General features: G+C 41.6%; 2 protein-coding genes across 4 annotated transcripts; one reads left to right on the top strand and one right to left on the bottom strand.

Moving 5' to 3' along the window:
* The first annotated feature begins 31,121 nt into the window (after nt 1-31,121).
* On the top strand, nt 31,122-83,582 carry SCAF4 (SR-related CTD associated factor 4). 3 transcript variants are annotated; one of them, XM_054058285.1, is made up of 21 exons: nt 31,122-31,507; nt 43,026-43,109; nt 44,254-44,298; nt 45,173-45,334; nt 48,590-48,725; nt 52,751-52,890; nt 53,425-53,601; nt 53,943-54,043; nt 54,547-54,594; nt 55,724-55,832; nt 56,180-56,347; nt 57,740-57,825; nt 59,237-59,427; nt 61,050-61,150; nt 62,193-62,306; nt 63,049-63,205; nt 64,771-64,925; nt 70,381-70,543; nt 70,675-70,755; nt 70,850-71,038; nt 79,067-83,582. In XM_054058285.1, exons 1-21 carry the CDS (start codon nt 31,478-31,480, stop codon nt 79,906-79,908), a joined length of 3,279 nt encoding a protein of 1,092 aa, XP_053914260.1. In that variant the 5' UTR covers nt 31,122-31,477; the 3' UTR covers nt 79,909-83,582. The 3 variants fall into 3 exon arrangements, with proteins under 3 accessions (XP_053914260.1, XP_053914276.1, XP_053914271.1); XM_054058301.1 differs by lacking the exon at nt 79,067-83,582 and adding an exon at nt 72,998-74,214; XM_054058296.1 differs by lacking the exon at nt 54,547-54,594.
* A 141-nt stretch (nt 83,583-83,723) lies between these two features.
* SOD1 (superoxide dismutase 1) lies at nt 83,724-89,456 on the bottom strand. Its single transcript, XM_009567136.2, has 5 exons — nt 89,297-89,456; nt 88,078-88,171; nt 87,519-87,588; nt 85,223-85,337; nt 83,724-84,303 (listed from the first exon to the last, which is right to left on the bottom strand). The coding sequence occupies exons 1-5, from the start codon at nt 89,369-89,371 to the stop codon at nt 84,193-84,195; spliced, it is 465 nt and encodes a 154-aa protein (XP_009565431.1). The 5' UTR covers nt 89,372-89,456; the 3' UTR covers nt 83,724-84,192.
* Nucleotides 89,457-105,560: the final 16,104 nt, after the last annotated feature.

Genomic DNA, 105,560 nt, shown 5'->3' on the forward strand with positions numbered 1-105,560 from the left:
CCCGGCAGCCTGGGGATGTTCAAACCCGGCAGGCCCCTCCTTTTCCTCCCCTCCTTACAGCATCCCAGTCCGGGGGAGGGGGGGTGGGGGGAAGCGGAGCATCCCTCTCTGGAATTGAACCGGGGACTGTGTGTGGTGGTTGTTTTATCGCTCCCCGGGAATATCTTTTGTGCTCCTTTTTCCCCCCACCTTCCTTCCCGTGGCTTGCTTACCCACCCCACCCCCCCCCGTGTCAGGGAAACGTGCTGCTGCGACGCGATGGTGACCGCCCCTCCTTCATCCCCCTCTTCTCCATCTTATTCCTCTCTGCTTTCCTCTCCCGGCTTGCATTCCTCCTCTTTTGCAGCGCGGGGTCCCCTGGCAGAGCACACACATACCGCCCCAAAATCTGTGTCCCTCCCCCCAAAAGGTGAAACCCAGCAGAGGAAGCGAGCAGGGCACGAAGCCACCGCAGGTTGCATCCAGGGGATAGACCTTTCCCTACTCGATCTTCCGCGCCTCGTGGAGAGGGAGAAGAAAACGGGTTTCTTGCCATTTTCGCTGCCCAGCCCCCTTCCACCTAGCTGGAGGCTGCCTTGGCAAGCAGGAGGAACAAGGAGAGGAGGGCAGGGATGGGAGAGGAGAAGCAGCCGGCTGAGCTACTCTGCTTTGGGTTTCCAACAGTCAGTGATGCCAGCAACCTTCACCTCATGCTGCGGACGATCTAATCAAACAGTTAACTCATTGCGATGCTGGGTGATCTAATCAAATAGTTAATTCATAGCAATGCCTCGCAGCACAGAGGATTTTTAACTTCAAGCCTCTCTTTACCATGGTATTAGCAAGAACGTAGTCAAGGACTCCTATTTATCTTTAAGCTCCATCTACTCTTGCAAGTTTTGCCCGTGTAGTCGCATTAGTTAACTCTTGGAAAGGATGAAATCACGCGCATCCTGGCAGATGCAAACTGTGTCAGCAAAACCTCCCATAAAGATGCGGTTGTACCTGATGAAAACCAGCTTAGAGCTTTGCTGCAATCACACTCCCCCCCATGTGAAGCTGTTTTTCCCACTAGAGGGCTGGCTAGCACAGCTCTCCCGCACACGCTGCCACCTCTTTGTAAGCTCTTCTTTTACTACTTAAAAATGTCAAACCAATTTTACACCACACTACTGTTTATTAAGCCTTTGCTTTTGTCGCGACTCCACTTCTATCACTTCGCTGAGAGAACTATAGTTCTCTGGTCTCTTGTGCTGGGATAGTCTAACTGCATCCCTGATCGGATTTTGGCTGGTGCAAGTGTTGATAAGCCACGTGCTCCTTCCATACCACTTTTCCTTGACATCACTGCTTGGTAAAACTTCCTAATTTAAGCCAGAGCTGAGCAACATCGTGATTTTGCCAGCTGTGATGGATAAGTAGTCTCCCCTGCGTCAGTCAAGGCTTCCCAAGCAGCTGATAATCAGATTAAAACATACCCAGCTCTGGCTTTAGGCAAAAGGTGGGCAGCTGCCCGGGGAGGCTGGTGGCGAGGAGCTGTGGGCTGCCTGCATTGGAAGAGGTATTGCTGCTGGAGGCACCGAGCCTTGCCACGTCCTGATGACTCCGTGGCTGGGGCTGGTCAGGGAGCAGCCTGAGTGGGAGCCCTCTCCACCAGCCCTCTTGGCCAAACCATGTCAGGAGTCATGCCGGTCTCCTCCTGCACTTAGGAGTGGTCCTTATCCAGACATCTCCTCTTTCCTTGCGGGGATAAGAAAGCATCTAGTCTGCTGGGAAGAGGAGATGGAGGGACTGGGTGCCCATGCTGTGTGGGGGCTGATAGCTGTGCGGGATGGAGGTCCTTCTTGCAAGGCAAAGTACTGAGAAAGAGAACTGGGGAAGCAGACTCACACTATGGATTTCTGGAGCTTGGCTGGCCACCTCCTACCACCTGAATTCAGCTCCCTGAAACTTTTACTGACCCCTCCAAAATGTATTCCCTGTGGCTAAATATGGAGCAGTTCCATTGCTGAGAACCCTGGAACTGGATCTGCACCACCACACTCAATGAAATATATCTTTTCAGTTGAAATTTCAAACAAACAGAAATCCAGCACTGTCCCAGTAGGCAAAAACGGGAGAAGGGAAAGCTCCAACTCCAATAAATAATGTTTTAAAATATATGCTCTTCCTATGCTCTGGATACATTTACAAACATTACGGTACACAACCACCTGAAATAGAAGTCTGCGCATTCTCTGATCTACCACTATCCTGGGAGCAGTTCAGTCCCCTATAGGAAGGTATAGGGACACTGGACCATGACACAGTGCCTGAAATGACGGCTTGTGTGGTGAATTTGTGCTCCGTGTAGCTGGGGTGCACTTTGACATGATGCGTCCTTAACAGCAACACTGGTCTTGCCCCTGCTGTACCCCACAGAGTAAAGCTATGGGAGCGTGTTTGCGCTGCTCTGCTACAAACAGGATTAGCGAGTCGATCCAGGCTTTGTAAAGGTACCATGAAGTTTAAGACAACTTTACTGACCTGGCCACCTGAGAAACTTAAGTGGAAATGCACCATGAGGCAGTACCATTACCCCTGCACCACACTGTGCTGTATTGATGTTGTGCTCAGATAAATTATCTCTGTTATAAGACCTTTCTGACCCTCTGGAATCAACCAAGATTGACAAATATGTCTCCCAACAAATCTAAACGGTTCAGGAGTGGACTTTATAGAATCATAGAATCACTAGGTTGGAAAAGACCTCTTAGATCGTCGAGTCCAACCATTCCTATAAACATCATCATCCTATTGATGCTTGCTAAATCAAAGCCATAAGAGGGAAGGTGCCAGGAGCATCCGTGTGTGTTTGCAGGGATGGCAAACCAATCTTTACATAGGTCAGGCCAGTGGCAAGGTGAGACCATTCAGTGGTGAGCCTGGGGTTACACCGCAGGCTTCTCCAGTTAGTATGAGGTCTTTAACCACATTGTTGTATGGGGTGAGGGAGGAAAAAAAAATCTGTACTGCAGACAGTTACTTCGGAAGAATAAAAAGTATATATTGTTTTCCAGGCTATATTCTATATTATTTAAAGATATGACTAAGCTAAGAGGGTTTGAAACTATATTTGCTAGATAGCTGTTTTGTAATGGACCAAATGCACGTTTCAGACAGACAATGCAAGAATTCCCAAGTGTCTCTTATGCAGAGAACTGGAACAAAGAAATAGGAAACATGGCTGCTCAAGAAAATGCTGAAAGATATGCCTGGATGCAGCTTCTGGCTGATCCTAATATGGATGATGGAGTGCAGAGGAAAGGCGTTGCCCTGTTTCAACAGTGACAGTGTCTTCCTTGGGCAGGAAGAGCTGTAAGGTAAAGAGCATGTTGGTTAGCAGCAGCGGATTAGCTCATAGTTGAAATGGCAATATGTGCCACCAGCAAGAGATGCTTAACACATACGGGTCCACATCTTCCTCTCCCTGGCTATAGAGATGATGTCAGCCACCCCACACCAGCTTCGGCATCTGTAATAATGGGTGCCCAAAAAGGGAAGAACATCAGCGTCTGTAAATCCTTACTGGCATAGGAGAAGTGAAACCATGTGCCTCCATTTGCTTCCCTTCTGGTGCCACCTGGGGGTGGGGGAACCTCACACACTGCAAGATAAACCAGACCCTTCCCTTGTGCAAAGGGCTATTAACTCGTAGTGGATATTAGCTCGCCTGATCTAGTGGGATGTCCCTGCCCGTGGCAGGGGGGCTGGAACTAGATCGTCTTTAAGGTCCCTTCCAACCCAAACCATTCTATGATTCTATGATTCCATGATTCTATGATATGCTTTCAGACAGGCAGAGGTATGTGCTTTTGTTTAGGCTTACAGCTCCCACTTGGCTAACAGAAATATGGTTTGGGCCACTGTGATGACTCAACAGATGTTAATGGTATTTTTCAGTCAAGCACCTGAAAATCAGCCTCTGGCAAGAAATGGCCATTGCAGCAAATATTAGGAGAGCTCTGAAAGAACCCAGTGAATATATCTTATTAATTGACTCAACTTGAGGACTTAATGACTTGACAGTATCCTTTTAAACAGGCGAGACCGCTGCCTTCTCACGATTTCTATCCTGTCCAGCTGTGCCCATCAGGGTGCAGTCTGGATGGAAGGGGGATCAAAGGCTGCATTCATTTCTGTCCATGCTTTAATTTAAATTTAACTCCAGTGTGTTTTATTTTGAGCTGCAGTCTTTCTAGGTAATGACATTTTCTGATTAACTGTTGAAATTACTGATGAATTAAAGGCAGTAGTCTGTCTTCGGGTTGCAAAAGCTGTAATAACAAGTACTAAAAATAATTTAGAGCTCAATTTAAACCTGTGAAAGTGAAGAAATTCAGAGTTAACCTGACAGCACTGTCCTTTGCCATCCTCAGCATTTTAAAATATTGTAGTAAAATGTATTATCAGCTTGCAGACTGGGAATTTCACAGCCATGAGGAAGACTGAGGTCCCTGGGCCCTCTTCCCAGTGTCAAGGTCTTCCTGGGCTAAATCCTTCAAGAGGTCAAACACCACAGCTGAATCCCCAGGCTGCAGTACTATGTCCAGGGAGGATGTGGCTGCTGGAGGCAGAACTGGAAAACGCTGGTCCAGCAGCAGAATGTGGCATTACAAAGGAAAGGTTTGTGAGCCTGACAGCCCATCAGCAAAATGCTTTGCCTTATAGTGCTGTTGCCTCTTCTGGTGCAGCTGGTGGTGGCAGCTTTCCAAGCACTTCTTGTGGAAGCATGGGGCTGTTGCCTGGTACGCTTGAGTTGTCCTTATGCCTCACCTGTGTATATGATTCACGTTACTTGCTCTCACTCATCCTTCTGAAAAGATCTGAGGTCCTTGAGTGAAGGAATGATGAAATCTCATCTATTTTCAAAGGTACGGTAAGAAATGAAGCAGGTAAGCTTGAAAGTATGCTGCACAAGAGCAGCGAGTAAATTCTGCTCTGGTAAAATTAAAAGAGGGTTATTTATCATTCACCCGCCACATCACAAGCCTTTTGAAGTCAGTGTTTAACTACTGACTTCAGTCAGGCTGTAGGAGAAACCGTGGCTTAGCACTGAGAAAAATGATCCTGCTAATGCTTACAATTTCTGCTTCATTTTGTTCTGCTTTAAAATAACTGATTTTTTTTTTGCAGTTTGTTTTTTTTTCATGACAGCTGTCTCATTTTGTAATAGCTGAGTTTCAGATATTACAGCAATATTAATTGAAACCAGTTGGCTTTATTGTCTCATCTGAAGTCAGAATGTATTTGTATTTGTTTTTAAGGGATTTATAAGACACGGGTTTTTACACTGTTTAAATCCTTGCCTGAGTTCTGACTGACAAGAAACTTAGTCTACTGGCACTTCCACAATAACAGATGATGTACCCTTTCTCCACTATAGTGCAACATGGATAGCAGTGAAGATGACAACCCTTTCAGTATGACAGTGACATACAGTATCAACTGGTAATGTTATGGCTTATGTGCCTACATATGGGTACCGGAGCTTCCATCCAGCTGACAGTAACTGAGGTGGTTCTAAATCCGTATAGTCTTGTAGTCATAGAGAACAGATGTGCTTCACCTCTCAATGGCTGCACGGAGGGGACTTTGACAGTTAAGCTTTCATAAGCTTAAAACTTGTATTTGAGAAATATTGAACAAATTTTGTCCTCATAAGTATTCTGAATATATATATGTATGCCAAAGTACCTAAGTAAGCATTAAACTGTTCGCTGACTTTTACAGAAATATGTTGGCAATGGGGTTATCTGTCGCTTTCCCTCCAAGCACCAAAAGCTCTGCTATTCCTGTGCTCACACCAAAATCTCCAGTTTGCTTTCTGCCTTGCAGCTTCTGTGATATAGTTCTCTGCAGCCAACATATAAACTGAGAGCGTGTGATGACTTAGAGGTATCATAAACCAAATTGAATTTAATATGAAAATAAATAGCAGGGGGGTACTCTGTTGAAGTTGTTATTCTTTTTCACATTTCATTAATTAAGTTCAATTTTTTAATTTAAATTAAACTGCTGTGAAATCCTCCTTGCAGTGCGCAGTGTCATAAAATTTCAGACCTTGAATTTAAGTTTTATTTACGTGGGATAGAACACAAGAGTATTGTATAAATTATGCCTGTATGAAATACTTTGTATTTTCAAAAACCTTTATGTATTAGTATGGACGAAATGTAAACGAAAAGGAAATCAGACTTTTATGAATGTCTGGAATAGTATCATGCAGAAAAGGTGTGAGGTAATTAAGAATACTGACAAAGTCCCTTCAGTAGACTTCTTGGGTCACTCCATGGTGTCATGCTGGCACACTGTTATTGTGCTCCAAGTGTGATTTAAATACATAATGAAAATGAAGACTAGTGTGTATTTGAAATAAAGCTTTACATTTGAGTAGGGACTGATGCTAGTCCAAACAATCCTGCCAATGTCATGCCAGACAACATTCAAGCAAGTAACCTGTCACAATGGAAATTCAGAATCAAGATGCCCTCAAGCGGTAAGGTTGAACTTCCTTACTCTTCTGCCTTTTCTTGGTAATAAGTCAGGAAATATCCCAGTACCATAGAGTATAATACAAGACTGGTAGCTTCCCGTTGTTGCTGCAGGCTGCGCACAATCAGCCTGTACCTGCTTTGTGTTTTCCTCTTTAGTAACTGTTGTTTTTTCAGTTGAAGAAAGTCAGCTATTTAAATGCTTTATTGCGAGAAATGTTCCAAACACCTTGTTTATATTTATGCTACAATGTGAACAAACCAGCAATTCACACCTGAACTAAGACTTTTATGTTTTGTTTAAGCCTGATGGAATTTTTGATGACTGAATGAATTGCTGGAAAGCAGAGTTTTACAGTGGTAGAAGTGTTCATTATCACAAAACTAGTGCAGTTACTCTATAGGCTATGGGTGGACAACTACTGAGGAGTAGGATCTGAGGTGGTCGGGTCAAACCACTCACTGTCATTGCTAGGTCGGCTTTAGCCCTGCTGCAGGCCTTTCCTCCGTGGATGAGAGCAGCAAGGTGTCTACTCTTACCAGACAGACACGTGTGGGGTCTAACTTTCATACCTTCTGGCTCCTACTTGACAACTCGTGCACCTTCCTTTAAGGTGTGTAAAAACTCCTGCACTCTCCTTGAGGCCATTCCCCCTTGTCCTGCCCCCTGTCACTTGGGAGAAGAGGCCAGCACCCACTTCTCTACAACCTCCTTTCAGGTAGTTGTAGAGAGCAATAAGGTCTCCCTTCAGCCTTCTCTTCTCCAGACTAAACAAGCCCAGTTCCCTGAGCCGCTCCTTGTAAGACTTGTTCTCCAGACCCTTCTGCAGCTTGGTTGCTCTTCTCTGGACACGCTCCAGAGCCTCAACATCTTTCTTGGAATGAGGGGCCCAGAACTGAACACAGTATTCGAGGCGCAGTCTCACCAGTGCCGAGTAGAGGGGCAGAATCATCCCTCTGGACCTGCTGGTCACACTGTTTCTGATACAACCAAACACACTATTGGCCTTCTTGGCCACCTGGGCACACTGCTGGCTCATGTCCAGTCGGCTGTCAATCAACACACCCAGATCCTTCTCCTCCGTGCAGCTTTCAAGCCTCTCTTCCCCCAGTCTGTAGTACTGCATAGGGTTGTTGTGCCCCAAGTGCAGGACCTGTCATTTGGCCTTGTTAAACCTCATCCCGTTGGTCTCAGCCCAGAGGTCCAGCCTGTTCAGATCCCTTTGGAGAGCCTCCCTACCCTCCAGCAAATCAACACTTCCTCCCAGTTTAGTGTAGTCTGCAAACTTGCTAAGGGTGCAAGTTGTTACATTATGGTACAAGGGTTATGGTTGGTCTCAGGCTGGCTTTACCCTGAGGTACCTGGATATTACGGACAGCAGCTCCACACATCTCAGCTTTAGCTCAGGCTTCCCCTATTCTTAATAGGTGCAGAGTAACAACTCCTCTCCACACCGTCAATAATGAGGTTCCTATAGGTTCATAATGTACTAGAAATGTAGCCTGTTGATTTGTGGAATGCTTCAGCTACAAAAAATATAAGAGGAATCATACATCTTTCTGATTGCATAGTATGGCAGGGAAAAAGAACAAAAAAGTTCAGCCAGCCATCATTCTGACTGTTGCTCACAAATCCCATTGTAAAACTGCTACAAATACAAATCTTGTTAGTGTATTTAATGTTAATTAGAATTTGGTAATCCTTCTACATTTAATCCAATTAAAAATCTTGAAATGAATGCAGACCTGTGCTAAGCTATGAAAATTCATCTTGGTGTTTTGCAACTGAAAATATTAATTTTCCAAGTGTCTTCCTTTGTATATGGAGAGACTTGCTGCATGATTATTGCAAATCTCGTTTGCAGATCATGGTTAACTTGCTGCAGCCAGGTTTCTGAATGCAACTTTCCTAACTATTAGAATGGCATCAAAAATTAAGAGCTGGGAAACCTAGTTATGAAGTGCACAATTTTTTAAGGCGAATACTTTCAGGACCTGGCGTAGTCCTGAAACATTTCTGGATATTAGCTTAATAGTAAATTAATTACAATTTAAATTATGAATTCTGTTTGTGTGGTTTTACCTAGATATGACCCAGTCTCTGAAATCTCTATCATTCACAATTAGCATAAAAATCTATGAGTCTATTCTTTACTTGCAAAAAGAAAGGGGCACACCTTGTTCAGTAAACATGAAAATAAGTATGGGATAAATTCCCAGTTTCTTTATTTATAGGTTTCACATTTTAAAAGGACAGTTCATGCAAGTAAAGAGGCAAAGATGTGGCTTTTCATCCTTGCTTCTAGAGCTCTGCAAACACAGAAAGACTGAAGCAGGTGTAGAGGATGAGCAGTGGAAGCAGAAACAACGTAAGGAAGGATGTGATGCTGCCGCACAGGAAGCAGGCGGCCATGCTGAGCATCAATGAATGGAGGGGTGACTTGGAGGAACACATCCGCTTTCAAGTGGAAACAGATGATTATGCAGACTCAGAGCTTTTTGGTTGGAACATAGTATGGTGTCTTTGTGATCTAAGGTACTTTCTAACAGGTTTTTGACATCTTCTGATTCCCACCAGGCTTTATATCTATGACAGAAGCTTCTGTGAGTTGATTAGTACCTGTTTACTATTGTCTATTTAGTCCATAGATATTTCCATCAACAGATATCTCAGCTCAATCCCAGGCTTGCAGGTTTTTTTCCTCTGCCTGCTTAAAAGAAAGACTAGCTGGACTGAACTGGAAAAAAAAAAGAACCAGAGGAAAGAAATGTGTTTCTTTTCTGCCTTGAAATTCTTTTAGTGTTAATGAGTACTTTCTGTCATGTGGGCTTCTACTTTTTACTGATTCAGTGTTGGTTTAATCCTGACTATGTAATATGTGCCACTCTGTTGTCATGGAGGTACTTGCGATATGCTCTCTTTGTAGGATCAAGAATGGATGGCCTTTGGGGACAAATCCCTTTCTCACTCAAGCATGAAGAACCTTCATAGCAGTGTTACGAAAATCTGAGAGCTTTCTTTATTTCAGTACATTTATTTATTGTAAAATGCCTGTAAGGTGTCATGATTTTGTTGTATTTCTCTGTAAAAGTCTGGACACATATATGCTGTTGAAAAAAAAAGATATATACCAGGCTGGCCACTGTTCATCTGCACACATTCCCACAGGACATGTTAACCGTGAGCCTCCCTGCCAGACCCTCAGGCAAAAATTTGAGAAAACAGATTGTGCCCTGAAGGTCAATGGACATCGGCTCTGCTTGGCCACTGGGAGAAGTAAATTCCTGAGCTGAGTTTGTTTCACAAAGAAAGCAGAGCTTACACTCTCCAGATGTTCAAATTCAGGGTGTGTCAGCAAAAACTTTCTGGCTGGTCTCAGCTGTCAAGATAGCGCTTAAAGGAGGAGAAGAGGAAATTCCTCAAGCAGCCACAGTCCAAACTACGCTGTCTCTCTGGTCCAAACTGGTGGTCATTGGAATTGATGCAGGAACCAATGCCTGGAAACAAACAGAGCATGCAGGGACTGTGTATTTCATAAGAAATCTGTCTCTCAATAGTGTGGCTAATACACAATATTCTTGTGCAATTATTTCAAGAATTCCTTGAAAGTTTCCTGCGGTATGAATTAATTTTTTATTTGGTCAACCCTATTGTTTTGGTTTTCCTTCCAAAAGCTTGGTGATGCCCTGTACAAAGCCTTCCTTCCAAAGCTCATTTGTATCCCACCTGTGTTTTCATTCCACAACCATATCTCTCGATGTTTCACGGTTCCCTTTCTGCAGAGATAAACATCACCCTCAAATCCCTGCTCGTGGCTCGGGAGCCTGTGACTGCCACGCCGTGGCAGCAAAGCAGCAGCTCCTCCAGAAGCCACCCCCAACTCCCTCAAGGGAAACTTGGCCAAAACTAGCCTGTCTGAACGATGCTCACTGCATGCTCAATGAGATGTTTTCCCTGTTTCTCGCCAGGTTATTTTTAATTCCTTGCTTATTCTTCAGTCTCAGAAGTATTAGCAATGAGTCCAAGTCCCCTATAAGGTTCATTCAGAAAAAGAGCACAAACCAGCAGGAGCTCTAAGACTACCAGTTGTTTGGACCATTTGCCCATGTCCCCAATTTGCTGCTCAAAAGAAAACCAAAAAAACAACAACTTGGTGAAATAATATTTTCCAAAAGATTTTGTTGCCCTTTCTCTCACTGGTGTCCTTAGTACAGAGATGGATTTCTTGCTCCCACTTTTGCTGCTGCTGCGACCTCTCTGGTCCCAGTGATGCAAGGGGAGGATTTGTGTCAAATGCTCAGGCAGAGAGAGGATCGGACTTGGCCAGTGTTAACAGCAGGAAAGTTGCCCAGACTGTGAAAGCGGCTGGCAGACTACCAAGCTGAGCAGAAAAGAGCAGTTTCCTCAACAGCAGCCTCCCTGGCAGCCGTACCTGCAGCGGTTCAGCAGGACACGGTGCTCAGCAGCTGGCACTGTGCAGCACTCCCCTGCCACCACACTGGGATCTGCATAAAGTACCTGAGATGCCTTAGATCTGGTGCCACCACTACCTGTGTCTTTTCAAACCTCTCAAAGGTGGGCAGCTAATTCCACCATCAGACAGGGGATGTCCAAATCATCTTCATAATCCTGGGCACCCCTGCTGCAGTCCTGAACTCCTGAACCTCATGTGTACCGAGATAACTGTTTTGGAGAGGAGATTTTTTTGGCTCTGGTTTTGTCTCCACTTGAACATCCTGAAACTACAGACTAAAACTAGCCTCCCAGCACCATCAGTTTTGCACTGGCTGGGTTTTGCACTCCTATCTGATTCCTCAGCCAGCTCACCTGCAAAGTCAGAGCTAAGAGGGCCCTCATTCGATAATGCTAATCCAAGCATCTAAAAATCATTACTCATGACTTCAAAAACCCTGAAGCTGGCTTGAAAATAAGAGTTTGCTCATTTTGTCTTTCTCTTCTGGTTTCTGGCTTTTTTAGATTACTGTTCTATACGTTGTTTAGTCTAGCCCTAAGCAAATGCGATCTCTCAAACAATTGTTTACACAGGCAATCCATGCTCAAATGAATATTCCTGTTTAACAAAACCAGACTAGTTCAAGTGAGGAAGTTTTACAAATTAGACCCTAAATATGGATGGAATGACCAAATCCATTTTGGGTCATCGAAAGTAATATTTACAAGTTTTCTGCAGAGAGGGTCCAAACCACACATCCTCATAAGTCCTCCAATGGAAAACCAGAAACCAGTTCCCCCTGGGTCCAAATAACACTTTTACATTTTTTTGTGGTAGACTTTCTAGAGAAATTGAGAAAAAAAATACAGATTAAAAGAACAGTTCTGGGTTTCTGTATTTACATGATTACAGTATCACTCAAAGATGTGGACAAATGTTATCAGGATGTTACGTTGATTATTACAAAACCAAGCAGGTTATTCATTTCTGCACCTGTTTCTATAGTAAACACATACTTTCTCCGTTGAATCAGCACTGACTTATCCACCTGGCTGATGAACACTAAGTACTGTGGAAGATTTGGCAGGGAAGAGGAACTACTCATTAAAAGTTTGGCTTTGGTATCACTTTCAGACCCTGCTACTCCCTGTCTGCTCTTAACTTAAATGGCCAAAACAGTAATGTGACTGAGGCACCGGATGGGCATTTCTATCTGTCAAAAATAACATCTTAAAACATGGCCCATCAATACACACACATGGGAAAACCAAGAAGGAATAAAGTAAAAAGCTGCTAAATGATCAGAGTATTCTGCGGTCCTGTAACTCCATCTAGAAAATTGCACCTGGTTCTGCTCTCCACAATTCAAGGATAAGTCAGTAAACTGAAGAAAAGAACTATGAGAGGAAAGAAAGACCTGAATAATACATTTTATAGTGGAAGAATTTGCTCCTTATAAGCCTAGCAAAGGGAGGAGGTGATTGCTCATAGACTGTATGTCTCTGTAGGAGCACAGGTTCACAGGCAACGCTATAATGAGATCCAGTGCTTGAGAGCTGAATCTAGACAAATTCAAGCTATAAAATAGGACACATTTTTAACAGTGAGGGTAATTAACCACCACGGCAACCCAGCGAGGCATTGTAGGAGTCTCCTTCTTTGGAATTGCTTAAATCAAAATCAGATGTTTTTCTAAAAGACATTGTATTTCAAACAGGAAGAAGCCTGATACTGTGTGTCAAACAGGAAGGCGGACTGCAGCATCACAGTAGCCCATCTGGCATTACAAATCATAAACTGGAATTATTCTCTTATAATGAATCCAGTTCTCCAGGGAGAATAGAGAGAAAGTTTTGCCATCAAAACTGGAAGTTAGGTTGTTGGAACAGGGAGAGTGGAAAGGTGAAAGAAAGCATAACTTATAGGGAGAGACATCCTCTTCTATTCTATAAACTGATACTGACTGATCAGCTGTCACTAGCTTGTCTGGAGTTTTTTTCCCAGCTATATCCATTTATCTTATAACGCATTTTATCTCCTGACAAACCCAGCTTCACTTCATGTGGAAGATTATTGAAGACTAGTCACAAGCTTGTCATTAAGGAATACAATGGGAGAGGACAAATTGGACAAATTTGTGTTTGCGATTCAGGGATACATTTAAATACCTGTTGATTAGGTGAACAGTCAAAACACAGAAATCTTGGTTTACTCATTACAAAAGTGCTGAGGTCCTGAGTGTGTGTGGAATTTGGCATAAAATATTTGAAAAGTGACAATGGGTTAATTGCTTCATCTACCGTTCAATTAGGGGTATCTATCTCATTTATGGAAAATAAGGGATCTGACCTCTGATGGCCTTGTGCCCTTCTTCTCTTTAACGGTATAGTGTTCATATGGCATCAGAAGGGGCAAATTGGCTGCTCACCCTCTTGGTCAAGTAACTGAAGTTTCAGAAATCCTTAGATGCAGTGACTTCTGCAAAACAAGCCACCAGACCATGCAAACTCCTAGCTGAGTGGGCACCAAAGAGGTAAATGATTTACAAAGAGAAAAGTGTAGATGGCTCCATGTAACATAAGACACATCCTGTTTTTCCAAGGAAGACCATTACCCGTCTCACATTTTATTATGTGAAATTCTTAACCCTGGCAGCTGCTTGCTGGCTTCTGGAGGACCAAAAATGGAACAGTGAGTGTGATACGTGTCCAGTCATGCTTCTCATCATCAGTTTGCTTCTGATGCCGATAATCCTGGCAAGCGCTTCACACAAATAGTGAAGTATTTTACTGTGCCAGACAGTCAAAGTGGGTATGAAAAACCAATCAGCTGACTGACAATAAAGATTATGTAGCAAGATTACAATGAAGTACTTTGTTATTAAGTGCACTGCAGCATTCTGAATCACTTACAGTTATAAGTGATCCTTTATTCTGTCCCCTAAATTGCAATAATATAGGATAAGAAATAAGGCAGATAAAACCCCAGGTCTTTATCTTGAAACAAAGAGAAAAAGTAGTTTTAGGAGGAGCAAAGTCGTACATAAATATATTTACTTGAGTTGGAATTGGAGGGGGGAAGACATAGGTTAGACATTAGGAAGAAGTTCTTCACGATGAGAGTGTTGAGGCATTGGAACTGGTTGCCAAGGGAAGTTGTGGCTGCCCCATCCTTGGAGGTGTTCAAGGCCAGGTTGGATGGGGCTTTGGGCAGCCTGATCTGGTGGGAGGTGTCCCTGCCTATGGCAGGGGCGTTGGAACTAGATGATCTTTAAGATCCTTCCAACACAAACCATTCCATGACTCTATGATTTAAAGCATAATTTTAAAACTAGTCCATTCTTACACAAGTTTATTTTTAGAAGTAACCCTAGAGATGTAATAGGATGATTTTTATATATAAGTCAGTGCGTGTATGTGTGTGTATATGTATATATGTATGTATGTATGTATACTTGAGGAGTTTAATGGACTCTCAATAGCCAAGGTTTTATCCAATCAGTTAATCAATAATGACATATGTAGATGTCATCCTGTGACCAAATTAAAGCCTAGTTTGCCCAAAACACAAAAATGTGTAAAAAAAACCCATCCTTATGTGAGCTTCATTTTCTCAGTATTCTATATAAAATGTTAACAAACTTCAGGGTCATTCGAAGCATAATATACACATCTTCATGGTCCATACTAAATGTAGCTTGTTTGCAGTTGGCTGTTTTCCAAAGAGTGGAATATCAAAAATATAGGACAGTTATAAGAATCTTTCCAACATATCAGAAATAACTGCTTCTGAAGTATGTCTCAGTCATTACATCTGAGTAAAATACTAAATAAAAAACTTATCTAAAATGACACGTATTCATCACTAATGTTTCCAACTATGCCTGTATGTTTGTGACAAGATATTTTTCCTAGAATCCACTATAAACCTACTTATTTACAACATGTCTCATATTTGTGGATATAGATTAAATGCAAGAAAACAGAATAAAGTAATGAATATATTGAAAAGTGTCTTCACAATGTAGGTTTCTTATCACACAAAATTTCCCTGGCATGTAAACATTAGGAAAACTAAATGCATGCATACATAGGTGCAGGACAAGGATCACGCTAATGAAGGCACCGTGGGTGAAGCTAACTTATCATTAGAGACCTTGCAAAAATATTAAAATTAAAAGACAGTTATCCATTTATTCCGTTTTAACTTTAGTGTAATCTGTTTAACATATCATGCTCTACTTATATACCTGCTTCCATGGTATGTCAACAGGAAACAGCACACTGATCTCAAATAAATAATTCGTTTCAGTTAATACATTAAGAATGCTCCTTACCAAAACCCCTTGGTTTTATTACAGAGTACAAATGGTACCTCTAGAAGTATAAATGATACTGAGAATGGCCTGAAAAATGATGCCACAAGCCAGAGACCACTTGGAAATGCCAGCCAAAATGCTTTGTTCAAGGAGATGCTGGGGAGGGAAGGTAGCTGGCCCATGGGGTACCCAGGGGTGCCTGTCACTACAGTGACAACCACTGCTTTCCAACAACACTATTATGATTTGGGGGGAGGGGGGTGAAATGCAAACTAAAAACAGGAAAAGCAAACAAGAAGTCTCTGTGCTATAAAAGAGACATTTCAAAGGCAGATACAGCCATCAGGTACAAAGTTGCCATTGACAATAGGCATCAGCTGCCTAAGTGCTACTTCTGCTTCTGAAAATCCACACTGGCGACTGTGCTACCACCAAAAGGAGAGCCAGAGAGTTTATCCTTTAACCAGAAAGGTTTCCTTACACACCATAAAATCACAATTAGACTTCACAAGTGTTTGACTTGCCCATACACTGTCCCAAGGATTTTTTTTTTATGTGGCCTTCTAACTTGTGGTTGCATATAAGGGCTCATCACACAAATCTTTGTCCGTGCTGTTATTTTCTGTCCTTGAACATTTTCATGTTTTCAGCAAGTGAGGACAAGCTTATGGCAGTTACGTCCTGTTTTCATGTGGATGCCCCATCCCTGGAGTGTTCAAGGCCAGGTTGGATGGGGCCTTGAGCAGCCTGGTCTGGTGGGAGGTGTCCCTGCCCATGGCAGGGGGCTTGGAACTGAATGATCTTTAAGGTCGTTTCCAAGCCAAACTATACTATGATTCTATGAATTTGTCAATATTCACTTCTTACACATTACCCAATACCAGACAACATACAGTAACTCATTCAAGCAACATCAGAGGCAGGAGACGGGCAAGCAGAAGGCTGGTTGCAAAGAGTCACATCACCAACTACAGCTGGCACTAATTTCCTGCATATTAATATCACCCGAAGAAAAGGTCATGCAAATTGCTGTGGCCGTTGGTCGCATAGCAACAGCTCAGCAAGTGCAGAAACCCAAATATTGCCAGAGCAGAGAGCCACGGCAACCTCTCAGACGGCAAGAGAGTAGAAACAGATAATGAGTCAGCAGAACAGGATAACAGAGAAACATTGCTCTTTTAATCATGAAATTAAAAATGAAAATCCTGAAAAACTCAAATGACTTTTGCTCCCATGAGATGTGGGGAGGTTTGGCACTGAATACCGCATGCAATTGTAACTGTATGGCAAGTTGGGTTGCACCCAGCCAGGAGTCAGAAGCGGTGTTCCCCAGGGCTCAGTATCGGAGCCAGTTCTGTTTAGTATCATTATCTTTGATCTGGATGAGGGGATCAAATGCATCCTCAGTAAGTTTGTAGATAACACCAAGTTAGGTGGGAGTGTTGATCTGCTAGAGGGAAGGAAGGCTCTACAGAGGGATCTGGGCAGGCTGGATCAGTGGGACCAGGTAAACTCTATGAGATTCAACAACGTCAAGTGCTACATCCTACACTTGGGCCACAACGACCCCATGCAACACTACAGATGTGGAGAAGAGCAGCTGAAAAGCCGTCCAGTGGAAAAGGACCTGGGAGTATTGGTCTGGCACCAGCTGAATATGAGCCCACAGTGTGCCCAGGTGGCCAAGAAGGCCGGTGGCATTCCAGCTTGGATCAGAAGAAGTGTGGCCAGAAGGACCAGGGAAGTGATTGTGCACCTGTGCTTGGCACTGGTGAGGTTGCACTTTGAATCCTGTGTTCAGTGTTGGGCCCCTCAGTACAAGAAGGACATTGAGGTGCTGGAGCGCATCCAGAGAGGGGAACAGAGTTGGCAAAGGGGCTGGAAAACAAGTGTTACAAGAAGCAGCTGAGGGACCTGGGGTTGTTTAGCCTGGAGAAAAGGAGGATGAGGGGAGACTTTATTGCCCCCTACAACTGCCTGAAAGGAGGGTGTAGTGAGGTGGGTGTTGGTTTCTTCTCCCAAACAACAAGTGACAGGATGTGAGGAAATGGCCTCAAGCTGCACCAGGGGAGGTTTCAGACTGGGTATTATGAAAAATTTATTCACTGAAAGGGTTGTCAATCGTTGGAACAGGCTGCCCAGGGAAGTGGTTGAGTCACCACTCCTGGAGGCATTTAAAAGGTATGTAGAAGTGGCACGTAGGGACATGGTTTAGTGGTGGATTTGACTGTGTTAGGTTTATGGTTGATGATCCTAAAGGTCTTTTCCAACATTTCACTGGAACAGGTTGCCAAGGGAAGTTGTGGCTGCCCCATCCCTGGAGGTGTTCAAGGCCAAGTTGGATGGGGCCTTGGGCAGCCTGATCTGGTGGGGTATCCCTGCCCATGGCAGGGGGGTTGGAACTAGGTGATCTTTAAGGTCCCTTCCAACCCTAAGGAATCTATGATTCTATAAATATTTCTATCATTCTAGGAGGGCAGTGGAGGGACTCTACAACCGCTCTCCCACTTCCACACTGTTTATGGAGTTGCAGGTGATATTAGCAGGTGGGTGGCACTGGGACATCTAACAAGGGTCTCTTCCCTGGATGCCCTGTCTTGCCTCTCTGCATGCAGACCCTAGGAACAGACACTAGACGTTATGTGGCCACCTAGTTCCTGTGGACTTCTGTGGGGGACAGTCTTCTGAGTGCTTTCACGGCTTTGGAAAATGTTTTTGATTTTCTAAGTCTCTGCTTCTTTTTGAGAAGAGCTTTGACACTGCCCTCAAAAGTAAACTTTGCCATCCCTGTGAACAGCAAGAACAGCTGAAGGGCATCCTCCAGAGTTTCTGGCACCTTGCAGTCATGATCATGTTTGAGAGCTTAATGTGCTACCACTTAGACCTGGATGGATCCCTGTAGTACCTTCACAAAGTAGCCAAGAGTCACCCTACATTCATAGTAGGATTTCAAGAGCGCTTTTCAATTATACTAGGAGCTTCAGTGACCAACAAACCACCTTCCTAACTAGAACCTTCTGATCGCCTCAGCAAAGTATGTAGGTTAAATTTCCCCCTCAGACACTAACGGGACACCTAGGTGTGCTATGTGACACACTGGAAGGAATTTATGCTGACACCAAACAGTTTACCTATTTTCTGCAGAAAAGCACAGGGCTTCCATCTGCACACCTGATTGACGAACCCCCTGCATGAGCAAGTGCCAACTTCACATATGCGCAATGGAATTTTTTTGTGTTTAAGTTAAAACCACCTACACGTTTTGTAGGAAGCTATATAATTAACTGAAAATTTCACCTTCGGAGTACACTGCTGTTTTGATACTCTTAACATCAGTTAATGAGTTCAGAAGCTGTTTTTCTCCACCCAATGAAATGTAAACATAACTCACAAAATGTTAAGCAAAGTCAAATACAAACTGATATGCATTGATGTTTCATGTCCTTTGCTTGATTTGTAAATGCGAAACTACTGGGGACATCAAAGAGAACATCAACTTCTCCTGAAAGGCACCATCACTCACATCTTACAGAAGGGATGCTGTGGCCAAGGAGCTGTGCAGCAACACAAGGTTGCCGCAGGACGGCTACAAAAAGAATCCAGGTCTCCCAGCTCCTACAGTACCTCATGTCCAGATCTCAGTTATATGCAACTCAGGCTCTTACAACACTCCTCTCTTCCTAGTACTCAATGGTTTTAGAGTAGCACATGAAACAATGTATCCATCATACAACTTGTTTTCTCTCTTTATGTAGGGCAAGATTCACATATGCAGAGTACCATTTATTTCAGCAGGGTATGTTTTGCTAATTATTTATATTTGAAATGACTGTATCTCTACTTTGCCAAAAAAGAAAACCAGTGAATTTTGCAAATGAAGCATTTAACAGAGCTAATAGCTCATTGTCAAAGAAGGCACAGTATTACATATGCATTTAGCAGCAGGTACACTCACACTGCCAAGAGCTGCTTGAAGCCTATGACCTGTGCAGTCAGACAGTGCAAAGCAGCAAGCAGGTTTACATCTCACTGCCAAGCACCTACAGCCATCCAGTCAAAGAACTACTGAGACTTGGTTTCCACACAAAAAAAATAAATGAAAGCATGCAGTCTGGATAACAACTGTGCCTCATTCCAGCCAAGACTCCGTTCTGGACCATTGGCGAGCCAGGAATCCAGCACTTCTACCACAGCCTCCCCATGGCTGGTTTGGATGCAGCCAGACAGCCCACCCCTAGAGCTCCTTGCAGTCCTTCTTCCTTTCACAGTTTATAGTCTTTAATCTCCTGCCAGTGGTCAAGTATTTGATGTTGGAATACAATTGACACCAGAGGTATTTTCCAACTGCTTTCCTGTCCCCAACTGCTGAATGCAGTCTTCAGACTTCACAAGGTTCAGGAGCTCTTTGGATTGCTTAAGGGCTTAGCGCTTGAATGCAGATCTTCAAAGCTTGGGCTGGGGTTTGATTTTACTTAATTTGGTCTTGAATCACCAAAAAACCACAAACCACCAGCAAAGCCAGGGGATGAACAATCCTCTTTGCAAGAATCCTTCTGCATGCAATGTAGAAAGTAATCTGATTGTTAGTGGCTGTGGTGCAGTATGCACGTGCATGTGTATACATATGATGATTTTCTTACCAAGAGACATCTGATGAAAACACAAATGAAATGTTTTCAAGTTGTTCTCACAGTTAGCTTTCTGACTGAAACAGGACTCACAGGCTGGGGAACTTCGGATGCAGGCTGGAGCTCTCCACTATAATGCTTACCGCTATTATAGAAAGCAAAAGGTCTGGAAGTAAATCCCAACAACAAATCAGTAATTAAAAAAATGGTAGTGGGAAGCAGGCTGTGGGCAAGGCACGTGAAAGGGACAGGAGGTCAGGAAGGGTCAGTAACTGTGGCTGGTGGTGTGATGAGCTGAGGTTCATCAAATGCCTGACAGATCCTGATAAAAGGTTTATTCGAAGAGCAGAGCTATAGAGGTTTGATCCTGACTCTGCGAGACCACCACAGGCGTGAGTTCAGGGATTTTAGGCAGCACTACCCCGTGCACAACAAGCCAGACAAACCACTCTAGTTTCTGCTCTAATTTCGCTCCATCATCTGCACAAAAATACGCTGACAGCCTTGAGAAACTGCCTGGGGGAACTGCAGCCTCTCTATATCCTCCCCCTGCAAGCTTTTATGTGCAAGTCCAGTGCTCCATTCCTTTAAAGGTGGCTACACAGAACAGCTATATTGTTTTAACAAGACTAGTTTAGAGCAATATCCCTTATGTCTGACAAAGTTCTACAGGGATGAAAGGGTTCATGTTGGGATGGCTTATCACAAGTTGGTATGTGAAGTTAGTTATACTGGAGAACAGCACAATTCAGTCTCCATGAAGAATAAAAATACAACAATTTGGGGAGGAAGGGCAAGCAGAAATATAAAAAAACTAGGCAATAAATCTGTTCCGGGGGAAAACTTCAGACAAGGGCTTAATGTGCAACACAAAATCTCATCTGGAATTGAAAAAAGTGCTGAAAATTGTTCTTATATTATTATCCTCATACAAAAAGCAACAACATACAAAGATTTTTGTTTGATAGTTGCCTTCCGAATTCAGGGGCATATCAGATCCTTATTACTGAATAAGGAAATAAAGGGTTTCTATGTGGAGTAACGAGTTCCAGGACTTTGTTCTCGAATCTGTGCCCCTCATGTGCTACAAGATCAAAGCGATCTTTTATCCTGGGAGTTATTATTTGCCCAAGATATGTACTGCCATTCAAAACAATTTAAGCGGAGGATAAATTCTATTGGCTTTGTTTACCCTTTCTTAGTGCGTACATAAGTGCCATCTTCTGGCCACAACAGAGAATGTAAAGATAAGTGGTAAAACTAAAGTAAAGCCTGTGAAGAATTCTTTGCTCTAGAGTCAGTAGAGGACAAAGAACAAGTGCATGCAGATTTAATATGAATAAATTTATTATGGGAGGTAAAAGTTTCTTTCTAAACTTCAGAGCTTTCACATTCGTGAACATCTTTGTGATGTTGGTAGAGTGGGGAAGGACACAAAGCTCTGCTTTTAGGTGCATTTTAATCAGGTAATGTCATTTGCCTTAGTTGGAAGCAGCTGCAACCAGTTGCCCACAAAGTCCTCCCTGTCCTGTGTTCCCAAGAACAACACACCGAAATCTGAGAAGCTAACTAGATGCCGCAAACAAGGATTGCGTCACCAGTACTTCTCAATGATACCAAGGATCAAATCCCTCTGGGGGCATTTCAGTAGAATTTCAGAGAATCTGACATCTGTCATCCCTGTACTGTGCTGTTGGGCCACAGCAGCAACACAGACCTTAGTGAAAACGTGCACCTCGAATCAAGTGCATCTCAGCAACCCGTCCACACATCTCCCATGAAGACTGACACACCTATCTATTGCCACATTTTATAAACTTAAGCAAGAACTGTTGTTTCTTGCATACTTCTTTCTCCTCCCTCAAGTATCATCTCATTCAAAATTTTTACCAGTACATTGCAAAAAAATAATATGTAAGAGTTAAGTAGTTACATATTCCAGCTTAGTTTTAAGTACTTCATGGTTACATCCCATAGTAACTCAAGTATTACTGCCAGTATCTGGAATTTTACTGTACAACATAACACTTAGCTGCCTTAAAATCCCATCTTCTGAAGTAGCAGCTACACAACTACATGAACATATTGGTGTTAAAGAAAAAATATCTAATTTCCTCATCAAAATGAGGAAGAAACGCCAAAAATGTCAGCTTTCAAAAGCTAGAAAGCAAATAATTACAAAATGCATGTCTACTGTTCTTGGTGATTTTTAAGTCTCTCTCATTACAGGAGAGGAAAAAAAGGACTGAAAGTGGGTTTTTTTGAACGCATAACATAGACAATATGAAATAAGGCACTTTAACACAGATTCAATGGGATGGATTACTATACGCACACATAATGCAAACAGATGATACACAAACAGATAACACTTTAAAATTCACAACCCCTTTTGCCCTAAGTAATATGGGGACGGAAGGAGAGAGGATGAAAGGAACCGTAGGGGACTATTTATTGTTTCTGTGAAAGATGTTCGGCAGAAACTCTTTTGAGACCTAAAGTAAACTTGATGGGTTTTGAGATAATCATGAAGGACAAAGTCCCCAGTGCTTCCAACCTACGAATACCAGTAGGAGGTTAAGTGCAGAGTAAAGGAACTGAGGCCTGAAACAACATTATCACTGAAAGCCACTGAAACCTGAGAAGTTTTAGATCAGTGAATTTTCAAAGCATATCAGGATTTGATCCTATTTAGAACTGATTTTGAAATATAGACACCAGTGCTAGAAAAGGTGAACATTCCCAGGTCTTACTACCAGAAACACAGCAAGCTGAAAGCTGGTTTAATAAACACAGCATTTTTTGCTTTTCTTGAGTGTGCAATATGATTTTTCTTCTCCTAAATAAACAAGCAAATACAAAAAACCAAGGAACGTAATTCCTATCCAATTGGACACCAAAAGGTTTTTTGTTTCTCCTCTCCTCACTCGTAGTTGAGGGGTGGGAAAACCCCTCTGAACTCAAATCACAAATTCAAAAATTAAATATAATACTTTGTTTTAAAACACCTAACAAGAAAGGGGATAAAGAATTAGGACCACAAAGTTAAATTAAAAATTAAATATAATACTTTGTTTTAAAATACCTAACAAGAAAGGGCATAAAGAATTAGGATCACAAAGTTACCAGGAAGAGACAGAGGTTGTACAAGTGGTGAACAGTTTCTCATTTCTAACATTTCTACTGCTATTGGCTTACCCATACACCTGGATATTAACTCAACCTCACAATGGTGGCTGCCTTAGAATTGCAGGCTTTTTTTCCCAAAAGATTCACTAAAAAATGTCATTTCTGATTCCTAATTAATAACAAAACACTTGCTTCCTATTATGCTGGTTTTTTAAAGCACTGAATAATTAATTTCAATGTGATGACAAGAACACATTTATAACGGTTCTTGTAAATTCCACATTCTACTAGACAATTAAGCATTATATACGGCACATATTTCTATAAGTTTCCTTGTTCTGTGTCCTAAATTCCCTATGTCCAGATCACCTCTTAAGCTAAACGCTGAACTTTTCAAAAGAAATAATCAGTCCTTATTTAACGGTTGTTAGCTCTCAGCAGTCTCCATGCCTCTGATGGACAGCAGGAAGAGCAGTACCACAGTATTATCAGAGAAGGAAGCAATTGCTGGCATACTTTGATCTTCAGTCTACAATAAAACGTTGTCTAGTCTTGTAATCTCACCAGCCTTCACATCAGACCAGAAGAGGCTGGCAATATAACTACAGAGGAGCAAAGTGGGAAGTTTGTTCTCATGTATCCAGTGCCAAAAGCAAGTCTAGATTGCAGAGAAAACCTAACTAGCAGTTTGTATTCTACCAGGTTAATATTCTACCTTTCAAATGCAAAACCTCCATTCAGTTCATATGGAAACGTACAGAGATGTTGCAAAGTGGTCTCATTATTATTTGTGCAGTACAATTTGGAATCTCCGTAAATACTGGGGTACTATTCCAGATCCACTTGCCCATTAGTGGGCAAGTCCCATTTCCATGGTTATCCAAGATATTTTGTTAATGGCAGAGGTTTCCTCCCATCTGCAAAATATTAAAATAAATGGTTACGCTAAGCATCAGATATAGACAAGACACACCCTTGTTAGATATGGGTGAACAGCAGTTTTAGATATTGTCTCCTCAGTAGTTTGACAAAAAAACAACAAGCCTTCTTCTAACACTAAAGCCAAGTCAGTAACACTATTTAGTTAACACTAAACTCAAGTAAAATTAGGGCAGAGCATAAAAATCTAAATAGTCACACAAACAAAATCCATAAATTCCCAGTCAATGAGTAGTTCAACAGTAACCCCCTAGTCAGAAAGAAGTATTTTACACAGGGCTCCAATCTTGGTATTCCTTGAGAATACAAGAGAAAGTCCCACAACTAGAATATCTTAGATGATTGAATGCACCCCAAGTTTGCGGATGACACTAAGCTGGAAGGAAGTGTCGATTTGCTGGGGTGTAGGAAGGCTTTTCAAAGAGATCTGAACAGGCTGGACTGCTGGGCTGAGACCAACGGCATGAGTTTTAACAAGGCCAAATGCCGGGTCCTGCACTTGGGGCACAACAACCCTATGCAGTGCTACAGACTGGGGGAAGAGAGGCTAGAAAGCTGCCTGGAGAAGGACCTGGTGGTGTTGGTTGACAGCTGACTGAACATGAGCCAGCAGTGTGCCCAGGTGGCCAAGAAGGCCAATGGCATCTTGGCCTGTATCAGAAATGGCGTGACCAGCAGGTCCAGGGAGGTTATTCTCCCTCTGTACTCAGCACTGGTGAGACTGCACCTCGAATCCTGTGTTCAGTTCTGGGCCCCTCACTACACGAAGGATGTTGAGGCTCTGGAGCGTGTCCAGAGAAGAGCAATGAAGTTGGTGAAGGGTCTGGAAAACAAGTCTTCTGAGGAGCGGCTGAGAAAGCTGGGGTTGTTTAGCCTGGAGGAGGCTGAAGGGAGACCTTATATATCTTTACAACTACCTGAAAGGAGGTTGTGGAGAGGAGGGAGCTGGCCTCTCCTCCCAAGTGTCAGGGGACAGGACAAGAGGGAATGGCCTCAAGTTCCACCAGGTGAGGTTCAGGCCAGACATCGGAAAAAATTTTCACAGAAAGGGTCACTGGGCACTGGAACAGGCTGCCCAGGGAGGTGGTGGAGTCACCATCCCTGGAGATATTTAAAAGACGGGTGGATGAGATACTCAGGGGCATGGTTTAGTGACAGATAGGAATGGTTGGACTCAATGATCCAGGAGGTCTTTTCCAACCTAGTGATTCTGTGACCCAGCTGCTGGCATCAGAGGGCTGCCTGCAGAATCACCTGGTTTTACTTTGGTCACTTACATCAGTCTGACAGCACAAAAGAAGACAGTCAATGTCTAAGGTGATCCACTGTTAAGCTTTACGAGGTTTTCTAGGTTACAACCCAGGACCTTAAACTACATCTGCATGTTTAGAGTGGAACTTAAAATCAAACTGAAAGCTATGTCTGCCCAAAGTTTCTGCGCCCTTATTCAGTCCACAAAGCAGGCAGGCAAAACGCTGCCTGTCCTATGAAGTTTCCCAAAGGCTTTCAAAGCACAGTTCCACTACCATCTGCCTGTCAGGAATACTTGAGTTTACAAACAGTAAAAGTACAGATCAGCATCGGGAAGCACCAGTCCAGCTTTCAAGCAAAGATCACAGTGCCAGGCCTAGACGTTTAATCCTGCCAGAGTACTAACAGAAAGGGAAAGACAAACTCATCCCTCAAAGACCTACCGATTTCAGGGAGATGAATTTATTGTGGCCTGTATTTGATGCCACCTTTTAGAGAACAATAATAAATCCCTCACCGTGATGTGAGGTAGATCTACCCAGATTTGCCAATCTCATTGCAAATATTTATAAATCATGGTAAACATACACAGTATTATTTTAATAAAGGATATAAAGCCACAGCAATATATTGAACACTAATGAAAAACCAGCTTTGCTTTCTGCAGAACACAGGCTTCCAGGAAATTCTAAGAGAAAAAAAGTTGCCTCATAAGTTAAAATACACCGGTAAATTAGAGTGATAACATGCAAGTGATAACTAATCCTTACTGAATGAATCAGAGAAACACTGATGGGCAGACAGAGATAATAAAAAAATGCAGAATACAACATTTTAATGAATGATCATTGTCAATAATGATACTAATAATGATTTAAGAGACTAAGTGAAATTTAGGATTCTTTCACCATCAAAGAAAAAGACTTAAAGCTATTGCAAGAAAAAAATGACAGACATATCATTACGTAAAACTCTTTATATTATTATGCTAAGTAAAATTCAGTTAAACTTGTATTTCATTATGTATAAAATGACAAAGACTGTAGTGAACTCAAAAACATTTCCGATTTCAACCAGCTTGAATAAGACTTGCACATGTATTTCATCAGATGGTACAAAGACAAAAAGAATCATTACATCAAGTAACCATAATTTGTTCTCAATGGCAACTTCCACACTCTGGTATGCCCATTTATTGCCCATCTGTTAGAAGCAAAAAGTAAGAGAGCTGAACAAACAGCCCACATATCAACACAAGTCAAAATGGTTATGACAAACGGAATAATATGGAGCAATATTTTAAAATATATATTACACAAACAATTAGAATGATACTAAAAGCTCTATCAACCACACTGCACAGTCTCTGAAGGAAGGACTATCCTTTCTACTGTGTACAAGCATGCAACACAATGCTAGGCATCGTAAACCGTATTGTGTGTAATGAGAGCTCAAGTACCTGCAAACACAAAATTGACCAAAGCATGATGCAAAGAACATGCTTTTCATTATGAAATTATACGATTGTCTTTTCTCTCTCAAGGTACTCATAATACAATATAATCAACAGTAAATTTTACTTCAGAATTACTGAGATAATTACATATGATCTTGATGAAGCAGATCTGCTTTGAACAAAGCCACAGCCTAGTAAAACCCAGACTCAAGACTAAAGCTGCAGTAATTAACCTGCTTCACCCTTTCCCACCCCCAAATGCTTTACATTCAGCCCCTGAGGAATCAGAAATTAATTCTCAATGAACGAAAGTTGCCAGGGATAATTCTGCAGACCCTAAGGATTTGGCTACACTGCAGGCAGAACCAGGACCATATTATAGCACAGAAACAACCATAACAGACTTCAGTGTGGTAATGAACAAGCATGGAGCCCAGCACACCAAGGTAAGCACTAGCACAGCTAGCACATTGACCGCCACCACAGTGCCGCTACCTGCGCTTATGGCTGGACAACCCTGAAACACTTGTGGTACACCTACATTATTTTTTCCACCCTGCAGATTACATCAAATCTAATTATGCAAAAAGTCTGATTACAAACATGCTACAAAAGCAGATGTTGAAGAAAAAAGATTCATAATAAAACATCATGTAATCCATAAATAGCAATGACGAAAACTGGAAGTATTTAACACTCAGGAGTCAACACTACAGCCTGTAGAGACACCCTGTGAAAGGGAAATATATGATATAAAAAACTTAAAAAGTTTTAATAGGCAAAGGAACTCCCACACTTAATGTGAATTTCCAGAACCACTGGCAGCATTTCCTGTTCTGGGAAGGTTTTTTTTTTCCTGTATAAGCTACTAGCAGTGTGTACGATCAAGTGTATACTGAAAGGAACATCGTGTCAGCTACTCGACATTACAGAAAGAGCTGCCATCATTTAACATCTAGGTTTCAAACTTGAAAATGAATCACCAATGCAGGAAGTTCATTCTCACTCATTCTCTCTCCCCTAAGCCAAGAACCCTCAAAGAAATAATTCTTACTTCTCAAAAACCATTCTAGCTGATGCAAGAACTGGACAAAATATATTTTGCATTTTTTCAACCTTCCACCACATACTCCTACTTCTGCTGTTCATATTTTTCAGGTGGCAGAACAAGCTACCTTTTGTGAAATTTTGGACAGTGACGTGACCAAGAACAAGAGTAAAAGCAACATGAGAAGTAATTTACCACACTGAAACTGGGGAAAAAAATCACAAAAAGCAAAGAGACTGACACAACATGGGCAATATTATCCTCTTCCCACACCCCCAGGTTGGCAGCTTTCTTTAAAAACAAGAACTCTGAAAGCTAGAATTTTTTTTTTCCTTTCTGATAAAAGATCAGCCTAGAGAAATTTCTATAGACATCTGGAAGAGCTTTCCATTTGCCACAAGAACCTATTTTTAAACTTGTTCCGAATATCAGCCATATAACTGCGCACAAAGTCTTCCTTATGCATTTCATAATTTGTGTAGAACGAGAGTTCTTCTTGCTCTGTCAACTTCCTTTGAATTTCAGAGTATTTGCTTTTAATAAAGAGCTAATTACTGGACAGCCATGCATTTGATGACAAGGAGAAAAGACTCCTCAGAGTAATCTGCATTTGATTAACAACTCAAACACCAGGCACATTTTAATAGCAGAACACGAAGCAAAGCCAAATATACTTTCTGTGTGATTTCTGTAACATTCTGAGTCTCCCCTTTCCAATTCACTCCCTTACTGATGTGCTGGACTAGAATTAAACAATGAAATTGTGAGGTGAACAATGAAATTTTGAACATACCATATCATACAACACACCGCAAACCTCAAATTGCTGACTTGACACCAACATATCACACTTGACAGTGTACTTGACAAAGGTACTCTTAAATAGATGCCAATAGACACTTTGTAGTATGCATGCAGTTTTCTCACAAGTATTAGTTCATACTGCTAGCACAAATGTAGTTGTCTATTATTGTCTTTACCAGTGCACAACGCTTAACTTTGAGAACACCCTTTAATTTTCACTCTACTTGATATTAAAGCATGCAGCGTGGTTTCTTCCAGCGAGATGGATCCGCCTAATTTCGTAGCTAAAACCATGCAGTTATGATCTCATATCCCTTCCCGCTCCCCACCCCCCAGGGAAAGGAAAATGAGAGGAAAAAGACTTGCAGGTTGGAAAATAAAACTACTGCTTTAATGAAATAATAAAGATAATAAAAATAATTAGAAAGTAATAAAATATATACAAATATATGAGATCGCATCCCCACTCCTTCATGACTTTATGTCACTACAAATACTATGGAGAAGACACAGAGGAGCTAAGTTCAGGAACTGGATTCAGGAACACACAGATCTGGGATTGGGAGCAACCCAACAGATGAGATCCTCACTGGACATTGGCCACCGCAGAAGAGGACGAGACCCTCACAATGTTTCAATTTTAAACCTAGCGTGACATATGTGGGATGGAATGCTCTGTTGGTCTGTTCAGGGCCACCTGCCCTGTCTGCCACTTCTTGCAGGTGTGGCCCCTTTCCACCAGCTTGAGGATAGCCTTGTTTTACTACAGGAATAAGTATAAGCATTGGCCTTTCTGCATACCAATGTCCTGTGTTATTACTTCTGGAGAGAAATGTCTGAAAAATATGCAATTAGCTTTCAGAGAATGAAGTTACTTAAGTGAGACTGAGTTAGAGTCAGAAACTGATCCTAGTTTAACTAAAACCACACCACCAAATATCAAACCGGCTCCAATGCTCGCCCTCTGCCCTGGTCACAGTAGCGTTTCACACACGCTCAGCATCACCTGCTAGGCACAATCATAGGGGATTAAGAAAACATCAATTTTTAAGTGTGACCATGGAAGCGAGTGCCTCTTTCACCCCAGCCTCCTGGCCCAGCCACACACACTACCCCACAAGCACCCCCCAGGGCAAGACGGAGCTGAGCCATCCCAGATCTGCCACAAGAGCTGCAGCCTCCCCTGAGGGAACACAGGGCCTCTGTGCCCGCACCGCAGCTGAAGACAAGAGGGTATCAACCCAAACATGCTGCCACAGCCAGCCCTGGGCTGCACTGGGGCCAACGGCTTCCTTCCTTCCCTCCCATCTTTTCCTCCCTCCCCCTACTGTCCTTCCCTCCCTTCTTTTCCTCCCTTCCCCTACTGTCCTTCCCTCCCTTCTTTTCCTCCCTTCCTCAGCTTATCCTCCTTTCCTCCCTTACCTTTCCTCCTTCCCCTTACCTTTCCTTTCCTCCCTTCCTTCCTTAATTCCCTTTCACTCCCCTCTCCTTCCCCTTCCCTCGTCTTCTTTCCTCTTCCCTTCCTTCTCTCCCCTTCCCCTCTTCCTCCCTTCCTTCCCCTCCTCTTCCTCCCTTCCTTCCCCTCCTCTTCCTCTCTCCCTTCCCCCTCCTCTTCCTCTCTCCCTTCCCCCTCCTCTTCCTCTCTCCCTTCCCCCTCCTCTTCCTCCTCCTCCTCTTCCTCTCCCTTCCCCCCCCCTCTTCCTCCCCCTCCTCTTCCTCTCTCCCTTCCCCCTCCTCTTCCTCCCCCTCCTCTTCCTCTCTCCCTTCCCCCTCCTCTTCCTCCCCCTCCTCTTCCTTTCACCTCCCCTCCCTTCCTCTTCCCCTCCCCTCTTCTCTTCCTTCCCCCTCCCCTCCTCCCTTCCCCTCCTCTTTCTCTGCCCTCCCTTCTCCATTCTTCCCTTCCTTCTCTTCCCCTTCTTTCTTTCCTACCCCTCCCCTTCTCTCCTTTCCTTTCCTTTTTCCTCCCTCTCTTCTCTTCCTCCTCCATCCCCTCCCCTCTTCCCTCCCCTCCTCTTCCCTTCCTTCCTTCCTTCCCCACCCATCCTATCCCATCCCATCCCCTGCCCTCCTCCCTTCCTCGTCCCCCTCCCCTCCTCATCGCCATCGCCATCCCCTCCCCTCTTCCCTTCCCCATCCCCATGCCCTTCCCTTCCTCACCCACCTCCTTTCTCTCTTCCCATCCCATCCCATCCCATCCCATCCCATCCCCTCTTCCCCTCCCTCTTCCTCATCTCCTCCTCTCTTCCCTTTCCCTTTCCCTCTCCCCTTTCCCACTTCCTTCCCCCTTCCCATCTTCTCTTCCCTCCTTCTCACCCCATCCCCTCTCCTTCCCCCTCCCCCGCCGGGGCGGGCGATAACCCTAGCCCCGTGTCATGTGACCCGCTTTTCCCCTCCCTCTCCCGGGGGCGGGGCCGCGCGCTGACACGGCTGAGCCCGGGGAGTGTTAAAAAAAAATACCGGTCCCGCGTCACGTGGTGCCCCTCGCGCGCGCTCCCTCCCCGAGGGGGGGCGGGGCCGGGCTCAGACGTGGTTGGGCCCGGCGAGTAAAGAACCCCCTCCCCGCGCGTCACGTGGTGCTCGCGCGCGCGCTCCCTCCTCTCGCCTTCCTTCCCTTCTCCCTCCCCCCCCTTTCCCCCTGCCTCCTTCCTTCTCTAGTGGGTGGCGCGGGGCCGGGAGGCCTGCACTATCCCAGGGTGCTGTGCGCGGCGTGGGCTCCGCCATCCCTGCTAGGAGAGACGGTCTGTGCCGTGGCCCTGCCAGCGAGACGCCGCAGCGGACTGAGCGAGCAGAAAGAGAGACACAGAGGCACGCAGAGAGAGGAGGGGGGGCCGAGCCGAGCGCGCGCCCGCCCAACGGCCATGCCCGCGCGCGGCCCCTGAGCGGGACCGAGCCGCCCCGCCGCTCCCTCCCTCCCCCGCCCGCTGCCGTCGCCGCCGCCATGGAGGCCGTGAACGCCTTCAACCAGGAGGTGGGAGCCTAGGATACGAGGGGGGGTGTCTGTGTGGCACGGCAACCGCCATCGCCGCCGTCCCCGGCCCGCGCGGCGCTTCCGGCCCTGGGCCGCGCGGCGCGGCCCCGCCTGAGGCCTGCGCGCCCGGGGGCGGAGAGGGAGGGAGGGAGGCCGGGGCCTGGGGTAAAATGGAGGCGAGCGGGGTCAGCGCCCGGCCTGCCGCCTGCCCGGGGTGGGCGCTCCTGGGCCTTTCACTACCGCTGAGCTCAGGGAAAATTCGTCTCCCCTTTTTCCTTCTTTTTCCCCCTCCCGAGTTTCCTCTGTGCGAGCCGCGATCCCTGCTACAAGGCGTTCCCTCTGGGTGCGTGTTTGGGAAGGAGGAGTTGGGGGAACCGCGTTTCAGGGCGCTCCTGGTTTTCTCCAGAGCTGGCGTGTGCGAGCAGGCGGCGAACGGGGCGGGCTGGAGGGTGAACAGAGGGGAAAACTGCCAGGGGGGACTTCGTACAGAAACGTTCGTTTCAACGTTAGTTTCAAACCATGCATGCTTTCTCCCATAGGTCTATAGTTCACCCATGGTTTGTTTCTATAGTTCTTATAAAAAGGGCGCGTGGGAATGTGTCTTAGTCCCTCTATAATTCGTTTCTATAGTTCGCATAGAAACCACGCATGGGGATGGGTCTATAGTCCATCTATAGTTCGTTTCTGCAGTTCATATAGAAACCACACGCGGGGATGGGACTCGGGGATCGACCTCAGCACTAAGTAGATGGGAGGTAGGTTGGAAAGCGCAAGACATTCAGTCTCCATGCGATGCAGAAAGTCCCTGCCTTCTGATGATTTTTTTTTGTTGTTGTTTCTTAGTCAATCAGCCAGTGAGAAATAGAAACAAAATGGGCTGTGACTGTTTTTTGCATAGTATATAGCATAATATTCCAGCCTCTACTTTATGAAGTTTTTGACATATGACTTAAAACGATTTGTAGATAGGTGATGCTCCTGCCTCAGTTTGACAGTTTGACTTTTGGGGATCACAGATGGCATATAGAACATGCATATTCTCGTGGCAGATAATCAGTCAAAGCAAAGCCAGAACATACTTGGGAGTGTTTAATACATTTTGAAGGTTAGGTTGCTGTGCATGTTTGCTGAACAGAAACAGGAAAAATGGCAGACTAATCTCATGTGATGAAGTCATGCTGTGTAAAGTTCACTCCCTGCAAGTGCCTGTCATACACACACACACACAGAGCTGAAAATCTGCTCATCCTTAAAATTATAGAAGTGCAAACTGAAAAATAGGTAGCTGTGCCTCCTGTTAATAGTTTTATTTTTATTTATTTGCTCATATTGTGGTGTTTTGAAGCAGTGGTGTGAAAAGACACAAAGCAGCCTTCCCAAATACTTCAAAATGGAATGGCACACATGCAGCATTTCCAGTTTTCATGTAAACAGAGAAAAGGAATATTCTTACCTGCCAGCATACAAACAGAAGTTCTAGCAGATGATTGCTTTCACTCCATTCATTTCAACATGTTGCTGCCTGATAAAACTTAAATGTACAGACAGTATTTAGTGTTTCTTAAACAATAAAACCCTTTTTTGCTGATCTGGTGGTGAAAGTATGTGGGACTTTAGAGCAAACACAGTGTTTTTTGGTAGTCTGTGCCTAATTGCATGTTTTATTTCATATATCTCTCAGATGTAAAAGCGTGATGCTTTTGTTTGATACAATCAGAAACACTAAGTGAAATTCTGATGGCTGGCTTCTGAAAGGGTAGTAAACCACTAGATTTCAATTGAACGTCAGTTATAGAGAAGAAAACTGTACGTGCTAAAACCACTGTTCTGCAATCATTTGTACGTATGGCTAGTTCCATAGAACAACTCATGTGCAAAGCCAGCATGTTAATAAATCCAGGGTTTGAGTAATTACTGTCCTCCTCTCAGGAGACACGTTCATGATATTAGCTAAGAACATAAAATCCAGTTCTTTAAACTGCTCTCTTTACTGTCCAGCATGTGTTGCCTGAAGCTGTGGATGCAAAACAATGCATAGTAAAATAAAGTGTGAAACATCTCAGACATTTTGTGGAGAGGAAGATTTACAGTCAGATGTTGTTCCATTTCTGAGATTTCTCAGTAGAAGCGGAGAAAGTGGAAGAGCTGTTTTACAAAAGACATTAATGTTATTCACAGGGTGGGGGAATAGTGCAGGATAGTGAGTGTATGAGAACTCATTTTGTCTGTAAGACCGTCTAATAATGCATGGACGTTGTGAGGACTACAGAGGTACCAGTCTCTGCTCACTGAATAGTTAATTATTTTGCTGAGAGTGGAGTAAATTCAACAGCCATTAGAAGATCAGGGTAGCTACAGAATACCCTGGAGGTCAAGAATTCCTGAACTTGCTGGCTGTACAATACCACTATAGGCAGAGAATTGTGGTTTTATAATCGCAGTTTTGAGTTTTGTGGCAGCTGTGAATTTTGTGTTGGACTACCCATGTATGCTAGAGATGATGCACTTCTGGCTTTACTGTCTCTTTTGTGGAGGTGGCAGTGGGTCAGCTCTTTGCTAATCTGCATGAAGGAGGAGATGCCACTTAGTGCTTAATGTGATACAATCGTTTGGGATTTTTTTTGGGGTGGGATTGGTGATGACAGCAATTCTTAAAGAGTGGCGGGTCCAAGTTCAAACCATGGCTGTGAATTGGGCATCCTCTAAGCTTTTAGGTTGGTAACCTCTTCCCAGATGAAGGAGTGTAGGAAGGTAGAGAAAAGCACAAGCAACACTTTTATTTATGCAATTGGAACAATTTTATTTTGGCTGAAGCTGTTCACCCAGTCCAGTAAAAATCATTAGTAGTTTTGGCTAAGTTAGATTCCAGTTCAACTTGGAAGTTCAGTTTCTGCCCTTTGGCTTGGAGGCTTTTGAGGAATGCATGATTATGTTGGAGTCAAGTAACAAGGTTTTGCCCATCAGCTAATTATGATCAGTATGTGGCCTTAACTGCCCATCTGAATTGTGAGGTAAAACTTAAATATAGAGGTTTGAGCTAGCATGTTGCACTTAGCAATTGCGGCAAGCTAGGAAGGAACACTTAGAGTCAATTAGTTTGACTCTGGTAATGGGTAGTAACTTAGATGGGTTGCGTAATTTGATCAGGTTTGGCTGTGTTGCCTGTTCCCTTAGTCCTGTTCTTTTGTACCTGTATTTTGAATGTAAGTTTGTTTTGCTGCTTTATTTTTATCCAACTATACTCTCAGCAGCTATTACCAACTGAATAGGTTCAACAGTTGTATGTTATAGTGTATTTTCCCTGAGGAAATTGGGTTAAACTGTATCCTGAAAAAATTAGTTAGAATTCATGTACTGTTAGGTGTATATGTTGTCTTAAATTAGTCTTGCTGAGTAAGTAACTCACAAAAGATAACCTGATAATGGTGCAAAACTGTTTTTTTAAAAAAAAACAACAAAACCACACACCTGCCATAGGTTATAAAGGTTTTAATCCTTGTCATGTTTTAATTTAGGGGATTTTCTTTAATCTGAAAATCTTGAGGGATAGTTTACTGGTTATAAAAGTTAGAACTAGAGATTTCTTCACAGTCTCGCTGCTGGAAGTAGAACACAGTCAAGTTTCCTATTTTGTAATCTTATATTTGTATTGAGCAATGCAGTGTATTCACGTAATTGTGTCTCAGGCTGGTAATAGTTAATCTGTACCACTGAAACAATTGATATCCCACTTAAGCATGCCTAGGTCACAAGCAGTATAGATAGATATTTTGTAGGCCATTCCTTTAAAGTTAGAGCTGCAGCTTTCTTCTTTACTATTTATCCATATTCAGTGAACTGGACAGTTGTATTTTTGATGTAGTATAGCTATCTTGCGCTAATGGTAAGACTTGGTTTTGCATGTTCTCTTATAATCTGTTGCTCCCTGCTCTTCCCCTCCCCTCTCCAGGTCCTTTAAGTAGAGGCTAGCAGGATATCCTTCAGTGTGTTTCTTCAGCAGTTTCTGGAACTCTAGTTAGATTCCCTCTGTTGTATGGGGAAGCAACAAGGATGCAACTACTGTGCAATCTGTGATTGAAGGAAAGATTAATGTAGCCTTTTGTGCATTTTGGCATCTTTTGTCTCTTTAAGAAAACAGGGAAAGCTGGTACCTGTTGTAGCTGCCTAAGATGATTCCCATATTCCAGTAGGTGCAATAAGGCTGTATTTTTTTTTTAAGTCAGTGCTGCCTCCCACAAGTCTTGGGAGAGTGGTTAAGCAACAGTTCCAGTGCTGTTGGGATGGGGAGGAGGGAGAGAAAGATAGGAGAGTGCTAGTTGAGTTTTAGAGTGAATTTAGTCCATTATTTAAACTGTGGGATCCACACAGAAATTACCACATAACTAGCGTGCAGCTCTTTTGGGATGGAAGTGGCTTTGTTGTTTTTATGACTGTGTCATGGTAATTGAAGGGTCATTGTCGCTGTGCTCCTGAAGGAGCTCTGTCTGTTGCTTCTGGACTGAACTGTTTCCAGGAATATTGAAAGCTGTCGCATTCTAGTAGAGATTCTTGCAAAGAGGAGAAACAAGATGAGCAGTTTTTCAGGAGACATGCTGGACTTAGACGGATGTTACTGATCCTGAGAGGCAAATAAGTTTAAAAAAAATTGTCAGAAACAAAATTCTATTCTGTGTGCTTTTATATCAATTTTATATGAGTGTCTTTGTGAAGGTACTTCTGCCTAGTGTATCAGAATTTGTGAATGGTGTTTCTGGGCCACAGAAATGGTTTAATTGATGAAGTAGTATTTAGCTTCATTACCCGGGGCTCATATCTGGTCAAACGAAGATCTCACTTTATTTTCCAAAGAATATAGCCTGACAGCCAGGAATTTTATGGTGATCTCTTACCGTGAGTGGCACCTAATACTTGGTATGCTTCACAACTGATGGTCAAGAATTTAAAACTTGCGTTGATCCACTGAGTCATAGATTAGTGACAGAAATTTAGAAGCCATCATTACCTTTCCCTTTTTCTTAGTAGCTCAAGCAAGAATGGGGACCTGAAAGGGAAAGGAAGCAATGAGTTTTACAGAGGAAGGAAAATGTGTGTGGCTAACAGACTTTCTTTGGACCCTTGTGCATTTTTTAAAACATCTGATCTTCTAAAGATCTGATCACGCACTAGTAGTAATGGTGTTTTGTAAAGAAAATAGTATGGTATCTGTGCTTGGTAGTCATGTCTTTGATCATCTTTTTTCTTTTTCCTGTAGGCATATGAACAAGTAACTACAATTACACATCTATAAGTGATTTGTAGTTTGGCTTTATCAGGTAGTTTCTAAATACATTATAAAATACATCTCAAAAATACTGAATGAATGTACAGAGTATCTGTGATTGTGTCACACATGTGTGTGATGCCTGCTTAGAGAAATGTTCTTAGACATGTAAGACTTGATGAAATTGTTGAGTGCGTGTCAAACTGCTTTGTTAAAATTGGAGAAGAGAGGATTAAATGAGAATATTTGTAACAATGATGGGAGTGCTTAATATCCACAAATTGCTAAACACGGTTCCTTTCAGTAGATCATGCTTCTGTCTGTGCTGCTTCTTTACTGTGGGTTTTAATTAGTTATTAATTAAACTAATTTTAATTAGTTTAATTAAATTAAACTATTTTTTTTATAGTTAGCCCTATATAAAAAAGGGCTAAATCTCTTCATTTGTATGTAAAGAGCCCTTTTTATGGTCAAGGAACGTCAGCAAGAGACCAAAGCCAGGGATGTCAGTTCAAGTCTTAAAAGGTACTTCTACCTTCCTACTATATTATCTCATGCTTAAAACAGGTAAATGGATGTAAGATTATACAGCAAGCTTGCAGCACCCCAAAGGATATAAGCTGGATCTTTTTTCTCCTGTGCCGATGGCATCAGACTCACTGGAGAATACTGCCTCACTTCTTTCCTAGTAGTTTAAAGTTTGGAAAGTGTATGATCTGCCTTTTTTCTTTGACCATATGTCTTAGTTTTTTTCCTTTAACACCCCTATTCCTTCTCTGCCGGCCTGCACACATCCCTGTTTGGCTTTGCTTTTCTTATAATGAGGTGAAGCTGATAGCATTCATACATCTCAACTTGCTCTTGTTGTGAGGTCGTCCTGTGCCCAGACATGCTGTCTTTTTAGGATTTTAAGGTAAGGCTGTGGGTAAATTAGAAAATAGCGATTCTCCCCTTTGCTTCATAGACCCATAGTTCTCAGGTTTCTGTGTAAAATAGACTCTCAAAGGGCATTAATTGTAGAACGGCAGAAATTAAGCATTTGCTGTTTGAAGGACTGAAAGCTAAAAGCTATCATTCTATTCCTTCTCCCATTACCCATTTGTCCTAGTGGCTTATGAACTGGAGTGGATTCTAGAGTTTGTTGGAAGGCTGCCTTAGTTCACTACTGCCACCTGTTTTCTATAGTACTTCTATATTTTACATTGAATTATAGTTTGGGGGTGGTTACTAGCTTGCTCTTTAAATAGTAGGCAATATGGTTGGTCTCCCTTTTGCTATCTGCTATGATTTAATGAGTAGCTCATCTTTGTTATTTAATTGCATTTATTAGCCTGAAAATGAGCAAGTGATTTTCCTGCCTTTGCAGTTCTTGGCTTTTTTTAAAATTTTGCTTTATCCTGTACTTCCATACTGTTGTGAGAAGTACACAGAAATACTCTTGAATCAATATTTTGTGTTGTGCCTTGAGTTCAGTAGGCTCCTTAATACCTCTGCATTTTTTATAGTACATGGGTTGATGTGGAGCAGGAAAGAAATAATTTATTTTAAAACCAATTTATTTGCTTTTAAAAATATGCAGCTACAGCACACAGACTTCTAAATACAGGCAGGGAGGTTCCAGGATTGTTTTGGAGATTCTTAAATTGAAATTGTATCCTAAGCTGGAGCCCTTGTAAAATACAAGTGTGGGTTTTTTTTCATGCTACTCAACAGGTGAGACTATTACAATAAAATATGCAAGTTTTTCATATGACCTTAATGATTTTGATAACTTTTTTTTGTTTCTCTACCTTAGTTTTTACTTGCGTATGAAAGAATCCACGTAGACAGCTGGAGACAATTCTTATTAAGCTACTGAAATTATCAAAACTGAATAAAGATGCAAATCTTCAGTAGTACTTGAATTCATTGGTTCTTATGTAAAATAAAATGTCAATTTCTTTCTCCCTGCTGCATCTCTGCCCTATGGTATCCACCCCCATCCTAGTGAACGGGATGCTCTGGGTGAACTTGCCAAATGTGAATGGATTGGAAGCAGTGGGTATTAGAGATGGAGGCAGAGCTAAGCAACTGCTTTTTTTTTGTAGACAGTCATATCACTGTATGGGGAGGAAGGTAGGCAACAACTAGGAGCCATTTTTTTTTTTCCTCCAAACATTGAGATTTGATTGACAAAAGCAGCAAGCCATTTCCAGCAGGTCAAGCTTTACAGGGCAGACCGTTACAGGGACAGGCTCCTATTGTGAGGTTATCATTCTGTTGTTGTATTCAGCACATCTATTTTTTAACTAAAGTGTAATTTTTTGTGTCTAGGATGTTTCTTGAGCTAATCATGCTGTCCTTTGAGGAATTAGATGTATTATTATTAGGACAGTCCTCTGAAAATAGTGTGTTTTTTCATATATTGGTTTGGGAAATGTGTATGAAAGAAGATCCAAGTCTAATTGAACACATGCAAATATGAAGTACATCGGCGTCTTACTGAACCTTCCTCTTATAACAGTGAAAATCTACAAGGAACTAGTAAGGTTGTTAAATTTGAGATTTAGAGTTTTGACACATGTAACTATGATACTGAAAATGGATTAATTTATAGTTGATTTTTATTTATTTGGCATTCTAAAATCTTATGAAAATTTTAAAAGGCAACAAAATTTTGCTTCCCTATTCCAAGAGTGTTGGAGGTGTGTATGAAGAGTGGGAAGAATACATAGATGTACACACACGTGTACATGTATATATAGTGTATATATTTACATGTGTATATCTATATATATATATAAAAATGTTTCCATCTCAGTTTGATGCATGTTCAGCTGTAATTCATCCTGAAATGGAAATATCTGTGGGTACTGACCTCATTGCTTTTACTGTGTTTTTGTTACTCTTGCCCAGAGTGCTGTCTGTCACAGCAAAAGAACAATTTACAGTGATCTGCTCGATCCTGTTCTTACAAAGCTCTTGTTTATTTTTGCCTTATTAGCCTAAGTTTCACCCTCTCATGTTCTTTAATTAATGACTTCTCCAAGTTACCATGTTCTTTATTGCATCCTCCCTGGCTACTTCTGTGCATCTAGGTGATTTTCCTTATTCCTGCCCTTTGGCAGTTATGTTCTCCTTGTTTGGTTTTTTTTCTCTTTTTTTTTTTTTTTTCTTTTCTTGCCTCCCTCCCCCCTCTCCATTTACAACCTCATTCTTGGTCTACCTTTTAAGATGCTTGTTTTTATTTTTTTGCTTCCACTTGTTTATGGTAATCTTCTGTCCTGCTATGAGCTCTCGCAGTTTCCTGGTTTTTTCCCCTTGTGTTCCTGAAATATGAATGCTGAAGTGCTGCTTTCACACTGGCTTCTTTGTTCTTTTTATATGGGATTGGCTCCTTTTTCTGGAGGACCAGTTGCTTCTTGATGTGTAAAGGAAGGAATATAGAGTGCCTGTCTTGATGTTGGCTCCTTTTTTTTCCTCCTCCCATTTAATTTTTCGAGCCTTCTGGTGGTTTGTTTCTGGGTTTGCTTTGGGAATTGTTTTATTTTGTCTTTCATTACCTCTTTAAACAGATTTTCCTGAGTTTTAATAACAGCACTGACTTTGTTCATGAAGAGTCTTTCCACTTATTCTAGAAAAATGTAATTAAAAATTGAAATTACCAAAAAATTGAAAACCCCAAAAAACCCCAACCACAAGTAAACTCAGCCATTTCTACTGTCTTCCGTTTGGCATCTTTTATCTGTCTGTACTGTGATTTCTCAGCAACCCAGGGGTATTAGCTAAACTGTGTCTTAGAGCTTGAATGGCTTTAAAAATCAAACATTCTTGCACTAGAACTCGCCTTTTATGGAAATTAGTAATGAAAAGCCGTGGTCTTGACTTGACGTTAGCGTTGGAAAAGGTCTTCACTGTCTTGAAACACAACTTTTTCTTTCTTGCCTTCTGGAATAGGAATCAAATTAAGAAAGTAAATACCTTCTAGCCTACTCTTTTTATTTCTATTGGTGTAAGGCTTTAATTTTGTGTTGCTGAAAGTCTTGCTATCGTGATGCCCTTTTTTTAGCTTGTGTATTTTTACTGTAACTGACACAGTGGATGAATCTGCGTAAGATGATCACTTCACAAGCATCTTGGAACTTTAAATGAATAGAAAAATAGAGGTACATTTTTAAATGACATCTTACTTTCCAGTGCACTCTTAAATGAAGATACTTTTATTCTCTTATTTTCCTTTATGACAAATAATTGATTACATTTTTGGCTAATATTCAAGAGCTCTATTGCTTCTTTATTGTGAAGAGCAAAATCAAATTGTGTAATGCAAACCAAATTTCTCTGTGATTTGTGGGGAGTATTTCAAGGTAAAAATGATTTTGTGTGTGTATTGAAGATCTCCATGTTTTTTTTTCCCTGCTATTGAAATTATTACAATATAATGATTCTACTTTTAGTAAGCCAGAGCTAAAACAAGAGGTTAAGTTTATGGGAAGAATAGAAAAAAATATTTAATGAAGCAGAGCACCAAACCATTAGCTGTGATATAGAAGGAGGAATGAAAAAGTAATACTGAGATGTCCTGGCTTCTCTTCCTGCTTGGAAGATGGGAAGAAAGAGTGGAGAAGAGAGAATGGCCTGACAAGCCAATGTGGATTATACTTCCAGGTCGAATGACTAGTAGAACAGAAGCATGCATTGTACACCATAAAAACATAGTGCAGCATACAGTGTAGTTTTCACAACTGGTTATTTTACAAGGTGAAATTACAACAGCATCTTATGGAGTATATAGAACTCGCTGTAGATCCAGAGCAGGCAGAGTGCCCTGGAAAGTGGCGAATGAGCATTGGATTTTTGATGATGTTTGGTGTGTGTTTATGCATGCCTACAAGTGTCAGACTGTAGGAGTGTTACTTAAAAACAAACCTCCCCAAATTCCTTATTTCCCTGTTCTTGTAAAATGCTGCTCAGGAAGCAATGTATGAGAGTGTTATGTAGTTCAGGTGATGCTAGGATCCTGGGGAAAATCTATCCCTCTTCCCTCAGCTTTCTGCGTTCAATGCTTAGCTGATGTTTCATCAGCTCTGACAGTTCTGTGTACAAGTTTTGGTTTCTCTCAGTTTCTGAAATGTGAAGCTAATACTTTATTTTCAGAGTTATGGTCAATACTAGAAGACAGAATGGTCTTTTCTGAATGCCTAGGTTCAAGACTTCTTCAGTGTTTTGTAGTAAATTTCCTCACATGTGAGGTGTAAGTCACGGTGATGCTGTTTGTGAAAATTAAGTTTGGGCTTCTTTTCTTAGGCTCACTTTCAGATTTGAAGAGCTGAACTTCCTACCTGTATCCTACGTGTTTTGAATACAGAATACTCTTTCTGTGAATTCATACTTTAAAAGAAAACAAAGGAGTATTTAAATGTAGCACACACACATGGAATGAGTTTTTGTGCTTAATCTTTTGACAGCATGGCGTTCTTCTTAACTTAGGATATATTTAAAAAAACTTGGTAATACTGTACCTGGGCTATATTTATAGAAATAAGATCAGAATTGCTCTGTAAGTTGGCTTCACAGGATACCTCAAACTGTCATCTGTAAAGAATAGTAATTCCTGAAAACTTTGTTCTTGAGGATTTAACTTTTCTACTCGGTACAGAGGATTCTCCAAAACAATTACTGCAGTTAATTTTAATAATAATATAATTTGTCATAGCAAATTAAATGATAAACATCTACATTTAAAAACCTATGCAATATCTGTATATGGCAGGATAACTCGGCATTGATTTGATCACCTTGATGGATGAAAGTTATCATACTTCATGTTATTTTTAGACTATAGCTATCTGTAGGGCTGTTCTAATATTCCTAGTTGGTAAGCAGATACTCAGGCTAATTTAAATCAAGCTGTAGTTAATTCTGACTTAAATTGTTCTTGTAAAATAATAAATTCCCATACCGTGAATTGGCAGTGTCTGTATCATAAGACACTAATTTTAGCAGACACTAATTTTTAGACATAAATGGAGCTTAGATAGCAGCCTTGTCAAAATCTGGTAAATGAGTGAATGTGGGTTAGTTTCACAAGGAAGACAGCTTTGAGTATTGCCTAGAAAGATGTGCCTATTAAATTCTCTGTTTCAAGGGCCAGCCAGCATTGTGGTCAAATGTAGTGTGGCATGTCAGTAATCAATCAGTTGTCTGAAGTGTTGTTGTCTTTTTTGTTAATTTCTTAAGCTTCAGAATACGTTTTTAATATTTGTTTTCTCTATTTAGCTCTTTTCACTGATGGAGATGAAACCTCCTATTTCTCGAGCAAAAATGATTCTGATCACAAAAGCTGCCATTAAAGCTATTAAGGTAAAGTACGGTAGAACAAATATGAAACTGCAACGGTGGCAATGTTTTATTATTTTACTTCTAAGTAACTGCATCTCTGAATTTCCCAGTCTTAGCTTCATGAATGTTTTATTCTAGTTGGTGTTAAGAATGTTATCTAGAAACATGTGGGTGGTGAATATAATCTCTTGGTTTTAGACTAGTAGCATAATGCCAGCTTGATTTTTTTTTTTTTTTTTTAAAATCATTGATTTTTAATGATGCCCCCAGTGAGGTGATATGATTTCTATGGGATAAAATTTTAAATGCTGCAGGATGCAACTGCACTGTAGCATATTAAATCATAGCAGAATTTCTTATAAAGTAGATCCAGAAGTGTATCACTAATACTGGTACCAAAAATGTTGACAAATAAAACTGTGTAAGACTTGTTTTGGAGTTTTAGAAAGCAAGCATCCTTTATCAGGACTGGGCAACATGAGGCAATGATCTCCATTATTCATGTGCAGCAAGACAAAGGCTAGTTACAGAATATACTTCCCACTTTCATGCATATGTATAATTTTTCCCAGAAATCTTATGCATATTCTGTTACTTTTCAAAGTCTAATTTTAATGTTACGAAACTTCGCAACAGTCAGAAAGAAGTCTTGCTCATTTGGAGCTGGCTCCAACTCTCTGCTTTACCTTGCCTTTCATATTAGTAAGGATTCCAAACAGAGGTGATTACGGAAGAAGAGACATCTGTTTAGCACAAATCGTTCTTCACACAATACATTACTGTTTTCAAGGAACAGACAATGTCTAGAAAACACCGTTGCAAAGGAAACCTGCTATCAGAGGGATATTCTGTCTAATTTCCAAAAAACCGCAACTGCTTAGACAAAACATAACTGTATTTGAATACGTTAGAAGCAGTATACCTTTTGTGTACACACTGACATGCTTCTGACAGAAGGGATGGCTTGTTTCTGTCTGTTCCTCTCTGAAATCTTTTTCTGTGTGGTTGATTGACTTGGCTTGATAACATATTTCTTTTTAGAGCGTGACTACAATATTTTGTAGTCTTTCCTTAAATTGTAGTAAGCATGAAGAGTTAAAATACTTCTGATTTGATGCACCAATGTGGAGTATATAATAAATTAATTTATATATTTATTTTCCAGCTCTACAAGCATGTTGTCCAGATTGTAGAGAAGTTTATCAAAAAGGTAAAAAACAAAAAATAATCTACTGTTAAAGATATTGTCCACATCTGTTACTATATATTATAAATAATGCTGATAAGTAACTAAAAAGGCTTCTGTTATTGAGGGATTGAGGGAGGAAATTCTCTTTTCTTAGGGTTTTACATATTTGGTATCTCTCTGTCTATGGAATCTCATCATATTTGCTTTCTGTAGTGTGTTAAGAACGGGAGAAGAAAAATTGTGAACTTCCTCCTCTACGCAGCAACTAGGGAGGAAACTGGAGTTACTGAACTTCAAATTAATTTCACTATCTGAGATAATACATATTTTCAGAAAATACAGTTTTCACGCTTGCTTAAGCATGTAGAACAACAGGCTAGAATTTAACACTCAGTAAAACCAAACTATAGTGCTGCTTAAAGTAAGTTCCTCTGAGTGAACAGAAAAAGTACTCTTCCATTCTGAGTCCCTCAGAGGCCTCCGAAGTAAGGGATTTTGCGTTACGTTCTGGAGAATGGAGATAGTGGAAGTATTTCCAACATGCTGAGTGTGTCAGTTGTTGCTCTGGACTGTAATGTAGTAGACCTGTTGTTGCAGTCACGTGTTGTTGAGTTAAAGGTACTTTAAAAGCAGTGATTGAGAAAATAAAGCCTACTTCAAGCTATGCGTGTGTGTATTAACTCTGTCCGAAAGTGAAAGCATGAAAGTGTAGTTTTGCCCTTCCTTTTCTTTTCTATAAACAAAAGTAAAGCACTAGGAGAATTTAACATGAAATAAATTAGCAGGTTTTTTTCTACACAACGGTACTGAATATAGATTCTGTGTATGGGTATAAGGTGAATGCGTCTTACCTTGTTAGTATCACTGCATAATGGAAAATTATTTTTGTTTTCAGTGCAAACCGGAATATAAAGTCCCTGGATTGTACGTTATTGACTCTATCGTTCGTCAGTCTCGTCACCAGTTTGGAACAGACAAAGATGTTTTTGGGCCAAGATTCTCTAAAAATATTACTGCCACATTCCAGTATTTGTATCTCTGTCCATCAGAAGACAAGGTATAATTATAAATTCTCAAGTGTTGTGAATTGATAACAGTGCTACCTTCGTGTTTCCACTCTTGTGAAAGTTAATTTGGTGATTCTCTATGGCCACGGTAGTGAATGTTGTTATATAAAATGGTAAAACATGTTGAGAAAGATTATCAAATGTGATAGTTAAATAAAAGTTCTAGTTAAAATGTTTATTTTGCCTAACTTCATGTCACAGTTTAGCCCTGGCCTGGCTAAATTTCAACAGCTAAAACCGTGCAGTTGGGCTCCCAAATCGCTCTCCCTCCCACTCTCCAGGGAAAGGGGAGAGAGAAATGAGAGAAAAAAGACTTGTGGGTTGGAAACTAAAATTGCTGCTTTAATGTAATAATAATTATGTTGATGATGAAAATAAATGGAAAGTAATAAAATATATATGATTATAAGATTGCGCCCCCACCCCTCGATGAGTGTAAGTCACCACAAATGCTGTAGAGCAGACACGAGGGAATGGGTTCACAGCTAGGAGGGAGCGGAGCTCAGGAACTGGTTTCAGGGGTGCTCAGATATGGGATCAGGAGCAACCAGGCAGATGAGGTCCTCACTGGATGTCGTCCATTGCAGGAGAGGACGAGACCCTTGTAATCTCTCAGTTTTATAACGAGTATGACATACATGGAATGGAATGCTCTGTTGGTCAGTTTAGGGTCACCTGCCCTATTCGCCCCTCCTTGCAGGTCTATACTATAGGAATAAGTATAAGCATTGGCCTTTTTGCACACCAGTGCACTGCATTATTACTTTTAGAGAAGAATACTGACTCAAAAACATGCAGTTAGATTTCAGAGAATGAAGTTACTTAGAGCAACTGAGTTAGTCACAGAAACTGACTCTAATTTAGCTCAAAACACAACACTTCATCAGTATTGTTTTGTCTGCACAGATACTTCAGCAGTGTGTGTGACTATGCCAAAACTTTCTTCTTGAGGCTCCTTCAGGACAGCTTAGTATGGAAGGTGGTGTCTCTCACCAAAAAAAAAAAAGTGTTCTAGGTGAAAGTCTGGTAGTGTAGTCAGTAAAAGTTCTGCTCCCAAATATTTTCTTAGAGTATCATCATGTTTATTTCTTTGGTCTTTACAAATCACATAGTCAGGAATCTAATTTCTGCTTTGCATTGTCAAGACCTTGGTTTAAAGCCTCAGTTTTCTTAGTTTTGCTGTACCTGCTGATAGAACAGAGGCTCAGAAAGTATCCTGAATTCATGATGATCTAGGTTGCTACCAACAGAGGGTAGCTTTTGTGCCCTATGTCAGAACAATTTTAAAAGACCCCCAAGATAAGTGTATTTTGGAAGTTGCCAGATTGCCTACCTGCTCTTTTTCTTAATTGTGGTGCTGTAAGAGCAAAATAACTATTTCACTTTTCCCCTAATTTTCTAATTAAGCTTTTGAAAGGCTTTGATGCTCAATAGTTTTCTAATGTGGAACATTTAGACCTTTAGGCCTTGAATCTGATATTCTGGAGCTTCTGGGTTAATACCCTGGTAAAATAGAGCAGTCTCTTCTTCTTTCTGTCTTTGTGGTTACGATTTTGTTTTTCTAAATGAATTAAGACTATCCATCTACTTTATGGAAGTACCTGATACCTCGCTGCTGAAATAATTACAGTGCTTTCCGCTAGGGGAATAATACTATTTATAACATGCTTGCTTTAATGAATTTCACTACCTAAACAAAAAAATTGATCTGCGGATACACAACAACCACAGTTGATATCCAAAGAGAGTTATACTTTTTTTTTTAATCAGCCTTTCTGTAAGATTAATATGTGACTGAAAGCAAGAGTATTAAATTTATTCATTTTTTGGCCTTCATGTTATTTCCAAGTCTTCTGAAAATATAGAATACACAAAGCCACAAAATTCTACTGTTTTAAATTTAACTGGTTTTGAGTCCAAAACCTTATTCAAAAATACCCATTTCAGATTTCTCTTTAATTTGATCATATTGTAGAAAACATTTTGTGAAATAATTTAGTCACTTAGCTTATTGAAGTACAGGTGGATTTGCATGAGTGTATGTAACTGAGTCACAGTAAGGCACTTTATTCTCGAGACAAGAAGGAATAGAATCGATTCATTCTTAGCAGCTAGAGCAGAAATAAAAAGTACTTAAAACAGTAGTCTGTGTGCAAGCCAGATGGACAGCTATATCAATATAATGTGAATTCTGATTTTTACCTGCTTGCATGTTGCAACTGAAGCAGCACATCTTGTTAGATATTATTGTTTAATGCTGTGCTGAAGAAGGAAAGACTGATTTCCTGCTTGTTCCCGAAAGTTTCGTTGTTCTTAATGTGAAAAAAAGAAATGCGCTTAAAATGACAGCTGACATTCAGAGGTTCTAATTTTATCTTTCTGCAGTGATCAGTTAGAATGTTTTTCCACTTGCTTTCCTGGTATTTTGAATAATAAAGGATATGGGTTTTCTGATGTCAGCATAGAATTACTTGGGTTAGTAGAAAGACATTCAAGCAAACAGTCTTCTAACTTTAACGTGGCTAGTGACAGGACAGGGGAGAATGGGCTGGAGATATGCCAGGGGAGATTTAGGTTGGATATTAAGAGGAATTTCTTTGCTGAAAGAGTTGTCAGTTGTTGTAATAGGCTGCCCAGGGATGTGGTTGAGTCACCATCGCTGGAGGCATTTTAAAACACCAGTAGGTGTTGTACTTGGGGACGTGGTCTGGTGGTGAAGCTAGCCAGGCCTGGATCGATGGTTGGACTCAAGATAATCATCTTAAAGGTCTTTTCCAACTGAAACTGTTCTGTGACTCTAAAGCTTTGTTCTAGTGTTTTGTGGTCTAATTGCCCCTCTCTTCATTACAGCTTTCCAGCTGATCTTCATTTTCTCTGTCTTGTTGCATTTGTTGTTTATTTCACCTCTTTATGACTGTTGGTGTAGAAATGATGGGGCTGATAGTGACTTCCTCTGTTGTATGTCAAACCTGTATTTTTCTGACTGGGCAGAACAGTTTTAAAAAGATTACATAAGTTGTTTTTTGTTAAAGTGGATAGCAACATAAGTTGGCAGGTTTTGATTTTGCCATGTAAAAGGTCTTGCTGACCTATGTGACAGCATAGAGCTTGTTAAACGGGTATGTCTGATTACGTTGAACTCCTGTAATGTTCAAACCTTTCTTCTCAGCTTATGGAAGATAAACTTGTAGTTTGTGAATTAGGAAAGCTCTATTTAGCATTGATGCTTACTTCTATTTCAACAGAGTAAAATAGTCCGTGTCCTGAACCTTTGGCAGAAAAATGGAGTATTTAAAATCGAAATAATTCAACCTCTTCTGGATATGGCAGCAGGAACTAGTGCCACCGCACCAATGACAGAAAATGCTACTAATAATGAAGGTATGAATGACTTTGTAACTTCTATCTTTCAGGAGGGTGAATGATAATAGCATATTTGCTTTCACTTTCAAGCACCTATTATTAATTCCAATAGTAGCATATTAATAAATTCAGTTTGTTGTAACAATTATGTGGAGCAGCTGAGCTCACTCTAAATAAATGCTGATACTGTTCTTCAGAAATTATCTGAATGTGAACAATACTTACTTGGAAAATATCTGAAATATATATTGTTTATGCATATGTACATACATACACGTGCACTCTGCTTACTGATGACTTCAGTGTCCCCTCTGTAAAAAAATCTTCCATTTTTTTCTTTTCATTTGGAATATTTTTTCTGTTTCTCAGTTTTATGATTCAGAGGTTTTTTAATGTTAGTTTGGATAGTAAAGTATGATCTTACACGTAAGAGCGTCCTCTCTGAATCGACTTATCATCTGAAAACAACAGCTGTCAGTAGTATGTAGCCCTAAAACACTTTAACTGGTGTTTCAAATCCAAATTTGGAAGGGTAAATTTATGCTTGGCAGTATGCTTTTACACAGGTTACTGCTTGAAAACTATTGATGTAAAGAGTAAAGTAATGAGGTCTGCCCACAGCGTTTTCACTGACCTATTTTATGCCGCATAAAAAGCTGGTAGTGAGGTTACCAGATTGTGGATAAGAATATGCATACCACAATTCTCTCTTACTCTGGAGGGCCTTCTTTTGACTTTTCACTCTATATTTCAGACTTAGCTTTGGTAACTTCCTTATTTATTGTACTCATGTATGTTGGAGTAGACTGGCAAAAAATGCAGTGAAGTGAGTGAGGTGTAGTGATGGACAGGAAAAGGATGATGCACAATAGTATAAGTGAAATAGTCTCCAGCGGTGTTCAGGAAAGCCTGTCCTGTTTTATAAATATGGCGGGGGCCGGGGGGGGAATGTCTTAGCATCTGAGCTTGGGTGCAGACTGGTGGCTGTACAATTTCATTCTGATATGTCAGGTGAGCGGCATTATTTTTCCATCTTTATCTCATCACTGGTAGCTAACAGGTTGGGTCCCTTCTCCATGTACAGAATTACTGATTTCAGTGAGATTATTCAGATGCACCAGAGGGGATAATTTGGCCCTGAAATAAGTATGCTAATGAATAATAATAAATATATTAATGCATTATATGAAATAGAATCTGTTTAGCTCATAATGCTACAAAGTGTGTTTAGCTGAAGAAGAGAGCAAGAAATGCAAATTTTTTCCCTTGGGCTAGCAAGTATCTTTCTGAATATGTACAGGAAGCAATTTGGGAGTTAATTCATACTTAAAAACAATCACGTATCTTTTTGCAGTATTTCTTTGTAGCATCTGACTTTGGGGAAGATATTCAACGTGTTTGTATCTGCTTGCTGCACGTCAACACTGCAGTTATTAACACTGCAAACAGATGGGTGGCTTTAAAGAAGTTGGTATTGTGAGGCAAATATGTACTTAGTGTCACAAACTAAAAAATATTTGTATCTGTGAGGGTTTTTTTACCTGTATCTCCTTGTACAATTTTATAGGAGTCCATTAAAATATATTTGCTAAAGAATAGTTACTTGCTCACAGCACGTAGGAACTGGTGGTCTTACTACTTGTGTACTGGCAAAATGGTTTCTTTAAAATAATGCATTGTAATCTAAAGCAAAGGGAATTGGAAAGTTGCATGTGCAAGACAAAGCTAATAGCGTGTCTTAAAATGCGATCTCAGCTTTGGTAAAGCTCAGTGGAAGTGGGAGTCTTTTCCTGGAAGAATTAGTAAAAAATATTTTTATGGTAGGAGGATTTATCTATCAGATGGAAGTTTGGCTTGTGCCTATGCAAAGTGGCATGTGAACATGCCTTATCAAAGAAAAGGAGTTGCTTGTGAAATAATTTTTTGAAACTTCTAATTATTACCAGACATTTGAGCGAAAGTTCAGTTACTGCTAGAAAATGAAAATATTAAGAGAAATTCAGTTGCTCATAAAATGAACCATTAGATGATTAATTTGAAGTAGTCATCCAACAGAACGAGTCCAGAACTTTGTAGTCAGAATTAACATTTTAAGTGTGGATATGCATTGCTTAACGCTGTTGGACTAATAGGTTTTTCTCATAACTTTTCTAAAATTGTACAATTCTAAATATTGATCTAAAAACTGCTCTCCTCACCCCTCCTGGGTCATGGGACAGCAAGATGGTGACCAGGGGGGTAAACCCCCTCCCACAGTAGAGGAGGATCAGGTTTGTGACCATCTGAGGAACCTGAACATATATAAGTCTATAGGACCTGATGAGATGCATCCCAGAGTCCTGAGGGAATTGGCAGATGTGGTTGCCAAGCCACTCTCCATGATACTTGAAAAGTCATGGCAGTCAGGAGAAGTCCCTGGTGACTGGAAAAAGGGTAATGTTGTGCCTGTTTTTAAAAAGGGTAGAAAAGACGACCCTGAGAACTACCGACCTGTTAGCCTCACCTCTGTGCCTGGGAAGATCATGGAACAGATCCTCCTAGAAGCTATGCTAAAACACATGGAGGACAGGGAGGTGATTAATGGCAGCCAGCATGGCTTCACCAGGGGCAAGTCCTGTATGACCAACTTGGTAGCTTTTTATGATGACCACAGCAGTGGGCACGGGTAAACCAACAGGTGTGATCTATCTAGACTTCTGTAAAGCCTTTGACACAGTCCCCCACAACATTCTTCTCTGTAAATTGGAGAGAGATGGATTTGATGGATGGACAGTACAGTGGATAAGAAACTGGTTGGATGGTCATATTCAAAGAGTAGTGGTCAGTGGCTCAAAGTCCAGATGGAGATCCATGATGAGTGGTGTACCTCAGGGGTCTGTACTGGGACTGGTGCTGTTCAATATCTTTATCAATGATATTGACGGCGAGATTGAATGCACTCTCAGCAAGTTTGCAGAAGACACCAGGCTGAGCGGTGTAGTTGCCACACTGGCAGGACGGGATGTCATCCAGAGGGACCTGGACAGGCTGGAGAAGTGGACCTGTGTAAACCTTACAAAGTTCAACAAGGCCAAGTGTGCAGTCCTACACTGCACCCATTGGGTCGGAGCAATCCCCGTTTTCAGTACGTGATGGGGATGATGTGATTGAGAGCAGCCCTGCAGAGAAGGACTTGGGAGTGCTGGTCGATGAGAAGCTTGACATGAGCCAGCAATGTGCACTCGCAGCCCAGAAGGCCAACTGGGCTGCATCAAAGTTCTGCATCCAGTTCTGCATCCAGTTCTGGAATCCTCAACATAAGAAGGATGTGGAGCTGATGGAACGGGTCCAGAGGACGGCTACAAAGATGATCGGAGGGCTGGAGCACCTCTCATATGAGGACAGGCTGAGAGAGTTGGTCTTGTTCAGCCTGGAGAAGAGAAGGCTCTGAGGAGATCTTATAGCGACCTTCCAATGCCTGAAAGGGGATGCAGGAAAGCTGGAGAGGAATTATTCATGAAGGCTTGTGGTGATAGGATGAGGGGGAATGGGTATAAACTGGAGAGGGGCAGATTTAGGCTAGACATAAGGACGAATTTCTTCACCATGGGAGTGATGAGACACTGGAGCAGGTTGCCCAGGGAAGTTGTGGCTGCCCCATCCCTGGAGGTGTTCAAGGCCAGGTTGGATGGGGCTTTGGGCAGCCTGGTTTAGTGGGATGTCCCTGCCCATGGCAGGGTGGGTGGAACTAGATGAACTTTAAGATCGCTTCCAACCCAAACTATTCTATGATTCTAAAATGCCACGCTGGACTAGCTTTCAAATAGACCATTTTTCTTTGTTTTCTTTCTTATTGTACAGACTGTACGGAGCTGAGCAGTGCATGGAGCGGTTAAAGGCAAAATAAGTAGAATATGCAATTGGAGTAGTTTAGATAAGACTTTTTTTAGTTAAATACGATATTGCAGATAGCCACTTGTTTTGAGGAGGTAGGTGTGTGCACAGAAGCGCAAGATGAATGTTTTGCAGTAACACAGTGCTTTCTTAATTTCTATGAAACTCAGGCTCGCCGCCCCCTCCAGCGAAGGTTCCTTCGGAGCCCCCTCAAGTTACTGCTAACTCTGTACCTACTGTGCCACAGTTGCCCAGTTCTGATGCCTTTGCAGCTGTAGCTCAGTTGTTTCAAACTACACAAGGACAACAGGTAACCTGTTTATATTTGGTTCCTATCTAACTTCAATTTTTATGTTAAATGACAGAGGGAAAATGGTGGAAGTAGTATTCTTGATTTGAAGCAAAACGGAAAGCCTCCCTAAGGTCTTCAGTGGAAAATTTAAGAGTTAAAGATAGTATTTGTATGACCTGTGGCCCTTCTACCAATTAATTATGGTATTTGAGTAAAATGCAGTTATATATTCCTAAATAATTAGTTCTGAAGTGATGCAATTACAGAGTTTCAAGAACAGGCAGAATATGTCAAACGAAATGTTGAATTTTGTTTGGTCCACTTAATGTTTGCAGTTTTGCCTGAATACTAAAATCTTGGCATCTGCTGAATTTTACCTCTGAAGTAGTGAAGTACATTCTAATCTCGCTGAAAGTTCTCCATAGTTTAGTTGAGTTGTTGGTGGAGTTCTTCCTGTGGTATGGTCTTGTTTGATGTAAAGTTTATATCCTACAGTTCTTTCAATGCTATGTATGTAGGAATATATACTTAATACTATATATGCTTTTTTAGCTTCAGCAAATTCTTCAGACTTTTCAACAGCCTCAAAAGCCCCAATCGCCGGTCATAGATAACACTGTGATGGCTCAGGTTCAAGCTATTACTGCTCAGTTGAAAACTACAGCAGCACAAGCACCAGAACAAAAAGCTGCTTTCCCACCAAGTGAGCAGAAGACATCATTTGACAAAGTAAGTCTTCAGTTGTTCTTTGCATTTAACTTCTTCAGCTCAGCCGAAGACTTTGATGGATGCCTCGATGTCCTCTATTTGTTAGAAAAATCATGCAAATCTTGTTCCTTCGCTTTCTCTTTGGAGCTTGGCTTCCTGTTTTTATAGCCTTTGCATTTTCTGAAGCTGAATAAAACAGTTTCTGATTCTGTATTTGATTATAGATTTTTTTTTCTGATTCTAAACTTGTCTTTAATACCAGAGCTGTTAGATATATAATAGGACTTCAGTAGTAGCAGTATTTTGGCTACCAATTGTATAAGGTACAGAAAATATAATTGTCTCAATGTAATTTCTTTCAGAAGCTGCTAGATCGGTTTGACTATGATGATGAACCAGAAGCAGCGGAAGATTCAAAGAAAGAAGATTCAGCTCCTTCTCCTTCAGTCTCTCAGCCAGCTTTGTAAGTTTTGGGTCATAATAAAATTAACAAATCTTTGTTCTAAAAATCTTTAGGTTAGAAAGCTGATTAAAATTCCAGGCTACTTCAGTGCTTTCATAGGTCAAAGTTAAAATGTTGCTAACAGCTTCTGGTGGGAATTCTTTTTGTCTTTTTACTTTGGTGAACTGGTGTAGGTTTGGCATGTGGCATCATTGATTGAGGAATGTGTTCTGTAGAGAAACGCTCAGGTTGGGTTTCAAGATGAGGTCCATGGTTTTATTGCACAAGTGAGCGTGTCAGGGCGTTATTAGTAATGAGCTAGATTGCTTTGCTGGCTGGGGAGAAGATGCTATTTCAAGCAGTGTGGTAGTTTTAACTACTTAAAAAACTAAAATTGGCTTTGCAGCTTTTTGTGTTCTCAAACATTAAACACGCACCAAACTAACTAAAATTCCTGTTTCCCTTTTGATATGCATTATGATGAAGTCTTAAATTACATGATCACATACTAGTTTTTTCCACAGGACCCCTCTCTCATTCAGTGCACAGGCTGGATGGTGCTCAATACCTGGGTTAGTCAATATTTCTTTTTTTCCCTGCTTCAGTGTGTGGCCCCATATCTTATTTTCTATATGCGCCATCCAAACCCTACTACCCAAACCAGAATCAGTGACTTTGTCATTAGCTTTCTTACTGTCTTTATCACCTTAAGCACTTTAATGTTCCACAAGTATTAGTTAATTAAAATGCCTTTTAAGTAAATCAGTAGTATTTTCCATGTCATACAGATGGAACTCTGGAGTACAGAAAGATGAGGTAGGTGAAACATAAGGACTGCTTGTGTGTGCTCAACTGGAGATTGTCGGACTAGGCTTTCAGCATGTTTGCAGCAATTCAAAGCTTATTATCGTATAGTTGTATAAGTTGCCTCTGAAGATTGGATTCAAGTATTCTTGTTTTGGGCACACAAAAGCAGTAGTACTCTGTATGAAAAACTGATCTGTCCAGAGTAGTTTAAGAATTGTATGGCACCTGTGTCTTATAATACTGCAAAGTTCCATTTCACATCACCATGAAATTCCTTTATCTTCCTGCAACCCTGTTCTGTTCCTTACATGAGCCACAGCCTGTGAACAGGTCCTGTTAACTGCACAGACTTCATTAATTCCCTGAGCACTGTCCATTCTGTGTGTTGAATCAGGAAGTGAATGACATTACTGTAATTGTTATGTGATATATGTATTGCTTTCTCTGCCACCCTAAATTTCTCCCAAACAGAAGTTTTTTTCCAGCAAAAGTATGGCAAATTTATTTTCCTTGAGAAAAAGGCTTACTATTTTCCCAAAAGGGGAACTGGATAGGAAGAAAGATAGCCTAAGGCAGACAACCTTCATGATGAATTTCCATAGACTAAGCTCTTAAGCAAGATCATATATAAGTACGGGGGGAAGAGAGGCCTAAACCATTATGCAGCATTTCTTTAAATGTTACAGGACTACTTTTACAGTGGAGAAAAGATAAGGAAGCCCCTCTTTCTTGGTTTGATTTTCACTTTTTAAAGAGGGTATGGGATCATAATTAAGATATTTTTTCTTTCTGAATTTGAAGCAAGAATGTGTAAATGTACATGGAAATGTGTAAAATAAAGGCAAAAATCTGTTTATCTATTGACTTTTCTCACCGTAATATTACTGGTTTTAGTGGATTTCCAGGAGAAGGTATACAACAGCCGGTGTTTCCTCAGCTCCCAAATATGGATCCTTTTCAGCAGCGAATGATGGGAATGCAACAAGATCCAATGCGTCACCAGGTAACCAGCATTTTCCTTTGTTCTTCTATTGTGTTATGTTTTCTATCTTTTGTTGTTTTCTTTGGTGCAGAAATAAGGAAGTGGTTTTTTTATTGGTGAAGAGTGAATGTGGCTTAGCCCTCTAACTTTCCCAAGGAGAATGTATTTTGGTTCTCTGTTCTAGGCGAGCTTTGAAGAACAAGGTTTTTATTTTATATGTGTAAACACTTCACCTGCTTCATCTCAGGCTTTTGGTCATTTATTGTGACTTCGGACTAGAGATACAATTTTACTTTAGCAAACTGGGAAAGCTAGCGTTTGGGTTTTTTCCCTAACTGGAAGTTTTTGTGTTTTTTTCTTCTCCAAAGGTTCCACTTCCTCCTAATGGGCAAATGCCAGGTTTTGGTCTCCTGCCAACCCCACAGTATCCACCCATGGCTCAGCCTGTGATTCCTCCAACAGCACCTGTGCAGCAAACTTTTCAGACTCCTTTTCCAGTACAGAGTGAGTCACACATGCAAAAACCGCATCAGCAGGTGAGGACCCCTTGCAATAAACAAACTAAATTAAATGCTCTAATACATGTCTTTCTCAAATGTGTATAGTTTGTTCAGGAAAGGAGATTCCATGATCACCATAGACGGAGATGACTGTGAGGGTAGCTCATCAGAGAAAGTTTGATAGCTGCAATGCTACATGGCAAGTCTAGTATTTTGGAAGTCTAGAAAAAACAGCATATGTGTACTTTACGCATCCTTTTGTGAAAGATTTTGGATTGTGTTTTGTTCTTCCATTTCTCACTTCCCCTCATCCTGCCTTTACTGTCCACATCATGCTTCAGAAATATTTTGTTCCGTTGACATGTAACAACGCAGTCTCATTCTGGAGTGAAACTATCTGGAAAAATTCATTTTTAAGAGCTTGGTAGATTGCTAATGAGGTGGAAATGGACTCAGAAGTCTGTAAAAGTCTTTAAAAAAATCCAGGTGTACGTAACACCTATCTTGTTGCTAAAATTTTGGAAGATATAGTTAGGTTGGTAACTGGCTGCTATTAAGAAGTAAAGAAAAAGCAAGTCTATTTATAAGCCAGTTTTAAAATAAACAGCAAGAATGATAAGAATATCAAGATTAAACCAAGCTGTCTTTATGTGGTGACCTTTAATGTCACAGATTCTAGAAATACGCCCTTGCTTTCCCCTTGGAATAAAAGGACAATTCTCAAGAATATCTTTGTAATTAGGTGTTTAGTCTTGAATTCTGTTGAATTGGTCTGTCTGAGGGACTGCTTGTTTGGATGTTCCCTGCCAGAGTCGCGTCATGAAGACTATTTAAAGTTTAGGCAGGATGCAGTACAGTCTAGAGTGAGAAGCTGTAGAGAATCTGGAGTAGGAAGAACTGTGTTGAGCTTTACTAGTAGATTTTTGGTTTTAAGCAGGTTCTTGCATTTTATGTATTTTGATGACTTACTGCTTCATTCTTCAAATTTGTGTTGTAATTTGTTTTTTATATATGGCTTAAAGTAGTTTCCTTGGAGCAGAGTTTTCTAGTAGACCTTACTTTGCATGTGATTTCAACGACAGAGCAAGATCCACTGACTTTAAGGAACAGTCATATTCTGTGGAGAGATATGCAGTGCTGAAAGTGACTAAAATGTGAAAAAACAATAGTTCACAAATTGAAAATTAGAAGTTTGTGCAAATTTTTTTTACTATGTTTTTGTAGTGGTTGTATTGAGTTCATTTAGTACCGCACTGTCTCCCTATTAGTGACTACAAAGTAGTGGTGAAGCTTCTGAGGAGAATTGCGTTATATTTAAATTTCATATATATGAATATTCAATGTAATTTTAGTGCTGTTATGTAATTTAGTCTAGGTGTAAAATGCTTGTGCTACTCGCCTGTAACACCAGTCAACTTAATATTTTAGGATATGGAAGTGGAACAGCCACCTGTTCAAGAGGGAAAGCGACATGTTTCTGACAGCAGAAAGTCAAGATCTAGATCTGCATCAAGGTAAATAGTGAAAGGTCTTTTAGTGAGGGTATATTTTATATCAAGTATGGTATTTTAACGTAAGGAACTTCAAGTGTATCGTGTCCAAAGACTTGAAAATGCTTTACCGATTCTGTACAATTACTGAGAATTATGCTGATTATCTGGAGCTCACTGTGGGGGTGGTAACTTCTAGCTGAGATGACAGTAAATAGCTGAGAGGCGAGCTCTCTCCTTGAACTATTGGTGAAGCTTATTTTCAGTGCCTTGGGACGCAGTCTTGTTACTTGTGTTTTGAGTTGGCTTCTTGGGTGCCCCACTCAGCATACTTACTTTGAGGTTGGTTGTACTAAGTGCCTAGTTATGCTGTGCAAGTTGCATTCTGTGACTGAGCACCAAAACACACATTTAGCAAGAGTCCATTTAAATTTAACCTAAGAATTAATCGCAAGAGATTACTGTCTCTGTATTATTTTCTGTATGGACCACACTAGCCAAATTTCTTGGTAAAGAAAAAACTCTCAAGGGCTTTATTTGAATTCCCCTTCTGGAAGAGAAAAAGAAAAGAGACCCTTTAAGTGTCTTACTTCTGAGGGGAGTTGTGTTTAAATACAGCTAGATGTTGTATGTGCCTCAGTGCAGTGGAAATGAGGAACAAAGTAATAACTCTTAAGACTTGTGAACCTCGAAGTCATCAACTTTCTAAGGAAAATTGGGTATCTGTAGAGTTCTGTTGTTAGAGAGAAACTTCCATGCCTGTCAATACTGAGTAAATTTTACGGAGGCAGAATACAATAGTTTAATTTTGTTTGTGCTCTAAAGACACTTTTTCTTATGAAGATATCTGTGATCTAGTGTACTGTGGGACTTTGCCTATCACAGAGGCAGTATTTCATATATTTCATATGACCAAATGAATCTGTCTCCAGTATTAAAGCAAAGCTGTCTGCTTGGTCATGAGTCTTCTACTCTGCCAGCTTTTGTGTGACTTCTTTGAAGTTTTACTCTTGTCTTCCAGACCTCGGATGATTTAGAACTTGGGCGTGTTGTAAAATTTCACTGGCAGAATTTATTTTTAATCTCTTCTTTAGCTATTCTTTTGTAAAAGTGGTAAATGTTTTCCAAGTATAAGCAGATATAAGTTAACATTACATTTTTAACGTTTTTCTGTGTTAATGTGGACATAGTTTTGATAGTCAACTTCAATACAAAATTAATGGAAGATAGGAAATTGAAAAAAAATCCATGATTGAGCTGAAGTGTATCAATAAGCTAGTGTAATAATTTATTCTAGTTCTAAATGCATCTGAATGAATTTGAATTTATCTGTTTTTTATTGACTGAACTCTTGCTTATAGATTTAAATAGATGCCTGAAATAGTTACCTATCTGCGGAACATGTTGAACATAAACGGTTGTTGGTATGCACTAGGTCACCCAAAAGGAGACGTTCAAGATCTGGCTCCCGATCTCGAAGGTCACGTCATCGTCGGTCTCGATCTCGGTCCAGGGATAGACGCCGGCACTCTCCTAAGTCTAGGTCACAAGAAAGACGTGAACGTGAGAGGGAGAGAGAACGCAGGTCAAAAGGCCTTCCTCAGATCAAGTCAGAAACTGTTAGCGGTAAGTTTATTCTTTCTCTTTTTTGTTGATGTAACTCTGCACATTCGTGTAATACCATTCTTCGCGTGCTCAACGTCTTCCTGTTTCATATGTGGAATTTTTGTCTGTGCCCAATATTTTCCTGAATGAATTTTAGAGTTCTCTGAAGTTGAAGGTATTACAGTAGATCTATGACTGTCACCGATGACTAACGTGACAAGCGGGTATTTTAGAAAAACTGTACATGTCAAAGAAATGTAATTCTTGTAAATATTAGACTTGGTTTTTTTGTTTATTATTGAGGAAAACACTAGCCTTCAGTATATATCTGCTCAGAATGTATTGGGTTTTTTTATTATCTTTTGTTCCTTTTTCTTGGGTTTAATGCTGTTGGCTGTAGATTCCAACACTCACTCAAACAGAATGTAAGTAAACTGTGGAGTGATTTATTTTCTGAACTGTTGTAAAGCTGGTAAGAATTACATTCTCTGCACATCCCTTTACTTCTTTTACTCATAGTAGACAATTTGGCAATTTTGGGCTGTCTCACACGTCAGAAGTATTTTGACTGTAAAATAAGAAAAAGCTGAAACACTGTGTTTTTCTTTTCTTTCCCTTGAGATGCAAAGTAAGTAAAGCAGATTAAGCAGCAAGAAGTTGAGCACGTTATTATGATTTTTTCTAATGATTCAGTATTCTGTGTGTGTCAGACCTGGAGGAGAGCTTTGTCCTGGAAAACACAAAGGCTAATGTTTAGATTTAAGAAATAGTCCTGGCTTTGCCTGTGTTTATAATCAAGATGTAGTAGTTGTCTTTAGAATATTCCTGGGGAGTGTGGAATCTTTTTCTGGAGTCATCAGGTAAAATGAGAATGTTCTTCAGAATGGAAGAGGGACAAAAACTGGAGTTCTAACTAGACAAAATCTTATGAATGACAGTACTGTTAGTTTGAAAGGGCTGCAAAGACTTAGTAGCTGTTCATTAAAAGCTTGCTGGCAGTGGTGCAAGATACGTTTGCCAACATCTGTCCCAGATCCTGTCATGTAATGCTTTTACATTTGCAGTTTTGTATCACTTAATGGTAAAAACATAGATGAGTATTAAATGTTGCTGTGGTAGTCTTCAGCAAATGCGATACTTTGAGATCCTGTGCTATTTTATTACTGTGAAGCGTGAAGTCAGATAAGCATGGGTTCTTACTTTCCTGAAAGAGAAAGCTTGTGTCAATAATTTGTCGCTTCACTGTAGGAACAAATGGCATTGAAGAGGTTGCTAGGGAGGTTAAAAGATTGATTGCTCACTAGAGTTGAATTATTGCCACATTCTGGAGGAAAATCTTGCTATTGGTGGGTATCACCATAAGTAATTAATTACTATCTTGCCAGTAACTACCATGCATAACTTGCGATGGTAGCCTATAGCTTGGATTTAATGCGAAGCAGAGTGAATTACCTTGTTGTGAAATAGTTACTGTATGTGTTGGGATATTTTACAGAGCATTGTTAGCAGCAAAGCTAAACACTCCTAAAGATTAAAAATTTTCATTTGAAAATCTGACTACTTAAAAAAATACTACTTTGACATTCTGGCTAGTGAAATGTGTATTTCCAAGTGCTCTTACAGTCTGTGTTAACTCTTTGTAGTTTGTAGTACTACACTTTGGGTAGGACAACTTGACAAACGGACAACTCAGCAGGACGTTGGAAGTCTTTTGGAGGAGTTTGGCCCAATTGAATCAATAAATGTAAGTATAAGTGGTACACTGTAAGCTACTCTGCCTTGGTTACAAAGTCTTTTCAGACTATTTTAAGACAGCTTTGGTTTTGATACATTCAAGAGTCAACAGCTCTCATTTCCTGTATAGTTGTGTTTTTCAGTGTCTGAACTCAATTCATTTGGCTGCTTTGTAGAAAAACAGGAAGGCAGTTGCTTTGATTTCTTTCAATTTAAAAATGCCCTTGGAGGTAATAAGGAAGAGTATCCCATTTTCATAAAAATTGTGCTTTGTTTAGACAGAATTGAGTGAGAAAGGTCTATGAAGGAGGTGGGTACGGAATTACATACTGTGCTGCTGAGTTCCTTGTCTGCTCTGTTTTGTTGGATTGTAGAAATGTGGACTCTCAGCTGGTGTTCTTCTTTCTTTTGCTTGTTCCTCTTCTATGATTAGAAGAGAATAAACATGGAGAAGTGTTATGCTTTGCTTAATTTAAAGATTTTTTTAAAATGTAAATGATAGCTGTTCTATATAGTTTCATTTAAAGAAACAAACATAAGAATTGACTGCAATTTTCTTCCTATTCCCCAGTTTTGTAAAACAGTATAAAAGGTTTTTTTCTGATGCATTACAAGTACTAAAAATTATTACTAAACTACAGATAAAACTGAATGCAGAGGTTCAGCTGGCAGCTTGTAATGGAATGAAGTGCAGTATTAGGGCGTCTTGTTTCTTCCAACAAAGTAGCTAATTGCCAAACCACAGCATTTGCATGAACACTACTGTTTAACAATTTTAAGGATTAAATATTCAACAGTCATCCATAGTCTCACATGTAATAGAGTTTAAAACTTTGCGCATAAGAAGGTGCTTTTAATTTACTAGAAATTTGTATTTCCGGAAGGTACTGGCTATCTTAACCTTTTCAACTAACAGTCTTTCATACTTCCATAGTCCTTTTTGATATATCTGCTGTTCTTCTAGCTTACTGTAATTGAACACTTAAGTGTTGTTCATTATTGGGTTTGCTAGCCTATTAACAAACTTTTTTTTTTTCTTAAAATACAAACAGATGATACCGCCTAGAGGATGTGCCTATATTGTAATGGTTCACAGGCAGGATGCTTACCGTGCCCTACAAAAACTGAGCCGAGGAAACTTCAAAGTCAATCAGAAGTCTATAAAGGTACTTCTTGGAAAATGTCATGCTGTTCTAAATTTACTATAATTGCTGTAATTCTTATTCATCTATTCATCTATTATTCATCATTCTTTTGGGTATTTTAGACTTTTATGTATTCTGGATATGGTATGCTGTAAATTTATGTGAATGGATCACTTTTTCTTTTAATTGATAAGTATTCTTCCTGTTCTGTGATGTGACTACTAGAACTTGTGTCAGCTTCCTTGGAAGTTTGCCAGTAATTGTCTGTTCAACCAAGAAAAATGGCATCCTTTTAGTCATTACAGTGGACTAACTTTGTCTTATTGCTGTTATTCTGTCTTATAACTAAGTCTAATTATATATGATAATCCTGTGAAGAGCACTGATAAATAAGGAAAAACTCGTTCATTAGTGAAATTCTTCCTTTTGTAGATTATTGTGTGGAGTGTGATGCTGTCCTCTGAGGGGAAATAGAATTAATCTGAATGACTTTTGAAGGGGATCATTTGAAGAAACTGCCTTTATGCATTTTTACAAATTGTGTGCAAGAGCCAAACCAATAAATGGCTTGCTTTAAAAAGTCTGTTTTTTGAAAAAACATTTATTTTAGAGTTTTGTAACAAACCTATTTTTCTTTCATTTGGCATTATTTTTTGCATTTTAGCCTCAAATGGTAATGCTGTTTTGTGAGAACTAAATATTAAATCCATTAAAATGGAAGCATTTTACTGACTAAATGTATTTTTTTTTTTTTCCCTGCAAGATTGCATGGGCTTTGAATAAAGGAATAAAGCCAGATTACAAGCAGTATTGGGATGTAGAATTAGGTGTTACTTACATACCATGGGACAAAGTGAAACCTGAAGATCTTGAGAGTTTCTGTGAAGGAGGAATGTTGGACAATGAAACTCTTTGTCCAGGTAAAGTATTGCTACGTCTTTAAGTGGATTTTAAAGCTTGTCCTTTGTACTGGTGTACTGCAGTAGATATGGCTGACTTTCCTGATTCTGAGGTGCATAAAAAAAGTCCTTGAAATGCAGCATGCGTAACACAATGATTGGAGAGAGTTTATAAGTGGTTAATGACAGTCCGTCATCGGGAATTGTGCAGCTCTGTTATCAGAGGCTGGGCTAAAAATGCACATGCATACCAGGTGACCCATCAGCTGTGCTGCTGTTTGCCCTTTATGGTAGTGCATGATGCAAATGTGTGGTACTTGTTTGTCCCAGAACCAGCCAGGTCCTTGTTGTCCACCCATCTCCCAGTTTCTGTGAGGCGTTCCTAGCAAAGGAGGGTGCCTTTGGAATACTTGTGTAGCAACTGAGCTGTCAGGAACTTCTTCTTCAGTTCTTCAGAAGTGCCTATAGTTTTCACACTTGTGTCATTTTTAGTTCTTTTAGTGAGTCTTATAGTGACCTATAATTCTTCTGATTTTGTATGTAAGCAGTGAAAAAATCATGCTTCTGTGGTTATATTAAGATGACGCCTGTTGTGAGCATCAACTTCAAATCAATTACAGGCTTTAAATCAGTGTAGAGTCACTAATGTGCTGGCTGTTGGGATTTTAATAATAATATTAAATGAATGCAGTGCTTAAAAATTGAAATTGCCTTAAGTTCTTTGAATCGGCACTCTAGACTACTGTGTTGGTTTGAACCATTGCATGGTGTGCTCTCTAGTTATTGGAACTTTATTACAGGGTTTTGTTATTCTGTCCAGTTGGCCCTAAATAGGTGGTGGTTATTCTAAATAGCAGTATCTTTTCATGATGAATACACAAAAATAAGTTGTGTGTGTATTTTAAATGAAAGTCTAATGAGCCATAAACAACCTCTGTGTGCTCCAGTCTTCTCAATGCTTTTCTGCTTTACCTAACGCCTCTCTACTGATTCCTTTTTTCTCTTTAGCTGTCTCTTCCTAGGAAGTTCTGACAAACAATAGGAGACACGTTTCTTCTGTAAACTTAATTTAAAGCTGTATTTGATGTTTCACTTGTTCTGCTGTGATTCTTTATTTGTTGTATTTTCCTGTTTGTTGGTTGAAGATTTGAAAACGTTAGTTCTTCAAAAATGCCTTCTCAAATTAGTGAAAAAGCTGCTACCTTCTTGCTCTAGAGAAGTGAATTGAATCTGTTGAAAACTTGTCCGAAAACCGCCTTGCTAGTTTTGTTACAGATAATGTGTTTCAGACTCCTGGATATGTATGAATGCTGTCAGTGCAAAGACTTGATTAATGACTAATGAAAGGGATAACTTTACTTGCCATGCTTCAGTGATTTGCTGTATGTTTTTAAAGTAATTTGTAGTCTTTCTTTTCAGAAATAAGTTTAAATGTTTCTTAGCTCTGTGCATCTCATTATCTAAATGGTTTTAATTATGACATTTTTGTAAACATCACAAAGCATGGTAGTTTAACATGACAGTACTTGACAACTTGTCTGCTTCTGCTGAGCTGATACATGTATGTTTGGGGTTCCTTTGTATAGAATGGAAGGGGATCCCCAAGAAGTCAGAAAATGAAGTAGCTCAAAATGGGGGTGGAGAAGCTACGCATAACGAACCAGTGTCACCTATACCTAAAGCTTTACCTGTTCCGATTCCTGTTCCCATGCCTGCACCAATAACAGTACCTCCTCCACAGGTGAGAGTTGCTTCTCATTTGCTCTGGGTATCTAAACAAAAGCTGACTTTAAATAATAATTCAGTATGGCAATACGTAAGTTAGAGAGAGGGAGGAAATACGATGGATAATAACTCATTACTTTTGTGTGTGTATATGTGATGATGTTGTCCCTCGTTAAAAATGCTCTTGTTAGCAGACCAGCTGTGCTGTCAGTTTATGAAGATAACTTTCCTGTGCCATAAGTCATTTATGCACCTGAAATCCATTACTTGAGCTTCTTCAAATAAAAGCAATACAGTCTCATAGAACATTCCTTTTCTGCTAAGTCACAGTAGCAATTGAAGACTCGGAAAAAAACAAGCCCATTAGGGTTTGGAGCATGTTTTGTGCCCAGCAGGAGCAGGGCATCTGGTTTGATTTCCCTGAAAAGGAATGTACTTTGCATGTACCAGAGCAGCCTGGTAAGTGAGCCAGCATATGATTAGTAGGAAGGATGGAGGATTTTCTCCAAAACCTCATTGCTGCTCTAATGGTAATATAGACGGATCATATGTGTGTCTACCAGATCTTTGAGTATTGTACTGTACTTCTAGTATATATTCTTTCTGTCCTGGATAAATTATTGCAGTAGATTCTTTTTATTAATGGGCTGAATTGTATTCTCTCAGGTTTATGATCGCATTATTTCTTTTTTCCTGTTTTCCTAATTAATTTTCCTTACTGTTGGTTATGTGTATATTCTTTTTGAACAGCCTTTGGGAATTTAATACAAAAATTTTCATACTGTTTCCTTTGTTGTTAGAATGGTTCTTCAGTCAAAGCTGATGTTATACGTTCATTCACAAAAAGAAGCTTCTGAAATTTTACCATTAGTTTAAGTAGTGTGTAATAACAATTACTCTCTCCAGTGTTTTATAATCTATTTCTTTTAGCTTTGCTTAATGACAGACATGTTACTGCTTTTTAAGTAATAGTTCCTTTATTGTCACTGTTAAAATAGTAGTATACCTTCTCCTAAATGCGAGGAAGTGTGAATATTTTACTTATTAAGAAAACATGATTTCTGAACTACAGCTTGGCAGACACTCAGAAAGGATAAGGAACTCAAATTATTCAAAGATGTATACAGTTTAGCCGCTTATGTAATTTGAGAACAGACCATGTTGAATTTTGTGGTGTTTTAGCACAGAATTCCTGGAATGCTGTCAGGTATTATTAGTAAATGAACACATAAGTCAAATTTCTGATTTCAGAGTTTTAATAGACATTAACTACATTAAATAGTAATGATTTTGTTAATTTTGGTGAAATCCATGCTGAAAAAAAAAAATGTAAAGAGAAAAACAACCAGTTTCAGAATATTTTGAGTGTGCTGATAGCATGTCTCAGCCTCGTCAGTGTCAGAGTTTTTTACTATGGCAAAGTAACTAGAGACCTCTCAGGTTCTGGCCAGGTTCGGAGAACTATATTTAGTCTTCATGTTTGGTTTCACTACGAACGTTTTTCTGCTGTCTTGTACTCGACCAATTCAGTTGTCTTCTCTGGCATAAAATTACAGTAGTTTAATAATTTGTAAATAGTTTTTTAAACTTACAAATAAGTTCAGCTATGATGATGGTAGTGGTGTTAGTAATAAAAGTAACATGTTTTGTGATACGCAAATGTGACCTAATATCTAAAGGGAAACGCTTATATCCCCCTTCTTTTGTTTAAATAACTTTGTAGAGTACCACTGCATTTTAATTAGCTGATGTATTTTTGTCCTCTGATACAAGTAGAAGTGCTTTCATTCGTATTTGGCTTTGGTGTTTGGAACTCTTAAGAGGTGGGGAGGATTTTGCGTTCAGGGTAGTTCTGATGCTGTCCAGCCGGAATGGGCAGTGATACCAAGTTGCTCGATCCATCTGTCTGGCTGTGCTCCCCTGTTAGCCATGGAAAGCATCCTGCCCACCCTGGTTCCTCTGACTGGAGAAGCAGGTTTGATGCGTGTGGTATGTCAGAATAGGCTTTATCAATTGTCCTGGTTAAGGCTGCAGTGATCAAGCATGGGTCTGCCTGACACATTAACCTCCAACAGCTCTGGCTGCGTGATTCCCATAGCTTACCCTCTCTTTTCTCACTTTTTGACCTTTGTTTTTGTTGAGCTTCTCCACTCCAATCTCCTCCCAAGCAAACAACTCTCAGTTAATTTTTTTTCATGTTGGTTCCTGTTTTGCTGCATCCCTACCCATATTTGCTCTTAATGATACCATTACCTACGTAATGTTGTCTTGGTATGGTATTCCTGGATATGGTTACTTAGGCACTGTTGGCTTCACAAGGTGCTTTTCCATGTAAGATCCCAGATGCTTCTTTCTGGTTACCTGAAGCTTGGCCATTGTTCATGAAGCACCCTGTTAACCATCTGCAGAATCCAGCCAGCTCTTATGGCACTCGCTCTCTGTAACCTGTCAGCTTTATACATTATCTGTCGTGTCCAGCAGTTTCTTATGTTGTGTCCAGTAGTTTCTCGTGCTTTTAATGCCCTTTTCTATGAAGCTTAACTTCAGGCCAGGGTCTAGTCAGCAGGTTTGCGATCTGCCCACTGACTTAACAATCCCACTCTTAAAGGTAAGATGGAAAGGAGCTGTGTCACTCCTTCTCTAATGGAGTCTGAATGGCCCTTCTGTGCTACTCCCCCTGCATGGCTTGGATAGTAAAGATGGAGCCCTGCTGTGCTGGACATTGCCTGGGAGCGGTGTAATTAACTGTCGACTGGCCTCCTGTTATTGCCAGTATCACCTTGATGCATGAATGGAACCTCTGTGTAGAAAGGCATTTAAAATCTATAACATCCTTGTAAGAGTGATAGCCTGTGCAGTTGAGTCTCTTTCTTTGCCCTGAATTGTGCACACAGCATCTTCTCAGCAACAGGGTCCTGGGTTGCTGGCAAGACAGGTAGAATAGTTGTGTATTGTTGTGCCACTGGAGTGAATCCTTTTCTTGCCTATAGATTCAGATAGCTGAGCTGTTGCTGAACCTGGTCCCTTTCCTTCAGGTCTTAGGAAGCAACCTCAATGGTCTCCTCTGAGGATAGGTCTGTGTTTTGTCATATTGCAATGTCCAAGATCAACTTAAGTCTCTTTCTTGCTTACTGAGTTTCAATTGACAGCGCTTGTGATATCACTTGTGTATTCACTGTGTTTTGGGCAATTTGTGTCCTGTTCTCCTGGCAAAGCTTGGTGCTACCCTACCAAAACTGCCAGGCTTTGCCAGGGTTGTACATTGAAGTCCAGGGGTTTTGCTGTGGCCATCCTTCCCATAAGTTCCCCCAGTTCAACCCAAAGTCTCTTTTCTTCATTTAGTAGGTTTTCACTAGAAACCAGAATCCAAGTAGAGTGTATACCTCCCAAATTTCCTGATTTCTCAGTCCCACATGCTCCTTCTCCTTATAATTAAATGTGGGAGTTGTGTGGTGGTTCAGTATCCATCCTGTACCCATCCTATTGAATGAAACTGGCAGACTCCTCTTTTGCAGTCTTCCTATTGGAGACTTCAAGTGTGTTTAAATATATATTTACTTGTCTTGGAGCACTATATGTAGACTGTGCTCCTTTCGTTTGCAGGGCAAATGATTTTCATTAAAGTCACAATCTGTGAGGTGCGCAGTACGACATAGCTGTACCTGCACACAGGCCAAACCTCAAGACATGTTCGTTGAGAAGCACCTGGCATTCTGCATTACAGTTATTGAGAGATTAGTTATTCCAGTTTCCAACGCTGCTAGTAAAATACCAGATTTTCCCAATATTTGTCTCCAAGTTAATAAAGGATCTCCCTAGTGGCATTTTTTTTATTTTTATCCAATTCATTAGCTGTTGTTCTGAACCTGTTCACCAGTCCTCAGTTATCTGTCAGTGTTCATAAGACTTTGGCTTCATCGCTTTAACAGAGAAACTTTATACTTCAAATTATATTTTAAATTAGATGTAACATTTATGCACAGATTTTTTACTTTCTTCCTTTTCTTCTTTCTGCTTAAAGGAAAGGTTTTAACATATTACTTACAGTTATGTCTTAGAGGCTTAACTTCTTAGAAAAAATGAAGTACAGCAGTTAAGCTTGGATAATTGGGTATGACTGTCCTAACGTGTGTCTGAATCAGCTTCCTTTGATGTTACTTCTATGCTGATTCCGTCATAGTAGTTTACTACTCATACCTTCTCAAGCCATTACATACATGTGCTTCATCCACAGTTTTCTCAGCTTTTAGCTACTTAAGGACTGACAGCAAGTTTCCTCTCTTTTTTAAACCTTTTGCCTTTTTGATAGCCCTGCTCGATTCCTTCTGCTATGTACACGCTCTGTATGTGAATGTTTGCTTCATGGAAGGTTACTGTCACGCCTGGCCATTTCTCATGTCACATCCAGTAGCTTCTCACACCCTGCTCAGTTAGCTTAACTTCAGGCCAGGGCCTAATCGGCAGGTTATTATAAACCAACAAATAACTTAAAAATTTAAAACTAAAATCTGGTCATCTACACTTAATGAATTAAATCCTGCTGTAACTAATTGATTTTAAAATTCTGATAGTACAAGTTTTAGTGTGCCTTGACTCACTAACCTAGCTGTTGGTAAAGAAATTGAAACAGAAGTTTGAAGTGCAATCAAGTGGTTGGCAGCTTTAGCACTTTCCCTAGGTTTAAGGGGAATACTTTGTTTACTCTGGCTTGAAGCCACTTCTTTCATTTTTGAAAATAAAACAGTAAAGGCTTTTCGTTCTTCACTGTAGAAATAAAAAGTGAGTTATGAAGGCTCTTGGTGTACTAGTTCTGAAATTTTGATGGTCATGGAGGTGAGTCAGTTACGATCATTTGAGTACAGCTCACTTTTGCTTTAATAAATCCATTTTAAATGCAGAGCATATTTTGATTAATTGCTTTTTCCTCTTGATTCCCACACATTTAATGTCATCTTTATAGTAAGCTGTCATAAATATGAGTCTAAGGACCAGCTTAATTTTTTCATTCTGAGCTTGATATAAATCAAAATTTTTAAAAAAAGAAATTAATAAGGAAACAATAGTCACTCTAATATAATATACAAACTCGGGTAGTAAAAAAGAAAAAAGTTTTTAATTGCTCCAAAGTCGTGTGCATTATAGTCTATCATGCTGGATGGTAAAATTAATTCCAGCTACTGTGTAAGGGGTTTATTTAAATGAGTTATCAGCATGCATTAATACTGATTGACTACAGAGAATAATTTTTTCTTTAAGAACAAAGGCAAACAAGATTAGTGTTGATGCTTCAAGTTGTAGGAGCTCTTTGACTCATAATTAATAAAGTTATGTAAGTCACCTTGTTGCAGAGTAATTTAAGATAGCTTAAATTATCCTGTTTTGATAGACAAAGTACAGAAGATGGCAGTCCACAACTGAACAAAATCCATTCAGTCTTGAGGTAACACATCTTCCCTTTCCTTCTTTCTTAGGTTCCACCACATCCATCAGGTCCTCCTGTGGTTGGGGCACTCCAGCCACCTGCTTTCACAGCACCTTTAGGAATCCCTCCTCCTGGATTTGCTCCTGGAGTGCCACCACCACCACCACCTCCATTTTTACGACCTGGTTTCAACCCAATGCATTTACCCCCAGGTATATTCATGTATTTTTAGGAATATTAATTCCTTTTTTTTAATCACACAGCAATTAAAAACATTTGCCATATTAACTGCATGGGTGTGTGTTTTGGTGAAGTGGTAGTGTTAATATATACTTTTTTGTAGGCTTTCTTCCTCCTGGACCGCCACCACCTATAACTCCTCCAGTATCTGTTCCTCACACTCCAGCAGTAAACATCCCCAATTGTAAGTGTTTAAATCTTTGGCAACCGGCGGTAGAAGGTATTGTGTGAATAGAAAAGCTGACTTTTTTTTAATATGCTAATGCATTGTTTCTTAGCTACAGCAACTGGTGTGAATGAAGACACTACAAAAGATTCATCTGTAGGAAATCCCATCCCAACAGTCGTTTCTGGATCCAGAGGGAATGCTGAAACTACTGATAGTTCCAAAATATATGGGACTGTTCCACCTCCTGTAGCACCTACTAATGTACCTGCTCCTGTCACCCAAGGTGTTCCACTTCTTGGTAAGTTCATTTTTGTATGTATTCTTCAGTTTATTGTTTCCTCAATTCAAAATATCATTTTGATTTTGCTACTGACTTACAGTTTGTGGGAAAATAAAGTGGATTTTTCTAAACTTGTTGAAATTTCTGCCCTTCTGGTGACTTCTAAATAAGTTTTAAAAGCTTGATTTTTGCACAAAAGGAGCAGTAATTTTTTTTTTTATTATTATTATTGAAGATCTGCTTTCTGGAGAAACAAAAAAGCCGTTGTGTTTAAATTACAAATTCAGGACAGAACAAAATACTGTCTGCTTTTAACAAATTGAGGTATATACCATATAGAAAACTAACTTAAAACACTTGTATGCCATATGAACTGTATTTTAGACTCGGCTATTATGTGTATAAAATTAACTTATAGAGAAATAGTATTTTTTAGTGTATTTTTTAAATCTGAACATTTGGTATACTTTTTATGTATGGAATAAATTATTTTAATAAAATGGACAACCAGAGGCTTTTATTCAGCCCTGTAGTATTACAGTTTTTAAAACCTTTATAACTATGTTACTTCGTTTAAATTTTATAAAATGGTGGCTTGCCTAGCAAAACCAAGCTAACTTTGGGTATCTTATATCAATTGCTTCTCATGATATGTTATGAACTTGGTCAGATTTTTGAAGAGTGTATGCTGTTTAGTGTTAGTGGCCTGATAAATACTTAACTTTATGATGGCCTTTTATGAGTCAGTGTCAAGAATATACTCAAGAGGCTTGTTTCCTACAGATTTTAATGAGATTATTACATCTGTGGGATTTTAGACCTCTAAATGAGAGCCTAACAAGTAAATAAAGAAGTTAATTTTCAGTGTACACTAAAAACACCCAGATGTTGGCCTCCTGAGAGCGTACTGCTGTGTTGGATTTGATGGCTGAGTTTTCCAGCCACGACTAGTGATTTTTGGGTCCTTCATATTGGAAACTTGAAATAAGAGCCTGTTAAAAGGCATTTTTCAAAACATGAAGAGCTGCTTCTCTTTCAAAATCAGTCTGACTTTTAAAAGCTATCAGAACAGATATGCAAAATGAATAGGTAATTATTTCAGAGCATTTCAGACACTTGGCAGATGAAGAAAAACTTAAGAAAAATTCTGTGGTGACACCATGGATTGAGGGAATTTGGTAGCGATAAGGATTTACCAGACTACACATTTTTAAGACATTCACATCTTAATGATGAAGTTACACTTTTTGTAATTGTGATACAGCATTACCGGATTTTTTAAGTTCCCTGACGCTATGTCTTACCTGGCGTAACTTGAACTTTTTATTCATAGAATAAAATATTTAAGATAAAATCTATTCCAGGCTTTTGGAATGTATTAAATTACTCTTCAGCTTACTGTTTTGCTCTACACATAAGAAAAAGGTTTTACAGAATAAAGATTTGAGTGAATTTATATACTCAGTTACTTGGACTGTAGCTTTTTATATTGTTACCAATTCAAGGAAGCTGAATTTGATAAATCTGAAGATCGAGAACTTGGCTTTGTTTTTATAAACTTGTTCACTGAGTTGTTGATGCAGGTGAAGTTGTCCGTGTGGTCAGTGTAACTTCTTGCAAAGTTCAGTCACATTGATAAAGTGATGAGAGTAGTCCTGAAGTAATAGCATAGAGATCTGTGTGTTTATGTAAGTAATAGTATTTTATGTTGATCAGCATCTTATTTCAAGAAGATATTTATCGTCAAGGAGTTATATAAAATCTGCCATCCTCATGTGTTGGAGTTAAGGGAGACTGCTCACAATCTGATAAAACGTACAAGAAAACTACAAGAAATGGGTTGTAATATTTTACACTATTAAAGATTAATATCGGTTGTCTTTGCTTCTAAAACTTTTCACTAAGTTAATACAAATGAAATTGTCTTCTTAAAACCACTTTGATTCACTTATTAATTGAGCCTAGCTCTGCGTGCAGAGTCCAGATCTGGTCTCTCGTTAGGTTTTAAGAAAAACATGAAGGAGATGATGTCTTCCACCACTTATGCTGATGTACTTAGCAAAGAGGTATCCCATGAAGTCTTACCCTGCCCATCTTATGAGTTCGGGACCTGGCCAGGCTGCATCACCATTCCTTCCTTTTCATTCTGTGTGTCGGGTTTCACTCCTAGGGAAATCAAAGCATAGGAAATTGAGTGTGTCAGGGTTCCACCATGGGTGCAGACGTGAAGTGTGATCTACATACGCATCCAGGCTTGAGAATTGAAGTGTAGCCTTAGTGTCTGACCTACAGTCTTGTGCCAGTCAGAGGCAAGTGGGCAAAGTACGTAAGTCGGTACAGCATCACCCTCAGGCAGCCATGGGAAAGTGCAGACAAGGGAAATGGAATGCTTCAGACGGACAACCTCATATTCACAAGTGAATGGTTTAGCAATTTGGATAGGTGACTGATCGTGTGACTGGTTTCTCATGAAGCCCTCAAACTGCTTGTTACACATTCGCATGCTGTGGCTCCTCAAGCTGAGATAAGAAGGTGGAAGAAAGATTTGTTTGACAGCATCATGAAATATGTCATGAGGACTCTCCTTGGGGAAATAGGGATGAAGGGTCTTGAGTAGTGTAACATGAAGAATGAAGAAATGTACTTCGGATATTTGGGCAGGATAGAAGACCTTACTTCAGGCTGAATTCAAGGAATGAAGATCCCTCTGAAGTGACTGTCTTAGAAATCTAATCTTAACCTTGCCTGAGAACACCTTATGTAATCTGTACAAATGCAGGAGATCTTTTTTTTTTTGTAACTTCAAAATGAAGCTTATCTACCTATCTGTTCAATTTTTATGTGGAAGATATGTTTCAAAGTAATTCTAAATTCATTATTGTAAGATTTCATATGCTCTCTTAGTGATGTAAGTTACGTTTTGTTTCATCTCCACTGATTTCATTCATTTCTACAATGTAATTCTTCCATCACTTCCAACAAAGACATGTTTGTGCTTCAGACAAGTGATCCCTTGTGGACATTGTGCCTGATTTTTTTTGTGCTTATTTCTGAAAACCACCCTCGGGTTGTTTTAATTTAGTTGTCCTTGATCATATTTGCTGCTGTTATAGCTTCTTGTTCTTAATTTGAACAAGATTATCCAGACTGTAACTGGGCTTGTGAGTGTATGCTCATGTGTAATTTTTTAAATGATCTGCAAAGCAGATATTTTTGGACTCCTTTTATGTGTGCATATTGCAGAAAGTGACAGGTTTTAAAATCATTTTTTATTTGCCAACTTGTTTTTAGTGTTGCGCAAATGATGTAATTTGGACCAGTAATAAACTGCTGTTGCAGATGCTGTGTTTCAAGTATTCAGATTCTGTGATCTCTTATCTTGATTAAATATGCTGTATTGCAGTTTGTAGGTTCTGATCTAGTGGTCTCTGCCAAAATCCCTACAATGATAATTACATTCTCTTCTACAAGCTGTTCTCAAAGATACTGTAGTTCTCTTCAGACTTGGTATTCATTTCCTGTTAATGCATGCTGAATTATTATTCTTTTCTCCCTGGCTCATTTGTTCTTAACTAACTATGCAGTCCTTTTGTAATCTGCATTAAATTATGAAAGACAGACCGCAATATTCTGTGAGCTCGTTAGAGTACTACTAAATCATGAAGTGTTTACTTCCTTTAGGAAGGAAGGATGAGCTTTTTATTAATAGAGGATGTGAGCAGCAATAAACCTAATACATTTCCAGATTTCACGTGATAGCCCATTTTGAAAACATGACAAACACTGCATGCTTGCTACTTATATATATATATGAATGTTGCTTTCATAATACTACCGAATGAGAATTCAGAGGTAAGGCAACATGAACTCTCAAGCACCATTCATGGAATTAATTTTGGCCTTGATGATTCCTTTGACCCTGGATCAATTTAGTGTTTGTGTTTTATAAACAGGGATTTTTTGAAGTCTTAATATCAGTAACCAGCACTGTACACATAACATACTGGGACCTTTACATCTTTGTTTAAGCATCTTGCATGAATAGGAGCCAGCTCCTGCTAGCTTCACTGGTGGACATTGGCTACCCTGAGAAGTGTTGGGATTTATGGCAGATTACTTAAGCTGTAAATTGATGTTTAGGCTTTTATGTTTAGGCTCCTTTCTTTCCTCTTGGCCTGGCCTAGAGGTTTCTGTATTGAACTCCAGAAAAAAGATGCAACTTGTCCCTCTTTCAAGAATTTCTTGGTAGTATATTATGTTCTAGTGTTAAGATGCAACACCCCACACTGGACGGCAGTAGGAGAATTCATGTGACATGCTAAGTGTTGCAGTGTCAGCATCAAATTCAAAGCCTTAACCTTTAGCCTGTTCTGCTGGAACCATAAGCTTTTGACTTCTTGTTCTCATATATATATTTCCAGCAGATTTGCAAAGGAGGTGTGTTTGAAGCAGGATTGCTGTGTTGGCTATAGAAAACACCATTCCTCCACTTCCCTTCTTGTAACAGCACAGCTGAGAAGTAATTTAACAGATTTTAAAAGACACTATAATCACTTATTGAGCAAAGTTTAGTTAAAAAAATCATAGGCTGTGCTTCTGAATTATGTTAACATTTGCAACACTCATAATTATCACATGGGAACATGGGATTTGTCCAGACAGAAGAGGAGAGAGATAATCAGAAATGGAATTAAAGTGACACAGAAATCTGGTTAATTACCTAATTTATCAAAACAATAACGATGACTCCTGTGACCTCTCTGGATAGAAGATGCTTCTTCAGGACAGCTATCACATTTTGGACTATGTCTTCCAAGTAAAGTGAAATAATGAAACTTTTGACACTGTGTGACTGGTTTTGCACCTCTGAAGCAACGGTCATAGTTGGCAGTGGCTTTTCATAGTACACTTGCATCCATGTTCTTTATAGTAAACACTGTTCGTGAGTTCTTAGGACCTTTCATTATGCGTCTGTGGTAAAAGTTGCAAATAAAAGTCAATTGTGAAAGCGGTCTATATTTTTACACATTTGAACAGAGTAACGTATTAGGTGTAAAGTCTGAGGATGACATCTTCAGTATTAAAAGTCACGTCTGGTAATAAAATCTGCATTGTAGCCACGTTGTGCAGAATAAGCAGCTGGTCAGAAGGATGGTTGTATTTCATACCCCTAAGCAAGAAGACAAGGTTATCTGCTACAAAAAGGCTTACAATTATGAATGAATGAATAAAACACAGGCTGGGGCAGGTAAATTCTGTCACTCATCTACATGTGTATGAGACGGGCATTAAATGACTTCATTGTTGCTCTAGGAGCTCTGACAAACTATTTAAGGTTTACATACTGCCTTTCCCTATATAATGTAACAAAGGGCTTTACATTTTGATAGATGTTGCATGTACAATCTGCAACACTAATTTTACTGAGTGTGTTCAGTAAACTTGGGTGTGTTTCTGGACAACTCTTTGAGAGTAAATTTCTAACCAGTGCCTGACTTGTCAGTATAGCAAAGAAACTCTTAATAGTTCTTTCTACAGCCTCAAAATTTGAGTGGGCTGATTTAAAATAAAAAGTGTTTGGCTACCCTGCTGCTGCAGTCCAGATTAAAAGAGAATGAGTTTCAGATACTGTTAGGCTGCTTCTGTCCTGCATTTTTGTATAGCAATAAGGTTGAGAAGTTAAATTACTCATACTTGTTGCATTTAAAAAGACATTTTACATTTACCTCATGTTCACGCTGTTGTAGCACTCGTAACCTCTGCTGCTACAGAGCAGAAGCGTGTGCTTATCCTTTTCAGCTCATTAGGTCTCAGTTGTTCCTTTCCACTTTATTTTCAATCTGCGGAAGAATGTAATTATCAACAAAAATAGCCCCAAACCTCAGAATTCAGCAAAATTACACTCTTGGAAACACCTCTGGCCATGTGTCTGTCTCATTGGGTCTGTAGTGCTGAGTCATGGAGGAGTTTAAACTAGGTGACTTGCAGCCCTCCTTGTGAACAGCAGGAGGGGGAAGGCTGTGCGTTTCCAAGTAAAATGAGAAAGAAAAGGAGGCGGGGAAATACACTGAAGCTGCTGGAACATTTCTTTCAAAGAGTGTGACCTATCAAGCTGTGTCTTAAAAGTGGCTGCTTGGAGGGGAAGGTAAGATGGTACCGTGGAGTGGAAGGATATTCACATTTTGTTACCAGCAAACTACTATTCTAGACAGCAAACTGTAATTCCCTTCTAATACAAATATAAAGAGGAATCCGATAAAATGTTTATGTTCAAGATGCTCTTAGCATAAGAAGTGGTAGTGAAAGGCCAATAAATACCTTCTCCAGGCAGCTCAGGTGTAGTTGGGATAGAAATGCTGATGCTGAATAAGTCAGTTGAAGGAAGCTACAGTAGCTGAATGGAAGGTTATTTGGGATGTCTGCTCCGCTCTGCTTCTAAAGCTGAAATTCCAAGTGTAGTTTTCACCAGCACTACCAAGTATTTAATTATAGCGTTAATTTACATACCTATTTGACATTTTAATTTTACACAGGGCAGGGGTTACAAAATTGTCTGTAACCTGCACTTTGAACTTTAAGTTTTATTACTATCTATGGAAATAAAACATTATTTATAGTTTCCACAAATATAAAAAGGAGCGCAATGGATTAGGAGAGATTTGTGCTCGTTCTACTGGCACCTGCTGATCCCTTTGTATTACAGTTTGGGATCTGGGATGGTTTAGGGAGTGTTAGGAATGGTTGGACTTGATGATCCAGTGGGTCCTTTCCAACCTGGTGATTCTGTGATTCGATGTGGAACTTGTTTTCAGGTAGAGAAATGCTAGTGAGCGGAAAGAGCAGACAAACCCAGAGCAAATGCTGCAGAGAGCTATGAGGCAGTAGCCGTAACTGGTTCAGACAGAAGGAGCCACATGAGATGAGCAGGCTCACACTTACCAGTTTGAAGTCCTCATCTGGAGCTCGGTAGAATCATAGAATAGTTTGGGTTGGAAGAGACCTTAAAGATCATCTAGTTTCACCCCCCCCGCCATGGGCCGGGACATCCCACTAAATCAGGCACTAAATTTTGATAGTCCTCGGTTCCTTTGGGCTCCGTGTGTGGATGTCAATGAGTTTTGGGCTGAGCTTTCCCAGATGGTTTGAGAGTATATGTTTTTGGTCTTATGAAAACCATGTGAAAAACAATGAATAATAATGGGAAACAAGTTGGTGTTGACCGTGTGCTATAGAGGATGGAAAATTGTATTAAAAAAAAATCCAGAAATTACCTGTTACATTTATTTGTTCTATTGCATGGTTTATTCTGCCAAAATTAAACTTTGTGGTATCCCTTTTCTCTGGAACCATAAACTGAACTTCTTGCTCCTCCCCCAGCCTTGTTGTGATCTTACCTCTCCCTTCACAGCCTCCTCTGTCTGCTGCCTCTTCTGTGTGTTGGAGGTCTTGTTGGTGGCAAGAAATCTCAAGCATTTTAGCCAGACATGATTTTACTGATGTTTATAATCATAGAGTCATAGAATAGTTTGGGTTGGAAGGGACCTTAAAGATCATCCAGTTCCAACCCCCCTGCCATGGGCAGGGACACGAGGACAATAGAGGAGAAGGGGTTTAAAGCTGACTAAAGGAGGTGAGATGTCTTTAGTTAGAAGCCTAGGAAGCATGGCCTGTTAGGGAGGTGTTCCATCAGTCAGTTGATGAAGTGAGGCACTGAGCTGGAGATTGGGAAGAGTTCTGACCTACAAAATGGCAGTCAGTGGCTTCTTCACAAAAGGAAGCCAATGGGATAAGTGGTCGGCTGCTTCTGGTTGAATATTAATTACTCCTAGCACAACACGAACTACTGCTTAAGGATGGTGCTCTCTGTACAGTGTGTAAGGCAGCCCAGGAAGCTTCGCAGGCTGCTCTGCGTCCCCCCGGCACAATTTTGGGGTTACTCAATTCACAAGCTAATTTCAGAACGTTTTTGGAATGATGAAAATGCCTTTTTTCCCCCAACTCCTGCCAGCCTCTGATGCACTTTTTGTGTGTGTATGTTTGTTTCAGGTACTCAAGGAGTTGCGCCGCCCCCGCCAGCGCCTGTTGTCGGCCTGCAGACTCCATCGACCGGCCTCTTGGGTGCCCGGCCTGGATTGATCCCCCTGCAGCGACCGCCAGGAATGCCACCCCCTCCGCTGCAGCGCTTTCCCTTGATGCCACCGCGACACATGCCTCCCCACATGATGCACAGAGGGCCCCCGCCGGGGCCGGGGGGCTTTGGGATGCCTCCCCCCCACGGAATGAAAACTCCCTTCCCACCGCCCGGTCACTTTGTGAGACCTGGGGGGATGCAGGGAAGCGGGGGGCCGGGTGGACCTGAGGATAACAGAGATGGGAGGCAGTTTAGGAATGACAGACAGACGTTCACACCTAACAGAGACCAGGAAAGGTTCGGAAGGAGATCTTTTGGAAATCGGGTAGAAAATGATCGGGAGCGCTACAGTAACCGCAACGATGACAGAGATCACGAGCGACCCGGTAATCGTGACAGGCGAGACTGGGGAAGAAGAAGCCCCGAGCGTGATAGACACAGAGACTTGGAGGACAGAAACAGGCGGTCCAGCGGGCATCGAGACCGAGAGAGAGATTCGAGAGATAGGGAGTCTCGTAGAGACAAGGAAGAAAACAGAGGAAAGGAGAAACCGGAGATGACAGACAGGGCAGATGACGACAAAAACCATGAATCTCATAGTGGCAAAATGGAAGACGCAGACATTGTTTCAGAACTTGCTGCGGGAGAGTCTGAACCTGCAGGTGTAAAACCTGTCGAAGAGTTAACATCCGAGGCTACCTCATCTGTGGAACAGGCAGAAAAGGAGATGGGCTCAGTGGCGGATGCTCCTCGCTAGAGACTGGAAGTTGTCGAAAGACGACAGTGACATTTGTTGGAGTGTAGAGCTTTAGAGTTGTACAGTCTGCTGTATTATATTCGCTTCTGCTTCTATCACAGCCCCGCAGTAGTCGGTGGGGAGTTGTAAGCAATTTGATTGCTTCCCTTCTATTTAAAATAGCCACAACATAACACGAAATACTGAAGATATGATTCAAATGTTACCCATTTTTGCTGTAACTTTTTTAAAGTTTTGACTTTAAAAAGTTTACAAATCAGAAGTAGAAGTGCTTTCTATTTTTTTTTTTAATTTAAGAAAAGGTAACGGTGAAAGCTCCTCAAAAACCAATAGGGATGTGTTTTTAATAAACTCTATTTTCGTAACAAACTTTAACGTGTGCTATTCTTCCTACACTGCACTGAAGTGGAAAAGGAGTGTTCAACATCTTAAAGTTTGAACTGTTAATGCTGTACTGGAGTCTAAATTAGACTGTTTTGTTTATATTTGTTAAAAAGAAATACATCTGTTTGTGTAGCTGTTCACAGAAGCAAATTTTTATTTGTAATAGTCATCTTGATTTTTAGATTGCTGCATTTTAATTATTACTTGACCATACTAGGTAAAAGTTAGTGGTTTTAAAAATGTTAATTGAAGAGTTAACTGTTTAGTGTTTGCAATGCAATCAATTTTTTTTCTTTATAATTTTTTCTTTCCCCCCCTTCCCCCCCAACTGGTTCTGTGGTAAATGTTGCCCTAAGTAGCCTTTTTTAAGAAAAAGTGGACACCTTCAGGCATCCTCAGTCTGCTCTGCTTGTAATGTTATAAAATTACTGTGTGTGGTGGGCTGGGACGCTCACCGGATCAGCATCTTTTGTACTTGTTATTCATTGATGCTTTTTGGAAAGTGGGGTGAAAGAGAAATCAAAAGACACCAAAATACAATATAAAATGCTAACCTATTTTTTTTAAAAGGAGGGGAGGGGGCTGGGAAAAGGAAGGGAGGCGGGAGGGGGTGGGAGGGTTTTAAAATGCTGCCTCTTCCTTCCCACAAATCTGGGCTTCTGCCGTTGTCTGTGTTAACACTACCTCCTGTAACCCAGCAAGAGGTAGGTAGGTAGAGTTTTTACCCACTTAGTGGTGGTCCTGGTGGACAAGAGTGCGTTTTTTTTAACTTGTATTTGTGTTTTACCATCTTCTCTCCATATCACTTAAAGCAATTTTGTCAGATTTGAAGAGGGCAAACGCTGGTTCTTGGTGGCCAGCGCTTCGGCTGCACCAAGCAGAGCCCTGGCAGTTCAGCCCTGAAATGCGCTGGCTCATCCCTCGGCCGCTCGCCGGGCTTGGGCAGCACCAGCCTTTCAGCCGAAGCTTGTTAAACGCTAGAAACGTAATGGGAAAATTGTATGAATCCTGTGCATATTCAATTCTTTTTCTCCTTGATATAGGTGTGTTCTACTTTCAAAGTTGACTTTATTTTCCCTAGGTGAAGGGCAGCTGCTTTCTTACATCAGTACTTTTTCATAGCTGCTCTGCGGCAGAGGGATTTTTTTTTTTCTGGGGGAGGGAGCGGGGTGGGGAAGCAAATGTGGAGCTATGGACTGGGGAGAGGACATCTATTTTTATGTTCTTGCAATAGCAGAATAAAGAGAGAAAAAAAAAAAACCAAACAAAACTGTTTACATACTTGTAGTGAACTCAGCTTCCATGTCTTAAAACTTGTGTCCTTAATGTTTGTTTCATGCTGGGCCAGAGGAACTAACTTTTTTCATACAAAGCCAGACAGTTATGGCTTAGGTTTAATACTTGTCTTAGTAAAATCTGTCATAATTCTATAAGGAGGTAGGATTTTTTCTTACATGAATATGTTTTATTGAAGGATTTGAAGACAAGAAGGACAGAGGCAGGTTTATCTTCTCACTCAAAATACCACCTCACATTCTTTCCATTTCCCTTTTTATGAAATTGGAATAGAAAGCCTAGGAAAACGTTGGCTGTTCCTTTGCAGAGCAGTTTAGCTGCTTGCCGAAGCAGAAGTTGTATACTCAACCTGCTGGTGATGCAGTATCTTTACAGCATCACCAGAGTACCTGGATCCTACCCTTGTACAACTACCGAACGTCTGGCTTTAATCTTCCAGTATACATGTATGGCTTGTCTTATTTTAATTAGCTCAGTGTGACCATCCATTACTGATAAAGACAATATAGTGTTAGCAATTAACACGATGGTTTATGAAGCCCATGCCTGTCAGTTGCAGCAATTTGTACATCAACAGAGCATTATGTATACTTCTTTCGATGCAGTATTGGCTTCTGGGCCTGTGTGCCATCAGCACTGCGACCCAACCACAGAGAGCAGGTTTGATGCTGAACATCGGTATACACCAGGCTTTCAAAGCAGCAAGGCTCAGTGCCAAGAACAGCTGGAGAGGAGGCGAGCAGGAAGGAGAGCCGGAGCTCTCATTCCATTGCTGCTCCTCCTACGGCTGACAAGCTCTTGCCATTTTTCCCCCCTTAGGAGGGGAAACATAACAGTCCTCTGACAGGCAGCGCTATTCATGGGTGTTCAGTGTTCTGCTTCCCCTGCTGCTTAAGGATGGAGCCGAAAGGCACAGTCACTACCTTAATTCCACTGCAGCAGCAAAACCTGGGCATAAATTAATCCACTGGGAAAGGTACAGGTGGGTAGAAGCTGTACACACAATTGTTTGCCACCTGCAATGAATGTAAGTTTAAAGTGTTTGTACGGCATTCTTGCCATACTACCAAATGCCATTCCTTTTTTGTAACATGCTACACTGGAATCGGGGTGTCTAGAACTACAGCCAACTACTTCCATGAATCTCTCTTATGTACGAGATTAAAGAATGTTGATACAAGTCTTCATTAAAACTAATAATTTTCTCTATTGAAAGCCTTGGAAATCTCTGTTTAAGAGGTACATACAAGAGAATAATGCTTAAGGCTTTCCAACCACACACATGCCACAAGTGTGACACCATTACATTTTGCAGCAAGAAGGTATTCCTGCAAAACAGCAACCATCCTTCAGTACATAAACCCCTGGCTGTAATCTGCAGACAGCGTCAGGTTATTCCCACAGAACATAAGTTTCTGTCACAGGAAAACATGACAGTGTTCATTACTCCCCTCCTGACTGATCTCAGGTCACTGGCTAGAAGTAACCTAGATGCTGTTGGTATCTGGCAATTAACCACTGTCATGGTTCTTGTGAGACCTCATCTAGAGTATGCTGTCCAGTTCTGGAATCCTCAATGTAAGAAGGATATGGAGCTGTTGGAAAGAGGCCAGAGGAGGGCTACAAGGATGATCAGAGGGCTGGAGCACCTCCCATACAAGGACAGGCTGAGAGAGTTGGGGCTGTTCAACCTGGAGAAGAGCAGGCTCAGAGGAGACTTACAGTGACCTTCCAGTGCCTGAAGGGGCTGCAGGAAAGCTGGGGAGGGGACTGTTCACAAAGGCTTGTGGGGATAGGATTAACAGCAACGGATATAAACTGGAGAGGAGCAGATTTAGATTAGACATGAGGAATTTCTTCCCCATGAGGGTGGCAAGGCACTGGCACAGGTTGCCCAGGGAAGCTGTGGATGCCCCTCCCTGGAGGTGTTCCAGGCCAGGGTGGATGGGAACTTGGGCAGCCTGGTCTGGTGGGAGGTGTCCCTGCCCATGGCAGGGAGTTGGAACTGGATGGGTTTTAAGGTCCCTTCCAACTATTCTGTGATTCTATGATGAAGTCCAGGCCTGCTTTTCATGTTACCAAAAACATGAAAAGAGGTGTGTTGTGTTTGGGTTTTTATAGACAGCAACACCAAGGAGTGTTTGCCCAGCAAGTTTATTACACAAGTTTTGAAACCTACAAATGCTGCAACTCTGCCCGGAGGAAGCCCAATACACACAGTGCCCACTGCTCTTTGATGAGTAGTCCTTGTACAGTTAATCCTCCACATCACACAACGTACTCCAAGTTCCCATGTTCAGGATGTGATTGCAACTAAACATCTTCCATTAAGAGATGGGAGTTTCAGTTAGTGAAGATTATACTTAGTGGCTACAGTAGATGCTTTAGCAGAAGACTACATAAACATTCCATCAGGGTCACTTTAACTGAAATATACATCATATAAAATTAAGTCAGTCTCCACCAGTTTAAGTGATCTTAGAATGCAGAGCAGTAATATGATTAAGTGAAATCTTTTGCTTGCACAAGGAAGGGCAAGTACAGCATTTGCAATGAAATACAGCCAGTTTATCACAGTCATCTTAAGCATTTCAAATATAATACTTAGCTCTTCGCTATTCCAATTACACCACAAGCTAAGCGAGGTCCAGCATTTCCAGTTATTTTGCTCTCGTTGTCTCCCCCTCTACCTAGGTCATCACGTTTTTCATGGACCTAAAACAGAATTGAAGATACCTTAATTCATGTTATTGCATAACTGATCAACATTTTTCACTACCCGCATCAGTAGAGGCAGTGATGAGCAGCATTGCCAGCTACCAGCAGGGCATGTTACACAAGAGAACCCATGTAATTGTATAATGCTGAATGCCAAACTGATACTTGTACTAAAAACTTATAACTAGACTTTAAAAAAAAGGAGTTGCCTTCAGCTGAATTTGTCTGAAGTGGAAGTCACTAAAACCTCACATTTCAAAAGAAGTCATTACTAGCCCAAGAGCAAGCTTGGACTTGACATTGACCCTTATAACACCAGGCTGACCACTGCACTGCATGAAGTGCCTTGGCCACGCTACTCAGAGGGCTACACTACTCATCTCCCTGCTCTTTGGCCATTATCCAAGCCCATTTCATGCAGGAGTAGTGATCTCAGCTGGAGTTGTGGCAGGGGCAACAAAACTGACAGTGTTTATCTGTGGCCAAGTTCACCCAGCCTCTGCTTCCCTCCTTCCCCACGGAGGCCACAGCACAAGTTGTTGCAGCAGCTCCCAGACCAGTGTCCCAAAGTGCCCATGGCCATGCCTTTCAGTGACAGCATTTGTGCCAGACTCCCAGTTCCTTCCTCAAATCAGGCTGATTTAGTCACTCACAGCTGGAAGAAGCTAAGTTAAATGGAGAAGAACATCTTCAGAAGTCAGGTAGAAAATTAAAAATCTCATGGCAATAAAATGCCACACTAATACATGGAGGACTTTCCAGCAAAGCTTCAAAGAACTCACCGGGCTGGAAATCTTGCACTACAAGTTCTGTAACAAACAGAAGGGAAAGGCCTCCAGCATCGAAAAGTCTCCACTTGCTGGCAAGGCTGCTTTAAAGCTCCTTAAAGCATCCCAGTAGGCATCAAGACACTTACCACCATGGTACGTCCAATGACGCTATGTGGTCCACTAAGAGAAATGACAGGATCTTCTATTTCCACATCTGCCACTCCTCCTTTAGCAGTCACATTGCCAAGGTCTCCCACATGCCTACACAAAGACAGAGAAAGTCATAGAAAGCTTGGTTAAATTTAAAGCCCTTCTAAGTGAAAGCCTGGACACTACACTCAAGTACACGACTATCTTATCTTAAACAGCAGCTGTGTCCTCATTTACCACCACCAGTCAATCTTGACCACTTCCACTATTTTAACTCCTTTAGTTCAAGGGGTGTTTAAAATCCTAGGTAGAACTTGAAAGTGGAAGGTTAGTCAGCTTTGGAGAAAGGAATGCCATTACTCTCCAGCAACCCAAGCCAACAGTGCACAACTCGCACAGCCAAGAACTCCGTGCTGATGGCATTTTCTCTGTTCAAAGAAAATACCTCAAATTAGGTGAAAAATCTTTCCTGCACATGCAAGGTCTGGTGCAAGTACTGCTGCAATTCTTAAGAGCTCATATATACCACAAATCAGCTGTTCCACCAGCAGCTGCAGGCTTTAGGTTTAAACAGGATTAGCAAAAGCAGTCTTTCAGGTGACATGTCAAAGGGGATGCACTGAGGGCTAGCTGAGCACTAATCAGTACCAGGGAAGACTGTTCAAGTTTGCTTAGTATTTTCCCACACAATTGGCATTATACTCTACCACACAGTTTTCATCCGAGCTAGACCTCCGCTAGGACTTCCCTTAGCAATTAAGCCTTCAGCTGTTACATTTTCAAGTGAACTTCTAGGCATTCCAGCCTGATTCCAGCTTATTTCCTGCACATCTGCCCCAAAATAAACCATTCACTCAAGCTGGTGATGCTCTGCAAGACTTCTATCCCAATTCAGAACCTTGAAAGCCAACTAATTTCTCAAACTCTGCACGCATGCAGGGTGACCAGCTCAGCTGGCAGAATGCTGATTAAGACAAGAGCACAGTGTCACATCTATATTTTTAATAAAGTCCTACAAAGCCAAGTCAAGGCAGTTTTCCATTTAGGAATTTGCTTGATTTAAGGTTCCAGGAAGCTTCAACTTTTACACTGATAAAAGCATCACCTAGTTCTTATACCCTCCCAGCCTACAGCTGCCTGAGCAGGCAGGTTACACCACGAGCAAGATTTAACAAAGCAGAACCAGCAGAAGCTGTGATGTTCAGGCAATTCTGACCTTTCACACTGAAGGAGCTGACTATCCATAAAGCACGTGAGTGCACCATTTCATGCAGCTCTGTTAGCCAGAGAGCTGGCAAGGAGCCAGCTTACTTGGCCTGGCATGCAACAACTGATCACTCAAGTAAGAATTTACCCATCACATAAGGTGCTATTATAGACAAATGTGAGCATTCAAAAGCTAATCACAATGCCAAATTTATCGCAGTGCTCATCCAGATCCTAACCAAGCAGAACCAGCTTATCTTTTACAGTTGCTCCTAGCTCCATTCACTACCACTCACCTTCAGCTTGTGTAGCCCTCTCCCAGTCTCCAAAGCCAGTCAGCATAGTGCTTAAAGCAATTGCTCAGACACGCAAGAGTTCTCTGAAGGTAACTGGATCATAAGACTGCTTCCAGGGAAGAACTAGGCTCCCACCAAGTTAGATCTATTCAGCACAAATATCAGACGCTGTACTGACAGAGGGTGCACACAACCCCCAAGGGGCACACACTGTAGGCAGCACAGCACCCAAGCTAACCAGCTAAAAACAGCCCAACACACCCAATGAAAAGCCACCATGGCCAAGCACATACAGCTTTCTACCCATCTTGCAGTCTCCCCTAAAGTCTCAGCTCCTTCCACAGATGATCCCGATCTACCCCATGACAAGCCTGCATGTAGTTCAGCAATTGAGTAGTGAGCCTCTGTTGTTAAAAGCTGGTCCTAAACCAGAAGCAAATTGTCACTGACCAAATAAGGATTTAACATACAAATTCCTTCACATTCACTTAAGAAACCTTCTCTCAGTAGGAGTCTCCACTTCCTCTTCTCCCCAAGCTACATTAAAACAAAGAACATGTCCCAAAGATTACATTTAACCCACACGCTTGGAGCCAAGGTGCCTAACACACCACTGTATGGTTATCAGAGCTTTTGCTAAGTGATCCCAGAAATCCTGCTGGAATTACCAGTTTTCTTCTGATATTACCCTAGTATTATTAACAAAACAGCTTCACAAGCACAAAGCAGCACTTGGGTGGCTGCTGCATGGAGCAGCTACCCAGTAAGAGGCCAGGCACATTGAACTCACCTTTCTGCATCTTTTGGTCCACCATGCTGCTTGCCTTCAGGGTTGAAGTGAGGACCTGCACTGATACATCCTGAAACAGAATGCAGACATCAAAAGTACATTTTTTGCAGTAGGCAGTTTAAATATTTTGCTTATAGAGTACACCAAGGTAGCCCTCCTACAGCCAGAGGAAGTAAAGTCGCCAACAATGAAATGCTACTCCCCTGCGAGATGTTCTACTAATCCTTTGGTAACCTAGCACAGACTTAGTTCAAAAAGTAAGATTACTTGTTCTAGAACACTCTAGGCTAGTTGAAAGCTTTCTTATTTCTCAACACTACATTACTGAAGTATTTAGGTTAGTGCTTGATATGTCAGCTTTTGAACACCAGCCTAAACATGTTCGAAGCATTTAACAGTAAACAATTTGATAGGAAATGTTATCATTTCTTAACACAGATAGGCAGCCATGAGACCCAAGTATACTTACACTAGTTGCTGCTGCAACACTAAGAGAAACTCTTTAAAGCAAGGCCCTCACATTACAGCTGTAACTCATAATCTTGGATAGCCATCTTACCATTTGTATTGTCCCCAAATTCATGGACATGGAAGCCATGATCTCCATCAGCCAAGCCAGTGATTCTTCCAGTAACTTTTACTGGTCCGTTACCCTTTAATGGAAAAAAAAATATCACCAAAATGACTACAGCACTAAATGGACTCATGTCAAGCAAAGCTTCCTAGTCAACAGAAAGCATGAGAAACTCATTGACAAGTTCAGCTCCTAGGACGTTATTACCTTCCTACACTGATTCTCTACAGCAATACAGCATTTCAATGAATATTTGTTTATTCAGCCACCTAAGATATACTCCCAGTGTCAACAAATATGCATCAACAAGCAGGACTGCTTGCTTTTGAGAAAGATCACGTGCTGCCATTTGGACACAAGAGTTTGGACATTAGGAGATATTTTTTCACTGAAAGGGTTCTCAGGCACTGGCAGAGGCTGCCCAGGGAAGCAGTGGAGTCACTGCCCTTGGAGGTGTTTAGATATGGGGAGATGAGGTGCTCAGAGTTTAGCAAAGGATGGGTGCAGTTGTGTTCGATGATCACAGAATCACAGAATAGTTTGGGTTGGAAGAGACCTTAAAGATCATCTAGTTCCAACCCCCCTGCCATAAGCAGGGACATCTTCCACCGGATCAGGCTGCCCAAGGCCCCCATCCAACCTGGCCTTGAACACCTCCAGGGATGGGGCAGCCACAACTTCTCTCAGCAACCTGTGCCAGTGCCTCACCACTCTCACGGTGAAGAAATTCTTCCTTACATCAAGCCTAAATCTGCTCCTCTCCAGTTTATACCCATCACCCCTCATCCTATACTACAAGCTTTCTTGAACAGTCCCTCCCCAGCTTTCTTGTAGCCCGTTCAGGTACTGTAAGGTCGCTGTAAGACCTTCTCTGAGCCTTCTCTTCTCCAAGCTGAATCATCTCAAAGGTCTTTTCCAACCGAGCGATTCTGTGACAGCCCGAAGTCGTTCGTCCTCTGCTGACTCTGTATATCGCCGTGTCCCCCTCGGCAGCCGCAATCGGGCCCGGGTGCTGCCTCCCCCCACCCCCCATCGCGCGAAGCGGCGCGCGCTGCCCCCTCCGTGACCCCGGGCGGGGAGGGGAGCACTAAGCGCAGCCCCGGCCCTCCCTCGCCCCATCGCGACAGGCCGAGAGGGCGCCCCGCGCCGTGACTCAGCGCTCATCCCCGGGGACAGGCGCAGAGGAGTCGGAGCCGCCGCTCACCTGCTGCTCGAAGTGGATTAGGCCCTGCACGGGTCCGTCCCCCCTCATCACGCACACGGCCTTCAGCGTCGCCATGTTTCTCGCCCCTCTCTCCCTTCAGGCAGCGCGCGCTCACCACCCGACCCGAGGACTGACTGCGAGCAGAGCCCCGCCCGCCAGCCCCCCTTATATAGGGCTGCGCCGGCCAATCGTCGCTGGCCTCTCGCCGTCCGGTCAATCAAAGCCCGGAGGGGCGGCGCGTGGGGCCAATCAGCGGCGGCGACCGTCGCTCGGCCAGTGGGCGGGAGCGCGCGTTGCGTAACGGGGAAAGAGGGGCGGGGGCGCCCGGGGCACCTCGTGGCGCCGTTAGAGGGTGGTTAGGGGCTGCGTGCTGCTGAGATTGGCGTCGCAATGAGGGGACATGGAATCATAGATCATAGAATGGTTTGGGTTGGAAGGGACCTTAAAGCCCATCCAGCTCCAACCCCCCTGCCATGGGCAGGGACATCCCGCTGGATCAGGCTGCCCAAGGCCCCATCCAACCTGGCCTTGAACACCTCCCGGGATGGGGAAGCCACAGCTTCCCTGGGCAACCTGTGCCAGTGCCTCACCACCCTCATGGAGAAGAAATTCCTCCTTATCTCTACCCTAAATCTGCCCCTCTCCAATTTAAAGCCGTTTCCCCTACTCCTATCAATACAGACCTTTATGAACACTCCCTCCCCAGCTTTCCTGCAGCCCCTTCAGGTATTAGAAGGTCACTATAAGATCTCAGAGCCTTCTCTTCTCCAAGCTGAACAATCCCAGCTTGGAACAATCCTCAGCCTGTCCTTGTATGGGAGGTGCTCCGGGCCTCTGATCACCTTTGTAACATCCTCTGACCCCTTTCCGACAGCTCCATATCCTTCTTACACTGAGGATTTCAGAACTGGACACAATACTCCAGGTGAGGTCTCACAAGAGAGGAATAGAGGGGCAGAATCCCCTCCCTTGCCCTGCTGGCCACGCTTCTTTTGATGCAGCCCAGGATATGATTGGCCTGGGCTGCAAAGAGTCATTTGGTTGGAAAAAGCCTTCAAGGTCATGGAGTCCAAACCATACCTGCCCACTACTAAACCACATCCCTGAGCTTTGAGCAATCTCACTTGAAATCTTCTGTCAGGCTAAGTGTTTCGGTCCTTCTGATGCTGTGATTTCACCCAGACACAGAAAATCCGGTTTTTATAGTTGTGCCCTGAAGCAGTGACAAGGGAGAAGCAGCAGCAGTACTGGTTTGCTTTTCTGCAAACATTTTTCTTGTGTAATCTCTGCATTGATAAAGGAAGTAATTACTATTGCAAAAAGTGGAATATTATTTAAGCTAAAGTAGAGTGATGTTTTACCTAAGTAACTGTGTTCTTTGAAAGTTAGAATGTCACTCTGATAGCGTGTTTTCTTTCAAACAGTTTCTCCAGACACTGGAGATGATAATGCCTTGTGCTCAGTGTGATCTGTGCTGAGCAGCTGTGTCTGCTGCAATCACCTCTGTTTGCAGCCTTTCCCCGTCTCCAATGTAGGGTCAGGCAGAGCTGGTGCCACCTCCAAATCAGCAACGGATTTGGCTGTTGTAAGGTTCATAATAACTTTAAAATTAGTCCTTGGAAAGTAATGTAAGATGCATAAGATTTCTAGGGAAAATTATCCATATGCATGTGAGTGGGAAATCCATCCTGTCCCAGCTCTGGTCTCACTGCACACGATGGATGGAGATTGCTCCCTCGTGTTGCCCAGCCCTGATAAAGGATGCTGCTATCTAAAACTCCAAAACGAGTCTTAGATAGTTTTATTTGCTGTCATGCTCAGTATCAGCATCTGTCATGAGCCAGCAGTGGCCCAGGTGGCCAAGAGGGCTAATGACATCCTGGCTTGGATCAGAAACAGCGTGGCCAGCAGGACCAGGGCAGTGATGGTGTCCCTGTGCTCAGCATTGTTGAGGCCACACCACGAATCTTGTGTTCAGTTTTGGGCCCATCACTACAAGAAGGACATTGAGGGGCTGGACTATGTCCAGAGAAGGGTAACAAAGCTGGGGAAGAGGCTGGAGAACAAGTCTTACGAGGAGCAGCCGAGGGAACTGGATTTGTTTAGCCTGGAGAAGAGGAAGCTGAGGGGAGACCGCATCACTGCCTACAACTTCCTGAAAGGAGGATGTGGGGAAGTGTGTGTTGGTCTCTTCTTCCAAGTGACAAGTGATAGGATGAGAGGAAATAGCCTCAGGTTGCACCAGGAAAGATTTATATTGCATATGAGGAGAAATTATTCACTCAAAGGGTTATCTGGCTGTGGCACAGGTTGCCCAGGGAAGTGTTTGGGTCACTATCCCTGGAGGTATTTAAAAGAAGGGTAGATGGGGTGCTCAGGGTATAGTTTAGTAGTGGACAGGTACAGTTGGACTTTATGATCTCAAAGTTCTTTTCCAACCAAATGATTCTGTAATTATATGATGTTTTTCCCTTCCCTGAAGGGTATTTTCCTGTATTCCTGTGGCCAAGGCGTGTTGCATCATGAACTCCCTGTCTAGAATTGGAATGCAGCTTTCAAGTGGCCTCTGAATAGCTTTGCATTTCAAAATAGTTGCCCTGCCTGGAAGATGTTTTGTACAGAAACTGTCAAAGTTACACTCTGAAGTTGATGTTGCTTGGCTGCTGACTTTTCTTGGAGACACCTTTGTGTGTAGTCTACCCACAGTACCAAGCTCGGTGGGTATTATGCAGCACAGAGCTCTGCTTAAGAGGGGAAGCGTCTTGGCCTAGCCATCAATTGCCCCCTGTCTGAGAGATGTATAGAGGAGAGATACATAGGGAAGAGATGACTAAGTAGCTTCTCTCCCTACTGATAACATTGACAAACTTCAGACTGCAAGGGAAGGTTAACACCAGACTTGGGGAGCACATAGCTCTGCAGTTTTCTTCAAAGACCTGCAACTTTCAACCATTTTAAGAATGAAAGAGTTCATGTAAGGAATTCTGTTGCTTGTTTTTTCTGCTGCATTATTGATGGAGAAGTTAAATCATAGGCACAAAATGATTTCACGATACTAATAAATCTAGGTAATCCATGTATATGCCTGAGAAACATATATGCCTTGAAGCCCAGGAGGTTTTAAGTCACCAAGTCAGGGAAGGATGTACAAGGTTGGTTTCACACATCAGACTCAGCCATGGCTCAGCTGACACAACTGAAACAAGCAGGGATTTGCTTGAATGGTATAATTCTCTGCTTGAGAAAGAAGAAACAGCAGGGAAAAAACCCTACATAGATGGAGAGTATCTGTCTAAGAGACAGATAAAGATTTGTAGCTTCCTCTTAGAAAGAAGCTGATAAAGCAGGAGAGCGAGGCAGCTTCTTATCTAGGACTCATCTAGACACTGTGAATTACACTCCCTAGAGTTGCATTCCTGATATGCCTGGAGGGAAGAGACTCTGTAAATTACTTGTGAGCGAACAGGTCTGTGCTCATGGCATGACCTGCAGCACCCGGAATGCTTGCTACAGCAAGAGGAAAAATTCCAGTGCCCTCGATGTGCATCTTGTTCAATTAAAAATTGTTTGTAAACTTGGAGGGATAGTAGTGACATATTGCTTTCTGTCATCTTTGGCTTCCTATATCACTATCTTTGTTTGGCAGTGCCCTTTCATAAAGAGGGCATCTTGAGTGCTGCATTATAGTGCTTTCTCTTATTTTTAGGTCTGTCTCCAAGGCTGCTTATGGTTTTCTTATCAGATGGATTTATTCCTTCCTTCCTGAAAGTAAGTTTTTAAGATCTGCCCTTCTTCATGTCTCTACATGAATGTAGGACAAGCAGATAGGCAAGAGCCAGGTGTGTCAGGACTCTTAATATGTCAAGTGAAATAATCTGAAGTAGTGATTTTAGAGATTAATTGCATTAGGCTTCAATGTCAGGTTACCTGTGAAGGCACCTTGAGGTGCCTGATGCTTAAGTTAGGCAGAATGCAACTAACACAGCTGACCTGCTAAGAGACAGCATGGTGAGGAGACCAGCAGCAGGAGGCTAAAGCAGAGATGTGATTTTTTTAGGACTCATATACAAGTGGACACATGCAAAAAGTGACCAGTAATCTTCATATAGGTCATGGCCTCACCCTTTAGAGTGTTTTCTATTATTCTTTTCTTTCACAAGTACAATAGAAATACCAAAGTATTAGTTCACAGGTGTACTCTTTCACATTAGTCTTATACAAGAAGCCAGGGAAAGGGTTTTTTTCTCCCACATACTTCCTTTTAACACATTTATTTTCTGAAATCTCACCAGTAGGTAAAAAATTCACCTTAAAGAAGCTGAACAAGGTGTTTGATAGCAACATCTTATTTTATTATTTGGATTATCAGAGTCAAAGCAGAGAGAAAAGATGAAAAAGTGCAAGGTGGAATTCCAAACTTTGATAGTAGGAACTACAGGAAGATGAGATCTGGCAGGTATGAGAAAGAGAGGCATCTCTTATAACTCTGGCACCTCTTGTTTGACATCCCCCTTCGCCCCATACCCTGGTTCTGCCATGTCAGCTTGGAAGAAGCGTAGGGCTTGGGTCTGGCTGAATCTTCATAGGTGGACTGGTGATAAAGTGGGCTGATCTGGCACCCAGAGCGTTGAAATGAGCACAGCAGGGACAATCTTAGGCCTGGGTGGACACACAGCTTTGTCTGTTCACCTCGTTCTGCAGTTGCCTGCAAAGCATATTTGTTGTAGCAGGGGAGCGAAGCAGTTTTTTGTGCTGATCAATAGGGTTGCTTTCACCACGTATGGGATCTCTGAAGAGCTAGAATTCAAGACAATCTTGGTTAGTTCCTAATTTACCAATTTAAATGGCAAATGAAATACTGTGTGATGTAGGTTAATGTAAGCCTAATCTATCTAGACAGAAGCTAATAAACTTCTAAGAAAACTGCACAGAAGTAACAAAAAATCCCAAACCGTTATGTACTGCTAAAATTTGGCATTTATGAAGCGTAATGTCCCTGCAGCACATTATCATGCTTCCTGGTCAAAATTTTGTATGGATTAAAAAATTAGAGGTAATTTTGAGAGTTGCGATTCCCCTAACATTCCTGACTCTGGTGCCTTGTGCAAATATCTCATATTTTCTGCTTGTGAATACAGAGTGAAACTAAGATTGCAATGGTAAACATCACTCCAGATCACCTGAACTTGTGTGCATAGGTGCTCGCCCATCAAGATCACTGTCCACAAATCTGTGCTCATGTAATTTTTTATGTTTGTTCTGTTACATTAATAAAAGTACACAGAAACAACATGAATTTTGAATAATGATCCTTTGTAATGGCCTGGTATGTCGTTGGCTCTGGAGAGGACACCACTGGTGAGACAAATACAGGAACTCTCCCAACAAGTTCTTGTGCAGGAAAGCAGATGACTGTCTCCTTCTCCACAACCTTGTGCTCTAGTGACTGAGGATCCCAGCGGGACTGGGTCAGAGCAGTCTCTTATGCTCCTGAAGCAGAACTTTGGTGATTCTCAACCCATATTTCCAGCTTAGCAGCTGAGTCACCGATGTTACATGAAGGTAATAAGCAGTGGCTTCCCAGCGCTGTAATGGGCAGGTTGCATGTTCTTGTCGTCTAGTTTTTCCCTGTGAGAAAGTGGAAGCTGCATTTCCAATGTTAGTGTGACCTTGTGCTGTGGCAACATAGAAGATTTGCTGCATTTGGGAGTCGCCTAATGCACAGAGAACACAATATACGCGTGTTTGTTCAGGCTTGCTCAGTAAGGAGTGCTGTTGAAAGTTCTAGAAAAGGCTTGTGGGTTTCTTTGTTTTTTTCCTTTGGAATCCTAATGTTTAGCTGCTGGAATCTCCTACTACCTAATGCTTACTCCGTCGCTGGACTCAGCTGTTTACTCATCCATGTATAGCACCATCTGAGATACTGCAGGCTTTCTCCTCTGGCCTCTAGCTGCGACGGAAGGGGACCTGGAGCTGCTGCTCCCTACCTGCCAGCCCCTGTGCATCCCTGAAGGCTCTCTAATATCTCAAAGAGCACTAGGTATGTATGCTGAGAAACCGAATCAAACCCTGAGCCTTTGTGTTGTCGTGGGCAAGCGATCATGCATCATTGCGGTCTTCCCATTTGATTACGCATGGGTACTGACACTTCCCTGCCCTAACGGATGCTAGGAGAGGTAATTAACTCACTTTATGTTTGTGTAGTGTTTTGAAAATGAAAAATGCTGTGGAATTTACTAAACATTATTTCACTTGAAAGTTTGTAATGGTAGCTCCCTGGTGGAAAGCCTGCTGTTCCAATTAAGGGGTAGTGGTGCTGATAACCAAAGTACTCATGTAATTAACGTAGTGTCAGCTGGAAAGCCTTTACATGGAACATACAAGATTAAATATAGCATTCACTTTTAATGCTGAATTGAGCTAATCTGTCTGCTACAAGTCCCTCATCCTCCATTGCTTGACAAGCTGAGTAAACTTGAAACATGAGACTCAAAGGGAGGAGTTGTGTAAATGTTGTTAAAGACCTTTGTACCCAGCATGGGGCTCGCAGGCAGAAGTTTCTACAATTCATCTAGGGCACTGGTGCTGTTCAAGGTCTCTCTACTGAATGGTTTTTTTTTAGCTTGTTAATGTTCACAAAGGGCTGGATGTTTAATATTATGCAAACCCTGTGCATGTTATTTCAGTGTGTATTTGTAGTGCATTCAATGGATCGTAGAGATCCCCTGCTGAATCACGTGGGGAAGTCAGCAGCGGGTGGTCTACAAAAGCAGTGCAAAAGTGATGCTTACCCCGTCTTGCCCATGCATCCCAGTATGAGCACGCTCTGAAGGAACTGGGCAGCAGAAGTTGCAGGAGAGGGTTCTCCTGGTAGTGCCCGACGCCATGGGGATTTCAGACCAAGTTCCTAGCAGGTCCCAACTCTGTGCTAAAATGCTGATGATTTTTCAGTTATATTAGTAAGGCTATGTGATATTGTTTGCCTTCGTCTCCCTGAAATACCAGAAGTAGCTTAGGACAGAATCCATTGACCTTCGTTTCCGCTCAAAAGATTGTGTGACCTTTGGCTAAAAAAACCCTGAGAAAGTGAGGAGTTCCTGCCAAGCGCAGCTGATCCTGCAGCCCCCTGCTCAAAGCTCCTGCATGCCCGGCAGCCCTCCGGAGAGTTTCCGCATAGAAACAGCTGACACGCTGAAACTGGGAGCACAAAGCAGCTGACAGTGACTGGCAGGATTGTCATACACAAGACGGGATCGATGCACACGTGGATTCTGTGGATTCTCCGGGTGTTTGCAGGAAAAATAATTTGCTAAGGGCTTTATGATAGCTGAAGCTATAGCCCAAAGTGATGACTGCAATCAAACTATTGTGGGGAAACAGCTGAAGTTTCAAATGGCTTTTAAAGTATTCACTAGATTTTTTATTTTTTTTACTAGGCTTGAATTATTTATGAAAAATTCAAAAGAATATTTTGGTTAAGGTAGTGAAAACTATAATTTGAGGCTTTATTGTCCTGCATGTACACGTTTTATACTCTTTGATCCATCAGCTTCAGTGTATATGCTGCACACCTCGAGCAGTTTATTTGTCTGCTTGGATACAAGCGGAGAAGCACAACCAGCAACCACAGAAAACAGCTGCCCTGATCTGCACCTTGCAGAGGCAACGGACACCTCTTTTCTGGCCACAGCCGCCCCTCACAGCCACCACCTACTGCTGCTTCTGAGAGAGTGGGCAGAAGGTCATGAGCAAGCTCCGGGGCTGTGTGCTGCAGCTGGATTCACTTGGACAAAAATCAGGCCCAGAGGGTCTGTGTTTCTGCTCTCATGGGAGCACAGGGCGGTCGGCGTGGCCAATGTAAGGCACAACAAAGTCCTGTGAGTCCTTCACCCTGCTTCTGGCAAACATGCATCTCTTGAGGCTGTGCCAGCAAAGCTCCTTGGCTTGACACCAGACTCACAGCCAAGCCAAGCCCAGGAGCAGAGGAGGAGGAGGTGCTCGAGCGTCAGCATCGCGGCCAGTGCTTATCAGGCGTATGCACTATCAAGAAGAAGACGGGTGTGCGCGTATTCAGAGGTGGTGTCTGGCAAGGCTGCTTCTACAGGGAAGAAGAACCAGGACTACAGAACTACTTGGGTTGCTGGTGATTAAAGTGTTCGTTGTGAAAAAGTGAAAACGTTACCTTTGAGGCTGGTCAAAAACAGAACGTTGTCCAGAAGGCTCATCTGAAGGAAGTTTTTAAAAATTAGAGATAGCCAAGATATTCATGTGTTCAGGAACGTTATTTTGTCCACTAAAAGGCTCCAGGCACCTAAATTAATGGAACCAAAGCATTTGTGTGTGTATAAATATATATTACAAAAATATATTTAAAATGTCAGCTAGGATAAAAGTCAATCAAGACCTTTTCATACTTTTTATATATTATATAATGACTTACTAAGGATTTCATTCACAGCATAGAAGAAGAAAAGCTTATTCTTAGATTTTTAGCAAGGGTTTTATTTGTAGAAGTCTTTATAGCTGTAACTACTCTAAATGTCACTTGATCTATAAGTTGCTTGGCAAATCCCAGCCCACGTAAGCGGCGTATGCCAGAGGTGACTTCGCACGCGGTTTCATTTGGGTGCACTTTTCAGCAGTCCCTGACACAAACTGTTCTGCATTCCCTCTTCAATATTTACCACATTTACATTTTAGTAGTACAGCAGGTGTAAGTGCACCAAAGGATGAGGTGGTTTGTATTTTTTCTTTGCTTAACTCAGCAGTGTTGGGTAATCCTGGAGATACAATTGTTTGATTCAGTACAAACCCACAGTGAATATGCTAATTAATAAGCAATTAGAAAATACCTGAAGGGTAAACTATCCTATTTCTCCAGTGGGAAATCAAGACTGCCTAACAGAATACATCTAGGTGAGTCTCTAGAATAATGAAGATGTGGTTTTGTTTTGATTTTTAAACACATGATTTCTTCTCTCGGATACAGAGTGTGGTTGGGGAGCGCCTGAGTTCTTTCATGAGCAAGAAGCAGAACTCAGCCTGCGTTTGTACAGCTGTCGGTGAAGTAAAAACTTCTGGGTGCTGTTTTAATATAAGCAATTAATAAATGGGAATGCAGCTTTGAAATACAAAAGCCAGGTATTGTAATACATTTTCCCTAGCACTGCATAATTAGTATTTATGTGACTTCTTGGCATCTATTAGGACATTTTTTATGTAGGTCAGCAGGCATCTCCAGCCTTGCCAAAAGGGCAAAGTGCAGCACAGGAGAAAGCCTGCAGACTTTGCACTCAGTGTGCATGCTGAAAGCCATTGCCCCTCTGGGTTTGTGTGATCTGGAATGCCTTCATAAAATGTGGCCAGAGTAGATAATGCAAGTTCCCAGTCAAGACTCGGGCACCGGGACTGTAGGTTTTGGTGGACAAAAGAAAATAGCCCCTTTCATGTTCACTTGTAAGTGTCAAGAGGCTTTTAAAAGCCTGCCTGTAGTTCTCTGCTGGGGCCACTCTGGAACAGGCTGCAGCATCCACTGAAACCTGCGTCTGATGCACTGAACCGCATCCAGCCCTGTCGGCACACTCTCCAGCTTGTCAGCGCCAGGGACTCTGATGGACACGTGTGCCCAGCAGGACAGCCACCGTACCTTTCCAGAACTGGAGTAATTTAAACCTCCTGATGGTCCCTGGCAGACAGCCTACGGTGTCACATGCCTGCAGACCGCTCGACTATGCCAGTCTGCTCGCAACTGCGGAGGAGGATGAGGTTATGGCACTCAGCTGCTGGAGGGCAATACCGCTTCCTGACTGCATGCAGTTACTCCCTAATCTTGTCTTGTCACGATGATCCAAGCTAATTTGCACACTTTCAATAGCTAGGATTTTCTAGATGGAATTATTCTGACAGAACGTGGTTAAGGAGTGACTCCACATGCAATTATGCTGGATGAGGTGCAACAACAACCTCTGCTCAGGGCAGGCTGAATGAGCGGCTCAGCATGGGCAGGTGCAATGCAGCCCCCTCCACGGAGTGCTGGATGCTGCTCCAGATCTGAAGTACCACCACAAGTCTACATTGCAGCCTCAGTTGGCATCCCTCTGGTGAAAAAACAGGCCATATGGCTTCTACAAAGTCATTCTCCTGCCTTTTTTGCAGCAAGTCCCAGTTGCCACTGGTGAGTGCCAGCTGCGGCATTGGGATCTGTGCATGCACCAGCAGCACACCTTGTGGAAACATGCTATCCTGCAGAAGTGTAATGATTAACAGGAGGCCATTTGCTTCAGGATGTGGATTGCCACTTCCACAGCACTAGCTCTGGATATTCAGTTTTGATTCTCTCTGGGCCCCTCTCTCATTTCGGCCCTGGGTGGGTATCTTCCTCTGGCAGTTCTGCCTTCTGGCAGTGCCTGGCACCCACTGACTGGAGTTAGCACAGCTCAGAACTGGTGACTACCTTAAAGGAACTGCCATCATGAAGCATGCAAAACTGCGTGCTGCCGTTTCCCCAGGTTTGGCTTTTGTGACACTCTGAGCATCAAGACTGTATTCTGGAGGAACAGACATTAAAGCAGCTGCTCCCGGATCACTGCAGGAATACTTGTTTTCTTCCTGTCATCTGTGGGAGAGGCAATCACCATCCTCATGGTGGGTTCACTCCACTACACTGTGGGGGCTCACGGCAGAGGCAATTTTGTACAACCTCAGCTGTATCAGCTATGTGCACAACACCCATGCCTTTTAGACATGAATTTTAGACCTATATCCATTTCACGATCTTGATTATGCTGATCTCTCTGGTGGAGAGACCACCTATGCAGGGCTTTCTGGTCATATATCCCAGTTCTACCTGGCTCTGGGTAGCTGAGAGCCTGCAGATGGTTTGTTTATAGCCCAGAAGACGTTATCTGGATGTTCAGGACCATGATTATCCAGCATGATCAGGATACTCTCTGCCGGTGATGAAGCCTTTGAGCCTACCTATTCAGATCCATGTCTAGACCGTAGCCTGAGCATAGCCCATCACAGAAAGGTCATATCTATGCTGGTCAGTGTGTTATGTCCCTGTCTACCCAGATACCATCCCTGCTTTGGTTTGACTGTGGGACCCTCAGTTTCTCCGTGTTTTAAGCCACCACTTTGCTTCTTTACAGAGTTTTCTCATTGCTTTCACCTCAACAATACCAATTTCCTCTGAGAGCAGACAGCAGCCTGGCTGTCAAACCAGCCGAGGTCAGGGCTCCTCAACCCTGTGGGGCATGAAAAAAATTAAGTGTATTCTGTCTGAAAGCAGAGAATTCCCTGTAAAGCTGGAGCTTGTTGTGAGTCCACTACACAAAGCTTGAGCAGGTGCACCAACATGTCCTGGTCAGGTTTTGTGATCCTACAGCTCCCCCTGCTCTATCTCAGAAGATGTGGGAAAGGAGCAGTCCAGAGCAAGATGCAGATGGCCATATTTTGACTGTGGTGGCAATTGGCCAATTGGGGTTTTGGACGATGTAGCAGTAGGTGCCAAGCAAATCTCTCTAATACAAGTTATTGCAACTACAGCTTTCTCCTTGCCTTCTCCCAGCCGAGACTGAGAGTTGCACCTACGAGTTTTATAGGGCTATATGAGCTATACTGGAGCAACAGTATGTGACTATGTAACACACCACCGCAGAAACAAATAAAACAAAGCCAATTTTGCTCTGTACCTCTGTACATTTCCCCCATGGCTCTTGGATGAAAGTGTTCACTGTATAAGGGCAGAACAGCTTATTGCCTCAAGGACGTGAGGAAAGATCGGATACAAACTGAGCAGCATGTATGACATCCATGGGGATTACTTCACAGAGACTAAGCTCTACATGATACTTTCTGAAGAAATCGGTTGTAGGAGAGGAAAAATGTACTTAAAACAAGATAGATACAACATATATGTGGTTTCTTACTTTTTTTCAGTATAAGACTGAGCTCTGATGGGATCAAGTGCAAAAAGCTGCTGTGTTGAAAGTTCGTAAACAGCGTGGAGGAAGAATTTCGAGTTAATGTTTGTTCTAGTTAGTTCAGGTTTTATTAGCGATGGCAACTGTGTTAGCGTGTGCCAGCCACTGGATGGCATTAGTGGTCTGGGTTTTGTTTGATAGATGCTACCGTCCATGGTGCTTCTACTCTTCATTTGCTAAAATACGGGAAAATTTGTAGTAGCCAGAAAAGCAAGTAAAATAACCAGACATGTTGGTTATCTTATACATACGCACAACTGCCCCTGCCCTCTCTTACGTAAATATTGTCACCGGCATCCTTCTTTTGGAAGCCCAGAGGTGAGAGAAGAAATTCCAGCTGTGCCTCATAAACCACGGACCAGCCACCAGCTTTTCTGAAATGGCCACTGGCTTTCTGCAGTCCATCTCATCCAAGTTTTTGGGCACTTACAACCCAGTGTTGGGTTCAAGAGAGCCTTGCTCAGTAGAACCAGCTCTGTGTGAGTTGCTGGTGTCAGGCCCGGGGAAGTGTTTAGCTCTTCTGAGAAAGTCCTCTGTGGGGAACCCCTGCACCCCTCTGCCAGGCAGTCAGATCTAGGAGATGAGAAACCAAAGCCCAGCTGAGCCGGGAAAGTTCTTATAAGTCACGCTTAATTCATTGTTGGTGCACAGATCAGTCCATTTCAATTAAAATGAGATTTAAAAGGAATATTTTGAGAAGATGATGCTTACTCTATTAAATAAGAACTGTTGTGGTATGCTCCTTTTTGCCCTCCTCCCAGTACATCCCTTTACCCAGCCGACATGCTTCACGTCTAATCCCATTTTATACAGCTTCCAGCTTCATACCATCCAGCAAAAGCAGGACTTGGATAAGACCTAATTGTCTGTTGGATATGCTTGATAATGTTAAGATTTGTGGGTGAGGGGACCAAGGAATCAAAGGGAAGAAATGATATAGGCTTATCAGCTCAACAAAAATAAATCTGCCTGTTTAAAATTAGGTTTGAAATTTGAAAGCCTTGATGAATCTTTGGCTGTTTGACAATATAAACCGGGGAAAAAAATCTCCTTCCTTATCCCACAATGCCTGGGGAGGATAGCCGATAGTTTTATGGATGAGAGAATCTGTCTTGCAAGGGTTGAAATCACCTTGTCTGAAAAGATAACAGAAAGCCTTCACATTTGTACAAATGATTGCCCTAATTCCCCTGGAGACACTGAGGAGATTTTTAGATGGCATCTTACATCAAACTGTAATGAAAACAAGGGGCATAAGGACTTGCTTGAGGGCAGGGAAACCCATCCATTGTAGAACATGGAACCAGTCTGTCATGTTCACATGGTCTGTCTGCAGAAAATAGATTTTAAAGTGAATGGCACCAACATACTTTGTGAGTTTTCTAGTACTGCAATAATCACATACATGTCAACAGGTTCAGCAAAAATGGCAGGATGCAATCTTTTGCCCTTTGACAACACATAAGGATGCACCAGGACAGAGAGAAGTGGGGAATGTAGCAACCTCATATAACAGAAGTCCTCCTGTATGCATGAGATGGGAATACCAACCCAGTTAACATTGGCTCCTCTAATACACCATTTCCCGATTACACAGGCCACTAAACTATTCAACCTGCTTCAAAAATGAGAGCAAAACGCCAAGATGAGCTAATCCCATAACAGGATTTAGTAATGAAATGGTGCAGGGGCAGTGCTGGCACCCAGTTAACATTGCTGGGACTGGATATCACGAGGATCCTCCAAGGTTTTTTCCTCCCCCTCTCCCCTTGCTCAGCCGAATGCTGTGACAGCAGTACATATGGCTGGTCATATGCACTATGCTTGGCGCAGAGCCATTTTGCTCCCTCCACTTCTAGCACTGACACAGGCTGCACTCTGTCCGTGTAGGCAGAAAACAAGTGTCCATCATGGAGAAGCCAGTTGCTGGAATCAGAGGGTAGAGTGACTTATTACCTGCATTAGCCTGACAGGGTTGACTTATGGAAGGACAGAAAATGTGCTTGTGTAAATAAAAATAATGGAACTAATAAGCACAAATCAATAGGCACAAGTGTTCAGCAACACCTAACACCCTCTGGTCCCCTCTGAGGTGAGATCTAATATCCATCACAGCAGGCGAGGGCAAGATGGCTGTGTATGCTCTCATCCCAGCCAGTTCTTCCTCACTCCTGAGCTGCCCAAGACTGCACTGACAAAATGTCTACATGAAAGCATCTCAGAGATTTACAGTCTAAGCAGAAAACTCAGAAAAGCCAGAATTCACAAAAGTCGAGGCATTGTTTAGAACTGTCCCATCTTCTAGCTCAGAGTCTAGTTTCACTTGCTTTCTGTCTTCCTCCCCCCAATCTTACAGCACATATTCTGGCTTGTGAGGGTTAACAGGGTAGCACTTTTGTCCTTAGCTCCTCAAGAAGTCAGAAGGTGTGTCTACACTTGCTGAGTACAGCAGGACCAGGGAGTAAGTTCAAGCATTGGATTCCTGATTATGTGCAATGAGTAATTAGTCGGTCAGTATTTTAGATCATTCCAAACAGCCCCTCCAAGGTAAATCTGGCAACAGAGCAGGCTATCCCACAGCTGTGCAAAGTGGATGTGCTCTTTAGCCACTAAGCGAGGAATCAGTCCTTGCTCTTCTTCCATCCAGCAGCACAAACTTAGTCCAAGGTGGCAGCAAAGACTGGGACCTTCCTCGCTTCCAGGCTGGAACCATCCACACAGTGGTTGTGGTGGGCTCTCCTGCCACTGAGACATGATACAAGTCAAAGCCTCTGCTCCATGGTCAGAGCAGCAGTCCTCTTCCAAGCCCCTATAAACCACGTCAGAAGGCCGGGGTGTCATCTAAAGGGATGTAGATAAGCTGGAGAAGTGGGCCTATGTGAACCTCGTGAGGTTCAACAAGGCCAAATGCAAGGTCCTACACTGGGGTCAGTGCAGTCTTTGGTTTCAATACAGGTTCGGGGATGATGTGATTGAGAGCAGTCCTATGGAGAAGGACTTCGGGGTGCTGAAGGACGAAAAGCTGAAGGATGAAGGCATGAAACAACAGTGTGCACTCACAGCTCAGAAGGCCAACAGTATCCTCGGCTGCATCAAAAGAAGCGTGGCCAGCAGGGCGAGGGAGATGGTTCTCGCCCTCTACTCTGCTGTGGTGATACCTTACCTGGATTACTGCGTCTGGCTCTAGAGTCCTCAGCACAGGAAGGACATGGAGCTGTTGGAGTGGGTCCAGAGGAGGGACATGAAAATAATCTGAGGGCTGGAGCATTTCTGCTATGACAACAGACTGGGAAAATTGTGGTTGATCAGCCTGGAGAAGAGAAGGCTGTGGGAAGACCTTATAGTGGCTTTCCAGTACTTAAAAGGGGCATACAGGAAAGATGGGGACAGACTTTTTAGCAAGTCTGTTGTGACAGGACAATGGTTTTAACTAAGGGAGGGTAGACCAGTGCTTTCCTGCAAAGACTAAGGCACTGCCGGGGAGTTAGACTAGATGACCTGTAAAGGCTCCTTCCAACACAAAGCATTCTGACTTTGATTCTATGGTTATCTCTTCTCTCTTTCTGCCAGCACATTCAAAGCTGAGTTAGCAATAGAGAACAAACACAGTGCTTTCCCGCAAAGGCCAAGAGTCACCAGTTTAGGTCAGACATATGCAAGGAGTTGTCTCTTCTCTTTCCTCGTCCTTCACTTCCTAGCACATCTTAGCCGTATGTCACATACCTTTCAAGACCATGTCCTTCCAAAAGAACTGTAGGTGCAAATGCCTGGGCCAACTGCTCAAGCTGTGTGATATCTGATGTGCCCAACCATTTGTTAAGCTGTGTCTTAAATTACAGTAGGTGAATCTATGTTCTTGGTTGACCTTGCAAACTGCCATGAAAAAAAGAATGAGGTATTATACTAGCGATGCTTGTGGCACCATAGAGAGTGGGAGTAAAAATGACACTATCTGCTTGATTTGTTTATATTGAGGAAAGGCAGTGACCCCATCAGTGGCTGCCTACAGAAGCAGCGATGCTAAGTATGGCTTAAAAATACAGACAAAGTGAAGGAAAGCTCATTGATCTGCCTCCCCTCTCCCGACAGCCCTGCAATTCCTGCCTTCCTTCTCTACTCCACACCTGCACACGTGTGAGAAAATGGTCTGTAGCAACTCTGACCACTGTTTTTGCTCTCTGTACTGCCCTCTCCAAAAGACTAGGATGCTGGGAATACTTCCCATCGCTTTTGTCACCAGGGCAAGGATGGCATGGGCAGGCCATGCTCTAACCCTCTGT

This window comes from Cuculus canorus, chromosome 1 (assembly GCF_017976375.1).
Source record: "Cuculus canorus isolate bCucCan1 chromosome 1, bCucCan1.pri, whole genome shotgun sequence".
NCBI lineage: Eukaryota > Metazoa > Chordata > Aves > Cuculiformes > Cuculidae > Cuculus > Cuculus canorus.

Bases quoted from the DNA above. Each gene is read 5' to 3' on its own strand.
- SOD1 (XM_009567136.2), bottom strand. From the start codon at position 89,371: ATGGCGACGCTGAAGGCCGTGTGCGTGATGAGGGGGGACGGACCCGTG. The intron at 87,589-88,077 runs GTAAGATGGCTA...ATTCTGTTTCAG, and splicing joins ATTTGGGGACAATACAAATG to GATGTATCAGTGCAGGTCCT. The intron at 84,304-85,222 runs GTAAGTGTCTTG...ATTCTGTTTTAG, and splicing joins TCATTGGACGTACCATGGTG to GTCCATGAAAAACGTGATGA.
- SCAF4 (XM_054058285.1), top strand. From the start codon at position 31,478: ATGGAGGCCGTGAACGCCTTCAACCAGGAG. The intron at 56,348-57,739 runs GTGAGGACCCCT...TTAATATTTTAG, and splicing joins TGCAAAAACCGCATCAGCAG to GATATGGAAGTGGAACAGCC. The intron at 59,428-61,049 runs GTAAGTTTATTC...AACTCTTTGTAG, and splicing joins CAAGTCAGAAACTGTTAGCG to TTTGTAGTACTACACTTTGG.